Source organism: Physella acuta, unplaced genomic scaffold (assembly GCF_028476545.2).
Source record: "Physella acuta isolate Inbredline_101_S28 unplaced genomic scaffold, ASM2847654v3 ptg000286l, whole genome shotgun sequence".
NCBI classification, from domain to species: Eukaryota; Metazoa; Mollusca; class Gastropoda; family Physidae; genus Physella; species Physella acuta.
In genome coordinates, this window is record NW_026731805.1 from 224,956 (window position 1) to 363,290 (window position 138,335).

The 138,335-nt window shown below is 39.2% G+C and overlaps 1 protein-coding gene across 6 annotated transcripts; it reads left to right on the top strand.

Moving 5' to 3' along the window:
- The first annotated feature begins 2,114 nt into the window (after positions 1 to 2,114).
- On the top strand, positions 2,115 to 116,111 carry LOC131939650 (zinc finger CCCH domain-containing protein 10-like). Of its 6 annotated transcripts, XM_059298093.1 has the most exons (5): positions 2,115 to 2,309; positions 26,334 to 26,404; positions 69,508 to 69,751; positions 105,870 to 107,392; positions 114,653 to 116,111. In XM_059298093.1, exon 4 carries the CDS (start codon positions 106,251 to 106,253, stop codon positions 107,355 to 107,357), a length of 1,107 nt encoding a protein of 368 aa, XP_059154076.1. In that variant the 5' UTR covers positions 2,115 to 2,309; positions 26,334 to 26,404; positions 69,508 to 69,751; positions 105,870 to 106,250; the 3' UTR covers positions 107,358 to 107,392; positions 114,653 to 116,111. The 6 variants fall into 6 exon arrangements, 5 of the variants coding, with proteins under 5 accessions (XP_059154076.1, XP_059154075.1, XP_059154077.1 ...); XR_009386445.1 differs by lacking the exon at positions 114,653 to 116,111 and having other exon boundaries at positions 106,265 to 106,367; XM_059298092.1 differs by lacking the exons at positions 2,115 to 2,309; positions 26,334 to 26,404; positions 69,508 to 69,751 and adding an exon at positions 70,826 to 70,943 and having other exon boundaries at positions 106,265 to 107,392.
- The last annotated feature ends 22,224 nt before the right edge of the window (positions 116,112 to 138,335 follow it).

Consider the following 138,335-nt stretch of genomic DNA (forward strand, 5'->3'; position numbering starts at 1 on the left):
GGGTGTTCAGATGGTGTGACGTCACACTTTTGCATTATAAAAAAGCAATGTTAGAAAACGAATTTTAGCCGTCATTTTGCGTTTTAGAAAACTTTTAATAATTTAAAATACTCTATGTTGACAGAGTTCAGAGAAAGTTTTGGGAAAATATCATTTTTTGAGAAAAATTCAACTGCAATTTTAAGGGGGGGGGGGGGTGTAGACTGAGGTGTGACGTCATTTTAGGGGGGGGGGTCTGGCTTTTTGTGACGATGTGTGACCGATGGGAAAGGGGGGGGGGGGTAAAAATCGTCAAAAAAGCGTGACGTTATTTATGGATTACCCTTCAGCTTATATATCAAAAACAAGGCCGGAAACTCGCCAAAGAATAAACCACAACGTGTTACAAGAATAATATGGCATAAAATCAGGGTTAGGATTTATATTAGATTAATACTGTATACCAGTGTGAGTACTATGGCTAGGTTAAGATTGCAGTACAATGTACTAGCATAGCCACTGTTTACACTAGGATAACCCTACCTAGTTTTTATGGAATTCTTTTTGGGTATGAGTCCGGCCTTGTTTGTTATACATGTATTGTAGTATTTAGTCTGGTAATAATTACTTCTGTTTTTCTGGCCCTAGGCGGTGGCTTAACTCATAGTAATTCTCACGCGTTTCTAAATGGTATCCTTTTATCCCTTTACGACTACAGACAGATGTGTTCTTTACTCCTTGCTTTTTTATTGTTTACATTCTAGCTAAGGGAAGCTACCATTCTTCCGGAAACAGCGCATCATAAATTTACTACACGATAATGAAAAATATTTATTTTGGGGTTTTTCGAATCAAACACGTTTAATAGTGCGCATTTTTAAAATAGGAATCACATTTTTTAGATGATTGTTGGAGATTGCTTTTTTAGCCTTTCGGTTTTAAAAGACTTTTTTTTTTAAATATGCCGTTAATTATTGTTTGGAGCGGGGTGGTGGGGTGATAGAGCTCACGACTGCTAAATCGAAAGTCCCGAGTTCGGATCCCGAGCTCTAGTCTGCAGGCTCACCTGAGTTCTCCTAGTACTGACGGATACCGGACTTGACACTAAGACGGCTTGGAATTGCTCTGACCACACTATCCGTCAGTATGACAGGGAGGGGGGGGGGATTCATTGAAACAGCTGACCTCTGCTTCACCTGCCCTATGTGTCTTGTAGTTTAGTTGAATTAACGTATTCAACATACTCAGACTGTATACCAGGTTTGAGAAGCCAATAACTGCAAATACAGGAGGGTATGTTAAGGTTAGGGCTAGCTATCGCTCCTCTTAAACAGGAAAAAAACATAACGTAAAGGTGAACATACATCATCAGTTGAAAACACAGACGATGGACCAGTTAATTGGTATGTGACGTCATGTAATGATGAGATGCCTGCAATCTCCGACTATACTCTCCACTCCCCATATCGTCGCACGTCGTCTAAAATATCCAGATTCCCCCCCCCCACTCCTACTGAAAACATTGTCCGAACCCCCCCCCCCCCCCCCGAACGAAATGAAATTTATGTAGAAAATATATACTTTTAACAGTGTACGCCCCCCCCCCCCCCCCGAAAATTTTATGTGCCCCCCCCCCCCCCCGGGTGAAAAAAGTCTGGAAGAAACAGTGCCCTCTAATAAAAAATGCCACTATTATTATTTTTCTTGAAAAACTACCTATCCTTAAGGTGTGGCTCGTCGTTTATAGATGCATCAATACATATTAGTGCTTAAGAATAAGATAATTTTAAATTATATTTGTTCACAAACAACACGCTCGAATATACATTAGCCATTTTAAAAACACCGGGTAGAATATGCCAGCTAATTTCTATTTTCTGCCAGCTAAGCCTACGTTGCTTATTATAATTCGTGTCATAGGATTTTAAAATACTCGTTTTGAACAAGAATTTGTTTCAAATAGACTATAGTAGTCATCGATCTCGTCTTTGTCTAATGTCTATGCCATTTTGTAGCTACCATTATTAAGCTTTTAAAATGCGAATAAATGTTAAGATCATTTATACTAGTTTAACCCGGAAGTAGACTTCTGATACTGAACTTTCGGTTTCCTGTATTCTTCGTGGTATTAAACTTCCGGTAGTTATTCTTCTGGAAATTTTGTAGTATTGAAGTGTTTAGTTGATTTTTAGTTATAGATCTACTGTAATTATTGATCCAGAATAAAGATCTAGAAAGGTCTAGACTATATTTACTCTCAGAGAGAATAGATCTAGCTGAGTCAACTTGATCAATGAAATTATTGATGCGCATCACCATCATCTGTGTGTGTGAGTAAAAAAAATTCTAAAAAAACAACTCTAGTCTAGACTTCTAGTCTCTCTCTAGTCTAGTCTAGACTCTAGTCTAGACTCTAGATCTAGAATCTAGATTAGATCTAGATCTGATCTAACTAGGCCTTACAATTTAACTAAACTTGGATAATTTTTACTATTGATAGGTAGGCCTACTAGGTAGGCCTCTAAGATAAATGGTAATCTATCGTTTTGGGTACGTAAAATCGCCCGCGACTAGTAATGTGAAAAACAGGTGACTCCTTAAATTTTAATAATTATTTCACATTTTGAGGAGGATTTATGTTTTGAAAAATACAAAAATGTTTCCTTGATTCATTTATGTACCTGTTTTTAAACAATTGAATTAAAACTTTTCAGTAATAAATGAAGACTAGCGATGTTTCCAACAGATGCAACCATGCTCATTTACTATAGCAGCCATCTTGTTTAAGTTTTTTTTTATAGCGGATATAGCGCGAGACAGGCGGAAGTCACTCTATTTTACAAATGGCTGCTGTTTATATAGCAAATCTTGCTTGCAAACACTGCTGTTTAAAGTTAATTTCTGGCATATATTGATATATTTAGCCATTGATTTAGGTTTATTATTCATTTATCTATAATATTTGACACAAATATATCACAATATACTTCTCCTAAAGCCTTGACAATGAGGTAACTTTTTCGTACATTAATAGCCGCGGGCGATTTTACGTACCCAAAACGATAGATTACCGATAAATTTTAGCTTTAGTTTGTTGTAGCTACTTCTTACTAAACTAAACACTATCACTAAACTAGTATTGAGTTACTAGATTTAATCAAATTTAATGTAGTTTTTAAGTTTAGGCCCCTTTAAATTATTTAAATATATTTAGGGAAAAAGACTAAAAAATGTAAAATAGCTGAAACAATATTGAGAGCAGCACAATGGCCTTTAAAAATTCTATTAGGTAGGCTATTAAAAATTCTAGTGTTGATAGCAAATATGAAATGGGACCTATATTTGGACCTAAAGGCCCATTGAAGTAAAGAGTCAAAATGATAAGGCAATAAAGTGCAAAACATGTGTTCGGAATTACAAGCAAATAGCGACGAGACACAATTGGCAAGATATTTTTTAAAATTTCTTGATTGTTTTGTTTTAGATGTGCAAGAAGACAAATTTAATACAACAAGTAGATCATTTACTAGCGATGTTTCTTCACCTTTCTTTAAAATTAAATCTAAATCTATCTTATTAAAAAAAATGTATTGGTACTATAGGGCCTATGTAAAATTTGAACACCACAACCCACATGTTATCTTATTGGTATGAGAAAAATACTGACGTGTTTGAGTAGTCTATAGCATAAACAATAGCTATTTGAGATTATCAAGAAAAATTGGAACATCAGATTTAGGCCAACTGAATTTGAAATACATTTGCAGCAGTGCTGCTACTTAAAATCTATAACAATAAAAAATTTAAGTGTTCAAAACTACATCAAAGTTCACTGTAAATGACCCGCTCCTCGGAATTCAAGTGCTGTATAATTAGGCCTAGGTCCAATATTCTTAAAATTTAAATAACCAAAGGAAATTTTTTTTTTTAAATATAAAATTAAGCTCAAATTTTAATATTTTTTTAAAGTCATAAAATTGGTAGGCTTCTCTGATCATGACAGTAAAAGTCATTTATGACTTAAAGTCATCCTTTTCTTTTTAGTCATTCATTACATTTTATATTAACTTATTAAAGCCTAAAGATGTTTTTATTAATATAAACAGTCTACCATTCGACATTTTGTTTCTTTTGTCACCCTGTACGCTATGTTTATTTTATCATGTAAAACAATTGTTGTGACTTTAATCAAGTTGACTCAGTATAATAGGTGCAGGACATAAAAAAAAAAATCTTAAATTATTTTTTAACATCTTATCAGCATATGAAATATTGCCGGTTCCATAACTTTAATTTATGAAAATATAACCCTAATTTTACCGCTTGTCATATTTTCTAAATGCATCTTTTTAAATTTTAGAATGATTATATAAATTTTGAACCACTTTTCCAGCCAATTGTTCTCAGCGGAATGCTTCATATTTTCAAGTCTTAACTTTTCAACAACTTTGCTTCAAGGCATTTCACTCGTGCTGTCTTTATGTAGGACCAGATCATTAATTTTTCAAATAAAAATCTTTAATTTTAGAAAATTTTAAAATGAACCTTTAAAGTTTATAAATATTAAGATAATTAATCTTGTAAGCCAGTTTTGTTGATTATTTATTTCTAATTTTTCATTATTTCATTATATTATCTACTTATTTCCCTTTTCAACATTTAAAAAAAAAGTTTTTCTGCTTCCATTTAACTATCTAAATATATCTTTTAAATTCTAGTTTATGATATTTATTACTTAACAACTTTTTCTCATACATTTTTTTATTTGCTTAAAGAAAGTTCAGTTTTCAGAAAAATCAACTTAGTCAGCAAATGTTAATGACACTTTAATAGAACAATATAATACTCAAAATTAAATCATTTAGAAAAGTTGTAACCTGTGTTTTTAAAATGTCTTGAATAATGAATTTAAGGCAAAGTTTGTACCAGTAATATAATTACCTTTTCCCGCTGTATTTAAAAAACTCTTGACATTTCATGCATGTGCAGCTCTGCGGACAGTCCTATATGTTTATTAAATATATATGTTACATTTCTATTTAAAGTAAGGTTTAAGTTGTTTTAAACAGAAGAGTTTAGTGCAGATTTCCCAAGTACGAAAATATCTTACAGTATCGGATTTATTTATTTTTTTTATCTTGGGAAAAGCTTTTGTTTGATTTGTACTGTATATATATACCATTTTTAATCATCATATGATGTCATCTTTTTAAAGTAGAAATCACAAACCTAAATGCCTATAATAAATAAATAATAAACCTTTTATGACCATTATCATTGTAACAATCAAGCCCTTATGTCTTAAACTTTTTCTACTGTAGCTGGTTATCTGTAAGGTAGTGTGTGGAAACTTCTGTTAAATCACAGTTTTGTTCTCATTCAATGGCGGTTCCATTTCATACTTTTTATGTTTATTTTATTTTAATGAAGTATTGATTGCAAAGTCCACCGGTATAATTTTAAGTTATAGTCCAGACTAAAAAATGTATTGAGCTCTGGAACTCATTTCCTTAAAAGGTTGACTGAAAACACGTTAATCTTTTGTCGTGTTATAAAATGAACAATCCTTTCGGTTTCTCAACGGCACCCCCAACATTTCAGTTGATTGTAAACTGTCTAAGCTGATAATTTCCGTTTCAGTTTTTAACCCTAGTGTTGAACGGGTAAAAGAACACCTTGTTTTAACTTTGAAAGCTGGGTTGGCAATCAGCTGGCTGCTGTTGTTTTTGTTTTGTTCTTTAACTACTTGCATTCAATTCATTTTCAAACAAGCGTATGCTGCTTTGTGTTTTGTTTATTAATATTATTTAACAATTTTTAACAATCTAAACTTTGTACCAACTCCGTGGTTATATTCTTAATGCTTTCTTTTATATAACTGTCTTAAACATATGTCCTTTATTATCAGAGTCAAGTATTTGAAGTGTTTTAGCCTCACAGTGAAGGGTTCAATATTTAATGAATGTGCGACACGTTATTGGGATGGCATTGCCTAGCGGTAGAGCGCTAGACTGTTAACCAAAAAGTCTTGATTCTGAATTTGGGTTCAAGTCTGTAGAACCTACCAGGGTCCACACAGAGAAAGGCAGCTGGGCATAGTGCTGACCACACTTTCCCTGTAAAACATATAAGTTGAGCTCTTTGGTCTGCTAAACTATCTAAACAAATCTTGGTGTCGATTTTATGCATTCTGTTTGCTTATCTTATCTTTGTAAGGTTTAGCTCTGCATTCCACTAACGATGCATATCTATATTTTTCTAGGATGAGTTCTTCAATTAGCTAATTTGCTTATCTATACATTTCTGGATAACTTTTCAATCCGCTAATTTTGCTCTCCAATTCGCTAATTTTGCTTATCTATACCTTTCTAGGTTGATCTCTTCAATCCGCTAATTTTTCTTATCTATACCTTTCTAGGCTGAGCTCTTCGATCCGTCCATTTTCTTATCAAAATCCCCATTCAGTGACGGTAATGTTGATATTATCTTTGTTCGTATGTCTCCGCCCAGGAAATCTGGATGTTTCTCATCAGGCAGTTTGTGATGTCCGATAACAAATGCCGCGCCTCTGGCGGTTACAAGCCGCTATTGGACCTACAATGCGTCTTCACATCAGTTCCATGTCCTTTACTTGCAAGATTTTAAAAATTACGGAATTTTTTTTTTCTTCCTTTGCTTTTGGATTTCATCAGTCTGTCATTAATTTGGGTTTTGATTCCATTCTAAGTGTCCGCCTGAAGATTCCACCCCACCGCCCACTGCGACAGATTTCGTCCCTTTATGTGCCGGTATTTCCCCCTTGTGTGGCTAGTTATTATTTCTCTGTAAAGCCCCCCAGACTGCGCGGAGATCAATGAATCAAAATGACTACATTTTCCTTCCCACTTCTTAACTCTGATCAATTTTCGCCAATGCCCGCTTCGTCGCTGCATTGAATGTATGGCATCCTTTGTTATCGCACGTTGATGTTTGTTTTTACTGCCTTTTTAAAAAAAAAAACTTGATTTTTATTTTTTGCAAGCCACTTTGAACTTTTCAATTTTCTTGTTATGTTTTCTCCTAAACGTACATTTTTCGTGTAAGCGGTTATGTAGTTGCATCGATAAGATAAAGATAAACTTTTCTTTGAGAGCCTCTGGAGTAAATGTTTCTTGAGTCAAATCTTTTGGCTCTGAACACGCGTCTCTTTAATATCAGAACCGTCACGTTTCAATTCCATATTAGACATTTAGATTGCTAAATATCACGGAAATAGTAGTTCACACAATTGTGATCTTTAGTTAACTAGTCCACACGGACATATTCCTAGTATTGTTGATTCCTTTGACTCAAACCTAACACTGTCAGAGTTTCTTTCGGGTATCCCTGACCCCCCTCCACCCTCCCGAACGAAATATTTCGTTTAAAATATAAAAATATTTCTCATTTAAAATATATGCGTCAATACAACTAGTGCCCCCCCCCCCCCTCGGAGAAAAGTGTCCAAAAGAAATACTAAACCCAGTACCTAATGACTGCTGCAGCTCCTACTATACACGCATGTGGGTACGAGTTGCCAATAATGACTGAAGTGGAATATCTTCTACTCAATGGGGCTGACGATGTAGCTTTTATCTTATTCCAAGATATGTGGAAAAATTCGTCCTCTCTCCTTTCCTCTTTTGGTATGTGGCCATTACGGGTTCAAGCTACGCTCATTAGCTGGGCTGACCGGAACAGGGGGAAGAATCTCACTCATGTAGAACATCTACCAGCCGCTAGACCCGTGGGTCTCCGTCAGGCTTTTCCTTCCTCCTACTGTAAGTCGCGCTACCTGGTTTGTACATGAGTGGCTATTCGGTCAAGGACTACTTACGGTATCGAGCTAAGGTTCCGAACTCGTGGTGACTAGCGTCTGATACTCAATAGAGCTGGGTAGACTCATGGAGTCACCGCAGTTTCTGGTCGGGAGACTGTTTAAAAACCAAATCACGTGATTAGATTGGCAGTAGAAGGTAGTGCGTGCGTGAACATATTTCTATAGGGTACTTCATTGGTGTTGGGTCTCTAGAGGGCAGTTGATAGTCTCCGCGTAGGTATGAGGTGATTGTTATTGGTCAGCACCCCGTCATTGATTGACACGTGATCCGTGCCGACGGAGGGTCTGATTACCCCCTCAGCGTGCCAACACTGGGATCACGAGGGCGGAATGATACATCGCTGGCTGACCCCTGGCCGAGACCTTCAATCGACACTGCTGTCCTGGACGAGAGTTCCAGTGCAGATTTTTGAGGTTCTTCTTGTACACATATTCTTGCATTCTTATATAATTTGCATTGTCTTGTTTTGTTTTTTCTTCTTCTTTGTTCTTCTTCTGCGTTCTTAATTTTGTTTATGTTGGAGGATTTAAACAAGTCCAACTTCATGGGCTGTGGTCTCCAGATCTGCAGGTGCCCCATATACATATAGGCTTTCCTTGAGTGGGGTGTATTGGGGCCATTGTTATGCGCCATATAGGCCGTTGACTCCGATTTCAGCCCTCTTTTAGTACAAACTACAAGACAACAGTTGTTTGATTTCGGAGTTGTCTCTCCTAGAATAATTGACGTCCCCAGCTATCGAGCTTCATCTTATAGTTTTGTTTGTTGTTCAGGTCCTAGAGACATAAGCCTATATGGTGATTTTAAACCAAACCTTTACAAACAAACTAAATATTATCTTTTTGTCTTCTTATGTTGGAAACAGCAGAACAACTTCCTGAATTAACAAAAATAAAATATTTTTAATTTAAGTACCCTTTCAAAAATGACGTATCTTAGATAGATGCAGTGGTTTCTTTGGCTTTTTTTTTACGTTGAATTATTCAGAATTTTGTTATGGTCACCCATTTACACAGCCATCTTTAATTTTCCAAACTCACTTCCTATGCCCTTCTGAACAAGGTGAAATCTAGGTCCAGTTACTGATAGACTTGTGGGATTACCCACAATAAATCTAAAGAAAGCCTCGTACACATTTCTCATAACATCGCTGACCGGGGCAACGTTTAAATTCCAAGAGCGTCGAAAGTGATTGGTCACTGTCACCGCTCCCCGCCCAGGTAATTGGTGTTTTGTCTCAAGGCAATCAAAGGATAAATGGGGTAATATCGTTTTGACGGCAGAGGGTAACGTCAATCCATCAACGTGATTTCCCTTCATCCGGTCTGGTTACGGCCTCTGTTTCCTGTCGGTGCTAGAAATGATAGCAGAACATTTATTTTACCCCATTGTTTTTATGGGTTTTAATTATTCTTTTCCGTTTTGATAGTCGTGTATTTAGTATTTTTTAAATATATTTTGATATCCATGTATTGTCTAGTTTTACGTTTTGATGATAATCATGCCTTCTGTTTTATATTTTAATAGCCATGTGTTGTTTACTGTTTAGAATGGCGTTTTCATTTAGGTGTGGTGTTTATTTTGCATTGCTAAGACATGATTCGTTTACTGTTGCTTAATGAAGTATCGTTTTTATACTTACTTTTGTTAAAACGGGTGAAGTAGAGCGCATCTCTGTATGTTCACGACAGACAGATAAGGTCTCCCTTATTTTAAGCTCAGATAGGAAGTAAACTTGAATTTAAACTCAAGTCATTCATTAGGAAGTAAACTTGAATTTAAACTCAAGTTATTCATATTATTAAAATGAAGTATATTATAAATTACGCTTACAAAATAATATAAGTCCAGCTATGTCGAAAACTAATATTGTTGTACACATGAAAATATAAATCGTGTTCAGTTTTACAAACCAAAGCTTAACAATTTTTCCGTTTCATCTTCTACTTTATTTTTCAACAGCTTATTTTTTTTAAATTTGATCCGCCATTTTTAGCATTGACCCTAATCTGTGTGTGGCCCAACGTTAAACGTTACCATAGATTAGCATCAGGCTGTCAGCCGTGCATATTTTCACAAGCTATGAGAAGAATTAGTAAAGCCATCGAAGATCTTTGGGCAGATGCTTGTTTTTTTTTAGAAAAGAAACGTTATATTTCTGTCGATTTCTTTAATATTTTGGCCGAATCTATATATTACCCAGCTTTACTTGCTAAGGGCATAGTGCTGACCACACTATCTCTTCATATGCTGAGGTCACAGAAACAAATGAACTCTACTTCACTTGCCCTATAGACCGTCAGGTTTGAAAAGGGGACTTTACTACTTTACTATTTTTGCTAAATCCCAACATTGATGTATACAATTTTGATATCTGAAAACACACGTTGTCTATTTCCGAACATCGAGACACAACCTTTTTATACCGGAACATTGCGATAAAACACTGCCAGCGCTATGGTAAAGTGGCTGTTACTTTCTTGTGCTTGATACTTGGTTCGACAACTGAGCATTTAAAAGTTATATTTACTGTTGTATGGTAGACTTGTTCTATGCTTTAAAAAAATTTTCTATTTAAAAAATTTGTTTTCGTTGCTGATATGATCTCAATAAAAGTAGAGCTTATATTACCCGAAATGTATTGATGCTAGATTCACCTCCAGGCTATCTTTACTGGTAAATTGGAATCATGATACGCATCGATTTCTAAATACGAGTCAAACAGTATCGTAAAACTGCTCAATTATTTATTAAGAGCTGCCAGTTTTAAACCCATTCGACGCATGTCTTATTTTATCGCCCAATTTTTCCCCATCCGGTTGGTCTTTCCCTGCCCCTCTTCCTTCTGCTTCGCTTATAAACAAAAAAAAATTGTCCCATTTGATGGACCACGGGGGAGGCAGGATAAGCCACGGTCCTAGTAATTTAGATGGGTAATGAGAAGGCCCTGTTGTTACTGGCCATTACAGACGGTAATTTCCTTCAATAGACTGGAGATTCCGTTTAGGATGGGACGGGTTATCGCTCTTGTCATGAGCCCGGAGACGCGCCGGCTGCGGGGACCCCTTCAGAGAAAACAGGGCCGAGATTTCCCTTCCCGTGGTTTATCTGCTGTTTGGGACAGGTGCTGGAGGGTATCTGGTCCTTGTGCCAGATTGGTAACCCATCCACACGCGATTGTCTGGAATTGGCATCGACCACTTTGACGTAGACGGCCTGTGCAATGGGGGGGGGGGGGGATATAAACTCCGAAGGGCGTGTGGGTTGTTTTGTTTTTTTTCTTGGTAGATGACGGTATCTAAATAAACCATTTACACTGGATTGAACTTTTTTTTTCTACATTATTGACTTGGCTAATGCAAGCTGTAAACATTTCAAGGCTTGCGTTTTTTTTTTCATTCTAGATTACCTCATTTATAAAAAGCATATTACAGCTATTATCATTGTGCTGAGAAATGCTTAAAAACCTAAAATCAAATGCTGATAATGTTTCGATATTAACATTAGATAGTTAGAATAGATACTTGATTTACATGCATAAGAATAGGACATCTGCGGGATTTTTGTGACATTCTTTTGCATGTTACGCGTTTTTTTTTTTAGTTCCCGTAGAATTTTAGATTATTCAGCGCGAGAGTGTGCGTGTGTGATGGATGTGCTTTCTGTTTGTCTAATGTCTTGTCATCTTTTCCCCATTCTTATCCGTCATGTGGATCGCCTGGGAGAATTTGTCTTGGAATCTGCGATTTAAAATACGGCCATGGGCTGGTGAGTGATATTTTTGCACATGCTTTTCGATGTAGGGAACCGCTGAGGAGTTATTGATGTAGACATGGTGTCGAATATAAGCGCCAGTAAATCGTAACCATTATGTTCTAGTTAACTAATCGTCTATTGAACCTCTGGCTGGTAGGAAGCTTGTAATGGCTAAGTGAGAGTTTGAAGACAGATTATACCGAAATGCAGAGTTGCAAGGTTTGAATACAGGTTACGTAAAATGTTCGAGATTTGAAGACTGTCCATGTCGAACTATCTAATTCAGAGACTTAATAGGGGTCGGTGTGGTCGAGTCAGTAAAGCTCATGGTTGCTAAACCGAAAAGTCTCGAGTTCAAACCCTCGGGCACATGAGGCTCGATTGCTGGGGATATCAACTCTTCTAGGAGAGACAACACCAAAATCTAACAACTGCTGCCTTGTAGTTTGTTCTCGGTTGAGACAAAGGCTTTGTCTCAAATCCAAAAATAAAGCAATTGACACGTATACGCAATTGTGTTGTAAGGAATGCCTTCCAAGTCTAAAATTAAGAAAGAAGAAGAAAGAACTTGAATGACTGGCCATGTCGAAATGAAAAATTCCGAGATTTGAAGAACTTTCGACTTGTCTTAAATAGGCACTTGACTTAGGCAGATACGACTTAACGCTAGTCTTGTTAGTTTTTAAATAATGCCCTTGCTGACTGTTGTTGGAGTTTAATTCGACTGTTCCCCTTATATCGCCAAGCACGTTTAAACAATATTGCATCTATAATGTATTGATAAGCAGCTACGAGTCACATTTATAAAACGGCAAATTTAATGATGTAAGTTTTAAGCCTGCGAATTGTTAATAAGATATTTAAATTCTGCATACTTACTTTAGTATTACTAGATCAATTTTTTTTTTAAATTTGAATCATCACGCCGTCATGATAACCGTGTGAAGTTGGAATCAACCACCGTTTACAATGCACGCTTATCTCACGTCTACGCTTCCACCATAGTTAATAAAAAAAATATTATAAACTCATATAACTGAAGTCTGTTGAGAGAAACGTATTTATAAACTCATATAACTGAAGTCTGTTGAGAGAAACGTATTTATAAACTCATATGTCTGAAGTCTGTTGAAAGAAACGTATTTATAAACTCATATTTCTGAAGTCTGTTTAGAGAAACGTATTTATCATCTCATATTTCTAAAGTCTGTTGAGAGAAACGTATTTATAAACTCATATTTCTAAAGTCTGTTGAGAGAAACGTATTTATAAACTCATATTTCTAAAGTCTGTTGAGAGAAACGTATTTATAAACTCATATTTCTACAGTCTGTTGAGACAAACGTATTTATAAACTCATATTTCTACAGTCTGTTGAGACAAACGTATTTATAAACTCATATTTCTAAAGTCTGTTTGAGAGAAACGTATTTATAAACTCATATATCTCAAGTCTGTTGCATCTCAACCAACTCCTGTCTCCTTTCCATCCCTGTTCGACCTGAATTGAGAAAATTGCTGGGAAATAAAATTCTGATCCGGCATCATCAGGCGTAAGAATTGGAATCAATATAATCAAAGAACATGATGAACCCCTACAGTGAAGCGATTTCATCCCCCCCTCAGTCCGCGGCGTGTTCCTGGCCCGTCCCTCGCAATTTGAGCTCACTGGGAGGTAGCGAGGTGCATACATGCCTTTAATTACAGTAATAGTAGGGTGCGAGAGAATGGGTCAGTCTTTTGTCTTAGACGCGCTGTTGTATCTTAGGTGTGATTTACAACTTCGGCGTAAGCTAAAGGCGATTGAAACATGATCTGAATGGCAGAGAGGGAATGGAGAGTTTCAGGGAGAGGGAGGAATGGAGAGTTTGAGGGAGACGGAAGGAATGGAGAGTTTGAGGGAGACGGAAGGAATGGAGAGTTTCAGGGAGACGGAAGGAATGGAGAGTTTCAGGGAGACGGAAGGAATGGAGAGTTTGAGGGAGACGGAAGGAATGGAGAGTTTCAGGGAGACGGAAGGAATGGAGAGTTTGAGGGAGACGGAAGGAATGGAGAGTTTCAGGGAGACGGAAGGAATGGAGAGTTTGAGGGAGACGGAAGGAATGGAGAGTTTCAGGGAGACGGAAGGAATGGAGAGTTTCAGGGAGAGGGAATGGAGAGTTTGAGGGAGAGGGAATGGAGAGTTTGAGGGAGAGGGAGGGAATGGAGAATAAGAAAATGCTGGAGGAAATGCAGAGTGAGAGATAGGAAATGAAGTCTTGTAAATAAAGTGTGTGGTGAAGGAAATAGACAAAGGGCGGAGTGGGAAGAGAGAGAGTGTGGTTAGGTAGAAGCATCTACTGTTTTTTGTGTATCCCAGTCAAATTACGTTTGTTTTTAAATGTAAATATTATATAGCCATTTTATGGTGAAATTTTGTCATTATAGTTCATCATTACATCTGGTCTTGTTCACAGTTGGCATATTGACACACTGTCTCTCCTCGGATAAACGTTAACACGTTAAATTTGACTGAATCTCACTGCAAATAATTATTAGTAACAATATGTATCTAATACTGTATAATCTAATCTAGTCCAATGCCATCCCCTTTTCTACTTTCTCGTATATACGAAGTATAGAGAAAGTCTTGTAATCGTGCAAAAAAAAATCGAGATTTTTAGAAATCTCGACGTTTTTCACCTCACTGATACGGAAAAAAATAATTTTACAATCATGTCTGTGTGTCTGTCTGTCTGTCTGTCTGTGTGTAGACACGATAACTTGAGTACCGTTACAGCTAGGTTGATGCAATTTCATACATAAGTATTTTATCAAAATCGTAGATCCGTATCAACTTTTGAGCGATTTCTGATAACCGGAAGTGGTACTTTTTCTACTTTTAATTTTTCAAAAGCCTATAACTTGAGTACTATTTTAGATAGATAAATGAAATTTCACATGTAAGTAAAAGATCTATATCTCTACCTTCTGTCAAATTTTGGGTAATTTCCGTTGACCGGAAGTACTAATTTACGCTATTTCCGATTTCTCAAAAAACGCATGTAAATTTATAAAGTACTAATACTATTGCGCACTATTATGCACATTTTTGTTTTGGCGTTCGCTTGGGGCGCAATTCTTTTTTCTATGAGATTCTATTCTATTTTTAAAAGTTTAAGTAATTAAAAATCATGTCTATATTCCAAGTTACATAAGAATATTCGAGAAAGTTTAGGGGAGATCACTCCCGGTTTATTACTATCTAATTCCGTTCCTAACCTCTCAAATGATGACAGTATAGTATTTCTGAATGTTTATATATTACATAATTAAAACAAAACCACACTGCATCTGACTATGCGCAGATCCCAGTATAACTGTTTATTATCAAGCACTTGTAAGGACAATACATATTTTTGTAAGGCGGTTCTCGGTGTGTGCGACCTCGGCATGTATTGAATGTTTGACCGTGTAGGGGGGGGGGAGGGCTATCGTCAATTTACCTCAATGATCTCCGTAAGGACAATACATATTTTTGTAAGGCGGTTCTTGGTGTGTGCGACCTCTGCATGTATTGAATGTTTGACCGTGTAGGGGGGGGGGGGCTGCAGGGAGGGCTATCGTCAATTTACCTCAATGATCTCCGTAAGGACAATACATATTTTTGTAAGGCGGTTCTGGGTGTGTGCGACCTCTGCGTGTATTGAATGTTTGATTGTGTAGGGGGGGGGGGGGGGAGGGCTATCGTCAATTTACCTCAATGATCTCCGTAAGGACAATACATATTTTTGTAAGGCGGTTCTGGGTGTGTGCGACCTCTGCATGTATTGAATGTTTGATTGTGTAGGGGGGGGGGCTGCAGGGAGGGCTATCGGCAATTTACCTCAATGATCTCCGTAAGGACAATACATATTTTTGTAAGGCGGTTCTCGGTGTGTGCGACCTCTGCATGTATTGAATGTTTGATCGTGTAGGGGGGGGGGGGGGGGCTGTAGGGAGGGCTATCGTCAATTTACCTCAATGATCTCCGTTGTGTTACCAAGGAAAAAGATTATTTGCTGTCGGTGTTTGTTGTATCGATGCGCTGATCAAATATTCAATTTTACCCGTGCTTGTTGTCATATCTCTCTCTCCCTCTTTTTTTTCCTTTCTTTCTTCTTGGTTGTATTTCTCAACTCACCGATTTTCAAGTGGGGGGGGGGGGGGAGAGAAAGAGATGGACAGGTAATTTTTAAAGTTTAAAACAAACCAAGCGGCCTTGGATACGAGTCGTTGCATTTCTCTACTCACCGATTTTTCTCGAGGGGTGGGGCTGGGTGGTAAATATCAGTTTTTTTTTTAAGAGCAGGCGGCCTTGGAAACGAATGTACCCTCACCTATCACTCACCCAACTCTCTCTCTATTGCAATGCCCGTGTCATCATGCTGTGGTTGTAGAGTGGTTTCCCCTCCCCCCTGTCATTACCCGTGGCGCGTGCCATTATCTCCTGTAGTGACCCGAGCGGTAATCTCGGCTATGGGAGGGGAGGGGGGAGGGGTGCATGGCCTGGTACACTGTTGCGTGCTCTTACATCACATGGTAATCAAGTGGGAGGACCCCGTTGATTGGTGTTTGGGTGGGACTCGCTTCAGTTTTGATAAGTTGATTATATACTAGTGAAGGGATCCGCGCCTTCCCGTGGAAGTGAGCTGGTCTGGCATTAAGCACATCTGATCTTTATTTTTGGATACCAATGCCCCTTGTGAATAGTGAGTTCATTAAATGTGACTTAATTTTAGGTATTCCTCACACACACATCGATTGATTGATTGGTAGATCGATCTTTTGTCCTATATATATCTATATATCTATATATCTATATATATATATATATATATATATATATATATATATATATATATATATGAACTAAATACAAATATGGATATCAATTGTCATGCTTAGATTAATGACTTATCATTAACTAATATCTCCTATGGAGTGTTTCTTTAATCTAAATTTAACTGCATATGATACATCATTATTCCGCTAATTTAAATTTGGTAAGCAGCTCTGAGTAAGTTTCAAGACCATTAAGGCGTTGAGAATTCTTGAGTCAAAACACTCGAGTCGACCGTGGACTGTAGATCGATGCACCACCGTGTAACACTAGCGCGGTGGTTTTATTTGATGTGGGGGCTCATATCGCTTGTAATGAAGCCCGCACCCTCGCTTCATTGATTCCAATCAATCGCCCCCTCCCCTCCAGCCCTGATCAGCCCGGCCCTCGTGCGACCTTTCATTAGAAGACTTTGTGCCTGCAACTGACAGGTAATTTCCTTAATAGCCTGGCTTGCGCGGCGACAGTGATCAGGGTCCAGCCCGCGGGGAGCGAGTCGGCCACAGTCATCGATGGGCCCTGATTAGCTCTGTTGCACTACAGATTTATCACGCTTACACCCGTAGCCTCAAGGGATGCATAAACTTGGTCAGTGAAAAGGTCTCCAGCTATACCCCCCGTCCCGTATTTTTTTTCTTTCTCTTTCTTCTTCCCCTTCTGCGAGTCAGGAGATATATCAAATCTTAGCCGGTCTATTTTCTGTGTCTAATGTTCGTCGCAAGTAAAATTGGCAGCACTAATCAGATGCATAATAGAGCCGTTCCCATGTGTCGGGGGTGGAGTGTTGAAGGCAGAGATTGGAATCAATTGTTGCCCGGATGACAAGAGAACAGCTCACTTCTGTAGCTTTCTCATCCAGCGTGACAAGGTTGGCACGAGTAGTCTACGGCTGTCTGTCAAGCCCTTAATGCTAACTGTAATGTAGCTTCGTCTAGGTACCAGCAGTCTACGTTGTCTATCAATGCCTAAATCCTGTATTGTGACCATGGTATTTCTTAACGTCATCAATCTACGTTGTCTATCAATACCTAAATCCTGTATTGTGACTTTGGTACTTCTTAACGTCAGTCATCAGTCTACGTTGTCTATCAAGCCCTTAATGTTAACTGTGATTTAGCTTCGTCTAGGTGCCAATCGTCTACGTTGTCTATCAATACCTAAATCCTATTATGTGACTTTGGTACTTCTTAACTTCATCAGTCTATGTTGTCTATCAAGCCCTTAATGCTAACTGTAATGTAGCTTCGTCTAGGTGCCAGTTGTCTACGGTGTCTATCAATACCTAAATCCTGGTATGTGACTTTGCTACTTCTTAACGTCACCAGTCTACGTTGTCTATCAATACATAAATCCTGACTGTATTGTGACTATGTTAGTTCTTAACTTCACCAGTCTACATTGTCTATCAATACCTAAATCCTGGTATGTGACTATGCTACTTCTTAAGGTCACCAGTCTATGTTGTCTATCAATACCTCAATCCTGACTGTATTGTAACTATGCTTCTTATAAAGTCATCAGTCTAGGTTGTATATCAATCCCTCAATCCCAATTGTATTATAAGATAGCTAATTCTTAACGCTAGTAGTTTATGTAGTCCATCAATCCACCAATCCTAAACTGTATTGTGGTTATGCTACTTCTTAACGTCAGTGGTTTACTCGATCCACCAATCCCTTATTTGTAACTGTACTGGGTCTCTGTTACTTCTGAACGTCATCATCTTAAAAAGCTTGACGTAGTTAAAGGACTGACATATCAGCCTTTACTATTGACACACCAGTCCCCTAACTGTACCGTGTCTATCTTACTTCTAACGACATTGTCCTTAAGACCTAACATAATCAGCCTTAAGTGACCATCCACTTGTACCGTGTCTATCTTACTTCTAACTTAAGTATCCTAAAAGACTGACATAATCAGCCTTTACTGTCCACCCACCCGTCCCTTAACTCCACCGTCCACTGTCTCTGTTACTTCTCACCACCCATTGACCAGACGTCCCTACCCCAATGAAAAAAAATCTCTTTGCACTGGCGTGTTTAAATTTTCTTGTGAACGAGACTACAGTAAGAGGAGCTGGATTTTTTCTCTTGGTATCTCTGTTCGTGTCAGTTAATGAGTCTTAATAGACAGACAATCGAGTGACCTCTAAAAGATTCTATGGGGTTGAACTGTGTCTTTGACTGTGTAATTACCTCGTTTGTCTTGTCTTTCTTCAGCGAGCTCTTGGACTATTTTTGGTGACTTGGTTTCTTTCGTTTCTTCGTTCCTCTTTCTTTCTGGTCACTTAGTTTCTTGGTTCCTCTTTCTGTCTGGTCACTTGGTTTCTTGGTTCCTCTTTCTGTCTGGTCACTTGGTTTCTTGGTTCCTCTTTCTGTCTGGTCACTTGGTTTCTTGGTTCCTCTTTCTGTCTGGTCACTTGGTTTCATGGTTCCTCTTTCTGTCTAGTCACTTAGTTTCTTGGTTCCTCTTTCTGTCTGGTCACTTAGTTTCTTGGTTCCTCTTTCTGTCTGGTCACTTAGTTTCTTGGTTCCTTTTTCTGTCTGGTCACTTGGTTTCTTGGTTCCTCTTTCTGTCTGGTCACTTGGTTTCTTGGTTCCTCTTTCTGCCTGGTCACTTAGTTTCTTGGTTCCTCTTTCTGTCTGGTCACTTAGTTTCTTGGTTCCTCTTTCTGTCTGGTTGCTAGTTTATAGCCGTTTCGTTTGGTTTTTTTTTATCGTTGTATTTCTTGATTTCTTACTATCAGATTTTGACACAAAAAACAACAACAATTTTTCTTGAATGTCTATAGAGTAGAGCTAGTTTTTAAAACTACAGTAATCCCTACTCAGTTTAAAATGATTTGGTCGGCAATGATTTAAATTAATTGTATGCCAAGTTATGCTTGTACTTATGCAACGGCGTGGTCTAGAATGCTAAACTTCTGACCGGAAAGTCTCGAGTCGAATCCGAGTTCGAATCAGTAAAACGCACATGAGTATCTCACTCAAGTTAGGGAAAGTAATGGCTGCTGACCACACTATCCCTTCATTTACCACGGTCACAGAAATAGGTGAACTCTACTTCACTTTCCCCGTGGACCGTCAGGGTTCGTACAGGGAACCTTACTTACTTACTTATGCATATACTGCTAAAGGTAAGTTTCTGGTTCAATGAATAAGACCGTTATATTCAAAACACAGCTTGAAATTGTCACATTTCTTGGATTACTGCCATAAATTTTATATCCCATCTCACCGTACTAAAACGGCACAATCTGCCTGTTGGCACCGGTGTAATCGTTAAGCCGGCAACCACAAGGACCACTCCACGCAGACCGGTGCCATCTTCAGCTCCCGGTAATTGCGCCTGCATCTGGAGACGTTCCCATTCCAGCTTCACCCACCTGTAGAGTCTTGATACTCACACACACACGCGCGCACACAATCGAGCCGGCGCCGCCTCTGCAAGTTCCGACATTGATCGCTTGTGTCTGAGATATTCCGGAATTGTCAATATTCTTTTCCCCCCTTTTTGTACAAAGTCCAGCCAGGGCCTGCTCAGAACTGGCGCGGCTTGATTGTATTTGTAGAGAATATTAGTGTCCCAGCGCTTGATTCTACCAGCGTACCATCCAGCCGGATTGGTCCTTTCCGTTTTCGCCCTCTTCTCTACTACCGCTAATTAGAGTAAATCAAATTGGTCCGTTTAATATTCTGTACACATTGAAATAAAACACTTGACAGGAGTTCCATAGAGCTAGTGAAAATGTACGGGCAATAGTGGGATCGTGCGGTTAGACAAAAGATGAGAATATTTTATTGAGTACTCGATGACCTTTTATTTTCCCGGTTTCGTCTCGGTGGTATTATTTAGGTGAGGAATTAAACACTATTTCCACACTACATATTCTGAAGCCTATATGATTTATGCTGCTCATTCCTTAGTATATTTTAATTCAGGTATAAATGTGCACTAACATTGTATGGAATTTAATTTCCGATTTGCTTATTTTTAAATTGCATCTAATGCAACGCATAATTCATAAGATGTATAACGCCTTTTTTACTATCCCATAATATTGCCAATAACGTTGTCCTTAGATGTTTAAGCTCCCCATAATGTAAAGATTTGGACATTGTTTGATTACGGCTGCGATACTTTATGGCAGTTGTTTTATGTTACGTTTTTATTATGCAAACCATATTCAGATCGTATTAATTATGTTTTATTACGGTATGAAGAATCCTTTTATCGCAGTTGTTATTTTTTAATTCTACAACTACATCAATATCTAATTATTTTTTGAAACTGAATAACCTCGGTATATTTGCTTTGTTGATTTAACTGGATTACTTGTGCTATTTTTATTTTTTTGATGCAACCTTTAACTACTAATCCTGTTTCTGTAAAAGTTTTGTTCTAAAGCGTGAATATTGCTTTCGTTTTGATCTCTTCCCTTTGCGGCGTGAGTTCCAATTTTTATAGAACTGTACATTCGGTTTTATTTGGACTTGCAATAGCAGAAATGCAAATTTCAGATTGGCACTGCATGCAAATAGCTGTTAATTAATCTAGCCTGACCACAGGGTCGTGTGGTATATTTCTTCCACTGGGTAATTGATCGGCATGGAGAGCGTGGTATTAGTTTGGGGCACGGGAACTGTCCTCACGTTCTGTGGCGTACGGCAACAGGAACTATCTTTCATGTTCTGTGACGTATGCCGGCTTTTCCCAACCACTGAGGCTGGTAAGGGAGTGTTGAAGGGGGGGGGGGGAGGACCAAGAATGTGAGCTTTTTCATTCTCATCGACTAGGCGTTTGTCCTTCAATTTCCCCCCCCCCCTTTCCTCGAGTGTCCCCCGTCCCGCAAACAAATGTGTCACTCAGCTGCCGGACATGTCTTTATGGTGAGTGCTGAGAAATCCATTCTCATGGAGGAGGATGTGTTCGGTCTGAGACTGCTAGCTGTGATCGGGTTGGCACGTCTTCAGCCAAAGCCGCGGAACCGTTTGCCAAGTGGTTATTCTTCAAAAAGAAAAAAAAATTAATATTTTTTTCTCTCCCTTTTTTATTAAAAGTCCGTCATTCGAAAATTTTAATTCTGAATTTTCTTTTTATTTGTTCAAAGTTTTGAATTTGAAAAAAAAAAATTAAAAAAAAAATGGATGTTCGACTTTTCAATCCGGTTATTTGTCATAACTGATCCGTGAAGGCCTCTTGATGAGCTCATCATCTAAAGCCGATAAATAGGTCAAGGTCGGTGCCCCACTCAGCCGACTGGTGGATGAAAAGATCGACTATAATTTGATCTAATGCCGGCCAATTATTGGTGGTATTGCTGTAATGACATTTCTTTTATTTCATTCTTGGGCATCCTTGAACAATAGATTAGAATGGTCTTCAAACTCAGTCGCACTGCATAGTTCCAAGTCTGATTTCCTTTCTTTATGTTTTAAAATATTGAAGCTGGACGGAAACCACTATGTACATCTAGTTAAATAAAAGACATTAAACAAATAGAACCCGGTTGTTTAGAAATAATTAATTCATGTAAGGCGAATTGGTATGGGTTCGTTGTCCATGTTTTACAATGTCGATTTCTGATGTAATTTTAATAATGTTATCGTCATTACCACAAATGTTTATGCCTGTAACACACTAAACAGTAATGTAATGTTAACATATTTTTGTTTTGTTTCTAGTAATGGTATTTTTTCAGTAAAAGAAACGTAGACAATACATAAAAACATGTTTGTTCATTATAATCAAAGTGTAGTAAAAATAATGTTTTTTTTACTTCCCCCAAACTCACATACTAGCTGGTTGTTATGTAAGAAGGATTTTTCCCCCTCCAGTCACACCCACTCACACGGCATGACAGAACTTTTCATACACACACATGCGTACCCTCTCTCACACACACACGCACCACATACTCACACACTCTCTCTCTCTCACACGCACTATCTCTTACACACACACTACATGAATGTATTTCACAGACCCACGAACACACACTCACACTCACACACGCTCTCTCTCTCTCTCACACACACACTACATGAATGCACTTCACAGACCCACGAACACACACACTCACCATATGAATGCACTTTACAGACCCACGAACACACACACACTACATGAATGCACTTCACAGACCCACGAACACACACACACACACTACATGAATGCACTTTACAGACCCACGAACACACACGCACACTACATGAATACACTTCACAGACCCACGAACACACACGCACACTACATGAATGCACTTCACAGACCCACGAACACACACTCGAGTCTGCCTCTGTGGCTTGGGGACACGCTGTTGAAACGGCTTCATATTTCTCATGGCTATTAAAGCAACCATCTCTTGTAATCCCATAAATTGACGATTAATTCCGTGCGTTAAAAAAAAACCCGAAGCGGGCACCGCGCGGTTGGGGAATCTTTAAGAAACCCGATGCCATTTTTCTAATGAACCAATCAATTTCTTTATACGGGCGTGTCAATGCGCCCTTCCCGCCCCGCACCCTCCATCGGCAATTTTCCTTCCCTTCCGGTTTGGACTTTATATTGTTGCCACCTCGATGGTTTTCCTTTGAAGTGCGTGAGCAGTTTGTGTGGAGGAAAGCACGCGTCGTCGTGGGCTTAGTGTTAGATGGTGTGAAGCCCATTTTTTTTATGGTTGTGGATGCCACCCGTGAGACTTGAGGGCTTGGGGAAATAGAAGTTTGGGGGCTTGCATCTCACCTGGACAAAGCCTTTATTCCCGTGGCTAGTACCATAAGTGGGTGGTGGGGCTTGATAGAACTGTGTCCGCATGGGCTTACCGTTAGCTGGTGTGAAGCCCCTTTTTTATGGTAGTGGATGCCACACGTGGGGCTTGGGGAAATAGAAGTTTGGGGGCTTACATCTCACCTTGACAAAGCCCTTATTCAGGTGGCTAGTACTATAAGTGGGTGGTTGGGCTTGATAGAATAACAGTGTGTCCACATGGGCTTAGCGTTAGCTGATATGAAGCCCTTTTGGATGCCGACCGTGAGGGGTCTATGTAAAATAGAAGTTTTTGTTTTCGTGGGCTTGCAACTCACCTGGGAAAAGCCCTTTGTATTCTGGTAGCTGGTACCATAATTGGGTGGTGGGGCTTAATAGAATAACCGTGTCGTCATGGGCTTACAGTTCATTATGATGAAGCCCTTATTCTTATAGTTGTTGCCAGTCGTGGGTGGTCTGGGAAGGGACGGGGTTGGTGCTGAGTGTGAAGGGGGCGGGTGGTGGAGTAGTCTCATGGACGTAATGATCTCAAGAGGATATCAAGTCTCATTTTATTTTCTCGTATCAAATTCCCCATGATTGTGTCACGGGTATTTTGTCAGCATATTTTTTTAAACTGTACATTTTTTTCCCTAATATTATTTAAAACTACAGATGTAGTTTCGCAACCTATGGGAGAATAAATAGCAAGCTGTTTAGAACTAGGAGTCAGATAGTTGCTGATGTATGGAGTTGACGCGCTGATTCCTTTACAAGAGCTCTCCGCGTGGTGAAATATTTTATTGCGAATTCAAAAGAAAACACCACTTCCACTTGTCACCGCGTTTCACCGTTTTCTTCATGCCCACGTCAAAAGGCTTTTTCATTAATTATTTCTCCACACAAACTTTCGTTAACGTATAGTTATAGACCCGGGCGAACTGTAAAGAATTTCCTCAACGTTTTCTTTTTTTTTTCTCTCTTATCGTTTGTCTGCCCGTCCAGAGATTTCTTTACCAGATCTACTGCAGCTTACGCTTGGTTTTTTTTTTGGGTTTTTTTTTTTTTTTTTTTTAATAATTTTTCCTATTGCTACTAAATCCTTCAAGTTGTATATTAATAGTTAATTTCTCTTCTTTGTTCTTAGTGTTAGTATTTGAATTCCTCCCTACACAATCAAGAATTACATATCAACTTGTACATAACATTTTTATGCGCCAAATGGCCTCCTATTCTTTTTTTGTTGCTTATATAGCCTTTGTCCATCACAGACCAATCTGCAAGGCAGCAGTTGCTTAGTTTGAAGTTTCTCTCATGGACGGGTTCCTATCCCCAGCCTCGTGTGCTTTAAAGGTCTGAACTCCGGAGTTGTGAATTAGCAATTATATGCGTTCTCGTCCGACCACGGCGTCCCCAAAAGTGTGGCGAGTTTGGGGCTAAATAGAAAAACGTGTTAATTTGGAACTGTTGCTTTTACGCTAGTTCGCTTGTCTTGGGCTTGAACACAGTTAATTATAAAAATTAGAAGGAATGATGAAACATAAATATCATTCAAATTTAACTCACTAATTCAAGTATCTTTAAAAAATTTGAGTATCTTTGATGATAATAACTTTGTTTCCTTATCATTCGCGGTTTTACATTTTTTTTTTGTAACCTATCGAGACGGTATATCCCTTGATTAGCAGAGTTACGGTACTTTATTTGCGCTGTTTTCATTGCGTTCCTATGGCATTAGTCTTGTAATGTATGTCGGAGTTTTTATCTCAGCCATTCGACGTGATGTTTGGTATATATACCGTCATAATATGTAATCGGGACACATAAAACAGTGCTGTGTGTCCATTTCCCTGGTGGTCTATCAAGTCCGCAGCATAGTTTACCCAGATAAACTCTACTTCCTCTATGGACTGCCAAGGCTGTATGTGTAATTTACTTCTAAGTGCGAAGGCCTTCCTGGGTCTGTCCAAATAAAATATGCTACCAGACCTGTTTAATTGAACACATCGTCATTAAAGTATGGGGCACCCATCTACAGTCAAAGTAAAAGTTCCCTTTTGAACCTAGCTCTCCACGGGGCAAGTGAAGTATAGTTCACCTGGTTCTTTGACCTCGGCATTAGCCGGAATTCTGTGGGCAGCATTATTCCCAGCCACCTTGTTTTCCCTTATGCGAGTTAGGTTCCCATCAAAGCCGGGTGGACGGTCCTAGGACTTGAACCCAGGTTCGAACTCCAGTCTTTCTGGCTCTCTGGTTAGCCGTCCCTTTCTTCCACAGTCGGAATGTGATATGATTTATTGACCCTTCTCCCCCCCCCCCCCACCAAATCTTGACCAAACGTACCGGCGTGACACCAGTAATAACGTATTATTCAGCCATGTATGTGGTCCCCTACAGCTCATCGTCTGGCCTGTACAGCACGGAGCTAGTGCTGTACACTGTAGATAGCTGCCCTGTAAAAGGTCATGTAGCGCATCATGTACCTTCATCTTGTTAATGAACTGGTGAAGTAAGCCACTGATGGTGCGCACTATGTCTTGTTTACCCTCCAACCTTTCTCTGTGGCGCCCTAACCTTTGGGTACTGGCGGCTCTGCTAGATAAAGATTTGTTCAGTTGCTCAGGAGAAGATTCAATGTGTTTATCTTATTCGTGTTCGCTTGCACATTTATTTTATTTATTTACCGTACAATACTTTACTAATTTACTATACGTTACCATACCAGTACTATAGTATACTATAGTATAGTATAGTATAGTATAGTATAGTATAGTATAGTATAGTATAGTATAGTATAGTATAGTATAGTATAGTATAGTATAGTATAGTATAGTATAGTATAGTATAGTATAGTATAGTATAGTATAGTATAGTATACTATAGTATACTATACTATACTATACTATACTATACTATACTATACTATACTATACTATACTATACTATACTATACTGTACTGTACTGTACTGTACTGTACTGTACTATTCTTATCCTTGTAATGTATTATACCATAGTATATTCTGATTTTATTATTAAAATAATCTTTAATTTCATTATAATTATGTAGTATAATTATTATTTAAATTACTGTATCACTAATTGACAGATTGTTTAATCAACTTTGCAGGTAGATGACGTCATCCCGCTGTAAAAGCGAAACGTTTTAAAGATCGTTTGAGCTGCTTGAAGGCCGTACAGGTAAATCTTATCTGTAATTGTGATCACATTAGTGTTAAATGGTTCGTGTTATCACACTCAGCGATCTCCCAACAAGTTGCATTCTTAATTTAAATATGTGGTGTATCTGAGAGGTAGCAGTACTATAAAGCCTATCTGATTGTAATTAAAATGACGTCACTTTGGGGACTCAACTTACAGATTAGAAGAAATACTTAGATGGCTTGTAAGAAATACAATATGCGATTATGCGACTTTTCTTATAGATAAGATGAAATACTTTGATGGCTTTTAAGAAAAAACAATAATCCATTATGTGACTTTACTTTTAGATAAGAAGAAATACTTTGATGGCTTTTAAGAAAAACAATATGCCATTATGTGACTTTACTTTTAGATAAGAAGAAATACTTTGATGGCTTGTAAGAAATACAGCGACTAGCTATTTCCATTTTTGTTAAGAATAAGTTTTGTAATATCCTATGTTAGTTTGTCTAAGCATGTTTATATATACGTCATTCGATTTTGTCCCTGCCTACACACTGCAATCAAAACTTGTTTTTTTACCGCTTTATATCGTTAATCTCTACAATTTAGTTTGAAGGTTAAAATGTTCCTATTGATCGGACATCATTAAACTTCCAGTGACGGATGATTAACTTTAATAACATTAAAGTCTTCGCAGGATTTTTTTTCTACACACCTTTTTTCTTTCTTTTCTACAATCGATATTCAAACGTTATCGCTATTTGGCGTTTGGTTCGGCGCGACTCCGTGGGAATATGAAAAGATAATCAACTCGAGTTTGTAATTATTTTATTTTAAAGTGTATACATCGTTTTATTATTATTATTTTTTTAAAGTGTTGTTGTTTTATTCGAAAACACACTGCACTTTCTAGAGTAAACATCCGCCCGTTTAGTTTCTTTTGTCGGTGCCGTATGCTTTAATAAGAAATTGTGTTACCTTCGTCGTTCTTAACTGTAATAGAGGAGAGGATCCTTTCCCAGATTTTAACTTATTAAGTATTATGCATCAACATGTACATTGCCCGTTTGCCCCCGACTTCATCCTGCTTTTTTCCCTGGATTTACTTGTAAAGTCTTTGTCCTTACAAGAATGTTCTGCAAAGCAATGGTTGTATGATTTTGGAGTTTTCTCGCCTAGATGACTTGCTTTATATAGCCTCATCTGTCAGGGGTTTCAAACTCTGGAATAGCCGGGTTAAGGGGGGTCGTACATAAATGACGTCACACTCGTAGGGGAAGGAGGGGGCGGGGTCGGTAATTTTGTGACGAAGTATGATGATGAGCGGGGTTCGGGTAGTGTGTCTTCACATTTTTTCATTTAAAAAATAAAGTAATTTTAGAAACTGAATTTTAACCGTTTTTCGCATTTTAGAAAGCTTTTTAAATAAATTGTAATAAAAATTGATTAAAATACTCTAAGTTGACCGAGCCCTGTCAATATTTTAGGGGATAAAAATCAATGTTTGATAAAGGATTAAACTGCAATTTATTATTAATAATATTTGGAGGGGGGGGGGGGGGGGGGCGACGACGACTTGGCTGAGGTGTGACATCATTTTAGGGGTGTCTGGATTTAAGTGACAATGTGTGACGTAGGGGAGGGGGGGGGATAAAAATCGTCAAAAACTAAACATAACGTAATTTATGGATGACCCCTTAGCAATCACACATACTTCATCCCGACCACGCAGACCCCTACTATTAAAAGATAAACTGATACAGTTTGTAATCATTTTCACTGAAAGTTTATGCTCCGGGTTTGTTTGTGTTTTATTTTTATAATGTGGTTATTGATTCTGTGTAAACATCCGCGTTTCTGGATTCTTTTGTCCGACCGTAAGCTTTGATAAGAAATTGTTTTTCTTGTAGCTGCTGTATATTTTACACGTTTTCCTGGCAGTCTTTTTACTTCGGTTGTAAGATAGTTTGTTTCAGTTATTCTGTAACTACATTTTGGCAATACACCACCCCCCCCCCCCCTCATCAGAGCTGTTTCTTGCATACATGTGTTTCTCTAATAGAGATTGTAAAGTAATCTATGTCAAATCTTATTTCATATTAAACTATTCATTTAACGTTAACCATAATATTTTAAATATTATAGATAACTCACAATAGATCTTATGTTTTAACATACGTTTGAGCAAAAAATCATTTTTTTTTAAAATATATTTAGCTTTGGACAATGATTGGTTGAATTTTTTTGTTACTGAACGTTTTTAACATGTTTTATTAAATTCCAAATTCAGAATTACACACATTTTAAAACGTGAATTTTCTTTTTTATTTTAATAGCTTTCAAACACATTTACTCAAGTTTTTACTTCATTAGATTTTAGCTACAGTTTAGGACCTGCAAACAAAATACATTTTTTAAAAAAAATCATGTTTTGTTAATTTCGTAAAGTGTTTTTAAAACATGTGTTACAACCGCATATTTTGTCAGATTTTGTTTTCAAATTATCCATATAGTTTTGATTTCCTGTTTGTTAATTCATTAGCGAGTTGATTTATAGTATGAGAAAAATGTTGGATTATGAGGTTGTGTTTTTCTCTTTCTCTATTACAAAATAGAAACACATTAATGATGAAAATGACATCTAACTATAATATTGACAACATATTGTGTTTATTTGAAAAATGTATTATGTGTTTTATATATATATGTATATATATATATATATATATATATATATATATATATATATATATATATATATATATATATATATATATATATATATATATATATATATATATATATAATGTACGTATAATTTACAATAGGGGTTTAAGCCCTTAATTTTTTTAAATAGTGAAATGTATAAGCAGCATTACTTCGAGATCTGTCAACATTGAGATGGAAGAATACAATCCCAGCAAAGACAATTCTTCAATTTTCCTAAGACGGGCAACGACTTTTCTTAACATAGTCTTCTATCTGTCCGTATCACGGCTGGAGTTGATGCTAGTTTTTTTTTAGTAGCTGTACCGTATTTAGAACTTATCAACCAACCTGATTCGTGTACGTTTTCTGTAAAGAGTTCCGTCAGTGCTGTTATACAAGTCCAACACCCAAGTTATAAATCCCTTCATTACAGTCAATACGGAGAAGAAAAATATATCCAGCAAAGGCCGAATGTTCATGCAATTAATATTAACGGGAATTCTCTTTGATGTAGTTTAATGTCACAATAACAATGACATTTCAGCATAACATATTTTATGTAGGTTTCAGTTTTTTTGTTTTAGTGCCAGCAGTAATTTATAAAAATAATTCTTTTGATGGTCATTGTGTTTCTAGTAGCGGCTATATTGATTGGTCTGGAACTCTATAGATTATTACCTGGATGAAGGGGATTGGCGTGTTTTGAATTATGGATATAAAAAAAAAACAGAATACGTGGTGGAATAATTCTATTATCAATGTTTAGTAGAATTGTGATGTATTTCGGTATAGGGGGGGATCTTTGGACAATAATTTAATATAGATATTCATATTAAAAGGTAATGTGGGGCTGAATTCGATAGTTGTGCCCAAAAATCGTGATGTGTAGCCATATGTCACGTCGTTGTTCCCAGACATCGTGATGTGTAGCAAGATGTAACGTTGTGCCTAAACATCATGATGTATCGCTAGATGCCACATAGCTGCGTCCTGACATCCCGATGTGTAGCTAGATGCCATATTGTTTTGCCTAGACATAATGATGTATAGCAAGATGTCAATTCATTGTTCCCAGACATCATGATGTGTAGCTAGATGTCACAATGTTGTGTCGAGACCTCGTGATGTGTAGCTACATGCCAATTCGTTGTTCTCAGACAGTGTGATGTATAGCTAGAAGCCACATCTCGATGTATCTCTAAATGCCACATAATTGTGTTCTGACATCTCGATGTGTAGCTGGATGCCACATAGTTGAGGCCTGACATGTGTAGCTAGATGCCACATAGTTGAGGCCTGACATGTGTAGCTAGATGCCACATAGTTGAGGCCTGACATGTGTAGCTAGATGCCACATAGTTGAGGCCTGACATGTGTAGCTAGATGCCACATAGTTGAGGCCTGACATGTGTAGCTAGATGCCACATAGTTGAGGCCTGACATGTGTAGCTAGATGCCACATAGTTGAGGCCTGACATGTGTAGCTAGATGCCACTTAATTGTGTTCTGACATCCCGATATGTAGCTAGATGCCACATAGTTTTGTCCTGACATCTGTAGCTTGATGCTACCTACTGGTGCTCACTCACCGTGATGTCTAGCTACTATAAAACTACATCAACTGACATCCCGATGTGTAGCTAGATGTCCCATGTGTAGCTTGTTGCTACCTACTGGTGCTCACTCACAGTGATGTCTAGCTACTATAAAACTACATCAACCTAATAAACCGAGGGCTCTTGGCAAGTTGAATCTACGAGTGTTTAGGGAATTAAAGAAATTGATTTCATTTAAATAACGAGTCTCTACCTGACTCGAACTTACAGCGACTTAATTAGCCTGTAAAAAAATCGTTATTCCGAATTAGCTTATGGTGGTTTGCGTTATTTTTTTTAAAACTATCGCAGAGACGTTAAAGAAGTCTAAAAAGACTTTAAATGTCAAAGCTATCTTATTTTTTTAAACTCCTGGATCATTTCTTTTGGGAGAACAAATACATAAAAACGAATGCTAAAGAAATAACAAAAATATAATAACGAAAGCTTTAGAAACAACAAAAACATAACAACGAAAGCTATAGAAACAACAAAAACGTAACAACGAAAGCTATAGAAATAACAAAAACAATAATAATCAAGGCTATAGGAACAACAAAAACAATAATAATCAAGGCTATAGAAACAATAAAAACAATAATAATCAAGGCTATAGAAACAACAAAAACAATAATAATCAAGGCTATAGGAACAACAAAAACAATAATAATCAAGGCTATAGAAACAACAAAAACAATAATAATCAAGGCTATAGAAACAACAAAAACAATAATCAAGGCTATGGGAACAAAAAAAAAACAATAATAATCAAGGCTATAGAAACAACAAAAACAATAATAATCAAGGCTATAGAAACAACAAAAACGTAATAACGAAGGCTATAGAAACAACAAAAACGTAATAACGAAGGCTATAGAAACAACAAAAACATAACGACGGCTATAGAAACAGCAAAAACATAACGACGACTATGGAAACAACAAAAACATAATAACGACGGCTATAGAAACAACAAAAACATAACGACGGCTATAGAAACAACAAAAACATAACGACGGCTATAGAAACAACAAAAACATAACGCTGGCCAGAGCAACTCGAGGGCCCATTCCTCTCTCTATCGGATGTTTCCTGGCCAATTATTGTTTCAGCCGTTTGGAGGGCAATCGCTCTGACAGGCCACAAATAGAACCTATAAAAACTCGAGGCTGTAGAGAAGAAAATGTACTAATGCTGATGCTAGAGGACGTGTCACAAACCTGATCGAACGTCGTCTATCGAACTGCTCCGTTTGTTGTTGCCGTCCGTTTGTCATTTTTTATAACGTTATGCGAGTGGTGGTTCTGAAGTAGATCCGCTTGTATCAACATCATGCGCGGAGATGAGAATCAGTACGATCATTCGGTGTTCTGTATACTTGCTCAAATGTAGTGTTTTTACGTACCTTATAGCCAACCTGTTCCTTGTACCAGGTACTAAACAGCGTTGTTGAATAGAGTTTGTTATTGTAAAAGTACAGGCCGTTGGATATATTGACGGGAGCCCATTAGACTAGAGCAGTTATGTTGGGATCCTTGCTGTCGGATGCCATATTGTCGGTAGCATAATTTACTGGAGATCTTTTTTCACTGGCCATCTTGGTGTGAATTGTAAACATTTTATATGCAATGTTAAATCAGAGCCTTTTTATCCTAACTATTTTCTCGTGGGTCATTTTCACGGAATTGATTTGTAATGGGTCGTTTTGTCAGAATTGTTTTGTCGTGGATCGTTTTGTCGGAATTAATTTGTCGTGGATCGTTCTGTCGGAATTCTAATGTGGTGCGTCGTTCCTACGGTATTGTTTTGTCGTGCATCGTTTAGACGTCGTACCTAATTAAAAATTTAAGCGTATTCATCAATCAAAAACACACAGCTTAAAATATCAATTCGAGTTTTAGAACAAAACCTTTGTCCATTTGGTGTATTTAGAACCTTTAAATAAACAAGCACACAATTGATCATCGTTACTGAAACCGAATAATTAACACAACGAGCCTCTAATTACACGTGCGTGGTTGTAAAATTGTGCAGGGCGAAGATCGGCTAATTATTTACTTGTTCACGTAATGGGTTCTCTGTAATTGGGCATCTCAACCCCCCATCCTAATCCCTCCCCCTTCATTTTACGTCAGGTGATTAAAACTGCAGGAGTATGCTTTTACCGACGGTAAAAAGCGTCGTGGGAGTGTGTTATAAACTTTGTTAATTGGTCTTTCTACAGTTTTTTCCTTTCTGATTACACCGTTGAGATTTATCTCCATCCCCCCACGTTCCCTCCTAAATCCCCATGCATTGTTTAGAAGTTTTATTTCGGGCTCCTATGAATGTTTGCGAATCGCTTAATCTCTGTTGGCCCCCATGGGAATTTTCCCTGGCTCTAATGGAAAAGATCTCACTTTGTAAATATAGACCGCGCGGGAAGGCACCAGAAAGTCACCTGATCTTGGAGATTAAGCTTTGAGCATTGTGCGGCTGGCTTTCCCTTGGCTCCCGTGTTCAGCGTGTGGATATTTGATGCCTGGTGTTTAAAACCCCACCCAACCCCCCAGCCTAAACCCCCTCTGTGGTCATGAAAGTGGTGGGGTCTATTGATTGGAATATTAGACCAAACACGGTGTCCTGTCCGTGCGATTGTTTCTAGACTTGGTGCTTTCTGTTTGTTTACCGTCATAAAACAGGATACCTCGGTGTCTGTCGTGTAGGTTTACCTTTTAGCAATTTCGCTAATTACCTGGTTCTAGTAGTAGATTGAGCCACTAGCATCATTAACCGAAATATGAATTCATTCTTCTTTATTGGTATATCAACTATCATGAATATAAATCTGAATTCATATTTGTATTGTTATATCAACTATCACGAATGGAAATCTGCAGTCATACTTATGTATTGGTATATCAACTATCATTAATATATATCTGAATTCATACTTGTATTGTTATATCAGTTATCATGAATGGAAATCTGAATGTGTACTTCTAAAACTACGTTATCAACTATCATTAGATGAAATTTGAATTTATACTACGCTACAGTTGTTATAAAAACTATCATTATGTTTATGCTACAAACGTGTTACTCTGATGTTTTTGTTTACATGGATGTTTTTCATTATTGTTGTATTTATTATTTTAAATAATAAATTAATTAATAATGCAGTGACACTTATATGTTTTCGTTATTCACACTCCACTTCTGCTCTACATCTATTCCGTATTGTATTGTAGAAATATTGCCAATGTGTATATTTCCTGGCGCCACTGGTCGTTGGTTTACCTACCTATATCATACTAGATTTTGATCTGTTTTCAACTAGAGGAAAACACTCGTAGATGTAGAGGTATTTATTTTTTTATGTGCATCATGTTTGTGTACTCTCTACCCCCATACTCGATGTGTCAAAAGACAGCAGGCCATTAGCCATTATCCCGTTTTTAAACATTTGTTGATACATTACTTTTTTCTCAGCTCACAGTCACCACAAGATTAGCGCCCCCTCCCCTACACTATTTCCATGTTTTAACACCCGGCTAACGGTACTTCTTCCCCCACTTAGTCCCCATATTAGTGTCCCCGTCTCCCCACACACTTCCCCACTATTTCCATGTTTTAACACCCCACTTAGTCACCATATTAGTGTCCCCGCCCCCCACCTCCCCCCACTATTTCCATGTTTTTGAAGCACCCGGCCAACGCTTTATCTCCCAAGACATAATACATATCTCAGGGTTATTTATTGGCGGTCAATGTGCTAAACAGACGTGCCGAGTGGCTCCTGGTGATTGAAATATATTACAGGCACGGCGGACACCTTTCACACCGGAGGATAGAACTGGAGTTTAAGCAAAGTGCCGTTTGAATTATTTATTTATTTTTATGGAGGGGTTGCTGGTGGGTTTTTTTTTAGGTTATAATGTACCGCCCCAGCTTAAAATATTTTGGCGTCCAGAAGGTTTTGGAAAGGGGGTTAGGACTAGAGTTAGTTAAGGTTAGGGTAATGTTGAGGTATTAGACGTCAAGTAACGTCTACCTGGCAGTGGTTCTTCCAGACGTTTTTCTTTGGGGAGGGGGGGGGGGGGGGGGGCGAACTAAAATTTGAGGGGGGGGGGGAGGGTGGACACTGGTAAAAGTATATATTTTCTATATAAATTCCATTTCGTTTGGGGGGGCGGTAGATGTTCTTCCCCCCCCCCCCCCCCCCTCAAGAGATGCCTGGAAGAAACTCTGCTACCTGTTACTTTATAACGGGCAAGTGGCGAATACTATATTAACAAGTACCGGAACCGTATAGTGAAGTACACTGGTATGTGGCTAAAACGTTTTCTTTTAGAGAAAATATCCTGCTATTTTAGGGGAGTTTTTATGTAAGAGGGGGGTAACGATGTTGCTCGATGTATGAAATCAATTAATAAGGAAATCCCAGATACGTATCAATAAGCGAGCAATCTTTGAATAGTAATGTTATATCAATAAGCTGAGTGCATTGCATGGGTTATCCGTGCATAAGTTGTGGAGGTATAAGACATAGATATGGCCGGGCATTTAGATTGAGCATGAGATAAAATATAACAGCACTATCCTCCCCTTTTGACGTAAGGCCACTTTTGTAGAGAAATTATTGATGAAGTGATGATAATTAGTAACTGTCAACCTTCATGCAATTAGTGGATTAATACTCGAGACATCCATCCAGTAATGGCCTTGATTGATGAAATAGGTTTATTATAAACCTAACGTTGTAGGCTATTTTAATCATGACATGGTCTGTTGACCATTACCTTGTACTTCAAGAAGAAAAAAAAAGTAAAGTCTCCACGAAAAAGACTAAATACTGTGAAAGAACGGTTCTAATCCCAGGTTATCAGTGCATTCTAGAGTCGAGCGTGGCTCAGTCCTCCGGGCCGTACCGGATCACTGCCCGTTCAAGCATCAGCTAATTAACTGTATTCTCCTCACACATCTTCAGGGACCGAACCCCAGCGAGACCACACCGGCAACACATCGCATGAAGCATTGTCGGGGAGGTTTTTATTTTCTCTCTCTTCCATGCAACTGTTGGAGAGGTTTTTAGTCCCCGCGGACCATTGAAACGTAATCCGGTCCATTAGTCCTAGGGCCGGAGCATTGTCGTCTTCTCCAGGAGGGAGAGCCGGTAACTTCCGTCCTCGTTCTATTGATTGCCTCGTGCTCCAGGTAGACGAATGCTCGTTGAGATGATGGACATGATTGTCAGATGACGGCGGGATTGTCAGATGATGGCAGGATTGTCAGATGATGGCAGGATTGTCATCGAAAACTACAATATTGCTCGTTTTTCGTGTTCACGTCTCTTTTTTTTTTTTTTTTTTTTTTTTTTTTTTAACAATGCGGTGGTTTTGGTAGAGAAGCAAAAAAAAAAAAAAAAAACTCTAAAAAGTTGTCATTTGTTCGCATTCTCTCAACTTAAAGACCCTCGGGAATGCCTATAAAACCGTTCAAATATCCACATGATGAAAAGGCTATTCAAACTCCCAGTTGCCATTTTCTTTTTTTCTATATTTGCTTTTCATCCAGCTCTTCACTATGTTAACCAAAATTTGTTTTGTTTTCTTCTTTTAGATTTGATGTTCGCGAAAATTTTTATGTTGAACTGTATCAACAATAGTATGTTTAAATTTTCAGCGAAGTTACTAACAGTGAAACAGACAGACAATGCATTGTCTGTTGCGTAATCGTGTTTGTTTTTCTTTAGGGTTAAATATTTCATCCCTTTTTCTGTAAGAATATAGAATAGAATATTTGTCTACAAACCAATAACTGAACTTAATAAATACAAACTATTTGACTAAATCTTTTTATATTTTTTGCTGTTGAGACAACTCAGGTTAATTAAAGAAGAATATGAAAACTTAAAACGTTTTGAGGCACACAGTTGTGAAAATTATTATTATAAATGCTACCGCTGCTATCGGCTGAAGCGTCGCGTAAGAACTGACACTTTACAACAACCGAACGCTGTAACAGAGTTAGTATAGCTTTTACTGGCTATTTACATGGAGGTCTGTGGTCACTTCGGTCGAGAGAACATACGTGTTAGATTTTTAGTACACGGTATACATAACATTGTAAACCAAACGATACAAACTAGTAGGTTGATTTTTTAAAAATTTGGTTTGGTTTTTTTTTTGTAACCCCCCCCCCCCCCCCAGTATTTATGCATTTAAAAACGTTTATATTTAAAATTAATTATTCCGGTGTTATCACCCATTTGTCGCCCTAACTGTGTACCGGGTTCATTAGCTGAAACAATACGCCCTGCCCAGTCTAAATTACACGCCGTATAAAAACACACGGGCGTCGCGTATTCTAAATGTTATCAAATTTAACTCTGTTGTCCCCGCGGGGCGCAGCGAGGATCAATACTGTTATCTTTTTATGAGTGGACGTTATCAATTATTGGCCACCGATCACGTGACTATCATCTCTTAGTTTGACGGTGGAACCTAGAACAAATATGTGGTGGCATGGTGCCCTCGATTTGACGTCACCAAAAACCAAATATGTGATGGAATGATGCCCTCGATTTGACGTCATCTAAAACAATTATTTGATGCAATGATGCCCTCGATTTGACGTGGTCTACAACAAATATTTGACGTCTCCAAAAACTAATATGTGGTGGCATGGTGCCCTCGATTTGACGTCATTTACAACAAATATTTGACGTCATTTACAACAAATATTTGACGTCACCAAAAACAAAAGTGTGATGGCATGGTGCCCTCGATTTGACGTCACCAGAAACAAATATGTTGTGGTATGGTGCTCTCAATCTGATACTGCCTCCACATCATCAGACTGCCACCACACCGAGTTTGTATTTATATATCGACATGTATATATATATATATAGATACGTGTATACATTCATATAAATACATACACGTATATACGGGGCACTTTGATCATTATCGGCTATGCAGCTGAGCGCTAGCCGAGAACTGGTGAGAAAGCCAATAGTATGGATTGGTTTGATCTGATTGACACACTACATAACATTTCCAGCACTTGAAGCCGGCAAGGGACACAAAACCTCAAATATATTGAACAAGCGGCCGGAAGTCCTGAGTGACTCCGGTACGGTGGCTCGCGATGGCGCTTTGATGAAATATTGGCATGGGCTCTTCAAACTTTAAGAAAGGAAAAAATATTTTTTTGTCGAAGCTTTCATTTACAGGAAAAGCCTAGCGTGAATTGGAACTTTGGTTTTTATGGTCTCATATCACGTAATTCTTTAAAGCGATTTGATGGTATTTAAGTACTGGAACTTTTTATCTACTCTAACATCTTTTCCCTACTTTAACATCGTTTCCCTCTTTTATCGACTTTAACATCGGTTTCCTCTTTTATCTACTTTAACATAGTTTCCCTCTTTTATCTACTTTAACATCGTTTCCCTCTTTTATCTACTTTATCATCGTTTTCCTTTTTTTATGTACTTTAACATCGTTTCCCCCTTTTATCTACTTTAACATCGTTTCCCTCTTTTATCTACTTTAACATCGTTTCCCTCTTTATCTATTCTAGCATCGTTATCCTCTTTTATGTACTTTAACATCGTTTCCTTCTTTTATCTACTTTAACATCGTTACCCTTTTTATCTACTTTAACATCGTTTTCCTCTTTTATCTACTTTAACATCGTTTCCCTCTTTTATCTACTTTAACATCGTTATCCTCCTTTACCTCCTTTACATAGTTTTCTTCTTTTATCTACTTTAACATCGTTATCCTCTTTTATCTACTTTAACATCGTTTCCCTCTTTTATCTACTTTAACGTCGTTTTCCTCTTTTATCTACTTTGACATCCTTTTCCTCTTTTATCTACTTAAACATCGTTTTCCTCTTTTATCTACTTTAACAACGTTATCCTCCTTTACCTCCTTTACATCACTTTCCTCTTTTATCTACTTTAACACCGCTTTCCTCTTTTATCTACTTTAACATAGTTTTTCTCTTTTATCTACTTTAACATCGTTTTCCTCTATCTACTTTAACATCGTTTCCCTCTATCTACTTTAACATCGTTTCCCTTTACTTAAAAGTTTAATGAGAGCGGGTTGAGCATGGACTCAGGCTGTATTTTGTTCCTAGCGTGACTAAACGAACGGGCAGCACCGGAGAAGTAAATTATCGGAGGGTTGTCCCCCCTGCATCAGCATGACAATCGCTTTATTCATGGCTGAGATCGATGTGCTCCATCTACATTTTACTTTATTGCCCGGCTTTTAAGTCCGGCCCTAGAAGAGGGGGAAGAATGATGGGGGAGGGGGGGGGGGGAGGGTGTAATTTACAGGTCAGGACCGAAAATAGAAAAATGTTGCCTCGTGGTTGTGGGTGGTATTTTTTTTTCCCTAGTGTTTAGAGTACCCTTTTATTAGGACATTGGTTCAATTACTAACATTTTGGTTATATGTATATTTATTTTGTACTTGATGTTAACGGGGCATCTATATATTATGCCTCAAAATTCTAGCAGATTCCAACCGCGGCCTCTGGCGTCATTAAAGGTTACAACACGTCAACAATTCTGTTTTTAAAAAATGACGTAAAAATACTACTCACTTCTTTAAAAAGTTACAATAGCTGTAACAAGCATGGCATCGGTTGCTGTTGTTTTTACAAGCTTTTATTTAACTCACTTCCTCTGTCTGTCGTCAGTCTGTCTAGACGGAAACGCAGGAGTGAAAATTCGGACAGTTCTACTTGACCGATACGATTCACAGTTGGCACGTGGGTCAAGACATGAAGACAATGCAATCTGAAACTAAATTTGACTTAATTGGATGCCTAATTAATTTTTTATGAATTAATTAAAATTTGGACCGAATTAGTAGGCATGTCTAGCCAACCACACCACACGCGTCATCACCTTCAATAGCTGCGCCATCACGTAATGGCTGCGTTCAAAAACCATTGCGCGCCTACTGAACGTGATGTTCAGTAGGCGCGCAATGGTTTTTAGTCATGTAACTCTATTGTAAATAAAACATGTAAAGTACTGAAAAAAAAATTCATAAAAAACGTTTTAATAACAAGCTTTTATGTAATGATGCACTAAAAAGTAGAAAATAAATTATAGACTACTATTTAAATAACTATAAAGAAAAGCGTGGGTGTCTTCCTTAACATTAGTAAAGGTATCCAATAGATACTAAAGTGACCCACGCTTTTCTTTATAGTTATTTAAATAGTAGTCTATAATTTATTTTCTACTTTTTAGTGCATCATTACATAAAAGCTTGTTATTAAAACGTTTTTTATGAATTTTTTTTTTATCTTTTCGTTTTCAGAAATGCGAAGTGTAATTCTATATTTTAATTTTGTAACATATGTGAAGTCTACTTTAGCATACTTATTTAGCACAACGTCTAAATAGTGAATGTTTCCGTTTACCCTTTCCCTATATGTAAACAAGGGAAATACTACATTGTTCCTTATGTTACGTAGTTAAGCGTAAAGTAAACAGACAATACACCTGTTTCTGACAAGCGAAAGGAAAAACAAAGTAATTTTTTTTAAACTGAAAAGTAAACATCTTACGAATAAAATGAATTAAAATGTGATTATCTTCTCCGGGTGTCAATCATAACTTGCACAATGTTGATGCTTTTCTTAGAGGCATACATTTTTAGTAAGTAAATTCAATGTGTAAATCTACTTGAATTTTTTTAAAAACACATGTTTTAAGTTGATATAAATAAAAACAACAAGACGTGCCAAAAAATATCTCTCATACGGGCCCACATACATATGAAAGTTCGCTAATACATAGCTTATTTTGTTTTTCATTTCGGTTGATAATCAAACTTTTTATGCTTATCACTTTAAGCTGATGTTTTATATGTATGCTTCTAACATTAGCTCCCCCGTGCATGCAATACAAAGATAATTAGAATGCGGTTATTCTTTTTTCCGGACTGAGAATTCTAAAACAAAAGGCAGCACTGATATCAGACATTGAATTGAAATCTCGCATGCGTCGGTGATTAACTTTGTTTTTATTGTAGATTTTTTTTTTAAAACCTCACGTATTGTTGGAAATGCTTTCATGAGCACGCTACCCCCTTTATATCTAGAGATGTCTGTTGTTAATATGTGGCCAATTCGTTTCTTTCTTTTGTTTTTCTTACGTTCAGATCGCTGATAAATCACAAACTGACATTTGATTTAGCCTATATGCACGGGCGTTTTGTTTTTTATTTAAGAAAAAAAAAACGTCTGATGTATCGTATCGAACAATTTTTTAATACTGGTATCGCTTTGTATTTAGTATTCAGGTATGTTTTGGGCTAGGTTTTTATTTTTATTTTGCGAAAGCAACGATTTTAGAAAAATGAAATTACACAGAATACGTACCCGCTGGTGCTTCTGTGTTTTGCCCTTAGCGTCTAAAACATCTTATATAACCTAAGCCATTAATCAGACTTTACAATAAAGCAATGAAAAATATCGAGAAAATCGTTAAATTTTCTTCTTTTTCTTTTTACTTTATACATAAACCATTTATTTTAAACGTTTTTATGTATTTATTTCATCAGTTAAGATACCAGCGCTCAACCGTGTCAGTAAATCCGTTCAATTTATTGATTTAGTATTTCGTTTATTTCATTAAGTTACCAGCGTGTCAGTAAAGCATTTGAAGTTTTTAATGCAAGATTTCGGGTTTTTTCATTATTTAAGTTACCAGCGTTTAACCGTGTCAGTAAATCCGTTCAACCTATTTATATAGCAGTTCGTTTTTTTATTTCATTATTTAAGTTACCAGCGTTCAACCGTATCAGTAAATGCGTTCAAGTTATTGATAAGACTTTGCGGTATGTTGAGATAATCTGGCACAATTTTCACCACTTCCTGTTCCCATTACCTGAAGTATCGATGCTTTACGTCCCGGTGTACGGTCTGAACGAACTGGTCGCTGCAAATAGATTTGATTTACTGTTTTACTTATTTGATCTAATTCAACACTTTTTTTTAATTGTATAGAGCGTGTAACATGTAGAGAGATGTTGCAAATGTGTTCAGCGGTATCGAACGATACATTTTACTTTCTTTGAAATTGTTTTTCTGTTTAACCCGCCAGTAAACTTTGCTTGCATCTTTCATGTCATATATGTGGTGTTGTCATTCTGCTGTTTGCTTGTTTTTACTAAGAATGTGTTTTTACTGTGTAGAGTTTACTTCTGTTTGTAATGGTATATCGCCAGATTTGGATAGTTGATTTTATAAAAAAATCATTGTTTATGTATTGTGTGGGGGGTGGGGGGGGGGGGGGGGATTTGTTGTTATTTATTGTTTTTTCACAATAGAAAGCGAATTGTTCTAAAGGTTATATTTATCCTTTATCACGTTAGTATGTCGTCACGCGTGATTCAAGCTATAAGGTGATATATGTTTTGGTTATATCTCTTATTTAGCTGACACATCAAATTTTTGGAAATAATGCAGTTAAAACATTAAATCTGTTGTCTATAGATTCCTACACGAAGTAGACATTCAAGTCTCGATATTCACCGCTATTTTCTCTGACAAATTAGTTTTCTTTTGTTTATATTTTTCAGTAGTTAACATAATAAAGAACACAAAACTAACATGTTCTGATTTTTCTGAAGCCTATCTAAATATTTTAGTATTTAACTGCATTAGAAAAAAACGACACGAACTAATTCTTCCGCGTCCATCTTTTAAAATCTGATCAGTGAATAGGATAACGTTGAATGAAGATATGAATGAGCTATTACCTTAAGGGCGTCGCTAGAGAAAAAGTCGATGTCTTCTGAAGAAAAAGACACAAAAACCATCACACACAAAAAACTAACATGTGGCTCATACAAAACTTTTCTTTTTATTAACTCGGGTTTACTTTTTTTTTACTCATCTATCTATATACTACTAAAACTCAACTTTGTTTACATGTTTGAATATTTATTTGTTTGCCTGATCGACTATTGTGATATGTTCGACTCTATCTGGAAAGCTGTAAAATAGTATGCAGGTAGAGAATAATTTTTTAATGCAGACAGACTGTTGATCACAAATTTATTTAAAGACGTTAATTAATTTATTGATTTATTCATAGTTAAATTAACCGTATTTTTTTAAAAATGTTAATACTTTGAATAAACTTTGTGGGGATAGTGACGTCCCTTGATGTGTTTACTTTTTGGTTCAATAAAAATGGCGGACTCATCATAGACTTTGTGGCCCATTCAAAAGTTTAACGCGTTACAAAGCTAATTTTCTGCCGGCTATAACTTAAACAATACGTCCGTTTGCTGTATTTATTACGTTCCAACACTTATATCAATTTTCAACTGTCTTTTTCATTTAGTTTTACGATAAATTTCTCTAGATCTAAAGATCAGCTGTCGAAGGGAAGTTATGAATCTAGCCTAGATCTAGCCTAGATCTAGATCACTACTAGACTCAGTGTAAATTCTAGATCTAGACTTAATGTAAATTCTACATCTAGAATCTATTTCAGGCCTTAATACATCTAGAATCTATTTCAGGCCTTAATTATTTTATATAAATCTTTGTTTGGCTAATTTAAGATTAAATTTAATTTGAAAGTTACTACTACTAGATCTATGCGCGGAGACTCAAAAGTATAGTATAAAAATTCATTTGTGACGTCACGAGTAAATAGCTAAGTTGGTAGCGTAGCCCGCTCTCATGTGGGTGGCACAGGTTCTAGACCAATATGTCAATGATATTTTTTTTCAATATTTTTTTTTTTAGATGTGAATGATAAAGTTGCCTATCTGAACTTGGCAGGATACAGGGCAGGTGAAGTAGAGTTCATCTGTTTCTTTGTCCTAAGCATATGAAAGGATAGTGTGGTCAGAGACATGCTCGGCTGGAATCGTTTTTTAAACGATAAAAACAAGTTGTCTGAGACTTGGCGGGACACTGGGCAGGTGAAGTAGAGTTGAGTAGGTCACATGTGACGTCAGTATATGAAGGGATAGTCCGAAATCGGTGTTTTCGGTGTTTTTAAAAGATAAAAAACATATTTTTGAATGTGGGGTCTGTTTTTTGTGACCATAAGTGACACTGCAGTAGCGTAGCGAGGAGGGGGGGGCGGGAGGGGAGGCGGGGGGGAGGGGGGAGGCGGGGGGGGGGGAAGGGGAGGCGGGGGGAGGTGGAGGGGGGGGCGGGGGGGACATATGTTGGGGCGCCAAAATGGTTTGGAAAAATAAATTGAAAGGTTGAGGGGGGTGCAAATCGAAAGTTTGAGGGGGGGGGGGGGGTTGAAAATCGAAATCTTGGGGGGGGGGGGGGGGGTTGAAAATCGAAATCTTGGGGGGGGGGGGGTTAAAATCGAAAAGTTTGTCCCCGGGCGCCGGGAAGGGTCGCTATGCCTCTGAGTGACAGACGTGATGTTTTTTTATGGATGACCCCCGAAACCCACAGTTATCCAACGGATGACGGGTATTCTAGTATACTACTAAAAGTCAAGTTTGTTTACATGTTTGAATATTTATTTGTTTTTTTGTTTGTTTGTTTGTTTGCCTGATCAAGTATCCTGATATGTTCGGCTCTATCTGGAGAGCTGTAAAATAGTATGTAGGTAGAGAATAATTTTTTAATGCAGACAGACTGTTAATCACAAATTTATTTAAAGACGTTAATTAATTTATTGATTTATTCATTGTTAAATTAACCGTATTTTTTAAAAAATGTTAATACTTTGAATAAACTTTGTGGGAATAGTGACGTCCCTTGATAGTGACGTCAGAGTTTTTTGTTGACTCTTTAGTACAATAAAATGGCGGCGTCTATCGAAGAAAATTGTGTTCCCATTCCAAAGTTTAACGCGTTCTAAATCTAATTTTCTGTCGGTCATAACTTTAACAATACGTCCGTTTGCTGTATTTATTACGTTCCAACACTTATATCAATTTTCAACTGTCTTTTTTCATTTAGTTTTACAATAAATTTCTCTAGATCTAAAGATCAGCTGTCGAAGGAAATTTATGAATCTAGCCTAGATCTAGATCTAGGTCACTAAACTCAATGTAAATTCTAAATCTAGAGTGACTTAATGTAAATTCTACATCTAGAATCTATTTCAGGCCTTAATACATCTAGAATCTATTTCAGGCCTTAATTATTTTATATAAATCTTTGTTTGGCTAATTTAAGATAAAATTTAATTTGAAAGTTACTACTTCTAGACTAGACGCTCGAAATCAAGTTGCATCAAAGTATAGTATAAAAATTCATTTGTGACGTCAGGAGTAAATAGCTAAGTTTGTAGCGTAGTCCGCTCTCATGCGAGTGGTACAGGTTCTAGACCAATATGTCAATGATATTTTTTGTCAATTTTTTTTTTTTAGATGTTAATGATAAAAAATGATATTTTTTTCAATTTTTTTTTTTTTTAGATGTTAATGATAAAGTTGCCTATCTGAACTTGGCAGGATACAGGGCAGGTGAAGTAGAGTTCATCTGTTTCTTTGTCCTAAGCATATGAAAGGATAGTGTGGTCAAAGACATGCTCGGCTGGAATCGTTTTTTAAACGATAAAAACATGTTGTCTGAGACTTGGCGGGACACTGGGCAGGTGAAGTAGAGTTGAGTAGGTCACATGTGACGTCAGTATATGAAGGGATAGTCCGAAATCGGTGTTTTCGGTGTTTTTAAAAGATAAGAAACATATTTTTGAATGTGGGCTCTGTTTTTGTGACGATAAGTGACACTGCAGTAGCGTAGCGAGGAGGGGGGGGCGGGTGGGGAGGCGGGGGGGGGGAGGGGAGGCGGGGGGGGGAGGGGAGGCGGGGGGGGGGGGGAAGGGGAGGCGGGGGGGGGGAGGGGAGGCGGGGGGAGGTGAAGGGGGGGGCGGGGGGACGTATGTTGGGGCGCCAAAATGGTTTGGAAAAATAAATTGAAAGGTTGAGGGGGGTTCAAATCGAAAGTTTGAGTGGGGGGGGGGGAGGGGGTGCACATCAAAAGTTTGAGGGGGGGGGGTGGGTTGAAAATCGAAATCTTGGGGGGGGGGTTAAAATCGAAAAGTTTGTCCCCGGGCGCCGGGAAGGCTCGCTATGCCTCTGAGTGACAGACGTGATGTTTTTTGATGGATGACCCCCGAAACCCACAGTTATCCAAGGGATGACGGGTATTCTAGTATACTACTAAAAGTCAAGTTTGTTTACATGTTTGAATATTTATTTTTTTGTTTGTTTTTTTGTTTGTTTGTTTGTTTGCCTGATCGACTATTGTGATATGTTCGACTCAATCTGGATAGCTGTAAAATAGTATGTAGGTAGAGAATAATTTTTTAATGCAGACAGACTGTTAATCACAAATTTATTTAAAGACGTTAATTAATTTATTGATTTATTCATAGTTAAATTAACCGTATTTTTTAAAAAATGTTAATACTTTGAATAAACTTTGTGGGGATAGTGACGTCCCTTGATGTGTTTACTTTTTGGTTCAATAAAAATGGCGGACTCATCATAGACTTTGTGGCCCATTCAAAAGTTTAACGCGTTACAAAGCTAATTTTCTGCCGGCTATAACTTAAACAATACGTCCGTTTGCTGTATTTATTACGTTCCAACACTTATATCAATTTTCAACTGTCTTTTTCATTTAGTTTTACGATAAATTTCTCTAGATCTAAAGATCAGCTGTCGAAGGGAAGTTATGAATCTAGCCTAGATCTAGCCTAGATCTAGATTCTAGGTCACTACTAGACTCAGTGTAAATTCTAGATCTAGACTTAATGTAAATTCTACATCTAGAATCTATTTCAGGCCTTAATACATCTAGAATCTATTTCAGGCCTTAATTATTTTATATAAATCTTTGTTTGGCTAATTTAAGATTAAATTTAATTTGAAAGTTACTACTACTAGATCTATGCGCGGAGACTCAAAAGTATAGTATAAAAATTCATTTGTGACGTCACGAGTAAATAGCTAAGTTGGTAGCTTAGCCCGCTCTCATGTGGGTGGCACAGGTTCTAGACCAATATGTCAATGATATTTTTTTTTCAATATTTTTTTTTTAGATGTGAATGATAAAGTTGCCTATCTGAACTTGGCAGGATACAGGGCAGGTGAAGTAGAGTTCATCTGTTTCTTTGTCCTAAGCATATGAAAGGATAGTGTGGTCAGAGACATGCTCGGCTGGAATCGTTTTTTAAACGATAAAAACAAGTTGTCTGAGACTTGGCGGGACACTGGGCAGGTGAAGTAGAGTTGAGTAGGTCACATGTGACGTCAGTATATGAAGGGATAGTCCGAAATCGGTGTTTTCGGTGTTTTTAAAAGATAAAAAACATATTTTTGAATGTAAGGTCTGTTTTTTGTGACCATAAGTGACACTGCAGTAACGTAGCGAGGAGGGGGGGGGGCGGGAGGGGAGGCGGGGGGGAGGGGGGAGGCGGGGGGGGGGAAGGGGAGGCGGGGGGAGGTGGAGGGGGGGCGGGGGGACATATGTTGGGGCGCCAAAATGGTTTGGAAAAATAAATTGAAAGGTTGAGGGGGGTGCAAATCGAAAGTTTGAGGGGGGGGGGGGTTGAAAATCGAAATCTTGGGGGGGGGGGGGTTAAAATCGAAAAGTTTGTCCCCGGGCGCCGGGAAGGCTCGCTATGCCTCTGAGTGACAGACGTGATGTTTTTTGATGGATGACCCCCGAAACCCACAGTTATCCAAGGGATGACGGGTATTCTAGTTTAACTTGCGTTTTTGTTTTTACACTGAGCAGATTCAAAAGCTAGGCTAGAGTAATTCTATAGTTGATTTCTTGTAACATCTAGCCTATTGGTGTGTGTGAAACACCCAGCCTGTGTAACATCCACATTGTGTGTTTGTGTGAAAGTAACATTCAGCCTGTGTGTGTGTTTGTGTGAAAGTAACATTCAGCCTGTGTGTGTGTTTGTGTGAAAGTAACATTCAGCCTGTGTGTGTGTGTTTGTGTGAAAGTAACATTCAGCCTGTGTGTGTGTGTTTGTGTGAAAGTAACATTCAGCCTGTGTGTGTGTTTGTGTGAAAGTAACATTCAGCCTGTGTGTGTGTTTGTGTGAAAGTAACATTCAGCCTGTGTGTGTGTGTCTTTGTGTGAAAGTAACATTCAGCCTGTGTGTGTGTTTGTGTGAAAATAACATTCAGCCTGTGTGTGTGTTTGTGTGAAAGTAACATTCAGCCTGTGTGTGTGTGTCTTTGTGTGAAAGTAACATTCAGCCTGTGTGTGTGTTTGTGTGAAAATAACATTCAGCCTGTGTGTGTGTTTGTGTGAAAATAACATTCAGCCTGTGTGTGTGTTTGTGTGAAAATAACATTCAGCCTGTGAGTGTAACATTGAAACTATGTGTGTGTTTGTGTGTGTGTGTGAATCCAGCCTAAGTGTGTGAGTCAGTAGCAGACATGTTTTGTCCATAGAAATAGTACACTGTTGTACACATACGTACTTTGTTTTAATATGAAATCAAATACATGGAATCAACTTTTTTATTGTTGTAAGTACCGTTATACACATCAGACGGAGAAATTTACTCAAATGTTTTGTTTTTACTTCTTGTGTTTATTATTTTCTGATTATCTCAGAATTTAAAATTTATATTTTATTTTATTAGAAAAGGAATTTTTTTTTTTTTAAAAAAAGCATCTCTAAAATTAACTTTAAAAAGCGCCCTGTATTTTTCTATGTTAGAATATGTAAGTCAGTACATTGATAGTTTCGTTTTATTTGAAGTTAGCTATTGTCTTTAGCTTTCAATTTGAGCAATGATGTTGTTACTCGTGTCTACTTATCTGTAAGTTTGTGTGTACCGATCCCAGACCAGCACATCACGCATGTTACCTGGGGCGTGTATTACCTGCAGGATGATTACCTCGATGTTCTTAACGTTCAATATTTCATGATGAGCCTAACGATAATTGCTCAAATTACCGCTACATTATACATGAGGCGTTTATCGTTTTTACTTTTTAAAAATACATTTTTAGTGGGGGTTTTATTTTTATTTTTTTTATTTTTAAAAAGAATGTTTAGCATGTTTTGTAAAATATTTCTGCACAAGAGAAAAACGCTATGCAGTTCATAAACTGAATCAGCGTCACTTATAGATGAACAATAGGGCTTGTAAGTAAGTTACCAACTTCTCGTTTTCGTACTATTAATAGTATTAATAGCCTAAGCTTACCTGTACTTAATTTGATTATATTATTAGTAAAAAAAATGTACACTTGTTGCATTTTGGTAAATATCCGTATTTTAAAAACCTTGAAGTGAGACCTAGAAATAAATAGCCATATTTTTTTTTATTAATGAGAATCATGTTCACGGAAATTAATTTAGTTCGAAAATGAGTAACGAGAATTCGAATTTTAAGTAAGAGAGACCGAGACTTACAAGCCCTATTTTTCCATCAGAATCTCTCGTAGTTTGTGCTGTAAATATCTTCTCCAAGACTTATATTGACCACTGGTTGACTAATATCTTTTTACCTACAGTTTGAACCCGTTGTGTAAACTAAAAATCTAAACAAAGTTTTCAACTTCAATAATTGAGTGTGTTTCCCCGGCTAGCCCCGAGACTTGTTGACATTGCCCCTACCAAACTGAGCTTTGCCGTGTCGAGTGAATGGAGTGTAAACGCTGAAATGGCTTTGTCCCAGGTTCCCCTCAATGTCCGTGTCGACGGGCCGGTGAAGAATGTGTGTGTGCTGATGGCTATCGCCGCCCCTGAACAAAGTCCACGGTTCATCAGATTGGTCAGCCAAACGTTTTTCTTGACAATCTGATCTTTTTCCACGACTCACACTATCGGCTTGTTTGCTGGCTGTGTTTGCACGTGACCCGAAGGTTGAAAGGAAATCTTAACCCACGTCATTGAATATACTTTAGGCGTGGGAGAGTTCTGTTTTGAATGTAGCTCCTTACATTTATGCTTACACTGAGCTTTATGAAGTAGTTTCCGTTTGGTAGAGCGCCATTTGTTTGTAGCTCCTTACATTTATGCTTAATATTCAGCTTTATAAAGTAGTCTCTGTTTTGAGGAGCTCTGTTTTGTATGTAGCTCCTTACATTTATGCTTACATTCAGCTTTATAAATTAGTCTCTGTTTTGAGGAGCTCTGTTTTGTATGTAGCTCCTTACATGTATGCTTACATTCAGCTTTATAAAGTAGTTTCCTTATGTTTTACTAGTCGTGTTCCCTTCTGTGGCAACGTAACGTGTTTTCTAGTTGTTTTGTTTCTCTAATAACTTTATGCAGTAGTTTCCATGTTTTACTAGTCGTGTTCCCTTCTGTGGCAACGTAAAGTGTTTTCTAGTTGTTTTGTTTCTCTAATAACTTTATGCAGTAGTTTCCATGTTTTACTAGTCGTGTTCCCTTCTGTGGCAACGTAAAGTGTTTTCTAGTTATTGACGTGTTTCTATCATGTTTACGTTGAAGGTTAGACGGTGGTGGATGGCGTATAAGTTAGTGTACAGAAAATATTGGGAAAGACCATGTTCTTTAAACCATCTCCTACTGATACCAGTAATGTGAAGTGCTGACTGAATATTTGTAATTGCCTAAGGCTTTTGGCCTGTTTGTTCTGTGTTCATCGTTTCTTGTGATTAATTGTGTCTTGTTCTTACCCAGCTGATTAAATTTTTAAAAATTTCAAGGATATATTTAATGCGGTTATATTTTTTAAAACTGTTTATTTGGGGTATGATCCCAATTGTACGCCTACACACATTTAAAAAAAATATACGTGTCTTGTTTGACCCGATAATTTTGTCTCATAAATCCGTCATTTTTTTTTAAATTAACTCCATGTATCATTAAGCACAGCTAAAATTAGCCTATAAATCCCCAACCCCATTAGCGAACATTGTTATGATTTTGTGTGCCAATAAAACAAATATAACGGTTCAATTGAATTAGCGAAACTATTTGCGTAGGGAAAATTGTTAGTTATGTTTTACGATAGCTTGATATCACATTATGCGAAAACATGTTTTTACTTATGGTGAGTATCATACCTTAATGTGCTCCTGTGGAGAAACGCTGTTGTGTCCTTTAAATGTGTGGTGATGCTGTGTTCTCTTGGAATGGTGCCGGAAACACTGGCATCATTCTCTCAGTCAAACCCGTCCGAACTCCCCCTACGGTCGAGCCGGGTACTGGGGTACGAGTTTACCCTGCGTTCAGTGGGGTGGTAGATAAGACATGAGAACTACAGGACAGAAGCGACCGATACACGGTAATCAAACCGATATCTAAGCCAGTCGGATTATGCCGTGTTGAGGCCTGTCTGGCTAATAGGAGACACCTTCTGAGCCGGTAATGTCGGTAAAGAAAGAAAACACCCAAAATGTTGCCAGTTTTATTTTATAACTAAAACCAGCAGTTATTAACCTGGGTTCGATAGAACTCCAAGGATTCGGTGAGTCCATCTCAGGGGCTTGGTTAAAGTCTGCACATACCCGACTCACGATCGGATTTTGTCTACGATAGAACTATTAAGAAGGGTTCTGTGAGTGCTCATATGAAACTGGTGGGGTTCGGTACCTCCAATAAAGTTAAGAACCACAGTCTTTAACTATGTATCAACATCAAACCATAACTGTAACATTTAACCTAGAGGTTGTAGTATCGAGGGAACATCTAGCTAATCAATGGGAATAGGACGCTTGGGTTGGTTTCATTCTTAATTAAAGTACAGTAGGACCTTATCGCTTTCATCGTCATGGGTTAGTTTTGCTATTAGGAAATAATTAGTTCAGCGATAACTGATGTAGTTGTTATTATATGTATATTTTGTTATTTCAACTGCCTCTTTTATATACCTGTTTCTTATACGTTTACACTCGCCATCTCTACAGCGCTGTACAATATATTTTGCCCATCATTACCAATCCCCAGCTCCAATAAACAGCCCCCATTACCGGGCGACGCTACGGGTAAGACCTGACCGTAGAATGGACAAGTCTATTCCAGAGACGGCCCCTGTCGGCTTGACATCAGTCTTTTATCTCTCAGACACCGGCGGGCTGTCGCTCACGCTTACAACAAAGTGGCTCTTCCCAACTCACCCCAGCCTCCCCCGCCCTGCCCCCTCAAGATGTGTATTGATTACAGTGGAGCCGCTAGTCCGTGGTTCGGGTCTCGTATTGAAACTGTCGTGTTGCTTGTCATGCTCTACCTGACCGGCATCAGGATGTCAGCGAGTATGGTGGGGGGGGGGGGTGTTGTGTTGTCGCCGTAGCTCATCAGCGCGGCCTATTCAGTCGGCGAGATACAGGGTACTATAGGGGTCTTAGACACGTGATGTGAATGGAGATGTCACTTTTTACACTTTTCTTGGGAGTATGATGGCGTCGCTTGTTTCGACAGTCTTAGTCTTAGAAAATAATCAGTGTTCTTATATCACAGCATGATATTCAATATACGTTTTAAGGGTTATACTTGTGGGTCATTAATTTTTTAGCCCCCCCCCCCCCCCCACACACACACACTGTTATCACAGACCTTCACAAAGTAATATTTTTTATTAATCCCCCTCCCCTCCCCCTTAAAATATCTGACGAAAATTAGCATGTCTTTTATATGTACTTTTTACTGTTAAAAAAAAATATTCGTCACATCAGGTAAACTCGTGAAGCATATCATCATTAAAGCCTGATTAATCATCTGAAAGTCTTGTTAGAATCATGACGACTACAGAAATTCGACTTTGATATAAACAATATTTCCTTTGCTATTGCGTTATTCGTGCTGATGTTACTGGTTTTCTATCATACATAATCATTTCCAGAAGCTGGGGTATGGGTGGAATATATAGATATAGAGAGCGCTCCTTTGTAAAGTGTGGGACGGCGTGGTCGAATAGTAGAGCGATTTACTACCAGCACAAAGGTCACGAGTTCGGATCACGGTTCGTACTTAACTGTAAGACGTCTCTGAGTCCACCCAGCTCTGATGGGTACTGTGAGGGTGGGGATTTTATGAGGTCGGTAACGAATGAATCCAACAACACACAGTTCAAGTTCCAAATACAAAGTTCTTTATTAAAATTATAATCAGTTCTATCTAACCAGCCTATTCTACACTCTCTACTGTTTACTACTACTACTAACTGTTCACTATACTACTAACTACGCACTCCCATGACCAATCCTAACACTAACTGTTCTCTACATTCTACAATCTAACACCTTCTACCTCACTAGCTAATCATGATCTCCTAACTATCTACATTCTCGGCCGTCTCTGACCGCTACCTAACAACTCCTGGCCTATCGCTCTACTGACCCACGCCTCAGTGGTCAGCTGACCGTCCCACGTGACCGGTCAGCCCTGTGCGCCCATTGGTCTCTCTAACCAACCAACTAGGCCTATAGTCTGTTTCTGCTAACCTATATCTGCTAAACATGTCTGACGTAATCTTGCGTCATCACATATCTCCCTCCCTTTCTGTAGCTGACAAATTATATTTTTCAGCGTCTGCTACTAATCTACTACATCAACAACTATCTGTCTTACTACTCTATTCTATCCCTAACATCAATCATATAAATCAAACAAAAAATGGGACAGCACAGTTTACAAAAACATAAAATCTTGTGTCTGTGTTCCTGAATAAAAAAATGTCATTGTTCTAGTTCTCGCAATCTTGTGGTGTGACTGGTGTCTCTGCTTGCTAATGTATGTCTATGTCATGGTATGTGTGAATTCAATCATGTGTAACTCAGTTCTGGCTAGGTTGTCGTGTACTGGCCTTGAGCTAATCTTAGTAGAATGTGTAACTGGTTGAACGGGCTCTGCGAGCAGTGTAAGTGTATGTGTAAGTGTTATGTAATTGTTGGCGTTCCTCTGTGGTGGGTGGGTTGTGGCGAGTTTTGATGTAAATTCCCGTGAGGCGGGTGTAGGCGTAACTTTCGTTGGTCAATGTGATGACGCAACAAACTCAACGCTGGTTGAGACGTCCACGTAGAGTGGTTATACGATGAACTGGAGCTGTCTGATGCGGTGGCGAACAATGACGTAACATTCCGACGCTGGGAACTTGGACGATGGGTCGTCTACCCTTTGTATGTGCCGTAGGTGTACGTAGCTGGCGGTCTGTTATTCAACTCCAGTGCGGGGGCGAAGCGGTGGCGATGCGTCCGCTATCTTGACCAGGGCAATTCGCTGTTCGGCAGGGCTGTTCGCTGTCCAGGTAACTCAACGTAATCAGGGCTTCAGGTGGCGGCATTCTTTGAAGTGTCTGCTTCATCTCGTCTCATTCTGAATAAGCGTAGTGGGTCTGAAATTGTATTACGAGACCATGAGCAATGGTTTTACGTGGACTTTTTATTGCCCGCGCAGACAAGTATTCAGACAGAGGTACCTTCCATTAAAAAAAACTCAATCCCAAATTTTTACGTGCTGAACATTTGTCTGGCGGCATAAAAAACAAAAAAATAACATTACAACATAACCAAATAAAAAAAAATCAGTACACTCTAATCTAACAACAATCTGTAAAGCCTAATAAACTCAATAGACGTAAACACTACTAGAGCTTAGAAATAGCTTCACAAAAAGAATAGACATGTAAGTGTATATAATATATAAGTAATCGTGCCGTTTCAAATCAACATTTGAACACGTAATCATATAGTGGAGCAGCTCTCACTATCTGACTTCTGACAAAAAAAACTGGCTGGCTTGACTTAAAGACTGACTTCACTTTTGACTTCAGTAACTTGACTTATTTCACTTTAACTGACTTCAGTAACTTCACTTATTTCACTTTGACTTCAGTAACTCGACTGACTTCAATTTAACGACTGATTCCACTTTGACGACTTCAATTACTTCAACTTGACGACTAACTTCACTTTGAAGACTAACTTGACCTCGACGACTTCACTTCAATTCAACTTAAAAGACTTCACTGACCGACTTAAACTTCGACGACTTAAACGTCTTCACTTTGACTTCAAAGACTTTTCCTTGACTTCAACTACTTCAATATGACTTCAAAGACTTCACTTTGACTTCAACTTCAATATGACTTCAAAGACTTCACTTTGACTTCAACAACTTCAATATGACTTCAAAGACTTCAACGACATCACTTTGACTTCAAAGACTTCACTATAACTTCGACGATTTCACTTCTTCACTATGACCTCAACTACGACTCAACTTATCGACTGACTTCACTGACTTCAAATAACTTCTTTGACTTCAGTTCTGACTTATACTTCACTGACTTCAATAACACTATTGACTTCAGATTGACTACACTGACTTCAACTTGTATCGACTTCACGCCGATTTTCTCGACTACTTAGATCAACACAAAAATACTCGACTTGACTTCACAATTATGTACGTTGTTCAAAATCATTTATGGAGACGGTCCGGGTCACATTCTTGATCATGGGGTTGATGTTCTAGGGCAGTTGCGTGTTATCTATGTGCTGTACTTCCAGTTTCACTAATTCTATCGCTAACTCTGCTTTTGTTCTTGACATGTCTTACTATCTTGACTATCTTGTTTTCTAACTTATTCTCTACAAATGTTTCAACTTCTTCTCCTGTTTTGTCTAATGGTATGCCCTGTTTATAGCATTGAAACTCTGCCTCCATGGTTGTGTATGTGTATGTGTGTGTGTAGAGGAAAGTCAAAATAACTAAGGCAACAGTGCGTAACAATAGAATGTGTAAGGCAGAAAAACCGCTGGCACAAACTATCCAGCACGGGTATAAACCCAAACGTTTAAAAAAAATGATGGAAGGTACTTATCTTTTTGAACATGGTGACTGTTCCCTTGTGTTGGTAATCCAAACTCGCTCCGGCTGAAGAAACCCGCTGTTGTGATGAGTTAGAGAAAGCAATACACCAGTCATACTCCGTCATGAATAGCTGATATACGTTCTTTCCCTCACTCGACCCGCGCTCCACCAGATGTGAGGGTGGGGGTTTTTAAGAGAGGCCGGAACGAATGAATGCAACAACACACAGTTCAAGTTCCAAATACAAAGTTCTTTATTAAAATTATAATCAGTTCTATCTAACCAGCCTATTCTACACTCTCTACTGTTTACTACTACTACTAACTGTTCACTATACTACTAACTACGCACTCCCATGACCAATCCTAACACTAACTGTTCTCTACATTCTACAATCTAACACCTTCTACCTCACTAGCTAATCATGATCTCCTAACTATCTACATTCTCGGCCGTCTCTGACCGCTACCTAACAACTCCTGGCCTATCGCTCTACTGACCCACGCCTCAGTGGTCAGCTGACCGTCCCACGTGACCGGTCAGCCCTGTGCGCCCATTGGTCTCTCTAACCAACCAACTAGGCCTATAGTCTGTTTCTGCTAACCTATATCTGCTAAACATGTCTGACGTAATCTTGCGTCATCACAGGTACCTGACTTTACTTGGGGAAAGTAAAGGCCATACCATCCCTTAATATTCCGAGGTCAAGAAACAGAAGCTCTGCTTCATCTGCCAAATGGATTGTTAGGTCTAAAGAAGATTATTTATTTAAAGATATTACTGGAATTTCGGATTTTAAATAAAGGTGGGTTACTCATGTTAAGGTAACTAGCGAACACAAAAAAACCTGTTTAACTACTCACCATCCGTGGAACTGAAATGGATCTCGTGCATTGGGTCGTGGTTAGGAAATTTCCCTCAACGTTTTCAACTCCCTGGCTCGCATCTGGCTCACGTTGGCTCAGGCTGGCCCACGTACACGTGTCTGAAGTGCAGCCTGCACCGCCTGTTAAGTGAATAATGAACGGCTAGCGTTTCTACCTGCGCACCTGGTGTGTTCGTCTTTTTTTTTTCTTTCGTTCATTGTATGTCTTCAGGTCAATTGTTTTGTATTTCATCTTCATTCTGTCGCGGTGTTTGATGAGGGTTATCTTCATTCTATCGCGGTGTTTGATGAGGGTCATCTTCATTCTGTCGTGGTGTTTGATGAGGGTCATCTTCATTCTGTCGCGGTGTTTGATGAGGGTCATCTTCATTCTGTCGCGGTGTTTGATGAGGGTCATCTTCATTCTGTCGCGGTGTTTGATGAGGGGCTCAATAAAGCAATCGCTGCGTTGCAGATATGTTTTTTTTGTTTAATAAACTTAAATATTTTACTGTTGTTACCCAGTGTTGTAAAACTCATGTGTTTTGTGGTGCTGGTAGATGAATTTTTTTTTTTTACCATAGTTTAGTCACAGCAAACTGTTTACCTGTTTATGTGTTAGTGGTGTAGGAAGAGGTCCTAACTACGTGGCTTTTTCCAGGAAGGGGGGGGGGGGGGTCGATATTAACAGCGTTAACCTAAAATGAAATGAAATGCTTATTTTCATTAGAGGAACGGTAAAATTGTATATATGACTGCTGATGTAAATATGTCACACAAATAATGTATACGGTCTCCCATTAGAAAATATTTTTTTTAGTATAGACTGTTTAATTTTAGTTTTCTCAACTCCTAAAGTAGTTTTGACTCTTTGACTACTGTTACAACTAAATGTGTTTTGTGGCTACTGCTACAACTATAAGCTCTAATAGTAGCTATAACTAAAAGCTTTTAGTTATAGCTACTAATACCCTTTAGTTGTAGGTGTAGTTACAGACATATTTTTAGTTGTAGCAGTAGTCACATCTGTCTGTGGCTTCTTCTTCAACTAAAGTAGTATTGCTATACTAGTGCATAATGTAATAGTCCAGGGACCTGAACATTACCATCGATTACTGCCCTTAAGTTTTAAAACTCCACTTATTGCATCACGGGATAGTGGATGATGCGCAATGATGGTTTAATATAAAGCCGGTGCTCATGATTCTTTCATCGTGTTGATTACTTAACTGTCGGCTGCATCTTTCTACAGTACACGCCGCCATTATCTCAGCCTACCTGCATGCTATTATATCATCCCCGGGCATTGATTTACCCCTCGTCAATTGGTCTCTTAAAATAATATATAATTGATGGCGCTCCGGTCTCGCCAGTTTACCGGCAGCCTGAAGGAAACTGTCTGTGAATTGTCATGGAGACATTGAATAATGCACCGGCTATCGACGGGCCCGTGGCGCCGGCTGCTGTTGATCTGCTGAAAGTTTCAGCATCTGCCGGGTCCGGTCGCTGCCGGTCGTTGTGGTGGTCCCAGCTAACGTGCTGCCTTCTTCAGTCTTTCTTCACGCTTTGCACGGCTTGCTGTGAATCATTCATTGATGGGCCGTGCGGGTCACTTCCGGCTCATCTGGCTAGCGTTTGGAGTGGTCTTTTAGTCGTGGGAGATGTTTTATTTAATGCCGCTGCCAGAGTTCGTCGCGTGACTTACGAGTTTAAAAGTTAATTTCGTAATATTCGATTTAGTTCTGCTTCAGTGGTGTTTAGTTTTTGGTTTCCATTACCCTTTAAAATATAGACATTAAATATATATTTTTTAAAGTTCTCTTTTTCGAACCTGACGGTCCATCAGGCAAATGAAGTAAAGTTCACCTGGTCCTGTGACCTCGGCATATGAAAGGATAATGTGGTCAGCACTATTCCCAACCGTCTTTACTTTCCCTAACGCTGGACTTCGGGACGTTTCACTGACTTGAACCCGGATTCGAACTCGAGACTTTCGTGTTAACAGCCAAAATATATCTTAGTGGATACAATAATTTGTCTCTGAAGCTCAAATCAGCGCCTCTTTACTTAGTGTCCATACGGTGTTTACTATTTTAAAAACGTTCTAAAGCTACGCAGTAGAGGAAATAGATTTCATAAAAAGAGGAATCGTAGACCTTCCCCGCCCGCTTCTTCCTGTGTTGATCCTATGTAAACAGCCTACAGCTGTTTAAATGTTCTGGCACTTGCCAGTAGGATTTTAGTTTAAATCTCTCAATCTTTGGGCACAGCTTTCGTAGTTCAGGTCACGCTGACTCTGATATTTAAAACTTAACATTGTCACGTGGGTACCTGTGTTTTGCTGACAATGATATTTTAAACTTTGTCACGTGGGTACCTGTGTTTTGCTGACAATGATATTTTAAACTTAACATTGTCGCGTGGATACCTGTGTTTTGCTGACAATGATATTTTAAACTTTGTCACGTGGGTACCTGTGTTTTGCTGACAATGATATTCTAAACTTAACATTGTCACGTGGATACCTGTGTTTGCTGACAATAATATTTTAAACATAGCACTATCACGTTGATACCTGTGTTTAGGAAACAAATAAGATTCTATAATTTATCAAGCAAAAAAAAAAAAAAGCAGTTGCTATGAGGGGAAAAACGCGATGTTTAAAATTTTATTTTAAACTATTTATTCACGTGTTTGTGTCGTGCCAAGCTGTCGGATCCCGTGCTTTGATAACTAGCTCACCTATGAACTCACGCGCATCGATTGGCGACATTATAAAACTTATATCCCGCTACCATCTGACCGTGAAAGGGAATCGATTACCTCTAATCTGATCGCCGCGATTGAAATAAAGGCACGCGCATATTTTCACGTGCGTGGGGAGAAAAATCAGTTGGCTTCTCCAGGAACTAGTCGTACCTCTAGAGTGGGGAGTGGGGTGGGGTAACTGGGCGTGCACGGTTTCTATTCAACTTCCGGTTTGTGACAGATATGTTGGGAGACAAGAGAAGGGGCGTGACACAGAAGAAAGACGCCAGGATTGTGCACGTTATTTCACCCTATATGTTCTGTTGAACACGGTAGAATACACATGAGCTATAAATACAGCCAAGTACACATGTTCTGTTAATACAGCCAAATACACGTTCTCTAAATACAGCCAAATACCAATGTTCTCTAAATACAACCAAATACAAGTTCTGTAAATACAGCCAAATACCCATGTTCTCTAAATACAGCAAAATAACCATGTTCTCTAAATACAGCAAAATACCCATGTTCTCTAAATACAGCAAAATACCCATGTTCTCTAAATACAGCAAAATACCCATGTTCTCTAAATACAGCAAATAACCATGTTCTCTAAATACAGTAAAATACCCATACATCAAAATACACATCTTCTATAAATACAGCAAAATGCTCATGTTCTATAAATACAACAAAATACCCATGTTCTCTTAAATTAGGACAAAAAAAACCATGTTCTCATAAATAGAAGTAAGAAACCGATGTTCTGATAAATAGGAGCAAAATGGTATGTTAAATGAGAGCTTAATACATCCCCTAGTTTTATTTTCTTATAACCCCTCATAACAATACGTGCCGATAATCATTGATTAGCATTTCCCCCTGTAATGAGATACATTTCCCCACCCATCAACGTCAATTAGACATAAATTGTATATTGGCCAATGGCAATCCCATTGTAGCTAACCACTCGACCATATTCTATTACCATCGATTACAATGATTTCATTTCCTGACTTTTTTTATGTACCCCCCTCGTCTTTTTATAGAATATTTTCAAGAAGTGGTTGGTATTCTTTAAATAGTTTTCGTTCTATTGTATTTCATCATGCAGTAATTGTAGGCAGATCCAGACAAGTTTTATGTGCTGTTGTTCTAGAAGATGGTTGATTAGCTTCAGCGGTTGATTCCAACCCAAGGTAGTTTTTGTAGTGTTTTACCCCCTACCGCGTATTGGATTGTTCTTAACGGCAATTGGATCCGTGTGTACCGAAGACAGACTAAAAACATGAATATTTCAATGACCGCTGTCGTTAACCCAGTGTTTGTACGTTGTTGACCGGCTTTCTTCTATTCTGTTTAAAGATAAACATCAGCCCACGCCTTATTTGCCCCCCCCCCCCCTTCATATTTCACATAACTTTAATCTCCATCTTCGATAATATAAAATTCAATAAAATCGATAATTTATTAAAAAGTTAATGACGCTATCGATATCGGGTTTTAGAAAAGAAAAAAAAAGTGTAATGACGCGATACCTGGTCACTTCTTATTCTTTTAACCCCCCTGCGGATCGATTTTTGTCAATCATTGATTGGCACGTTGTTATGATTTCCCTTACCTGCCCGGAACATTTTTTTATTTCTTTTTATATAGAGAGAATCTGAAAAGGTTTTTTATTGGCAGGCCAGGCTTAAATTGAGAATTGATTCGTGTTGGTAACCCTTTAATTCGTCCACTGACAGGGGAATATTTTTTTTAAGCCTTACAAATGGCTCAATTACGCTGGTAAGTAAATGCGGTTAATCAATGTACCGCATGATGCGGCGTCAATATATTCTTGCAGTGTCTTGCTGATGGGGGGAAGGGGGGGGGGGGGTTCGTTAATTCCATCAGGACGCGATACAAATTGTAACCCCCCCAAATCGATAGGTAATAAAATAATTGATCTCCCTCACCCGCGCGGTGTGATCGATGCCGGCGGTGGTATCGGATTTATCTGTTGTCTGCCCGTCCCCCCGGGGCTGGAAGCCTGGCAGGGTGGATATCATCAGGGGGGGTTAGATCTACGTTAGCATATGGCCGGGGGTGATAAGATTACTGTAGGGCAGGTGAAAGGTCAGACGGGCCTCGTTTTGGGGTACGCGTATCTTTGTTTTGTTCTGTTTCCTTTCTCGCCGGTCGTGTTTTTTTTTTTTTTTTTTTTTTTTTTTTAAGAAGAAGAAGAAAACATGTGGTAGTTTACCAACACATGATACAGTTTCACGTGTTTGTTGTTGCTACAGTTTCATTTCTTTACGGTTTGCGATATTTACATTCGCGTGTTGTCAGTTAAAACGTGCGTAGGCTAAATTATTTACCCCAACTGTGCTTGTAGAAAGAAAATGATTTCATGTTTTGATCGTATTGGATCGCATGTTGTTGTTTTTTAATTTAATCTAATAAAACACATGCCAGGTAGAGGCAGGGTTGCAGGATTGCTATTGTATACCTGTAAATGTCACCTGTTTACTACCTGAAATGTCACTTACGGCAGATGGTCATTTTAATGCCAAGCTAATTAATTAGAATGCATCTGGCTTCATTAGACACTAGGAGAACAAAAAAAAAGTAAAAAACAACCACCCCTCTGCCTGCGCGCACCTGGGTGTGTTTATGTAACCATCCATCAGTGCTCACGTTAACCAGGTACGGCCGGTGTCTGCTGGGGCGCTGCAGCGTAAACACCGCCCCACGGTGACGCAATTTTGTCATTGTCTAGCGTCCCTCGAGTGCTCCCCCACCCCCAACATTCCCCCTCACGTGAACCAGGTACTGCCGGTGTCTGCTGGGGCGCTGCAGCGTAAACACCGCCCCACGGTGACGCCATTTTGTCCTTGTCTAGCGTCCCTCGAGTGCTCCCCCCACCCCCAACATTCCCCCCTCCCCCATCACGCAGTAATGATGCATGCTGAAATAAAGATTTAAAAAAAAAATGTTGTTGTAAATCCTTTCTAAATTCTAAAGAAATCGACCCATCATTAAGGCGAGGATATTTTTATTTTAAAGATTGTGAGATTGGAGTGGTGGGGGGGGGGGGGGGTGATAATTGGATATGAATTTCAACTGGGATATGACGTCATTTAATGAAACGACTAATTTTAAAAATGGATTTATAAAGGGTTGTGTTTTTTTTTGTAATCAGATAATTATTGCTATCTTAAATTTCATGTTATTTTTTTATGCCCACACAATTATTTCTTTAGCTATTTATAAAAATACAATACCACTGTATTGTTTATTATATTCACTATGTGTAGCTAGTTTTTCAAGTATGACCCATACCTCATTTTGTTACTGAGATTAGTGTAATTGTTAAGGTTACAGAAATTCAAGTTAGTTCGTTATTACATCTCTACTCTAGATAAGATACTTATAGTTTTTTAGTTATTGAAGTTTCAGATATTTAGCTTTGTTCATAATTACATCTCTACTCTAGAGAAGATTTTAGACTTTTAGTTATGTGGTTGTTAAGGTTTCAGATATTTAGGGGTTTTTTTTTCATCATTACATCTCTATTCTTGATAAGATTTCAGGCTTTCAGTTTTGTGGTCGTTACAGCTTTGTTTATGTAGAGCTTTTAGAGCTTAATTTTTGTGGTATTTGTATAAGTTTCAGATCTTTTGGTCTTTGTGTAGTAGATGCTTCTTTTATGATCAGAACATCTGGGTGTGAGTAGAAGTTTTTGACCTTTACTACTTTGATCATTTCGTATCTTCGAGATTTAAGACCTTTAATTCTCTGATCAATAAATCTCTTTTATACTTTTTCTAAATGTCAATTACACATATTTGATATATAGCTAATAAGCTTACATCTCTTTTATATGGCATGAAATCTTACATCTGAAATATAACCTGTTTGGTACATCCCTATTACATCATATATCTGTATGTGTGTTATATCTGGCGCTATGCTTACATCTTCGTTATATTGCTGTGTAAGCTTACATCTCAATTACACTTTCGAGATTCTCGTGCTCCTATCACCGCTACCTTGATCGATTTTCGTGCGCTTTATTCCAAGCAGCATTAAATACACGTATTGATGCCAGCAAGAGGCATGATTACATTAGAAAAATAATCAATAATTTAATCACCATACCATACGATAATAGCCGCAGACTCAAATTTAAAAAAAAAGTAAACAGAATAATTGGGCTTGGGAAATATGCATTGGGTAATTATTTTTAGGTTTAATGATATCACATTAGCAGTGATTGGGGCGAAAGTTTGTAATATTTGTTTACATTTTTTTAAAACTGTTCGGGGGCGGTATTCCTATTTTTCCAACAGCTTTGCGTCTGCTATTATTAAACTTCTGCTAAATCTAGTAAAGCATTAAACTTACTTTATAAGTCAGTTATCTTCGTTTATTAAACGGTTTTTTAAAGGGTCATCGCAGAAATAATTCGTGGATATTTTTATTCTAGTAATGTCACGTATAAAGCGGGATGTTAACGCACCAATAAAAAATAATATTGGATTGGAATTTAATTTCGTTTTTGTTTTTTATAACGGGTATTATCAGGTCATGCTTGAATTAGGAGGGGGAAAAATTGTTCGAAATTTAAATAAAGCGATGGGGTTTGTTATTTTTTTCACTTTGTTTAATCGATGATTTTGATTTTAAACTGAGAGAATATCGATAAGCTGACGTGATCCGCGGACCGTGTTGATATTTGATAAGGTCTGAAATCTTTTAAGTGTATTGTAACGATGGATTCAGGTTGCAATATTAAACTAAAACAGTAGGGGTGTTTGGTATAGTGGAGGGTGTGGTGTATTGGTTGGAAAGAGGTGTGTGTTGTTGTTTTTAGATTGTGGTGTAATCTATTCGTTAAATGGCGTGAACGATCTATTCAGAGGAGGCTTTAGATTGGGGTGGGTTTTTTTTAAAAATATATTGGGGTGTGTAATGTTTCTTTTTTACTTTAGGAGTGTAATTTAATCGTTAGTTAGGGCGAGTGATCTATCCAGAGGAGGTTTGTAGTCTGTTCTTTAGAATGGGGTGTGTTGTTTTTTTTTAATATAGTGAGGTGTTTTTTTTTGTTTTTTTTTGGAAAAAAAATCAGATTTTGTTGTTTTTGTATATTAAAAATTATTAGTTTACGTTTGTAGTGCTTAAAATACTATTGGAATACACATAACTAATACAAACTATAATGTATATACATTCAACATCGCGAACGATATAACATCCTTGACTAATACAACATTACAAGCATCCCTCCTATGTCGGTGTATACAAACTATAATGTATATACATTCAACATCCCCAACGATATAACATCCTTGACTAATGCAACATTACAAGCATCCCTCCTATGTCAGTGTATACAAACTATAATGTATATACATTAAACATCGCCAACGATATAACATCCTTGACTAATGCAACATTACAAGCATCCCTCCTATGTCAGTGTATACAAACTATCATGTATATACATTCAACATCGCCAACGATATAACATCCTGGACTAATACAACATTACAAGCATCCCTCCTATGTCAGTGTATACAAACTATAATGTATATACATTCAACATCGCCAACGATATAACATCCTTGACAACATTACAAGCATTCCTCCTATGTCAGTGTATCAAGTCTCCCGGCTAGACTTTGTTAAAAGAAAGAGAAAAAAAAACAATTACTGGAAATGGCAAGGTTACATGCTGTAGTGTTGACCCGTGTACCGCTAGACAAACACCCCGGGGATGTTTACAGTGGAGCCCCCCATAGATTTGACCATTTCCACTTGGTCAAGTAAAGCGCCTTGTGGGATCATCATTATACTCGTGACAAAGAGGATCCAGACTGCGGTACCAGCACGACAGACTCGCTGCTTACTTTCTTCTCTCCTTCTCTTCTTGGATGTATCTCACTTTTATTCTTTACCGAATGACAAGGGTTAATTTTATTTCTTATTATTAGTTTCCTAAACCTTGTATCGTGGTAGAACCTTCACCTATATATTATTTTGCTAAAATCATACTACTTTGAAGACCAGCACGACAGAATAGTTGCTTAATTTCTTCTCTCCATCTCTTCTTGGGTGTATCTCGCTTTTATTCTTTACCGAATGACAAGGGTTAATTTTATTTCTTATTATTAGTTTCCTAAACCTTGTATCGTGGTAGGACCTTCAACTATTTATTATTATGCTAAAACCATACTACTGTGGAGACCTATATCTCAAGATATATTATCATAGAAGACGAGACTCGTATGTACGCGAACCACCAAGAGCTCGCTATTTATTTTTTAAGCCGTTTCCGGAAATTTGTTTATATACCACACCTAATGTAAATTTGTCAACAACAGAAACTTTAGAAATAGGTAAAGGAAGGAACAAATACATTGCCCTTTAACCAGCTCACACGACTAGCCGTGTGCTTTATTTTTTTCCCAAACAGTCAGTTCCGCCGTTAAAAATAACCTTTACCTGAAAGTCTTTTTCTCCGGGCAATACTAAAGTCTGCGACTGTAACACTTCAAGGTACATTAGAACCGTTGGTGTGAGTAGAAAAGTCTAGCATCGGGAGGTGTTACCAGCACTATATCAGCGTTCCCCCCATTCACAGGCTTTGATCCGGCTAACGAGGGAGGAAAAAATACCAGCTCACAAGTTGTTGTGAATGAAACCTGAGAGCTCGTCTTGGCATTCAGGGTAGTCGTTAGCGAAAGGTCGATGCTCGGCCGTGTGAGCTACATCATACCTGTAGATGACAGGTAGAGGGGGGCCTTCAACTTACAGTCAAATGTTTCATTTGATGGAGGGGGGGGGGGGGGCTATGGACATACTACATCATATCTGTAGATGACAGGTAGAGGGGGGCCTTCAACTTACAGTCAAATGTTTCATTTGATGGAGGGGGGGGGGGGGGCTATGGACATACTACATCATACCTGTAGATGACAGGTAGAGGGGGGCCTTCAACTTACAGTCAAATGTTTCATTTGATGGAGGGGGGGGGGGGGCTATGGACATACTACATCATACCTGTAGGTGACAGGTAGAGGGGGGCCTTCAACTTTCAGTCAAATGTTTCATTTGATGGAGGGGGGGGGGGGCTATGGACATACTACATCATACCTGTAGGTGACAGGTAGAGGGGGGCCTTCAACTTTCAGTCAAATGTTTCATGTGATGGGAGGGGGGGGGGAGGCTATGGACAAACGACATCATATCTGTATATGATAGGTAGAGGGGGGGGGGCCCTCAACTTTCAAATGTTTTACTTAATGGGTTGGGGTGGGACTATGGACAAACTACATCAAATATGTATATGATAAAGGGGAGTCCTCAAGTTTCAGTGACATTGTATGGGTGTGTGTTTGTATGTGTATGGGTGTGGGGGTTGGGTGATAAATACAGCTAAGGACCAACAGCATCATACAATAATCAAAAAGGTTGAATGAAGCCTTCAGTTGTTAACCTAATTTTTTATTTGATGGGCGTGGGGGTCTAATGAAACTATACACAAATTGCATCAATCATGTCGTGTAAATCACATCGATACATCGATGGCCAACTGATCGTAGTATTTAATTCATTAATTAGTGTTCCAGAGATCCCCAACAATTTCGTATACTCTTTTTTTCGTTATAACTATAACCCTCTACCTGCTCACCTTTACGTTGTTTTTAAAAATAGTTTATTGAACTATTTTTAACTCCGACGTGAGCATATATCAGTATTCATTTCCCGTACGTTTAAAAAATCCTTACTTTTATTAGTGCGGTGTTTGTTGTTACAATTAATACTAAACGAGGGGGGGGGAGTACAAAGTGGTTAAAGTGTACGCATATACTGTCTGTTTCTATCAACAACACACCCGATACTTTAAGATAGTTTTCCTGTCCTACTGTATGTGTACCGGGCCAGGTGCGGTAGTGATCAATCATTTGCTTGCAGATCTAATGCAATATTTTGACACCTCGCTCATCTATTCCCGTCTTGTTTCTTTTATAGAACTCTTGGCTTGAATCACTATATTTTTTTAAACTATCAGGTAAAGGAGTATTTTATTTAAAGAGTTTTGTTTTTAAATATTCCTATCCAACAGTTTTTTTTTTTTTTTTTTTTTTTTTTTTTTGCGAGTTGAATTGTTTGAAACGTTTTTATCAGACGTATATCAAATAGCGTTGTATTTTTACCTGGTGTCAAAATGACGCTCGTCTAATTACCTAATGAGTCGCCCCAACACAATACCACTGAAGCCGGTTGTTCTTGTGGTTTGTGGGTTTAGCCACGGGGTGAAGTCCGCCCCCATCTGGCTTGACCTTTGATGCTGCAGGTGTTACCCATTCTTCCAGCCTGAAGACTCTGCTCACCTTGTGTTTACCTGCTCATGTTTTCTCTTTCAGACCTTTGTCAAGCGCGTGCTCCTTTACTTGATGGTCTACCTTGTCCAGTTCAATACTTGTTTTCTCTGATTATATTTGATTATTAAATCGATCACTGTACGGTATTTCTCTCTTTTAAGACCTTATATCGTTTATGTTACAAGTAGTAGAATTAATTGGTGCTCGTTTACTTTATGGTCTTGCTAGTCCAGTTCAATACTTTTTTTCTCTGATGATCTTTAATTAAACTCAGACTGATCTCTTGAATCAATCACAGTAAGGTATTTCTTTCTTTTAAGATCTTATATCGTTTGTGGCAGAAGAAGTAGAATTCATTGGTTTTTGTGACCTCGGTTTTTTTAAGACTCACTTGGGGTTGGGGGTCGGCATTAAGCTTTGCTCTATTTATAGACAGTAGTCTGGTGCCCACCAGAGCTGGGTAGACTAAGATGTGTCCTACTAACTCGAGACATAAAAGGAACTTTTGTCTCTAGTGTCGGCATTCTAGCGCCCAATCTTATACACTAGGCATGCTGCCCAGCTTCGCTTAGGCTTTCGAAAACATTGAGAATTTGCATGCTTAATTAATTCGCCCGAGGGTCGGTCTACGACCTCAAGAGTTATGAAGAGGTTCCTCCGTGGACATTTTTTTTCTATTTATAGCTCATATAAGGTACCGGTCAGTCGAGGTCAGTTTTGACCCCCTCATCGTAGACTTTTCGGCCAACCGGCCCCCGTGTTCTGTCGCCCCAAGGCAAGATCCTGCCAAATTTGAAGCGCCTGCGGCGCCGGGAAGTGCCCTATCGGACACCCGACAATCTAGATCTAGATGCCTAAAAGAATTTTTTTTTTAAGTTTAGCCCGAGCATAATAAAAAAAAATTATATTAACCAAGTTGACTTGGTGTGTCTCGAACCCGCACCACCTGCGTGGTTTTATGTACACTAACATCTTCGCTATTTAGGTACCATATAAAATACGGAGAATGAAACACGTATTTTAAAATCTTAACTTACGCAAATATGCCTATTCTTTCAAATTAATTTTTTTATCCCAAATTAGCCAGTTCCAAACAAAGATTTTGAATAAAATAAATAAGTCTTGAAATAGTTTAGTCCTAATATAGAAATTTATTTTTGGAATTGATTTTAGAGAAGTTAGAGTCTAAATCTAGATCTTAGCGTCTACGTCTAGTCTAGAGTCTAGATCTAGTTATTGCGTAGATTTAGATTTAGTCTAGATCTAGAATCTGTAGATCTAGAATCGAAATACATAAAATAAATTTTATGAGTTTAGGCCGGAAAAATTGTATTGTATACATTTCATAGTGTACGTAGATCTAAATCAAATTTGAATGAAATAGTTCATTTCTTTCTTCAGATGACGTCATTAGTTAATGTATAAGCAATAGTGACGTCACAGTTTTATGCGCGTTCTTTTTCACATGTATTAATGCTTTTCCGGTTGCATAAATAATACTGTTTCTCTACATTCGAATACGCCTTTAATTTTTATTTTTCTTCTTTAAATAAAATTGTGGTTATACATTTAAAACATCTAACATATTATTTTCAACAAAAGTCCGTATAAAGTTCTCCATATATCGCTGCCGTTTCTGACGTGATGTCCGGCGAAAATATTTTGCGGACAGACAGAGAGAGAGAGAGAGAGAGAGAAGAGCGCACATGGCGTTTTATATATTAGGATTGTGTTTTTGTTGGTTTTTTTTTTTACTTTCTCGTATACGAAATATAGAGAATGTATTGTAATCGTGCAAAAAAATTGAAATCAAAACTTTCACAAATCTCGAAGTTTTACACGTCCTTGAGCCGAAAAAACATAGTTTTGCAATTTTTTTTAGAAATGTTGCTATCAGTCTCAAAATGGGTTTTAATCTACGTCCAAAAGAAACAATTGAACATTGACTGGTCCATAGAAACTGGTTTGTCTATCTTGTCAACGTTTGTCACTGCCCATGACCCGCGGGGCACCATCTGTAGACGATTAGGAATTCCCTTGTAATGTTTTCCTTGCTCTTTGTTCCAGCGTCCAGTGCCCGTGGCTCTAGTTATCCCGGGATGAGGGACGTACTCGATAGAATTGGCTTCCTCCTTCACGTCTGATGGCCGGCCCGTGCCGAGATGGACGGGGACAAGAGAGAGCTCTCCATCTCTACGGGCACATCCCCCGGGCTCCGGCCAGATAAACGCACGGCCGTTTAGTGAGCGTTGCTTGACAGTCAAATTGGACCGGCAGTTACCTGCCCGTTTTATCTGGCAAACCTAACTAGGTATGTTGTTTTATTCATTTATTTTATTGTGTGATTTTTTTTATTTTTTGTTTGTTTGTTTTTTTTTTGTATATTTTTACAGCAAGTATTATTGTATATAGGATAAACTAAAACACAAAAAGAAGGCCAATTACAACAAATGACTTGAATGCTTAGCCCAGGTCTGTCTCACGAATTAGGACAAAAGTTTGCCACCAGCGTTACTTTAAATAAATAATTGCTCTTTTAAATGGTTAAATGTTTACAAAATAACTTCACTTCACATAAACAACAAAATCAATGCTCTTCAGTTTTAGAGTGCCAAACACCAAAACTGTAGTATTAATATCCGTGCTGTTCACTATTTTGGAACAACCTTCTATCTTTAACTAAACTGATCTTTGCTTCAAAAACTAAAATTTCCGCAGTAGGGTTCTGCTATTCAAAGAATCCTCAACAAAAGCTTATCATGCTAATAGAGGTTTTTTAAAAAAAGAATAACCTACAGGGGCGTAGGTTCACTGCTCGTACAAGGTGGCGGGGTCTAATCTTCATCTAATTATCCAACACAACTATTTGTCTTGTCTCCCCCACAGCAGTATACGGTTCTCTCAACAAGCGACCTATGTTAACATTAGCTGCAGCCAAACTTCCTCAAATAAACACGCTTTTGCTTTGGCCCGACCCGGGGTATTGTTCCACGAAATAGTGTTCAGGTGCGTGCGTCTGTGTGTGGGTCTGTTTGTGTGAGTGTGTGTAGGTAGCTGTTTATGTGTGTGTATCTGTTTGCGTGAGTGTGTATAAGTATATATGTGTGTGTGAATTAGTGAGTGTGCGTGTGTGTGTCTCTCTCCTCCCTCCCTACCCCCTCCCCCCCCCCCCTTACCACACACACCCCTTGTGAGTTAAGACCAACAAACCGGTGATCGAAAATGCCGGCTGAGCGGTGGGGTGGGAGGAGGGGGGGGGCTGGCGCACGTCGCTGGGCGTCACGTCGTAACGCGCCCGACCGACCGGCTCACGTGCACACGACGAGGGCGGGAGAATGAGCAATATTTGAGTTGCCGTTTCCTCTGGGCCTGCGCTGATTTTCACGTGAGACTTGGTAGCGGTGGGTTTTATTTTTCTACCTCCGCTCTCTGTGACAATGATGCCTTTAACGTGAAAGAGCCAGAACGATGATTTCCTATGTCTATAAGCACATGAACACAAGGTAAACAGATTTGGTGCGCTTACGTTTTTTTAGTTTTCTGCTGGGAGATATTGTTGGGTTTTTTTTTCTCTGCGCGATGGATATTAGTGGATTGTTTGTTGCTTTTAAAATGATGCAGGTTTTATCTGATGGATATTTGTGCTTTGTTTGTTGCTTTTAAAATGATACAGGTGTTAGCGAATGGACATTAGTGATTTATTTATTTTTTGTTAGTTTTAAATAATCCAGAATTTTTTGACGATAACAGTGTTTGTTAGTTTTTAAATAATGCAGATTTTATTGACGATAATAGTGTTTGTTAGTTTAAAAATAATGCAGATTTTATTAAACGAAAATAGTGTTTATTAGTTTTAACGTAATGCAGATTTGATTTAACGATAATAGAATAGTATTTGTTAGTTTTCAAATGATGCCGATTTTAATTGATGGATTTTGGTGATTTGTTATTTTATTTTTATGCAAACTATTGGATGGTACTATGTGGTTTGTTTGTTACTTAAAATGATACGTGTTTTATCCGATGGATATTATTTGTGTCACTTAAAATGCTGCGGACTTTTTAAATGGATATTAGTGATGTGTTGCTTACAATGATGACTATTAAATAGAATATGTGATTTGTTACTTAAAATGATGAGGATTTTATTAAATTGACATCCGTGATTTGCTACTTAAAATGATAAAGACTATTAAATCGATATCCGTGATTTGCTATTTAAAATGATTCAGATTTAACAAGGTTACCGTCTTTTTTACCTGTCTTAATCATTGCTAGTTTGTTGCAATGGTTACCTTTACGTGACGATTTGTATTTTGATTTCCTGTTTGTATAAAGCCATCAAGCTAGGTAGTAAATAGTTCGCCGTTGAGTTTTTATTTCATTAACTAAGCGACAAAAAAGTGTTATCTTAGCGGGATAGGTAATACAAGCGATTAGCTAGTTGAAGTCTCAAGGAGATTTAATTAGGTTCTTGATTGCCTTTATTTTTGGACTCACCTTGCCGTGTTGTCAATAACGTTTTAAAGGTAGAGTTGTAAAGGTAATTTCCTTTGTGTATAAGCTGTTTATCAACAGGTAAACAAACGATGTGCTGTTAGGTTTATAGTGTTGAGGTTTAAGATGAGAAACAGTTAATTCCGTGTGATGATGTACTAGGTTGTATAAAAAAACCTGCCCGTTCATTAATTAGCTTACCTATTTTTAACACTACATGGAGCTTTAAGTTAACTGAAATTAATTAATTTCATCCGGTTTTTTTTAATTGCCATCTTTTCATGCAGTTTGTGTTTTGGGCCTGTGTTTTCTTTCATGCAAATTACCTTGCACATCTAATTATTTTGTGAACTTTTTTTTTGCACAGGTAATAGCTTCGTGTGATTGTTGCATCTTTAATGCAACTTTTTTTTTTCAACATTTTTTTTTTATCTTTGCTGTTTTATTTAAATCAGATTTTTTTTCAATCTGCCCCGAACAGACATTTTTTTTTTATTTTTATTTTTTTTTTATTCAACAAAAAGAATTGCATGCGTTGGCTGGTGTATAGAGATTGTTTTTATAAGATCACAGCTTTCAACCAGAGAAGGGGTTTTTTGGGTTCCCCTGTAGCGTACGCTATTAGATTCGTTTTAATTCCCGGGCTATTTTTTTATAACACGAACCCGTCTTAGCCAATTTTGTCTTCTTGGATCGTGTGCGTTGAGTAGTTTACTACTGTTGAAAGTTGTTTTTTTTTTATGTTGGATGGGCGGTAGTATTTTTTTGATAAAAATAAATCCCTCGAGTTTAGCAGTAAAACCATGTTTAAAACTGACCCCCAGTTAAGAGTTAATAAAAAAGATATTAAATTCTGACCCCCAATTGAAACAGTGACCTACTGTTAAACGTTGTCGCCTAATTTACATTGTCGCGATTTTAAACACTTACCCTAATTTAAGAACTGACCCCCCCCCCCCCTGAAACATTTTTACCGCCCCCCCCCCCCCCCGAACGAAATGAAATTTATATAATTTATATAGAAAATATATACTTTTAACAGTGTCCGCCCCCCCCCCCCCCGAAGAAAGTTTACCGCCCCCCCCCCCCTCGAAGAAAAAAGTCTGGAAGAAACACTGGAACTGACCCTAAAGATGTCGCTGACAGCACTGACCCCAAAGGTGTTTCAGACAGCACTGACCCCAAATATGACCCATCCAACACTGACCCCAAATATGACCCATCCAACACTGACCCCAAATATGATCCATCCAGCACTGACCCCAAATATGACCCATCCAGCTCTGACCCCAAATATGACCCATCCAGCACTGAGCCCAAATATGACCCATCCAGCACTGATCCATCCAGCACTGACCCCAAATATGACCCATCCAACACTGACCCCAAATATGACCCATCCAACACTGACCCCAAATATGACCTATCCAGCACTGACCCCAAATATGACCCATCCAACACTGACCCCAAATATGACTCATCCAGCTCTGACCCCAAATATGACTCATCCAGCACTGACCCCAAATATGACCCATCCAACACTGACCCCAAATATGACCCATCCACCACTGACCCCAAATATGACCCATCCAGCACTGACCCCCCACCCACCTCCAGCAACTCCCTACACCTCATGAGTCAGGTCCCCCCGTCATCCAATCCGACTTAGTGGGTGAGTACCGTCTGACCGTCGTGTAAGCCGATTGTTGGCCTGCTGTAGCGTGTTACCTCGTACTTTCTTCTCCCAGGTACCTCGCCGGCAGCGATGCTTGCTAGATTTCTGCTGGAACTTATTAGATGCCGTGTGGGGTGAGTTGTATTGACAGCTTGCTAATGTTCCTGTCGTATTAGGCTGACTGCATGTGTTAAGACTCGGGGAATACCGTTAATAGTTCATAGACTGGGGAATACCGTTGATAGTTCATACACTGCACGTGTAGACTGGGGAATACCACCGATAGTTCATAGACTGTATTTGTCAGGCTGGGGAATACCATAGATAGTTCATAGACTGGGGAATACCACCGATAGTTCATAGACTGTATTTGTCAGGCTGGAGAATACCACCGATAGTTCATAGACTGGGGAATACCGTTGATAGTTCATACACTGCACGTGTAGACTGGGGAATACCACCGATAGTTCATAGACTGTATTTGTCAGGCTGGGGAATACCATAGATAGTTCATAGACTGGGGAATACCACCGATAGTTCATAGACTGTATTTGTCAGGCTGGAGAATACCACCGATAGTTCATAGACTGGGGAATACCACCGATAGTTCATAGACTGTATTTGTCAGGCTGGGGAATACCACCGATAGTTCATAGACTGTATTTGTCAGGCTGAGGAATACCACCGATAGTTCATAGACTGGGGAATACCACCGATAGTTTATAGACTGTACTAGCCGTCCCGGCCAGGCCCTGCTCTGGCTTCTGTGAAAAACCTTTCTGTTAAAGACCATTACCTGTGTGTTTAGTAATCATCATAAACCCGGCATTGCACACCCAAACCAAAACCAAAACAACAAAACGCAAACATAACGCTAACACAATTACAAATACAAACGAAAACAAAAACCTAACAACTAACCCAACCACAACCACAAACACCAATACAAACACAAAGAAAAAAACAAACGAAAAAGCAAACGAAAACAAACCAAATCCAAATGCAAAACCAACCACAAACCCAAAGAAAAAAACACAAACGAAAAAACAAACGAAAACAAACCAAATACAAACGCAAAACCAACCACAAACACAAATACAAACACAAACGCAAAGAAAATAAAACACAAACGAAAACGAAAAAAGAAAGAACAAAAACGAACCAAATCAAAACGCAACCACTAACGCAAACCCAACCTAAACACAAAGAAAACACTAACGCGAACATAAACGCACAGTGCTCAGAGTCTAGCCCGGGGCGGAATCGCCTGTTTCAGCTTAATAAACGACTATAGTACCCCAACTTATTCATAGTCTTTTGCACTCACTTTAATGAACGTAGGCGCGAAACCGAACACGGGAGGCCCGGGACCCCAAATAGCACCCTGTCTGGGCGCCAGAGGACGCACCATGACGTCACCGCCTGATTGAACTTAGTAAACGACTATAGTACATAACTTATTCATAGTCTTTTGAACTCACGCGAACGTATATACCATAGCGTACACCGGAAGGCCCGGGGCGCCAAATAGCACCCTGTCGGGGTGCCGGAGGACGCCCGGATTTGATTCACTTAAAGACTATAGTAACCTTTCTTACCCATAGTCTATCGCACTGTTAAAAACAAAACTATGCAGCATAGCGCTCACATGATAGCCCAGGGTGCCAAATCGAACCGTGCAAGGGCGCCGGCGGACGCGCCTGTTTCAATTTAGTGAACAAAAATGATAATACTCCAAGCTTATCCGTAAATGGAAAGAAATAAACATATAGGATTTGTAGGACCTGGCTTATTAAATGTTATTGATTTAAAAAAAAAATATTGAACAGTATGTTCAGTGTATAGAATAAATAAAAGGCAGTGTTAAAAATACCTAACGACATTGCACTTAATCAATCCCCGCTAATTATGTAATTATTTTTTTTTCTTAACACCAAAAACAAAGTAATAAAATGTAAATTCTTTCTTCTTAAGAATTTTTTTTATTAAAGGGAAGTAACTGTGCAGTCAATACATTTCCGACACAATTTTAGAAATTTTATAAACGTCGATACACTTTTTAAAAATTTTATGTCGTGTTCATAATTGAAAATTATTCTTCTAAGTAAATAAAATGAAAATTGTTTTTAAAGACTTTCAATGGTAATTTTTTGACTCGTACATTTAGACTGTGAGCACGATAAAAAATCTAACACTTAAATCCATAGAACTGTCAACGACAAACTTTTTTGCCACACGTTACAAAACTAAGCTTTATATATTAGATTTGTCAGGCTGGGGAATACCACCGATAGTTTATAGACTGTATTTGTCAGGCTGGGGAATACCACAGATAGTTCATAGACTGCGCGTTTAGACTGGGGAATACCGCCGATAGTTCATAGACTGCGCGTTTAGACTGGGGAATACCGACCATAGTTCATAGACTGGGGAATACCGCCGATAGTTCATAGACTGCGCGTTTAGACTGGGGAATACCGACCATAGTTCTTAGACTGTGTTAGGCTGGGGAATACCGCCTTTAGCCCGTAAACTGACGTAGGTAGATCTTTTAGTATTTGAAATATGGTCGATTAAGAAGACAATTCACGCGATATTTGAAGATCAAAAAGTTCTGGGGGCCAACAAAACATTTTTGTTTCTTGTTGTGTGAGGTAGGTGGGGGTCATCTTAGTCTATCACATGTGTGGCGTATGTGGGCCATCTAAGTCTATCATCTGTGTGGTAGATGTGGGCCATCAGCCTATCATCTATGTGTTGTATGTGTGGGCCATCTTAGCCTATCACCTGTGGTAGGTGTTAGCCATCTTAGTCTATCATCTGTGTGAGGCTCATGTGATTCAGGCCCTACAGCACTATCTTGTTTCCATCGACCACCCGGGTAGACAATAACAGCGACGTTAAACACGATTCTACGATTATCATGGAAGATTGTTCCTGCTATTAACTGTGCAGGTAAAAATGGAATTGGTTGTTATTGCTTCATTTTATGGCTCAAAAATCCTGTTTTGAAAAGCGTTTATGTAAGTCTCTTTTAGATATCTACATCATTATATTTTTAGCTACTCTTGCCTCTCGTAGTTGATTTCTACCTGATTTGAATTGTCCATACAGGATTGTATTTTCTTTTCGCATTTTGTATTGCTTTCTATAGACGTATGTTTCTTATTATTATACTAACGGGGTTATGTTGTGTTATGTTTTGTTATAGGCTTGTAATTTCTTTACAGTTTTTGTATTGCTTCCCAGGGACGTATATGTTTCTTATCTACTTTAGAAATGGGGTTATGTTTCGTTATAGTTACACAAACTGATAATAAAAAAGACGGTTATATTTTTCTATTCCATTGGTGACTTGAATCTAATTTTCATTCACATAAATCAAGGCGCCGCGTGTTGTTTGATAGATGTGAGATTAAGACATTGCTTTGGATTGATAATTATACGTTTGTTGTTATGTTTCAACCATGTTATTTGGTTAATTTCAAATCATTACTTGAATTATCGATTTTACTTGGGGGCCTATATAAACTGTTAAATTAAGCATGTGTGTAGGGGGGGGGGGGGGGTGGCGGAGGCTGAGACTACATTTAGCCCTCACAAAATGTTGACCTCTGCCCCCCGGGCCTTCGACCATGACGCCGCTGACCACATGAGCCATGAATCAAATATTGGCTCACGCGGGAGTCGGGTAAGCCGCCTTCCCCCCCCCCCCCCCCAGCCAGTTTAACGGGACATTAAACGAGATGATGTTTACAAAAGCTCCGGGACAAAAGGTGGCCAGATAAACATTTCATGTCTCCACTGATTGCTCCTTTATCTAGTAACCTGAACATTCGGTTCATTAGGTTTAACGAGCATGCCGTAGGTAAAACTGTACACTGGTCGAGGGTTTTAATTAGATCATTAGAAGTTAAGTGTTTTAATTATTGAACCCTTGGTCTGACGCCTCTCATCGTTGGCTGGCAGCTTCGTGGTGAGTAGGATTGTTGGAGTTGTTTTTTTACCTAACTGTGTTGGGCGCCTTAGTTGATACAGGTATATGCTTGCCACTGAAGCAGATAGACGTCCATGTTCCCATTGAATCAGATAGACGTCCATGTTCCCACTGAAGTAGATAGACGTCCATGTTCCCATTGAATCAGATAGACGTCCATGTTCCCACTGAAGTAGATAGACGTCCATGTTCCCATTGAATCAGATATACGTCCATGTTCCCACTGAAGTAGATAGACGTCCATGTTCCCATTGAATCAGATATACGTCCATGTTCCCACTGAAGTAGATAGACGTCCATGTTCCCATTGAATCAGATATACGTCCATGTTCCCACTGAAGTAGATAGACGTCCATGTTCCCATTGAATCAGATATACGTCCATGTTCCCACTGAAGTAGATATACGTCCATGTTCCCACTGAAGCTGATAGACGTCCATTTTCCCATTGAATCAGATAGACGTCCATGTTCCCACTAACCTTGATAGTCGCCCTTGTTTCCACTGAAGTAGATAATCGCCCTTTTCAGACGATTTTGTTTCACGACACGATAACACGCTAGCATAGCTGTTGCTGTTGCTTATGTTTCTTCGTTATTGTGTTGGTTGTTTTTTTTTAAATCATTGCAGTAAAACGTTTCATCTATCGTTCACGAAGCTCGTCAGTATTATATTACAATTTTAATGTCAGCATTTTGCCCGTTATATTGTCAGCATTTTGCAGCCGTCTGAACTTTGGTATTTGGTTACCGTGTGATATCAGGATTTCACTATCGTCTTAATTTCAGTACTTTTTTTTTAACTGTGTAAATGTCATTTTATTGGTGTATGTAGACGTGTGCTTTGTAATGTTGGTTGTGCTGTGTTTTTACAACAGTATTACAACAAAAGTCTGAATTATTATTTTTAAAGATTGGGGTGAAATTAGCTGACCCTCAAATTTATAAAAGTTCTTCTTTAGACCTAGCTATCCAGTTTTTGTAGATGAAGTAAAATTAATATGTTTCATGACCGCGACGTATGAAGAGATAGTGTGGTTAACACTAAGCCTTTACTTTTCTTAATGTAAATCAGGTACCAATATATATATATATATATATATATATATATATATATATATATATATATATATATATATATATATATATATATATATATATATATATGCGAGTTACAACCGTTTAGTCAGCGATCGAATTAGGTCCCGGTTCATAAGTGCAAACTAAGGTAGTAGAGAATCCAGAAAGATACCATGACAGCCCGGAGTGCTGTCTGTGGTTGGTGTATTACCCTCTGTTGTCAGCTGTCTGGTAGGGATGATGTCATGGCGAAAGGTCAGCTGTTACTATCACTTCAGATTAGACTTGCTGTTTCGGATGGACTGTACATTTAAGCTATATTTTGTCATCCATCATATTCGGTCTATAATGTGCAGTCTTTTTCTAGTCTATGATGCATCTTTTAAAAGTTTTATTTCTAATTTTAAGTGAATCATAAATGGTCGCTGCATTTTCAAAAATTAATTAAAAATATTTTTTTAAAGCAATGAAAAGCATCATATTTTGTTGGTCTTATAAAAAAGAACAACTTTATTTTAATTATAGAAATCAATTTGCTAGATAATTAAAGTAAGCCCCTAGAGCTAAAAAAAAATGCAAGTGTTAATGCAAGACGAACTAAAGTTTCCTCTCGTGTAATCAGCACGTTGTGTAAACACTGATGTCCTCAATGAGAATATCAACATGATTATAGTTCTCCTTTTTATATCAGTCGCCTGGGGTAGCGACATCTTGTCTTAGACAAGTTGTATGTGGTATCTGGCTAGTCATGGTGGGATAAGCTATTTTCTAGTATTCTATTGTTCTAGTATTGCTATTGTTTTGGCATTGCTCTTGTTCTAGTATTGCTCTTGTTCTGGTATTGCTATTTTTCTAGTATTGCACTGGTTCTTGTATTGCTATTGTTCTGGTATTGCTATTATTCTAGTATTGCTATTAATCTAGTATTGCTCTTGTTCTAGTATTGCTATTGTTCTAGTATTGCTCTTGTTTTAGTATTGCTCTTGTTCTAGTATTGTTCTTGTTTTAGTATTGTTCTTGTTTCAGTATTTCTCTTGTTTTAGTATTGCTTTTGTTCTAGTATTTCTCTTGTTCCGGCATTGCCGTGGATAAAATATTGCCTTGTTCTAGTATTGCCCTTGTCCGGTGATTGCTGTAGTTCTAGCATTGCTGTAATCCTATCAATACCCTTGTCTTGCCATTGCTTTCGTCCTATCCCTACCCTAATCATCCCATTGCTCTAGTTCTATCACTACCCTAGACATGCCATTGCCCAAGTCCTATCACTACCCTAATCGTTTCATTGCAATTGTCCTATCACTACCCTAGACATGCCATTGCAGTTGTCCTATCACAACCCTAGCCATCCCATTGCTCTAGTCCTATCACTACCCTAGACATGCCATTGCAGTTGTCCTATCACTACCCTAGCCATCCCATTGCTCTAGTCCTATCACTACCCTAGACATGCCATTGCAGTTGTCCTATCACAACCCTAGCCATCCCATTGCTCTAGTCCTATCACTACCCTAGTCATGTCATTGCAGTTGTCCTATCACTACCCTAGACATGCCATTGCAGTTGTCCTATCACAACCCTAGCCATCCCATTGCTCTAGTCCTATCACTACCCTAGTCATCCCATTGCTCTAGTCCTATCACTACCCTAGACATGCCATTGCAGTTGTCCTATCACAACCCTAGCCATCCCATTGCTCTAGTCCTATCACTACCCTAGTCATGTCATTGCAGTTGTCCTATCACTACCCTAGTCATCCCATTGCTCTAGTCCTATCACTACCCTAGTCATCCCATTGCTCTAGTCCTATCACTACCCTAGACATGCCATTGCAGTTGTCCTATCACAACCCTAGCCATCCCATTGCTCTAGTCCTATCACTACCCTAGTCATGTCATTGCAGTTGTCCTATCACTACCCTAGTCATGTCATTGCAGTTGTCCTATCACTACCCTAGTCATGTCATTGCAGTTGTCCTATCAGTGCCCTTGTATTATCATTGTCCCAGTCCTATCAATACCTTACTCATAGTTTATCAACATGCCTTAAGATTAATCTGATAATCTCCCACTGTTTAGGTTTGCACCCCCGTTAAATCCAACACCTCGTAGACCTCACTTCATCTGATAAGAGAATGTGTACAATTACACTGTACACCTTCGTTAAATTTAACACCTCGTTGATCTCACTTCATCTGATAATGGAATGTGTACAATTACACCGCAAACTTTCCCCATCTGATACAGAAAGGAATGTGATAATGTGTCGTTACACTATAAACCCTCGTTACCTGCGCTCCAAACACACTTGCTCCGTGTTTCTCCTCCAAAATAGCCACGGATGTTTCAATTTTTCCATTTTACTCCTGGAGAAAACTCAGTTTTATTGGTGCCTTCACTCACGTGAATCGGGGTTAACCGGTGCGAAAGACTTCCGCTATTTGCCTCTAGTCACGTGCACCTGGCACTGTACGTGTCTACAGTTAAAATCGGTTATTTGTTTGTTTGTTTCTTTGTTTGTTTGTTTGTTTGTTTGTTTTAATTTATTTATGTTTCTTTTCGAATGATATGTTTTTATGTTCATAAACAGTATATTCATTAATGTTTCAGAAAATAGTGTAATACTACAGTTTAGGTATGTTTATTTATAAATGTTGCTTTTCGTATGATCTATTATATGATCTGTTTATAAACAGTGGTTTCAATAGTGTTTGAGAAAATAGTGTAGTTCTCAATAGAAGAAGTCATGATTGTGCTTACATGTATTGATTTTAGTTTTTTTTTATTGTAAGTCTTGATCTCATTATTGTAAAGTTCAAAACGTGTGTTTATAAACAGCCCGTCACATTATTGTCCTTTTTCCGTGTTGTGATTGGTTTTTATCCGGATATTTTGTTGTAGATTCCATTTTTTGTTAGCATGATACACGTCTTGTGTAGACTTATCTGGTATGTGGTACCGGCCGGCTGTTCTTCTTCACTAGGAATAGTTGAGTATCGAATTGATGAATAGTGGTGTTGATAAGGTGTAGTTTTAGTTTGTGGCGTAGGTTAGGGTTAGGGTTGGATATGGATATTTTGGTCATGATTATGGTAGACTGAGGTACTGGTGTAGCTTGTCACTGGTGGCCATGTGTGGCACTTGTTCGGAGTGTGGGTGTGTGGATGTATAGGTGGGTGGGTGTGTCGATGGACGGGTGGATGTGTGTGTGGATGGATGGATATGAGGGTGAGTGGATGTATGGATGGATATGTGGACAGTTGTGTGATTGGTTGAATGGATAGGTGGGTGGGTAGATGGACAGACAGGTAGGTGGGTGGGTGGATCGATGGATGATTTAATGTACATTTGGGCGGATGTGCGGGTGGTTGAATGGATAGGTGGGTGGATGAATGGATGGACAGTTGTGTGGGTGGGTGGATAGATGGATGGATAGGTGAGTGGATTGATGGAAAGTTTGATGGATGTGTTGGTGGTTGAGGTGGATGGGAGGATGAATGGATAAGTAGAGGGATGGGTGGATAGGTGGGTGGAAGGACAGGTGGATGGATGAATGGGTGGGTGGATGAGTGAATAGATTTAGATATTGCTATATCTGTAATTCTTCAACGCAACTGACTTGTTTGTATAGCTGGAGTAAACTATTTTTTAACCCTTTATCCCCTGATGTTTTATTTCACCACTTACTATAAACAGCTTTTATAATTTATAAAACCAAAACCTGACGGCGTGAAGCATCCCAGAGCGACACGATAAAGCCGAGACTTTGTTGAGAGCGAATGGGCCCGTAGACAGTTCCAGAGCGGGGTGCTGAAACGGGCCAGGCGGTGCTGTTGATGGATGCTGTGCTACCCGGTGCTATGTGTTGAACTTTGGAACGTGCTGTCACGTGGGGAGCAGGGTTTGGGTAAACAAACGTTAACCGTTTAACACTTGACCATCCGCACCCCCACTCGCTGTGTTTTTTTCTCTATATGTCACATACATACCACGCATAACATACTACAACACGTACACGCCATGCTTAAAACATGGAACCCCGTGTGTTCATCTATAAATAACTCACAACCCGGTGGGGAAAGGTAATAAGTAGTAAACAATGGGTCAATCGAATGTAGGGACCTGTGATGTAGGTCACCCCCCCCTCCCCCCCCCCCCCCCCCGCCCTCCTTACTTCTTCTTCCTGTGGTTGTTGATGCGATGCCTTAGCTTCAAGACATGCAATGTTCCATCTCGTCTGGGGTCGTGTTTAAACCACTTGACACGAGGGTGAGGGGGGTGGTGGGGGGGGGCTCGGCTGCACTGAAGCGAGACTGATGTTTCAACGATTACTAATAAATATTTTATTGATCCCGGCTCCTTGAATATGGCTTTTTCCACGCCCGGGGAGTGGAGTGGCTTGGTGGTGTGTGAGCAGTGGAGCATTATGTGGGGAGGATTGTGTGTGGGAGAGGATGAGGTTTTTTAAGATAAGTACCATAATGGGTTCTCGTTCAACTTGGATTGGAAATAATTAAAATTTAAAAATTTAAAATAAAAATGAAAAAAAAATTGCTGTTTTATTTAGTTTTAGACCATGTACCGACGCTGTTTTAAATTTTTAAGTGCATAATTATATAAAAGTTTGTCATTCAACCGTTTATATATGCATTTTTTTAAAAACAGTACTCGTACCCTAATGGGACGGAGTGGTCTAGTGGTAGAAAGCTGGACTGCTAACCCGTAAGATTCGAGTTCTAATTCGGGTTCAAGTCAGTAGACCGACTCTGAGTCTACCCAACTCTGATGGGTACCTAACTCACGTTAGGGAAAGTAAAGGCGTCTGGACATAGTGCTGACCACACTATCTCTTCATATGCCGAGGTTACAGAAACAAGTGAACTCTACTTCACTTGCCCCATAGACCGCCAGGTTTGAAAAGGGAACTTTACTCGTACCCTAATCAAAACACTAACCTAATGGTCTATGAAGAATTGACGGGAGATCAATTAGACCCATAGCCCACACTCTAGCTCAAATCCTGACATACACGCAGTTTCTGGTAGACATAACACACAAATACCATGATGTATAGATAGCCCTACATTTTCGTTTTTTTTCCAGCTTTTCCTTCCATCTCTTCTCTATTCAACCGTGTGTGTTTATTTATTTTTAAATATTCACTTCCAACGTGTTATAAAATCTGGAGAGTTATGTCGCCATTTTTATAAAAAGGTGGGTAGGTGTCGCCTTTTTTTAAAAAAATGGTTGATGAAATATCTAGCTTTGTTATGAAATTTGGGGGGGGGGGGGGGGTTGTTATCACGCCATTGTTATGAAATGTGTAGGGATGTCGCAAGTGTTGTGAAATGTGTAGGCTAAAGTTGCCAGTGTTATGAAATGTGTAGGATAATTTCGCCTTTATCCTAAAATTGGGGGGAGGGGGGAGGTGACACTATTGGTATGAAATGTGTTGGCTAATGTCGCCATGTTATAAAACGTAGAGGCTAAAGTCGCCAGTGTTATAAAATGCGAAGACCAGTCGCCAGTGTTTCAAAATGTTGAGGCTTAAGTCGCCAGTGTTATAAAATGTTGAGAAAGTCGCCAGTTTTATAAAATGTTGCGACTAAATTCTCCAGTGTTATAAAATGTGGAGACCAAAGTCGCCATGCTATAAAATGTGGAGACCAAAGTCGCCAGTGTTATATAAAATGTTGAGACCAAAGTCGCCAGTGTTATAAAATGTGGAGACCAAAGTCGCCAGTGTTTTCTCGTACTTCCGGGCACCGAATCATTGGTTATGCATGCAGCTCCCAGCATCCGTTTACTCAACAGCGGCGGCCACTTTAGAATAACAAATCTGGAAGTGCTATTCATCTCTACTATCGGAAATAAATTCCGAATAGATTTACATTATTCCTCTCGCCCAGACCTTTTTAAAAACATATCTGTATAAACTGTACTTGTGTTCTAAGTCCCCGGTTTTTTAAATCGTTGTTTAATTTGATTTAGGAAGCTCTGGACTCGAGTGTGCATCTGGTTTAGAGAAGGTTTTTTTATACGGTGATAATTTCCAACATGCTCACTGATTTGAAAGGGGAGAAGATAATTTTAAACTAGTTAGAGCAGTTATCTTATGCATAACTGATGTATAAAAGCTGAGTTTCTTCCATTCTTTTATGAATCTCTTGGGTGGGGGGTGCATCTCCCCGCCCCACGACGAAATGAAAATGTATTATTTTTATAGAAAGGATATACTTTAACCAGCGTAACCCCCCCCCCCCCCTCTCCCACCCCCCAACCCCCCAACCCCCCTCAAAAAAAGGAAAGTTTAAATGTACCGACCCTTTTCCCCCCACGGAGAAAAATGTCTGAAAAAGACCCTGGTATAAAAATAGTTTTCAAGTCTATAACTAATGTATTAAAATAGCTTACGAGTCTATTATAAGCTTTCTTTTAAAAAAAATAGCTTTCGTGGCTGTAATTAATAAATTTTTAAAATAGTTTTCGCCGATGTATAAAAAGGGAGCCCTCATCTAAAAAAAACGCAATGTTAACTTTATATCTCTGGCTGAATGAATGCCTTCTATGAACCTGCCACTCGGTGTAAATTTAAACAGACGTAGGTCGGGCTCTGGCATCTTGAATATCATGTTTACTGTAACCATGGTAACCTTAGAATAGCGGTATCTCCACAGATAGTTTACATTTTAAATTTCATTTGCCGCTGTACGAAATCTGAAAGCTCCGTGGGGGACTGCACTAGCACGCGCGCGGGCGATTAAGGTGCTCACGACTAGAGCTGATCTTTAAGTTTCAAGGCGTGGACAAACGGCTGTTCTATTATGTGGCTGTTCTGTTGTTTGAACATAATGGTGTGTCGCTGTTCTGTTGTTTGAACAGACTGGTGTGTGGCTGTTCTGTTGTTTGAACGGATTATTGTGTGGCTGTTCTATCCTTTAAACAGACTGGTATGTGGCTGTTCTGTCGTTTGAACGGATTAGTGTGTGGCTGTTCTGTTGTTTGAACGGATTAGTGTGTGGCTGTTCTGTTATTTGAACAGACTGATGTGTTGCTGTTCTGTTGTTTGAACAAACTGATGTGTGGCTGTTCTGTTTTTTGAACGGATTAGTGTGTGGCTGTTCTGTTGTTTGAACAGACTCGTGTGTGGCTGTTCTGTTGTTTGAACAGACTCGTATGTGGCTGTTCTGTCGTTTAAACAGATTAGTGTGTGGCTGTTCTGTTGTTTTGAATTGACGTTCGATACGTTCGATTCTGTCTTATGCGCCTGCATATTTATTTTTTAAATGATCGGACTTAATTATATGTATACCTTCTCGAAATTGACTTATGGCTAAACAAGGCTGTTCTAAAGCCAGCGATCTCATGTATCTGTAGCCATACTGGCTGCTGAAGTTACTTTAACTGTACAGTTAGTACTAATGTCCATGGCTGAAGTGTATCTGTGATTATAAGCATTATCAGTTATCGGTATAGAGCATTCAACAAGTACATGTTGTAAATCTTTACCTGTATTTTCTCTAGTGGTAAGACGATGACAACACATTAGAAAAATTACTAGGTAGACTATAATAGGTTTACATACTCTGCCACATCATTGGACGGATCTCAAGCTCTGGGTAGTCAGTGTGTCGCCTGGGTAAATGTCATGTCATTAGTGACAGTTGATGTGTCACTAGGATGCGGGGCGGGTATAATAAGCTTATCTACTTGAAGAGTTGTATCGATTGGATTTCATACCGTAGATCTATGTTGGGAACATTGATTCTAATGGGGTGTAACTTTCACGAACAAATTCTTGCCTGAGTTCTTATTAAATGAGAGTAAATAAAACAGGGTTCACCACATCGCCACTGGATTTGTTGCTTCAGAACAGGGAATGGGTAATGTTATTGCTTGGGTGTGGGGGATTACTTCACTATTTCTAATATATTCGATTCATTATGGCTCATGTTAAAAGGCGAGGCATTACACAAATTACATGTGGTGGTCAAAGACACTGATATCTGGGTTGGTTGAAGCTGTTTTTAGGTGGTTTTTGTACCACGCTGGGTTTTCCACCAGCCCATGCTGGGTGCTCTATCAACCCATGCTGCTCTATCAACCCATGCTGGATGCTCTATCAACCCATGCTGGATGCTCTATCAACCCATGCCGGATGCTCTATCAACCCATGCTGGATGCTCTATCAACCCATGCTGCTCTATCAACCCATGCCGGATGCTCTATCAACCCATGCTGGATGCTCTATCAACCCATGCTGCTCTATCAACCCATGCTGGATGCTCTATCAACCCATGCTGGATGCTCTATCAACCCATGCCGGATGCTCTATCAACCCATGCTGCTCTATCAACCCATGCCGGATGCTCTATCAACCCATGCTGGATGCTCTATCAACCCATGCTGCTCTATCAACCCATGCCGGATGCTCTATCAACCCATGCTGGATGCTCTATCAACCCATGCCGGATGCTCTATCAACCCATGCTGCTCTATCAACCCATGCTGCTCTATCAACCCATGCTGGATGCTCTATCAACACCAGGTTGGGTGCTCTATCAACCCATGCTGGATGCTCTACCAACCCATGCCGGATGCTCTATCAACCCATGCTGCTCTATCAACCCATGCCGGATGCTCTACCAACCCATGCTGCTCTATCAACCCATGCTGCTCTATCAACCCATGCCGGATGCTCTATCAACCCATGCTGCTCTATCAACCCATGCTGGATGCTCTATCAACCCATGCTGGATGCTCTATCAACCCATGCCGGATGCTCTATCAACCCATGCTGCTCTATCAACCCATGCTGCTCTATCAACCCATGATGGACGCTCTATCAACCCTTGCCGGATGCTCTATCAACCCATGCTGGATGCTCTATCAACCCATGCTGGATGCTCTATCAACACCAGGTTGGGTGCTCCACCAAACCACGCTTGTTGCGTCACATATGCCAACACAAAATATCTACGTCTATAAAATCATGCACGTTGAAAAACATCCTTATTATTCTCCTCATGCAACAGTCAACTTTCTCCAACTACCAGCAACACAGCCGCAATTTAAAAGCAATAACCATCAAGAAAATTAGTGCTCTAACATCTTCCCTCCTCCAGAAACTAATTAGCCTTTTCTAAAGCATATCGCTGAGCATGACCCTGTTCGTGTTTTTAATATACTTAGCTGGTCATTACAACCTCTAGTGATATCCATTAGCGTTCATTACTTTGGCTCGTTATTCGTAGGCTTTTTTTTATCTGTTTAAGTCTTTCATATCGTAATTAATTTAATTAACGACCCTGTTGACTTGGTTAATGTCTATCATCAAACTAACGAGGTTTTACGTGGGGTGGGGGTTGGATATTTTCATATTTAATTGAATCAAGGTCTGAAGTCGAGGCAAGCGGAAGTTCTGTTTCTATTTATAGCGACTGTGTACGAAGTTATATGGCATGTGTAGTATAATTTGTATAATGTTTTGTAGGCCATAGCAAAACATGGTTATGCACGTGGGTGTTAAATAATCTCTATAACACATGGGGTCGTCCATAAATGACGTCACATTTGTAGAGGTGAGGGAGGGGGGCCGTAATTTTGTGACTGTGATGAGGGGAAGGGGGGGGAGGTATTCAGATGGTGTGACGTCACCAATTTGCATTATAAAAAGCAATGTTAGAAAACGAGTTTGAACCGTTATTTCGCGTTTTAGAAAACGGTTTTAATAAATTGTAATAAGATTTGATCAAAATACTCCGTTGAAAGAGTTCTGACAAGATTTTGGAAAAATATCGATGTTTTTAGAAAAATTCAACAGCAATTTTGAGGGGGGCGGGGGGGGGGGGTTGTATGCTGAGGTGTGACATCATTTTAGGGGGGTCTGGTTTTTTGTGACGACGTGTGACGGAGGGGAGGGGGGGGGGCAGGTAAAAATCGTCAAAACGCGTGACGTAATTTATGGACGACCCCATAACAGTTAAACGCGTGTGTAATTTAATTATCTCAAAATTCAAATATGAATGTAATATGTAATTTAATTTCGCTAAAAAAAATATATTTTTATGACAAATGCAATATTATTTGCATGTTTTTTGGCATATATAATTTTATTTTTCCATAATGAAATATGCAACTGTATTTTCGCAACAATGCGTAGCCTATGTCATATGTAATTAAGGAAACAGCAGATTTATATTTGAACCTGTCTGGTTTTGTGCCTACATCAGCAGCGTTATATCTGAACCTGCTTACATCATCAGCGTTATATTTGAGCGTGCCTAGTTTTGTGCCTACATAAGCAGCGTTATATGTATATCTGGTTGGGTGCCTACATCATACTGACCTCTCTGTGTGTACCATCGTAAGGTCCCACGACACATCCGGTTCTATGACCACAACATACAATACACGGACGGTGCTGAGTTTCCATGTACTAGCCCCCGTGTGTTAGCTGGTGCAGCCGGCAGTTCACTGGACAGTTGCACTAAATTATGTTAATCTCGTTTTCTCTTTTCAATGTGATTTATTTTAGATTTCAGTCCCTTGTTGCTATTTTCTTTCTAGGTTGATTTGTTGATTTTTTTTTAAATCCATCAGAACTGGTTATATTAACTATATAAATCTCAGTGGTATTAAAATTACTTGGTTAACATTTCATTAAAAAAATAACTCTAAAAAATACATCAGTCTCCATTATTTCCCTTTAGCTGTTAAAAAGCAATCTATAGTTGGAAAAAATACAATTTCCGTCCTAATAGTTCTGTTACCCTAATATTATAGTTGTTTAGTTCCAAGGGAGCTAATTTACTATTAAAATATTTCTTTCCCTCACAATTAAATTGACATGAAAATATTTCCATCTGACACACAATTAATTTGACAGTTTAAATTTTTTAAAAAAAGATGGCTGCAATGAAAAATTAATTATCTTTTTTTAAGGAACGGAAATAAAAGTCAGTCATTGGATTATTATTTTTTTTCAAGATGCGTTCCTTGAATTTGAAGACGATGTTTACAAACTCAGGTTGTCTTTATTGGTGTGTGTTGAGCAGCGGGTCTCAATAACTGTTAAGTGTACCCCTGATTTAGGTTGTCACGATAATATAGTGACCCACTCTTTTCTTTATAGTTTTTTAAATAGTATTGTACAGTAATATATTTTTAAAAATCACCATTTTCTCCTTTTAGCGCTTTATTAAATAAAAGCTTGTTATTAAAACATTTATTATGCATTTTTTTTTAATCTAAAATTTATTATATTATGCTTTAAAACATAGGCAGTAAGTCACTCATACATTTTACTAGTTCGATTTAAAATATTTTTAAATAGTAGTGTATTATTATAAATTTCAAATAATTTATTTTCTCCTTTTTAGCGCATTATTACATAAAAGCTTGTTATTAAAACGTTTTTTATGCAATTTTTTAAAATCTAAAATGTATTAAATGCTTTAAAACATAGGCAATAGACCATTCATACATTTTACTCGTTTGATAATAAACAAATAATTCTTTAGCCGTGAATATAAGGAAGTAAATATTTAATTTGTTATGTTTTAGTTTTCCACTTTGCTAATTTCGTTAGTTTTACTCTCATCCCACTGTTTTTAAATATTCGACACATCTCGTTATCTATTCAATGTATTGATTGGCTTACCACTGGTCTGTGTCTAGTCCTGCCATAGTTTTATACAACTTTAGACGAATCTAACTAGATCTAGTTACGAATGTAATCCGGTGTAGATAAATCAATAAATAATTTCACTGGCATTCTCTTGTTCCTGGAGAGCTTTTGATATTTGGCATTGTTGATATGATGTTCATTCAGCGCCAGTGTTTTTAAGAAGTTGGGTATGAAATATTAATTGAGTATTGGCAGTTCTAGATTATGAATACAATTTTTTTTAAGGTTGGGGGAGAATGGAGAGATTGTTGAAGGTGAAGTCAAGTGTGGACATGTGGTGGGGAATAATGGGGGGGGGGAGTGTGGGGGTTTGATTGACAGGTGGTCCTGGGGGGGGGGTTGACTATAGAGAGTGTTGGTCATTTTGGTGTAGAGAGTTGGTCATTTTGGTGTAGAGAGTTGGTCATTTTGGTGTAGAGAGTTGGTCATTTTGGTGTAGAGAGTTGGTCATTTTGGTGTAAAGAGTTGGTCATTTTGGTGTAGAGAGTTGGTCGTTGAGAGTTGGTCAATAGGAGTAGAGGGTTGATTGTGTAGGCAGATGGTCATTTTAGAGTAGAGAGTTGGTAGTTGAGAGTTGGTCATTTATAGTAGAGGGTTGATCGTGGAGGCACAAGGTCAGTTGGAGTAGAGGGGAGTACTGGTTTGTCCATCTTTAAGATTTTATTCTTTGGTATTAAAAGTTTGACCGGTAATAAAGGTCTTTCCGTAAGTAATTGGTTGTCCATGGAGAGCGTGTGTAAACCATTGGTTTATTGTTGGGGGGGGGGGGGGGCACGTTGGGTCATGAGACATGCGTGTTTTCTCGTATTACGTTGCTGTTGCTGATAATTATATGAGGTAGTAGAATGGGGGGGGGGGGCACTTATGTCTAATCAAGCAATGCCCGACTAATGAAAGCATAAGAATGTGGCACTTATACGTGTCGCGGGGCTGACGACGATTACTACAGCAAAGTGTGAGCGACGTGCCATTGATGTCGATGATGACAGATTGATGCCACGCTATAACTCAGGTTTCCTGTGTGCCTTGCCTGACTGGTCCTCTATCACATGATTTACTTGCATGACACAGGCACTTTGTATAAGAGAAAAAACAGGCAACATTTTTTTTATTTTATTTTTTCGGTGCCATGCCGCCTGGAAACGGGGGGGGGGGGTTATTTTGAAGATGGAAAAAGGCAGGTCGTTGGATCGTGGGTTGTTCTGGAATCTAGAAAAGATATATTAAATAGAGGGAGGTAAAAACGTTTTATTTTAAGACAGTGAGTTATCTGCGCTTGCTTACAAAGATGGGGTTTGTGTGAGAGGAGAGGGGAAAACTTTCATTATGGCCGCTTTGTTCAACAAGTGTTCACTTTGTTAACTCTGTCAAACATTTTTACCTTCTTAATGTTTTTTTTTTATCCTTGGAAAAAGATAAACATTTTTTTTTTAAGTTTCACGTGTAGGGGTCAAGTGAAAAATTGTAAATATTTATTACCTCGTTTGATCCATTTAATTAATTACTGACGGGCTTACAATCATTCATGCCGTGGAGTGTTGCTTTGCTACATGGTATAGTTACAGGACGCTGTGTCTTATTTTAACTTGATTTTTTTTTTGTATGCTGTATTTAAATAGATTTCGTCTGTCTAGGGATGTTACGGTGCAGACTCCAACATTCCTGAAATAAAACAACCCAGTTTTAAAAATAGATCTCCGGTGTCTAGCCGCGACATTTCTCATTTCAAATCAATTAGTTTCACCTTTGTCTACTCTTGTAGTACAGAGGTAGAGCACGCGATACTCCCAAACTGACTAGAGTTCGATATAATAGCTTAAGTCTGTCTGTTTTAAATGTTTTGTTAAGACGACACAACACCACCCATCTTGATAAGTTATTGGAATCAGTGGTCCCAGATCATATTACTGGACTGCTAACAGTGATTATGACTTCTAACAAACACAAAAAATGAAATTTCAACAAAGTACCTCCACCCCCTCCCCTCCGTCCTTCCGGAACACGTTCACTATAAATAGATTTTAGTTTCTTGGCTGAAGTTTGTTTATTTGCTACTCACCATCAATGCCGTCAATTGGTATCCAAAATAAACTATGTTTAATATTGATAAATAATAAACGTAAGCACTGTGTAACTGTTATTTCAAAAGTTAACATCCACAATGAACATAATATTCCCTCTTCATCTCTCCCACACTTAATGCATACCACCTAATTATGTAAGCCATAAATAGAACACCCACCTAAAAAAAAAAATCTACTTATTTTATCGTATTGACAGCCAGATTTATCAAGGTAATTAAAAACATGTCCATGCTTTACCTATAGTTTTGCATTCTTACTATCTTTTAGTAGTATAATCCCTTTACACTAAAAGCTCTAATACCCGTCTAACCTTTCTCTACTTTATATGTAGTTTTACTCTCTTACTATCGTTCAGTTGTATAATCCTTGTACACTGCATGTGCTAATACCCCTCAAATCTTTTTGTGTTTTATTACTACCTTTCAGTTGTATAATTCTTGTATACTACATATTCTAATACCCTTCAAATCTTTTTTGTGTTTTATCTATAGTTTTACTTTTTTACTACCTTTCAGTTGTATAAACCTTGTATACTACATATTCTAATATCCATCAAACCTTTCTATACTTTACCTATGGTTTTACTTTCTTACCACCTTTCAGTCATATAATCCTTGTATCCTCTAAGACCCCTCAATATCCCAGTGAGTACAGAGCACCCAGACCGCCTGCCCCATGTACTGAGTTCTCTGGTGCCTGCACGTCCGTTAATTACCAGCCTCTCCTGGTGAAACTGTGTCTGCCGGCTTTAAGCCCAGCAGCCCCAAGATTTGACTTGAGTTGAATAATTGAAACAAAAGTTTCCCGCGGCCACACGGACTTTGATGTGAGATTATCGGTAATAATCTCATAAGGAGCCACAATGGAACGTGTTGTTTTTTCACCTTCGTCCTGCCACTGGCTGTTTGAACACATCAAATATGCAATGGGGGGGGGGGGGGGACAATAACACAGGGTGGGGCTGTTAGTAACTAGACGTTGTCGGATCTAAACCATATGTGGTGGGGAGGGTGAAAACGTACGATCAGAACCAAAGATAGATACATACATACATACATACATACATACATACATACATACATACATACATACATACATACATACATACATACATACATACATACATACATACATACATACATACATACATACATACATACATACATACATACATACATACATACATACATACATACATACATACATACATACATACATACATACATACCTTTGTATAACCATATATATATATATATATATATATATATATATATATATATATATATATATATATATATATATATATTTAAATGTGTGTATGTTAACGTACATACACATGTACACCTTTATATAAATACTCATTTTAAGATTGTTGTAAAATCGCGAGTCCCCTCTTAAACCTGAAAATATAACTAGAGTACATAATAGAGGAGAGGTTTCGAGTGCCAGACTAGCCCTGTTTAAAGTTTAATTCCAGAAAACCTGATAGTGTTGTGGGGAAGATAAAGTCAGTTTTTAAAAAAATGTTGACACATTCTAAATATAAACATATCGTGTATAAATATCGATGTACTGAATAGATGTTTTTTTTTTTTGTAGTTAACGAATTTTTCAAAAATTATTTAAAATTATGAAGCTATTTTCTGCACCGGGATAGCTTGAATAGCTGGTAATATCAATAACATTGACGCGACTGTTTGAAATATTTGTCTCTAAATGTTTATTACTTTGATACCGGAATTCACTTTTCTAAAGCTTTGGTCGTCGGTTGACGAAGGAAAGATTTGTGTGTTGTTTCAATGTATCGATGCTGTCTTGTGAAGTGAGTTTGTTTTGAAACACGACTGTGATTAGTCTTGCTATTGACCCATGTGTGTTGTTTCAATGTACCGATGCTCTCTTGTGAAGTGAGTTTGTTTTGAAACACGACTGTGATTAGGCTTGCTATTGGTCCATGTGTGTTGTTTCAATGTACCGATGCTCTCTTGTGAAGTGAGTTTGTTTTGAAACACGACAGTGATTAGTCTTGCTATTGATCCATGCCCAGACAATAGGCGAACCCTGGCTTCACAGTCAATTGGTTTGGACATTGAGGAGGGGGGGGGGGGTGGTCTTTTAAAAAATTACCTTTATTGCTTTTTGTTTTTATGTTATTTTTAAAAAAAGAAATCAATACTTTTAGTTGTGTGGAGTGTTTTATTTTGATGTTGACACAATTATCGAGGTATGACGACTTAGCGACTTTGAGTTATAGCCGATTATAATGGCCAAAGTATCTTTAGTTTTTATTTATTTATTTTTTAACTTATTTATTTACTACGGAATAATTAAGTGGTATGTTGCCCCGGGCGCCGAACCTGAATATAAGCAGCTCCAAGCTAAGACCCTTATTACAATATGTAAGGGCTAATTATCTTTGGTTTATTACTTTTTTTGGGCACAAACTCGACTCTGCCCTTCATAACGTGCGGATTTTCTGTCTTAAAGTCCGTTTGTTTTTGTGGGTTCTTTTTTTTTAATTACATGGTAGGCCACAAGCCGTAATATTATTTGCCGATAAGTTTGGTCATTTCCCCCATATTAGACCCAATTGTAATTTGGTGGTGTTTAAACTCACTGCATCCACCGTGTGATCCCATAGTTTAGCAGCACTGGCCGTGTGATCCCATAGTTTAACTCACTGTGTGACCCCACAGTTTAGCAGCACTGGCCGTGTGATCCCATAGTTTAACTCACTGTGTGACCCCACAGTTTAGCAGCACTGGCCGTGTGATCCCATAGTTTAACTCACTGTGTGACCCCACAGTTTAGCAGCACTGGCCGTGTGATCCCATAGTTTAACTCACTGTGTGACCCCACAGTTTAGCAGCACTGGCCGTGTGATCCCATAGTTTAACTCACTGTGTGACCCCACAGTTTAGCAGCACTGGCCGTGTGACCCCACAGTTTAGCAGCACTGTGTTTAACTCACTGTGTGATGCCACAGTTTAGCAGCGTGCTCACCGAACCTGCCACGTTATCACCTGACATCTAAGCGATTATCTCACGGTTCCAGAACAAGCGCCTGATGCCCAATTTACAAACACCGCGCGCTGAATGAAACCGGCGTGCTTTTGTGCTAGGTCGTAGGTTTACGTCTACGTCTATATTTAGCCACGCCTTGGGGTGTAGAGAATACGTTTACCGTATAATCTAGGATATCCCGAGTGTTACTCTCTGAGACCTTATACACAGCTTTGCGTTATTTGGACATCTGCCAAGTAGAATACAAATATATTGAAGGAGATTCTTCTAATGTTTTAGTTTTAGAAGTAGTTGTACTGTCATGCCTCTCTAGGCCGCCGACAAGAGCTTTGAAGCCGTTTAGCTGGTTCCGTTGTCTCCCATCTTTTGTGTGTCACAAACTGGTACCTCCAGGGTTTTCATAGTATCTCCTACGTTTTCTTCTTGTTCTTTAGGTGGGAATAGCTTTATTTATAATTTCTTTTATGTTTAACATGTTCGCTTATATAGTTCTTATTATACGGTAATAATAATTTAAAAATGATATATATTTATACGTCTACTGTAAAGAGAGAAAAATTAAATAAAAGACAGCGGATGGTTTTCCAACAAGACCCATTTAGCAGACAGCATGTAAAATTATCGACTTACTACTTAAGTCGCTTTGACCTTTACCTCCTCAAAAAAAAATACTCACTACCATGTTTTCATCACCTCGCGGTCACCTTGACCCAGCCTACATACAGACTGCTCACCTTGTCAAAGAAACCCGACGCGTCTTGTACAACCGGTATCACCAACCATGCGTCAAGTCGTTTCACAACCCGCCATTGTCATGTAAAAACTCTACCCATAGAGTGTAGTGTTCCTGAGATCAGTGACGTATTCTGTTGATGATCCCCTGGGTTGGGTTAGCCCCGCGACATGGCCGTCTAGTTGGTGACGCTTGTTGTGGAGGGGCACGCCAGCTTTACCTTGGCTGTTTGGTAGCAACAACAGCAACTTGTGTGCGTGGAGATTATGTTCCTTAAGCTTGTAGTGTGTTGCCTGGTTTAGTTAAAGAGGATTTAACAAGGGGGCGCGGATACTTGAAATTCTGTGTGGGGCTGGAATAATGGAATACGGTGATGTTTGAATTCAGCGCGTGTATGTAGCTGTTTTGATCAGTGTTGTGTTTGTTGTACGAGCGTTGTGCGTATGTGTATTTGTATTGGGCGTGTTTGTCTCATGTATTAGCATTGGGTGTATCAGCCCTGTGAATTAGCGTTGTGCTTTCTGCGCTGTCCTATGAATCTGCGTTAGCGTCGTGTTTGTGTTTTGTGTTCCCAGTATGTTTGTGTTACATGTAAGCGTTCTGCGTGTCCGTCGTATGTATTAGCTTTGTGTTGTCTATCCCGTGTAGTAGCGTTGTGTCTGTCCTGCGTATTAGCGTTGTGTCTGTCCTATGTATTAGCCTTGTGTATGTGTCCTTTGTATTAGCGTTGTGTGTCATGTGTGTTATTGTTATGTGTGTCTGTCCTATGTATAAACGTTGTGTGTATGCCCTATGAATTAACGCTAGACGTGTCTGTCCTACGTATGCTCATTGTTCCTGTCTATATGAGCAATGTATGATATTGTCCCATTCATCTCTATTACCAAATGAACGTCTGCATTGTATAGTTCCTGTTACTACTCTCATTGAGTTTTCGACTCGATGAATATTAATTTACTTCTTGTCGCCGGCCCATAAAATGGGATCATTTACTTGTAGCCGATGAATGTGTCAGAAGAAAACTGTATAGAAGAATTATTTTACATTTCCTAGGGCCCAGCCAATTTCGCTCCCTTTCTACGGTGTCGGGTATAATGGGCGGGAACTGATGGAGACATTTGCACATATAACGTATGCTGATTCCACAACGCCGATAAGTCTTGTAATAAGCGTTGCTGGCTGTCGTCAAATGGATTAGAGAGTTCCCTAGTGCCTCGTTGACTGTTGTTGTCATGTCTAATTAGATATGCAACAAATGACGTTTTCACGAGGTAATTAATAGTGGTTTGAATACTTAATTTTAATTGGAGCGGGGTTGTTGTTTTTTTTTTCTGGAGTTTTTTTAAATAGTCATTTATAATTTGTGTACAATTGTTGATTACTGTTTAAGAATTGATCAGGACTTTGAGAATTAAACACATCACTTTTGTTGTATTTCTAGTTCTTTTCTAGACCCCCTAGTTCTGTATTAGACTCCCTAGCTCTGTACTAGACACCCCCCCTAGCTCTGTACTAGACCCCTCTAGCTCTGTACTAGAATGATCCCCTAGTTGAGACCCCCTAGTTCTGTACTAGACCCCCTAGTTCTGTACTAGATCCCCTAGTTCTGTACTAGACTCCCCCCCCCCCTTAGTTCTGTACAAGAATGATTCCCTCTTTCTGTACTAGATCCCCCAGTCATGTACTAGAATGATCCCCTGCTCCCAGCACCAATGAAGCGTAGCTGCCAGTGCATCCTTGACCATGTACAAACTTTCCTCACGGCCCATTAAACAAAGGTGTGCGGGTAGAAATCAATGTCTCTCCTACTGTCACAATCACGCGATTATTTCAGCTCATGCGTTACTTTCACGGCAAACATCTTTTTCATCAAGTCTCACAGCGCTGCGTCGTTTTCAATGTGGCGACACGGGATGGGAAGGGGGAGGGGGGGGGGGGGTAGATTGTATCGATCTCATCTAGGAGGAAATCTACCTGTGTATCTCCTGTACTCGGCTCAGGTAGGTCTGGTTGTCTGAGCTTGGTGGCTTAACTTAGGTTTCAATTACGTTCGATTGATGACATCATAGGTCACCAACCTTTTAATGTATCATTGGCTTCATGGGCTGCCTTTGCATCTATAGTCATGGGTTATAGTTTACTTTATGTGCTCTATTCACGCCTACAATCATGGGCAATAAATAGTAGGTATAATAAAATAGCATGCGATGATGAAAGGTGTCTATTGACACCATAATCTACCCCTCTTCACACATATATTTATGGGCAATAATTGGTTACATGGACTGTCTTCACACCTAGATTTATGGGCAATAATTGGTTACATGGGCTATATTCACACTTACAATCATGGGCAATAAATAGTAGGTATAATAAAACAGCTACGACAATGAAAGCTGTCTTAATGACAGCATAAGCTACCCCTGTTCACACCTACACTCAAGGGCTATAATCGGCTTCACGGGTTGTCTTCACACCTATATTTATACTCAATAAATAATAAAGTACCACATGAAAGGTGTCCTCTCGACACCACACTGCTACCATCAACAAGGCTTAATGTGGCCTGTGGATGAGATTATAAGCTCGTTGAGTACAGAGGTTTCAATAAAAAGTTGCAAATTAGATAATTATTTTGGCCAGCGGTGTGTGATATGATTTATTATTGCGACTATGATCATATCGATTTTTACACGCGGTGAATTTTTAACAATTGAAGCCCAGTCGGAGATAGAAATGTGTCATTTAGAACCGGCCCTTTGATATTTGATACCGTATTGCAACAGCTGAGCTTAGCCTTGTATCCTAGGATACCAGCTTGTGTGTGTCTGTATGGATAGAAGAAACTTGATTATAAAATGATCCGCTCTACATCATCGTATCAATACGTAGTAGTGAACCGACAGCTCTACAACAATAGATGATGGCATACTCTCGTCTCTTGTACAGACTTGAAATCTTATTCATCTTTGTTGTGTTTCACTTCTTCAGTCTCCCTTGTGGGTCCGCGTGCGCTTATATCTACGTACACAAGGGGCGTTCATATTATGTCGGGGCGTCGTGATCTTAAGGATGATTTCACAGCTGTTGTAGAGGACGGCATACAGGCGCCAGACAATGGCGCTTTGTTTTGGTCCCAGGAATCTGGTATTGTGGAATAAAAAAGTTCGCAAAGAATTGATCGTTTGTTTCAGTTTTGATGGTACGTCTTGTGGGTTTGTTAGTGTAGGATGGTGTGCATGTTTCATGAGGTGTGTTAGGTGGGGGGGGGGGGTCTAGTTATAACGGCAGTTTCTTCGTAGGAAAGTAGGGGGGGGGGTGTATTATGCTATTTTTGCAATGTGACATAACAAGGTACGTCCAAGTGTATCTTCCGACTTGGTTGGCATTTTGTTCTTGTTTGTAAATAAATAAAATAATTTATCTATTATTTCACTTTGTCTACAAGTTGCGCAGATAAAGTGACTCAACGTTTCTTGAAAATTCGGCTGTAACGAATAGGCCTACATTAGATCGAACAGTCACAAACAAAATGTGTTATTGTTTTTTTTTAACGAAAAAGAAACTGGTGTCATCATTTGTTTGAGGCTGTTAATATTTAAACACGGTTACAAATATTTAAACTCATTAGTTTCAGCCATGATTGTCAGAAGTTATGTGCTATAAATAAACTAATAAAACTTTAGTTTCGAGAAGTCTGAGGTCTATGGCGAAACTTTGTTTGAACTATACCTTTAGTGTCGACATTGTTACTTTTATCTACAGAACCTCTCATTAAAAATGTACCGGGGTCTGAATGGGTTAATCAGGATGTTGCTATTTTACCCAAGTTTGTTTCAGCTTATTGGTACATATTTTTACTGTCCGATACATAACTTGGGTATCTTGCACAGAAAATAATAGTTTTAGAAACTCGAATGATATGTGAGACATTGTTGGAACAAAAACTAATCAGAATGGATTACTCGGTAATGTTTGCATGTGTGTGTGTGGTGTTTTTTTTTTGTTTTTTTTTTTTTGTTGTCATTTAATCTTAAGGCGCGCGTACAATTTTAATCTGGCATAACGTAACATGTAATCCTGGAGTTCTAAAGGCGGCCTGGTTGCTACAGTAATGCTAATGATTTTTCTCACCACACCATTCCCCCCCCCACCTCCAACACACCACCTCTCCTGCATGTGTGTTTTGTCGATTTCTCCTTTCTTGTCGTTTCACACGTGTAAGCTGATGCGGTAAACATGATCTTTCTAATATTGATGGGAACATGATCTTTCTAATATTGATGTAAATATGATCTTTCTAATATTGATAATTTAATCCGTCTGATCATCTCTGTGCTGAAGACTTTCTCGCTTCCTGTTCTGATCTCGCCTGCTAGGTATTTGTCGATCTATTCTCTGTTGTTGGTTGTGGTACGGCGTGGCTGAGTGGCAGAGCACACGATAGGTAACCCGAAAGTTGGGCTCCGTGTTCTCTGGTCCGTATGAAGTGCGTGAGTCCGTCATCATCTTTTCCTGTTCGTGCCCAAGACAAATGGAGTAGAGTTCATCTGCTTTAAAGACCACGCCATTAGAAGTGATAGTGTGTGGTCAGCACTATGTTTTACCTAACGTGAGTTAGGTACCCATCAGAGCTGGGTGGACTCTGGGACATTCTACTAACTTAAACACGGATTCGAACTCGAAACTTTCGGGCTAGCACTCTAGCTCGAATGATATGTGTGATATTGTTGGAACAAAAACTAATCAGAATGTCATTTGGATTACTCGGTAATGTTTGCTTGTGGTGTTTACCTAATGTGAGTTAGGTACCCATCAGAGCTGGGTGGACTCTGGGACATTCTACTGACTTAAACACGGATTCGAACTCGAAACTTTCGGGTTAACACTCGAGCTCTCTAGTTCATGTCTGATGTGTACATGATTCTAACCCAGGAACGTAAAGGCTTCTGCCCATAGTGCCGACAACATAGGCATACATAATTAAAGGTCAAAGAACAGATGACCTCTACTTAACTAGTCCGTATGCTATTTATCAAAAAAGGGAATGGTTCTTTAATCATTAAAATTAATGACAGGAACCTGCTGTCATTAAAGTTTGCATACAAATAACTTCCGCTCCCCCCTCCCTCCCCACCATCGTTTCCTACCCGCACCTGAATAACAGACCTGCGGTATGTTCTCCCACTCTAACCTACCCCATTCGGATGGCGCCTCCCAGCACGTTCAAATCAATTATTTTCCTGTTTTATAATGTTGATATCAAAACATAATCAATAATCGATGATTAGCCAGGCAGTGTATTGCAATGCATTGTTCGATAGCAAGGCAATTTGGTTCCCTGCGACGTCCTTCCCCCCTCTCTCCCTCCCCCCTCCCCTTCCCTCCTCCTGCCCCCCCCCCCCACCCTCTTCGTTGATTCCCCACAGACAACCTGTGACCAGAGTCCAAACACAGAAGAGCGCGTGACGTCATGCTCCACGTTTTTAATGAGCGCTAGGAGAGAGAGAGAGAAAAAAAACGAGTTTGAAGTTTTGAAATGTTTCCAGTTAGGGAAGAATTTGTAGTTGCCTGCTGGAGACATCTCGTCTGTTTGTGTTGGATCGTCTGCCGGGCAGGTCTCTGAGTGCCTAATATCACATTCATTCATGGGGATGTGAATCAGTTGTGTGGGTGTTAGCTTCTGTTTTTTTTTCTCTTGTGGATGGGAGAGTACCTGTGTTGGTGTGACGTCATAACAAGCTGTGGCAGATAGTAACGTAAGTGACTAGGTGTGGTAGTAGGCGCTTTCTTGTAAGACTTACTTTACTTCTTGCCCTAAAGTCTGAGCCACTCACGGCCCTTACATCCATCGCCCCCTTGAATCATCCTAAAGTCTGAACCACGCACGGCCCTTACACCCATCGCCCACTTGAATCATCCTAAAATCTGAGCCACACACGGCCCTTACATCCATCGCCCCCTTGAATCACCCTCAAATCTAAACCACACACGGCCCTTACACCCTTACATCCATCGCCCCCTTGAATCATCCTAAAGTCTGAGCCACACACGGCCCTTACACCCTTACATAATGTCACCCCTTGAATCATCCTAAAGTCTGAACCACACACGGCCCTTACATCCATCGCCCCCTTGAATCACCCTCAAATCTAAACCACACACGGCCCCTTACATCCTTACATCCATCGCCCCCTTGAATCATCCTAAAGTCTGAACCACACACGGCCCTTACATCCTTACATCCATCGCCCCCTTAAATCATCCTCAAATCTAAGCCACACACGGCCCTTACAGCCTTACATAACGTCGCCTCCCGACCAATCTTCCCGGAATCGGATCAGGTAATTTTCTAAAGACCTGGGGATCCTGTCCTTTTGATGGCATTTGCTTGACATCTTCCTTAAATCATTACAGTCACGTGGTCTGCAGTAGACGCCGAGCCGAAGATTACAGGAGGGATCAGCTCGAGTTATTTCCCTGCCTGCTATCGCATTCATGATTCGTCTCCCTTTGCTCCCGCTCCTCTGCCCCTGCTCTCGCGAGATTGGCGTAGAGCGAGTTGTCTAATTGCGCCAATGTTACCCGGACGTTTCGAACTGTTATCATCTTGTATTCTTGTGTTGTTATTAAAATTATCGGAGGCTAAATTATAAGCCTGAGTTCCCTGATGTTGTAGAGAGCTGCATCAGACTTTCGACTTTGTCATCACGGGGTGTACCGATATGATACAACACTAGCGCTTTTTTTTTACTTTCTCGTATATACGAAGTAAAGAGAAAGTATTGTAATCGTGCAAAAAAAAAGTCGAGATTTTTACAAATCTCGACGTTTTACAACTCACTGATACGGAAAAACATAATTTTGCAATCTTGTCCGTATGTCTGTGTGTGTGTGTGTCTGTGTGTAAACACGATTACTTGAGTACCGTTACAGCTAGATTGATGAAATTTCATATATAAATATTTTATCAAAATCGTAGATCCTTATCAACTTTTGAGCGATTTCCGATAACCGGAAGTGGTACTTTTTCTACTTTGAATGTTTCAAAAGCCTATAACTTGAGTACTATTGCAGTCAGATAAATGAAATTTCACATGTAAGTAAAAGATCTAATTTTCTACCTTCTGTTAAATTTTGAGTAATTTCCGTTGACCGGAAGTAGTCATTTACGCTACTTCCGATTTCTCAAAAAACTAATGTAAAGTACTAATAATATTGCGCACTATTATGCACTTTTTTATTTGGCGTTCGCTTGGTGTGCAATTCTTTTGTCTACGAGATTTTATTCTATTTCTAAAACTTTAAGTATTTAAAATGGATTAAAAATCATGTCTATAGCCCGAGTTCCCACCCCCTGTTATTTTATATAAGAATATTCGAGAAAGTTTAAGGGAGATCACTCCAGGTTTATTTTTAGTTGGAACTGAGTGTGGTGCGGCCAATATAGACACGTAAATACACACACACACATTATATATATATATATATATATATATATATATATATATATATATATATATATATATATATAGTGTGTGTATGTCTGTATGTATGTTTGTTTGTTTGTATAAGGGTTTAATTTTATGTAAATCTCTTTTTTGTATTTTTATTTCTTTACTCTAAGGTATCTAAATCTGGTCCATGCCAACTCCGATATTCGTAGCGTGATTTCGCTGCCAATAGGTCGTCATCTCATATGATCTTAGGTCACACATAACTTTCTTCTGATTCTCGGGCTCTCTATTCTCATCATCGTCTTTATTTTCTTCTCCAAGCATCACTCGATACAAAAAAAAAGTGAAAAAAAAAATGTCCCCCTAATCTTAAGCCGAAGTTGTTGCGTCCCTCCCCATTAGAGGGCAGCACGATTGAGTTGACTTGGTGTCGCCATTGATTTTTGCACCATCCATCCCATTGTTCTGGAGGGGGTGGGGCAGGGGAGCCGGGGCTAATGCGATTACACTCGTGATCGTCACGGGGGCGTGACATGACAGATTGATAGCTGGGGATACTTGTCACCTTACATGTCACCTTGCATGTCACCTTTTCCACGGTGGCGGGTAGGTAATTTTAATCAGGTACTTAGCCTTGTAATGGGGAGGTAAAGTTTTTTTTTTTTTTAGGAGCCCTGCAAATACGTGAGTAATGCTGTTGTTATTATTTAGAGGAAGTTACGTTACGAAGTAAAGTACAGCGATTTTTAATACTGATGATAGGTACTTAGTATGGTGCACTGCAGGAGGGATTTTCTCAGCTAACGTGTCAATCTTTGCGTTTATTAATATTAATTTGACTTTTTTATTCTTCTTGTTGAATTATTTGCGGATTTCTTATTTTTAGAATTGTAATACAGAACGTTTTTCTAGCTTTAAAAGTCGGTAGTTCATGAGAAATAGAGTGTAACATGTCCCCAATAGCTAACCCATGATAACATTGAGCCGAAGTACCCAGTCACCAGTTCTTGAAAACAATTGCTGGAACATGTCCCCAATTGCTAATCCATGAAAACAATTGCTGGAACATGTCCCCAATTGCTGGAACATGTCCCCAATAGCTAATTCATGAAAACATTGAGTCGAACAAGTTCCCAATCACTAGTTCATGAAAACAATTGGTGGAACATGTCCCTAGTTGCTGGAACATCTCCTCAATTTCTAATCCATGAAAACATTGAGTCAAACAAGTTCCCAGTCGCTAGTTCATGAAAACATTTGCTGAAACAAGTCCCCCAACCCATTGTATCTGTAACAATGCAATAAACCCTGGCACATTTGTCGTGTCTAAAAGGATCCCAAGCTGTTACCCGACTCCGCTGGGCTTGAGGCTTTTAAATAAAACCCCAAACAAGCGCTGTTTAATTCATCAAATATTCACGCCTTCATTTAAAATGCTTTTATTATTTATAGCCGCTGATTAGGTTGTCTACGAGATATCGGGTGTAGCCTTAAAATACATTCTCGCGACGATGTTTTAGAGCTATTTAGCAATAAAAAGAAATATGATCGTTTTTATGTGTTGTCGGGTAAGTTGTTTCTAAATGTTAGAGATCATAGCTGTCGTTTTATGGGGAGATTTAACACACTCAGCACGCATTTCAACAGCGAGGGCTGTCTTCGTGTTGCTTTGTTTTCCCTCTCGTGGGCTGATGTGTTGTCGAAGTCTTTTGTTTTCAAATACATTAATACATTTTTTATTTCGTTGTGTCATTTTATACTTCAAAGTCCGGGAGAAAAAAAAATGAAATTACTTTAGAAATGTCAACATTGTATAGAATTATTGCCATCCAATCTGTTTACTTCTCCGTTGCCTAGGTGACAGGCCAGCCCGCTGCCTTGCCGGTGCCGCGTTTTTTTTTTTTATTCCTTTGTCAAGCCACTAAACCATTTTTATTTTCTTACAAGCGTCGTACATCTCCAGACGTGGGTTCACGGGATGTTTTATTCCAGAGCTGAGCTAGCACCACGCAGGCAGAGACACACACGTCCTTTTGTTTCCACGGACTTCATAAAAATGTTGTATGACTAACATTTTCATTAGGATTTTTTTTTCTTTTTTTTTTCAGGAAAAAGAGAGAGAGGGAGAGAAATCATTCATTATTGATCGGAGTTTCGATCGTTTCTCCTATTTTAATGTTAGATGTATTTTTCTTCCAGGGCATCCCGAGGTGGTCGCCTGCTATAAGAGCGTGTGTGCGTGAGCGAGGCAGAGCGCGGAGGTAGCGACAGCAGCGGCGCCGCGGACTTGCTGCGTGCAGGGGCGAATTAATCTTCTTTACACTAATCAAGCAACGTGGACAGCCGGACGGACAGATTATCTATCATAAGCTTTCTTAATGTTTAGCACACGCTAGATCCACTCGCTTGACTTATTTGGAAAAAAAAATATTTTTTTTAGAAATATTAGCTCAGGCTTATTTTTTTCATGACATTCGCGTGGATGTTAGTTTAGATGTAGGAGTGTTGTTTATTTTTATTTTATTATTTGAAGCTCTGGCCATTTCATTGTAATAATTGAGTCTTCTTCTCTGTCTGCAAATGTCGAACAAAAGTGACTCAGGCAGCGAGAGCCCCATCAACGGCAGCTCCGGCCGTCTGCTCAACGGCGAGCAGTATGACGACGACATCTGCCGCGATTACATGCGCAACGTCTGCACCCGCGGCAAACGGTGCCGCTACCGGCATCCGGCTTTAGACGACCGGCCGGACCCGCCCCCACGCCGGGACCTGACCTTCTGCCACGACTACCAGAACAACGGCTGCACGCGCCCCAACTGTAAATTCCTGCACTGCTCACGGGATGAGGAGGAGTATTTCCACCGGACGGGGTTGTTGCCGTCCAGGCTCAATTATTCCAATACAGTCGGGGCGCATCTGGCTCTTAAAGCCGAAGTCCCGGTATGCCGGGATTATTTTAACGGAGACTGTAAACGCGGATCGAAGTGTAAGTACCGTCACGACGCGGACAAGTGTGCCATTGTGGAGTACGATAGAAGACACGACAGGCATTATGATTATATTCCAGACTTGAAGAGGAGACGGATGGACGATGAGTACGAGAGCATCCGGGCCGGGATTAGCTTCTCCTTACTGGAGGATGAGAACGCCATGCTGAAGAGGAAGATCGAGGAGCTGAAGAAGCAGGTGTGTGACTTGACGGCCATCAACGAGGTCTTGCTGGACCAGAACGCCCGGTATAGAGTGAGTAAGGCGGCCGCAGCTTTGGTTTCTTCTAACCAGTCGCTGCCGACTTTGGCGCTGGGTCCAGCGGTGACCCCGGCCCACGCCCAGGCCAGCATCAACCAGATGAACTCCACCCTGACCCAGCAGGTGGCCCTCAACAGCGACCTGGCCACCCAGCACGCTCTCGCGGCTCAGCGCATGGCCGCGGCGGCCGGGGGCGGCCTGGCCCAGTCCCGCGCCCAGCCGGCCATGGCCGTGACGCCCACCGTCACCCTGACCCAGAACGTGGCCGGCGCCCTGGCCCTCACGCAGAGCAACATTGCCGTGTCGATGGCCTCCATGCCTCAGCTGCAGGTGGCGCACTCGCTGACCCAGAGCCTGGGCGCGCCCTCCACCTCGCTCGTGTCCTACCCCATCATGTCGCACAGCATGCGAACAGCTGTCGAGCCTAGCAGCCATTAGAGCAGCCACCAGCAGCAAGCGCTATCTAACCCTCAGTAAGTACCCGACACCCTCAACACACAACTCTATAAGTACCCCACACCGCTTAACACACATCTCTATAAGTACCCCACACCGCTTAACACACATCTCTATAAGTACCCCACACCCTCAACACACATCTCTATAAGTACCCCACACCCTCAACACACATCTCTATAAGTACCCCACACCCTCAACACACATCTCTATAAGTACCCGACACCCTCAACACACATCTCTATAAGTACCCCACACCGCTTAACACACATAATTACCCCACACCGCTTAACACACATCTCTATAAGTACCCCACACCGCTTAACACACATCACTACCTTGGCTCTATTGTCTATTCTAAGAAAATTTAACCCCCCCCCCCCCCCCCACCCAAAAAAAAACCCGACACCTATTATGTAATGTGTGCAACAAGCCTCAGGGTAAACCCTTAACTGTGGCAATCAGTTTTTCCCCTCTCAATTATCTCCCCGCTCTTGTAACGTCTTGTCTCCCCTGTTGTGTTCAGTTGTTATTTTTTCCACTTTACCATCTATATGTGAGTATTTGCTTTGTTAGATAAATCTCGAATGACAACAAGCCACGTTTGTGATGTGAAACTAACACTTTCAGTGATGATATTAATGCATACTGGGAAACAAAACGATGTATATGTGAGCGATGATTTACCGGGTTTACACCTAAATTAAAAATGCTTAGGGTCCCCACGGTCATAGGTCGCCACGATCTTAGGGTCCCCACGGTCTTAGGGTCCCCACGGTCTTAGTGTCCCTACGGTCTTAGGGTCCCTACGGTCTTAGGGTCCCCACGGTCTTAGGGTCCCCACGGTCTTAGTGTCCCTACGGTCTTAGGGTCCCCAAGGTATTATGGTCGCCACGATCTTAGGGTCCCCACGATCTTAGTGTCCCTACGGTCTTAGGGTCCCCAAGGTATTATGGTCGCCACGATCTTAGGGTCCCCACGATCTTAGTGTCCCTACGGTCTTAGGGTCCCCACGGTCTTAGTGTCCCTACGGTCTTAGGGTCCCCAAGGTATTATGGTCGCCACGATCTTAGGGTCCCCACGGTCTTAGTGTCCCTACGGTCTTAGGGTCCCCAAGGTATTATGGTCGCCACGGTCTTAGGGTCCCCACGGTCATAGGTCGCCACGATCTTAGGGTCCCCGCGGTCTTAGGGTTTCTCGCGGTCTTATGGTGTTCGCGGTCTTAGGGTACCCACGGTCTTAGGGTCCCATCTTTTTAAGGCCAATTTTAAATCATCTAATTTTTCTTAGTTCCACACTCTCGAAGTCCCATTATCCGCAATCTTAGTGAAAAGATCGTGATGTGCACCCCAAAATAATTGATTTTTTCAAGAGAAACAAATAAAACGTGCATGCTGTAACAGCTTTTCTAATTAAGGTTACCATACCTCACCATGGCCCCTAAATTTCAGATTACCTAGATCTTTATCAAATTTTAATCCCGTCCTGACATTCATAAGAAGCAATTGTTTCTTTTGTTTACTTTTTTTTTTTACATTTTTTATGCCAGCCATTGTTCAGTTACTTCTATATGCGAAACATTGTAAAGTTACCTCAATATGTCAGCCATTGTTAGGTACCTCTATATGCGAGCCATTGTTCAGTTACCTCTATATGACAGACATTGGTCAGTTACCTCTATATGACAGACATTGTTGAGTTACCTCTATATGCGACATTGTTCAGTTACCTATATATGACATTGTTGAGTTACCTATATATGACATTGTTGAGTTACCTCTATATGACAGACATTGTTGAGTTACCTCTATATGACAGACATTGTTGAGTTACCTCTATATGACAGACATTGTTGAGTTACCTCTATATGACAGACATTGTTGAGTTACCTCTATATGACAGACATTGTTGAGTTACCTCAATATGACAGACATTGTTGAGTTACCTCTATATGACATTGTTGAGTTACCTCTATATGACAGACATTGTTGAGTTACCTCTATATGACAGACATTGTTGAGTTACCTCTATATGACCTTGTTGAGTTACCTCTATATGACGGACATTGTTGAGTTACCTCTATATGACAGACATTGTTGAGTTACCTCTATATGACATTGTTGAGTTACCTCTATATGACAGACATTGTTGAGTTACCTCTATATGACAGACATTGTTGAGTTACCTCTATATGACAGACATTGTTGAGTTACCTCTATATGATAGACATTGTTGAGTTACCTCTATATGACATACATTGTTCAGTTACCTCTATATGACAGACATTGTTGAGTTACCTCTATATGATAGACATTGTTGAGTTACCTCTATATGACAGACATTGTTGAGTATGACAAGCCGTCAAACAAATACCAACGGCTGGAGTTTAACGCGACGATTAAACCTCAGCAAATGATTATCCCAGCAGTCTATTCTGTCACGACATTTGACAAGCCCACATTCACATTGATGTGAAAACGATAAAAGATTCCAACTTGCTACCTGGGAATGTAATGGCACGAGTTATGTTTCCTTACAAGGCGAGTCGACTTTGACGATCAATAATCCTTTTTGTTAAATAAAACGTGTTTTTTTATTTTAATTTGGAAATTTAAAGCCGTGGTATTTTATTGCGGCATTTTATAAATTACTTGCGAGTCAGAAGAATTTTATGTTGAAATACGTCTATCATTACTATCAATGTAATCAAAGGAACAGACAAAAAATTCGAATGTTTTTTCTATCTCTTCTACATATAACTGTTTGTCTTTCTAAACTATTCTAGAATCTAACCTCAATTTAATCATGAGTATACCTGAAAAAAAAAATTAAATGTTAATCTAAACCTAACCAAAAATATAGCTATAAGTATAACTGTTTAAAAAGTATAGTTCCCTTTTCAAACCTGACGGTCTATATGGCAAGTGAAATAGAGTTCACTTGTTTCTGTGACCTCGGTATATGAAGAGATAGTGTGGTCAGCACTATGCCCAGCCGCCTTTACTTTCCCTTACGTGAGTTAGGTATCAATCAGAGTTGGATGGACTCAGGGACGGTCTACTGACTTGAACCCGGATTCGAACTCGAGACTTACAGGTTAGAAGTCCAGCTCTCTAGCGCTAGACCACTCCGTCCCATAACCCTAAAAATAACAATTGTTTGAAGTATTTTTAACACATGATGTAAGAAAATGTTTCGTATTTTTGAGAACTGTTGTGTACGCCTTAGACGGGAGATCGCAGAATGTGCCTCACGTTTTTTTTCCTCTGTGTAACGATGTTTGCTCGAATGTTGAATCAACTGCCGCTCACCCGATTACCCAACCCGTGAGAAAACTCTGATTGCTCACAATGATCGTCACAGGGGGATAATGTCAACATGCCACGCTGTGGGCATGTGTGGACTGATTCCTCCTCCACTACCACCATCACCACCACACTGGAATGGACCACTAGCCATCACCACAACATCAACAACACCACGATCACCACAACATAACCACTACCACGATCACCACAACATCAGCAACACCGCCATCACCACAACATCAGCAACACCACGATCACCACAACATCAGCAACACCACGATCACCACAACATCAGCAACACCACGATCACCACAACATCAGCAACACCACGATCACCACAACATCAGCAACACCACGATCACCACAACATCAGCAACACCACGATCATCACAACATCAGCAACACTACGATCACCACAACATCAACAACACCACGATCACCACAACATCAACAACACCACGATCACCACAACATCAGCAACACCACGATCACCACAACATCAGCACCACTACGATCACCACAACATCAACAACACCACCATCACCAACGTATCATGACCACCGCATTATTGCCTTACCTCAATCACCACAACACCACCTCGTCAACACCACCGTAACACAACGACATCAATACACCACCAACACACCTTCTGCCACAATCACCACTACCACCTCGCAACAGCCACCAACATAACTACCTCTACATCACTACCACACCACTCCCACCCCGGGTGATAGCTTTAAAAATAAACGTGAAAACGTCTAAAGCCCCAGTCTTCGACGACAGCAAGGATTCCAGGAAATCAGGTCCTTGATTTGAGAGCTAAATCAAATCTCCCCCTCGAGACTGCTCCATTTTCGAGGGTATCCCACGAACTGGTTTAGTGGTGCCCCCCTCTAATGATTTCTTAACACTAGGATGATGCAAAGAATAATTGCTTTGGGCCCTGATGGACGAATTAAGATTGCGTTTCACGAGGGGGTGATGAATGGTGCGCGGGGCGAGACAAAGTGGACCGAGGGGGGTGGGGGTGTTGGGGTTGGGGGGTTGACACTAACCTGAAAAGAGTGTAAATAAAGTTTAGGTTCCCGTCACCATTAATTTAACCATTTACAGCGGTGTCGAGGAGCTGGACGTACATTTAACACGTTGAATGGCAGGAAGATTTAAAGATGAATCGTCTTGAAATGTTATTAAGGGGTGTGGGGGGGGGGGGTGCTGCTATTCTTGTACAGTAATTTATTGCGTTATTTTATTCTGGTTTTAGTGTCCAGATTTTTACTGCCAGTTTGGTAAACTGCCTACTTGTTAACTGCTAATTTCATTTGTTGTGGTGTTTGATTTTGAATAAAGTACCGTTGTGTTACTACTCTTTTAGTAAAATGACAATTACAAAGTTTTGTATTCTTGTTCTTGGTACAGTTCTTAGTTCTCTACTATGGTCAGGTAGAGCTGGTCGGTGGAATAGTAGAGTGTTCGACCGCTTTCCCGAAAATCGGGAATTCGGATCCCGGGCTTAAGTCTGTAGTACGTTCTTGAGTCAAGCCAGCTCTGATGCTTACCTGTTTTAAGTTAGGGAGAAGTAAAGGTGGCTGGTCATAGTGCGCCCACAGTATCCCACCATACGCTGATGTCTCTAGTTCCCTTTCCCGTAGACCGTAAGGTTTGAAATGGTACATAACTTACAGTTTGCGGGTATGTCCAGAGGTATTTGTCCTGGAGCTGATACAACCAGCACCTTTTTGCCTAGACTGTCTACTGCAGCACGGCTTTCGTTCAGCTGGTGTTAGACAGTACCAAATGTACTGTTGCTGGACAGAGTACCACATTTTGTACTGTTGCTGTTGGTACCTATCTTGTTGTATTGTATAGCGAGTACTTTTAGTTGTTGCTAGACTGAGTACTGTTGCTCGTGGTACCCAGTTGTATAGTATGTTCTGGCACAACCAGCGCCTCGTAGACTAGACAGAATAGACAACCTCCCTACAGCTGTTGCTAGACAGAGACAGCAACATTCTTCCACATTATTCTGTTCTCCAGCCACCGTTGCTGCCAAGTGGGTTCTACGGTACATTTAAAACACAACACAAAGTCTCGACATTGTGTCAGGCTTTGATACTTTAAAATAAACAGGAAAGAACATGCCCACTCTTCTACCCCCAGAGTCTTTGTGATAGTAAAATGTAGCTTAAAGACACAGATAAAGTTATGTTCAAATGTACCAATAAAACTTGACATTTAAACTTTGTACACGATTTACCTTACATAGCTGGTTCAAATATACCAATAAAACTTGACATTTAAACTTTGTACACGATTTACCTTACATAGCTGGTTCAAATATACCAATACAACTTTACATTTTAACTGTGTACACGATTTACCTTACATAGCTGGTGGGAGATTACGAAACAAAGTACTTTTCAAACAGTATTGAGATTGCTAAAAGCGGTGTAGTTCGGTACTGTATTGAAAAAGATGCTTCTCAAACCTCTGGAGAATTGAAGGGCATTTCATTTAGTAATGGCTTTTAAAAATCATAGCACAAAGTTTAGATTTACGTTTAAATGTTCATAGGTAAAAGTGTGGAAAAGATGTACTGGCTAAAAAGCTGTGTTTTCTAGGGATTATGTAAGTTTAAATCTGGCTCTTTGTGATTGTTTGAATTTTAAATCCCAGCTGTACGTGTGTTAGAACAGATAGAATTGTGCGAGTTTGTCTGGTTAAAGACTAGATCGTTGTGTCAGCATAATTTGTATGTGGAGGATGTACCACCATGATAAAATGACATAACAAGAATCGCCTTCACACAATGAACCGTCAACATCTTAGGATCAAACACCACCACTTTACACCACGACACCTTGGCACTAAACATCACCATCACACCTTGGCACCAAAATGTACCACCGTAAAACCATACGCCATCAAACGTTGCCACCATACACCACTATTCCTCACCACCATACACCACCACACCTCACCACCATACACCACCACACCTCACCACAATACACCACCACACCACCTTACACCACCACACCTCACCACCATACACTACCACACCTCACCACCATACACCACCACACCAACATACACCACCACACCTCACCACCATACACCACCACACCACCATACACTACCACACCTCACCCCCATACACCAACACACCTCACCACCACACCTCACCACCACACCTCACCACCATACACCACCACACCTCACTACCACACACCACCACACCTTGACACCATAAATTCCACACCCCACCACGCCCTCCCTCTATGATTACGACATTTCCCTGCCATTGATTCAAGAAGACATCGTTACGTTTTCTTGCCTAGATAAATATAAGAAGGATATCATTGACGGGGATCAATCTAGTTATCCTTCGCCTAGGAGAGCTGCGCCATTTCATTGATCAAATATTTCAACACTGGCTACTAGTACGTAGTGGCAACACTTCATGCTAAGCTTATTGATTTCGTCAAGTCAGTTCTGTTTGTCTAGTGCTCCAAGAATGATTTTGTATTTTGTTTCTGTTCATGACTAGTTCACGCACACACACAAAAATTGATGGAAAAGATAGTAGTTTAAACAACGTTTTATTTCTTTAAATTTGGACATACTTTTTTTTAGCTATCAGTATGCTGTGCCTCAATACAACTTTCATTTTCCTTGTTTTTAATTATATCAGGGGGGAGGGGGGGTGTGGTCATGTACTAGAAGGTGAGAGGCTATTTTTCTATCCATGTTTGTTCTTTTATTTACCATGATATTTATGTTGGCCAATGATTCTGGCCATATTTATGTTGGCCATCTGTTTCTGGCCATGTTTGTGTTGCCCATCTGTTTCTGGCCATGATTATGTTGGCCATATGTTTCTGGCCATGTAATATTTTCCTTTAACTTACCACAATCTCCACATCATCTAATTAACCTAATAAGAATGTCATTAATCATCCCCAGGCTCGCCCAACCCCAGCGTTGTTCAGACGCCAGCCTCGCCCCTCTACACGTCTTAATGATTCATTCGTGGGAACCTCCAGTCCAGGCCTGGGGTAGGTTCCTCTACGTGAGTTCATCGTGTGCAGCACATCCGCTCCATAAGGACAACAACATGACCTGATGCTGACCTTCACCCTCCTGGCCGTACGGTCAACACGTGATCCGCGGTCAACACATGCTGCACGTCCAGTTTCTAACGACTGCAGTATGCACCGTGCCGGGTCAATGCAGTTCACTGCTCACACGGCCAATAACAACATGGATTGGAATAGGCTGCTGCTGGTTAGGGAGAGAAAAAAAAACCCGGATTGGAATACGCTGGTAATTATAGTAGTTGGGGGTGATTACTAACATTAGAAACCTGGATTGGAAACATGCTTGGGATAATGTGGGTGCCACAGATGCTGGATAATGTGGGTGCGACGGATGCTGGATAATGTGGAACCCATGGACGCTGGGTAATGCGGTGAGTACTGCTCATTCCCTGAAGAGTCGAGGAGAAAAATCGTTACGGAGATGGACAGAGCGAGACGAGTCATGGCCATCTGCTTCTGTCCCAACAACTAAATTCACGGAGTTTTATAAGATAGTCAGATCAAAATGAATATCGTATGGACATGTTTAACTTTTTTTCTGGCCAAAATCTATTTTTACATTAGAGATTGTACTCATATTTGAAAGAGTTTTTTTTTGTTGTAAATAATTGTATGCCTTTGAGGGTATTAAGGGATTTATGGGCAATCGGGGGCCCTTGATTTAAATTTGTAAAGATTAGAACTTGTCCTTATTGTACTCGTCGATTATGTCCCTTGATGGCCGCAGGTTGAAAGGCGGATAACCGCGATAGGGGAGATAATGTTTAGCGTGATGCGGGCAACCGTCTGGTCTCTAGGCTTTACCCATCTGCCAGTGGGAACTGATTTTATTTTATTACTTTAACCAAATAGTTTTTTTTCAACTTTAAACTCGTGTTTCATTGACATTTGTTTCAGTGTATGTTATGTTACTGATAGAAACCAGATGTTTCTTTTACTTTGGTTTTTTTTTTCTTTCGTTAAATGGTTTGTTTTTTAAATGCATTGATTTCACATTGAATGCGAGATTTTGTTGATAATGAATTTCCAGATATGGTTATATTAGACATTCGCGGTTTTTACGATGTGGAAAATGCTAAATTAGATATGCATACGTATTGTTTTATTTGAGTATTTGTTTGCTTAGATTTTTTTTTTAAATAACAGGATCATTGATTTATTTTTTGTATAATTTAGTCGTATTGTTGATTAGTAATATGGTTGTCGACTACTTTCGACTAGTGAACTTAGTATGGTGTGGGACTCGGTGGATCATTACTGTGGAACCCCAAACAATTTGTTTGGAGAGGTCTTTTTTAAATGCCGTTTAAATATTGGAGGATTGAGGGGGGGGAGGGGGGGGGGGGGTTCCCCATCTATAGCCTAATTGAGTAGAATATGCAAAATGACCACTTAGGCAAACCAAGTTTTCATGTAAGATTTCGTGATACAAAAATAAAGGGCGTCATGTTAAGATATGAGTTGGATTGGGAGAATTACAGTACATTTAATGTAAGAATGTGACGGGTCATAAGGCTTCACGTTCTTGGGTAATATCCAGTTCACTCTATATATGCCATGGTTATAAGTTATCTCTGATCCTCATATTATAATTTTTTAATGTGGATAAATATGCATTGATACATATATATATATATATATATATATATATATATATATATATACATATATGTAAAATATTAAATATATATTATTGTTATAATAAACTGTACAGAAGACAAATGCAGTCTGTCCATTTTTTAAACAAATTACGTTTTAATTTTAAATTTATAACGACACTGAGACAACCTGGTAAAGATCAGAAGTAAAATATCTGAAAAGCAACCAAAAAAAATTATTATTTTCAAAACTAAATTTTTTGGGAGCTACTTTAATAGAAGGTTTTTCTTGTAATTTAGGTTGTTTTTTTTTTTTTTTTTTTTTCTTTTTTTTTGTGTGAAAATGCTGCTTTTGTATTCTGTACAATGGATGTGTTATGAATTCCATGTTTTATTTTAATAAGTTGAAGCATTGAGCCTTTTATTATCAGCTCAAGTGAGATTGAATTACTATAATTACCGAACTGTGGAAATTAAACTGTGCCACGTATATCTGTAATGAACACATTCTAATAATCGTTTTGTAAACACAGTGGATTGAGTTCAGACTGTAAAAAACACCAAAAGCCCAGTTATAACTGTTGACCAATTCCTGTTTTAAAGTTTCGTCTTTGGTTATTTTGCCCATTATTTTCTTATTTCCCTTGATTCGGTCAACGGCAACATTCGCCGTAAAAAAAAAAAGATTATTTCTTAATTCACTGCTGTAGTTTTTCCTTCTGTTTTCTAAACATTTCTGTTGTTGTTGACTCCTTCGATATGTTAAGTATTTTGGCTTTGTCGTAACAACTCTAATTTAAACTTGTTTAAGAAATTATAATGAAGCTACTTGTCTCTTAGCAACAAGATTACGTCATGTGATTTCTTATTTGTTTGTTTTTTTGTTCTCTAACACCATTACTTTTATTTGTTCGTTGTTTCTTTGATTTTTTTTTCAAAGCACGTTATAATAAACATTTAGAATAAAGGACATTGCATTGTAAGACTAGTATTGTTTGGTATTGTAAGGCTGATATTGTCTGGCATTGTAAGTCTGATATTGTCTGGTATTGTAAGTCTGATATTGTCTGGTATTGTAAGTCTGATATTGTCTGGTATTGTAAGGCTGATATTGTAAGGCTGATATTGTAAGGCTGATATTGTCTGGCATTGTAAGACTGATATTGTATGGCATTGTAAGACTGATATTGTATGGCATTGTAAGGCTGATATTGTAAGGCTGATATTGTAAGGCTGATATTGTAAGGCTGATATTGTCTGGCATTGTAAGACTGATATTGTATGGCATTGTAAGGTTGATATTGTAAGGCTGATATTGTCTGGAATTGTAAGGATGATATTGTCTGGCATTGTAAGGCTGATATTGTAAGGCTGATATTGTCTGGCATTGTAAGGCTGATATTGTCTGGCATTGTAAGTCTGATATTGTCTGTCATTGTAAGGCCGATATTGTCTGGCATTGTAAGGCTGATATTGTAAGGCTGATATTGTCTGGCATTGTAAGGCTGATATTGTCTGGCATTGTAAGGCTGATATTGTAAGGCTGATATTGTAAGGCTGATATTGTCTGGCATTGTAAGGCTGATATTGTCTGGCATTGTAAGGCTGATATTGTTTTGCGAGGGGAAAAAATCTGTTTGAAAGGTCAACTGAAGTGCGAGTCTGCTCGTTGAAATGGTAAGGGGAGACAACCACGACCACACAAGTTCGTGAAGAGTTGCGTGGTTTATTAGCGTTGATGACGGTAATTTCTTTGTGCTTCAGGTAGAGAATAGAACGGGGAAGGGGGGAGAAACTCGATGAGGAAATTAGGTCTAAGGCTGAGGCTTGAAACGTTTTACATTCTCCGTGAAGGCCCACTTAGTTGAGATGTTCCTCTGGGAGTAATTTCAATGCGCGGGACAAGGGCGTTGATCCAGGAACTCTGGAGTCGTTGTACTATCGATTTTATTGAGTTCGTTCCCTTGATACTTCTCATCATTTATTTGCAAATACCTGTACTCTACGTGCAAGTTAGATCTCTTATGTTTACAGCTACATAAGTTGTTTCGGACTCAAGAAAGGTGATGAAGTTAGCAGATATAATGTACAATACATATCGTTTTGTTGTATTTAAGCTTTTTTTTTATTATGTAAATTGTTGTTAAGGCTGTATTATACATGTAAATAATGTGTATTACAAAAATTCTTTTTTTTTTTACTTTTCAATGCGCTAGATTATATTACTTCAAAGCTAAAAAAAAAAGTACGGTAAAAATAAATATGTTTTGATTTAATTAACCAGACTGTAAATTAAAACGACATCATATTTGTGATTTGATCGTTGAATAAAATGATATTATGAATTTCAAAACTTTGATGACTGGATTATCTCCCCTCCCTGGTTATATCCCCTGTCCGGCCCAAGTAATCTCCCTTGGACCTCGCCACGCTCCGCCTCACTCCCAGCAAGGGGAGAGAATTATCTTTTTAGATTGATCAGCGTTTGCCTGTTGTCTTTACACGGGGGGGGGGGGGGGGCTGGTAATTCCTGGTGGGGCACCCGAGATTGTGGGGGCTGATGAATCAATGGCGTGACTGCGGCTCATTGCGCGCCCCCTCGGCGCCCATCAGGGCTCACAAGATGCGACCATGATTAGAAAGCGGCGAGTTGCATAATTTATTTCAATTACAACAGGTCTCGTCGTCCCTGGGTCGCGTGCCCCCCCCCCCTTCCCTTTCTCCTCCATATCCCACAACAACATGTTTTTAACTGTGATGTGAACTGAGTGTGATGAAGGTCCCCTACTCCCCACTCTACCTTCCCCACCCCCACCCCCCTTCCCCCACCCCCCCACCCCCGTTGGACTATGTCAAGTGCTCACACACTCCTGGTTAACGAAGGCGGGTCGGTTGTGTACCACGTGGTGTAGGTCGCGTGACCGGATGTGATGTTTGCTTTACACTTTAGGGGGAAAACCAATCAAGAAATTAGACAATCAGTCAACTGACTTCTCCAGCAATCAGTCATCTGACCTCTCCAGCAATCAGTCATCTGACCTCTCCAGCAATCAGTCATCTGACTTCTCCATCCATCAATCAGCTGACTTCTCTAGCGGTTGGGAAATTTCTCCTAGCTCTGTCCTGTTCAAAGGTTTAGAAATAATTACCGGTAACAAGGCTCTTGCAAACGATAGCGTCATTAACATTTTTAACATTTTGTTTTCTCCCTAGAGAAAAACCGACAAATTTTAGACGGAAAACATTTTAAAACCGCCTCAGCAATGATATTTTTTTTTAATATTCATTGCTTAATTTAACCAGAGATTAAAATATGTCGAAATATTTGTCAGCGTTTTATATGATGAGGCCCGTAGAACTCAACAGGGGCGGTAATAAATATCTGATTGCCGTTAACAGAGTTATAGGGTTTGAGTAAAATTTTATTCGTTTTAAAGTTTCAAGGCTCCAGTGACTAGTGTTAAAATAACACAGGAAAATCGAGAATTCGGATCCTGTGGTTGAGTCAGAACAACTGAGTCCACTCAGTTCTGATGGGTACCCGATTCTAATATGAGCGAAAAGTAACATTGAATGAGACTAAACTATCCCACTATAATTTACGGTCAATCACTACACGAACTCATTTTTACCTGGCGTAGTAAACTTCAGAGTTTTCAGGTAACGTTTAAACCGTATCCAACTTATAAAAAATATATTTTAAAACTATTGTGAGGGGTGGGGTGGGTGAGAGAAGTAACCCGGCGTAACGCATCCCTCCCTAGTTTGAACTGGTCATCTTGTGGTCAGTGAGGTTAAGTTGTCTCGGACATTGAATGATTGGCCTGGCCACCCTTGTGGTCCTGATGAAACGACAATGAGGCCACTTCCTGTCGCGGGCCGGTGGGCCTGATCGAAAATTGATAAAGACGAAACGATCTGGTTGTGTTGCAACCTCCACGTCATGGTAGCCGATGTTTCCTAAAGCTGTGCGGTTGCGCGGCCGCGCAGTCATTTTGTAATATATATATATATATATATATATATATATATATATATATATATATATATATATATATATATATATATATATATATATATATATATATATATATATATATATATATCAGGGGTCGGCAACCTGCGGCTCTTTTGATATCAAGATGCGGCTCTCCAGCTCCTTGAACAAATACTAATAATCTTAATAAAAAATTAAATTTTTGAAATAAAAAAAATGTTAGTGGCTCTTTAAAACCAGGGACATTTTGAAAATTGTAACTTTTGGCTCTTCCGCTTCAAAAGGTTGCCGACCCCTGGTATATATGTATATATGTATATATGTTTCTACATATAGATATATTTGTATATATATATATATATATATATATATATATATATATATATATATATATGTGTATATATATGTATATATGTGTATGTATATATATATATATATATATATATATATATATATATATATATATATATATATATATATATATATATATATATATATATATATACTTGTGTGAGACTTTAAGAACACCGCTCACACACAATACACGTTGCATTCTAACTTGTCCCCCTTAGATGAAACGTTGATGGTAACTCAGTTTTAGATTTTATAGTGTTGTTTTTTTTTCTGATACCTTATCCAGTTATTCACTTAGACCAAACAAAATTAAACCCATTCTGCTTTTTATATATCAATATTGATTTTTTGAAGAAGGTATTTCAACACACTTTGGTTCGCTTAATTCTTTAAGTAATTCATTTAAATCCTAATTGATTTAAAATATTTAATTTAAGTCGTATTTTTCAGATTTATGTCTGTATCATAATATTTTTGTTTAAATCACTTAAGTTAATATAACGTCTGATTTATTTTATTTCTATATGTCTGTCGTATGTCCATTCACGTATATTGTATGTACTCGATACTCTTGATATCCATATTGTCAGTGCGGTTACGATTACTATGCTAACTACTACTTTTGTAAATAGCCGTTGTTTTTCTTATGTATTTATTTTGCTTGCCTTTCTTTTTTATTTCTTCATATGAACAAATTTATATTTGTATTGAGAAGATTGTTGTTTAAAAGATTATTTGGAAATAAAAAATGGAATTATTGGCTCTAAATATTTTTTTGTGTTGTGAATTACCAGAAATTTTAGTAATGTAAGATTTTTCTGTTTAGAATAACTAACACGGTGTGTGATTCTGAAATACTGGTGTATAAATAAATAAATAACTTATAAACGAATGGATAATTGCGCCTTGGTAATCCGGGTCGCTAAGCCTGGGCAGGTGAGAAGAGCCAGACGAAGGTCATATATATATATATATATATATATATATATATATATATATATATATATATATATATATATATATATATATATATATATATATATGTGTGTGTGTGTGTGTGTGTGTAACTGAAACAGCATTTACTATTTCGTATTTCGCGCCTTACTAACTTTCCTACCTACGATGTTAAACAGGGATCGAGCGAAAGTTAAAATACAGATCAAGTTTGCATTATTAAAGACACATAAAATATTGGCTAAACTATTTACAGTCAATAGTAGCTGCGTACACTAATAAAGAACTGATTTAAAATGAAATTACATTTTAAAATTGTATGCTATGGGAGAGTGGTTGAACGATTGAATCATGTTTGAAATAAATATCATCCCATTTCAATATTGCCAATCCTGGTCATAATTGCCTGGAGTATCGCGACCGGCAAATCAGCGAGCGCTTTAACCGGCATCCGGTTGATTTCCGGTCTTGCTTGATAGGACCGAGGATTGTTGGAGTTCTTTTCAGTCTCGATGTCGTTTTAAATCCTATTTCAATAATACATAATCTTTTTTTTTAACCTCAATTTTTGGTGCAATTAGCTTCCATTTTCGACCATGTGTAATTAATCCAATACAATGTTTTTCGACAAAACTTTGATTTTTGGGGGTCGTGAAAATAAAAAAAAGAGGAAATAAAATTTTAGCAAATGAGGGATTAAGTAAGGCGGTTGACGTGTCGGGATAGGGGAAGGGGAAACCCGACAGCCACCAGCAGAGAAAGGATTTGCTGGCACGCAATTCTACCACGACACGACGCCATTTGCTTTGATTGGCTCCATCATTACGGTTGGCCAGATTTTTCGACATTTTTTTTTTAAAGTGGTGACACGGAGAGGGTTAACGTTCTGAGGTGTGTGTGTGTGTGAGTATGGTTGAGGGGGGGGGGGTCTGAGGTGTGTGGGGTGGGGGTGAGAGTTCGTGGTGTGTGAAGGGCATTTTGTTGTTTTTTTTTTAGTATTTCTCAGAACTAGAAATCTTTTAAGCTGGGTTGTTTTTTTTTTGTTATTGAAACGCACTTCATCACACAACTGATGTAATCCAGATTAGCTCTCGTAATAAGAGCAGGATTAAAGGAGCACTTTAAACCAGGCATTTTCACAAAGTAACACTTGAACACAGGCATCGGGATAAACATTACAACCAAGTGAAGGTATGCGCAGCCGGATTTGAACAATATGGGACGGCGTGGTCGAACGGTAGAGCGCGTGAGTGCTGACCCGAAAGTCTCAAGTTCGGAACTTTGACTTGGGTCCGGGTGGTTTTATTGAATATACAGAGCTCAGGTGAGTTCCTGACTCACGACAGGAAAAGAAAACGACGCTGTGGATAAATCTTACAACTAAGAGTAGGCTTTTACTTGACATGTAGGCTTTTCCTTGACTTACAAGATGTAAGCTTTTACTTGACTTACAAGATGTAGGCTTGTACTTGACTTACAACATTTATAAGCTGATACATAACTTAAAAAATATGGACATAAAGACGTACCTGATTAACAACTTGTGGGCTTTACTTGATTGACAACATATGGGCTTTACTTGATTGACAACATATGGGCTTTACTTGATTGACAACATATGGGCTTTACTTGATTGACAACATATATGTTTACACTTGACTGAAGACAACAAGCTGTCGAGTCAACCTACAACACCAAACGTGCCAACTCCCGCGCCCCCTTTTTGCGGCAAGTGGTACGGGGGTGGGGCTGCTAATAACAACATAATTACGTTGTGGCCACACCATCACCCTCGTGCTGTTTTCAAGCTAAGTCACGTGATAAGGTCGGCTCAGACGGCCGTGGGCAATGAGAGAGTGAGACACAAACCAAGCGAGGTAATCAATCACTGTAGAGTTATTTCCCTTTTTTTTTCTCTTCCCCCTTGCCTACATGTAAACCAGAAGTATGTGCTTCATCAAGGAAGGCGATTTTTGTGTTCATCAAAGTCAGTTCTCTGAAACGTGGTTTAAATTAATTAATTAATTGTAATTAGCAAAGTGTAAAGACGGCTGAATATGATTCCACTTAGCGCAAAAAAAGCATTTGAGTGGTCTAGCGGTAGAGAGCTGTGACCGTCCCTGTGCATTGTGCTGTCCACACTATCTCTTCATATGCCGAGGTCACAGAAACAAGTGAACTCTACTTCACTTGCCCTATAGACCGTCAGGTTTGAAAGGGGACTTAACATTTTCTTACCTCGGCCAACTTAGTCATTTCGCCTTCTAACCTCTAAAACTGCGCGCTTGCGCGGCCGCGCAGTAGTTTTGAACCTTCCGCGAAGTCATTTTGTAAAATACATTTATCCTAGTAAAAGATTTTTAGAACACCTCACAAACAAATTACAAGTTGCACACTAGCTTTTTCCCATTAGAGAGAATTTTACAAGTTCTAACCCCCCCCCCCCCCCCCACCCACCAACTACCCCCACCCCAGGACCAACCAACTGAAACAACGATTTTTTCCTTGCGTCAGAATAAGTCAAACAATTATTTTAAAATTTTAATAACAACAAGCTGTTAAATAGACAAAAAAAAAAGAAAATCAACATAATTTTTAATCTTTAAATATAATGCTAAAAATTAAACCTCCAGAAATCTACTCAATAATTTTTTTGTGCCTTGATTGTTCACTGAGGCTTCTATCTCCAGACCACCGCCTTCCCTGACCAGCAATCAAGCCTCTACTGTCATCACGAGACAATTTTAACCTTTAAAAAAATGCCACGCCCAGCTGTCCTAATTAGGTTATTAATTTATAATCGACTGACATTTTGTAATGAGAACAAAAAAATCTATTGCTAATCAGTTTGGAACGAATTTTGTATGCCGGTACCGCCCTTTATTTCTGCATGAGGACTGAGGAATCGCTGAGATGGAAAATGAGGGAGGTATTATTAGACCTTTTTTTTTTCTTTTTTGGGAAATGTTAAATTAGACTAAATTGGCTCAAAACACACGGTTGTGGGTACAAGTTTGTTAATTAAAATTTCGATGACATTTATTGATTGGGTGTCATTTTAATTATTGGATGGGGTTTCATTAAACTTCGCTTGACTGAATTTTTTTTAAATCTTTGATTTGAGGTTGATTTTAAGAATAAAGTTGAGTTAAGAAGGATTAAATTTCAATTAACCTTTCGCATTTTACTTTTTTTACCGATTATTATTATTTGGTTGATTTTTTAATCCTTATTGGTCTTCTCTCGAAGTAGAAATATTTAGGATTTAAAAAAAAAACGAAAAAAAAAACCCACCACTACGAATTTATTAATTTAGGATGTTTGAAAGTGCCCTGCTTCAAATTGATTAGTTTAGCATGCCTGAAAGTGCCCTGCTTCAAATTGATGAGTTAATTAGCAATCACCAAGCTGTGCTAACCACGCGTGACAACCAACCAATCGTTGCAGCGGGCATGAAATATGCACCATGCATCAGTTATGTGACATGCAGCGTTTCTTCCAGGCATCTATTCGCCCCCCCCCCCCCCCCACGAACGAAATAGAATTTATATAGAAAATATATTTTTTTTACCAGTGTCGTCGTCCTCCCCCCCCCCCTTCCATGAGAAGAAAGTCTGGAAGAAACACTGATGACATTGCCTTGTAGACACCATCTAGCTTCTTGCACAGTGGTTTTTAACCTGGCTTCGATCGAACCCAAGGGGTTCTTTGCCCCCCCCCCCCCCCACGAACGAGATAGAATTTATATAGAAAATATATAATTTTACCAGTGTCGTCCCCCACCCCCTCCCTGAGAAAAAAAGTCTGGAAGAAACGCTGATGACTTTGCCTTGTAGACACCATCTAGCCTCTTGCACGGTGGTTCTTAACCTGGCTTCGATCGAACCCCAGGGGTTCTGTGATTAAATCTTAGGGGTTCGGCGAAGTTCAAGACATTCACCCGACTTAGATTCACAATCGCATCTTATCAGTGCGGACGATACAACTAATAAGAAGGGTTCGGCGATAGTGCTTATGAGAATGGTTGGGTTCGGTACTTCTAAGAAAGGTTAAGAACCACTGGTGTAGCATTAAAGTAAAGGGTGAACCATGTGTATTATTTTGTGTGTGTGGGGGGGGGGGGGGCGTGCAAAACCCATAGTTCTACATACGAACAGATTCACAAAGATGGAATTGATTATAGGGTTGTTGTGTCCATACGATGATGTTTTAACATGACGCAAAAAGATGTCAGTAAACTGCTGGTGACTTGAAAATCTCAGTCACTTTTAGTGGTCTAAAAAAATTTGAAATCAGGGATTTTTTAAAAGTATATTTCTGTATCGAATTTTGAATTTCAGTTATATAAAAAAATCGAACTGGAATATAAAATTCACTTTAAAAAAAAAACTCTAAAACTTAAAAACGTAAGTAATTATTGAGCGTATAAATAAGTAGAAAAAGAATTTTTAGTTAAAATTTATAGCTCTAGTCTAGACAAACATAAAAGGTTGATTTTCTCGTTGGAGATGGAATCATGACGATATCTAAGAACGGCCTGTATTTGTATTAAATAGGATTTATGACTAAGATCCCGTAGGTACTGTATAGCACTCAACGACATATTCATAATAAAAAACATACAAAGCTGTTATATTATAAATGACACGCTAAAAAGGTAAAGCTGTTAAATAATCTGGCATAGTAGCTTTATTATGCGGTTACCTATAAAAGTTAGTAAAGTTGCCTTTTCAAACCTGACGGTCTATAGGGCAAGTGAAGTAGAGTTTCTGTGACCTCGGCATACGATGGGGTAGTGTGGTCAGCACTATGCCCAGTTGCCTTTACTTTCCCTAACGTTAGTTAGGTACCCATCAGAGTTGGGTGGACTCAGGGACGGTCTATTGATTTGAACTGGAATTGGAACTCGAGACTTACGACGGTTACATATAGTGAATTAGATTCTAAAATTTTAAAACCATTTATAGCAGAAACAATAAATGCGAGATAAATAACAAAATATAGTCAGGGAAACAAAAAAAAATTTACTTGAACCTCACATCAGTTATTCCAGTTTTAGAGTAGGTCTACTTAAAAAAAAAATATAATATGACTCAATTTGAATGTCGTTAAAACATTAGCTGATTACTGCGAGAACTACCAACAAACATCCGAATTGACATTAGCAATCATAGAGCTGTTGCGGGGATAATGTAATCAGGCGCCCAGCAAAAGATATATTATGAACTGAAGACTTCGGGTTAGCAATAGGGCTGGTAAGTAGGTCAAACCACAGTTCTATGGCTCATGCAGGTTTTATTGAGCCGTAGAACTGGTTGGTGACCTACTTACCAGCCCTATTATTGTGAGCACTTTCACGCGACCAAGCCTTCCACTATTTCTAGTCCCATATGCAAGAAAAACTTCTAAACTTCAGTTGTTTGTTACTAACACAAACATGCAACATATCCAAGAAAGATGTTGGTGAATTATTCTATACAAAGTATAGATAATAAGAGCGTACGCTTGCCACATTCTCATGGTACATTACGTCTGCCAATTTACTCACCACATTGGAGAAAATTTGCATTTCTCGATTCAAATGATAAATTATTTAAATTAGCTAACAAAAATAAATCGTTGTCTTCATTTTACTGGAGTTATCTTGGCATGCGGTCGATAAACACGTCAGAACGAATTGTTTACGGTAATAATTCGGTAGTAATTTCAGGAATAAAAGAAGAGTATTGGATTTTAAAATAAAATTTTGTTGTAGTTATTTAAGTTGGATTTCATAACAACGAGGGTTTTCAAGACAGATGCACAGCCGCATATACATACATGTAATATATATAATATAATATATGTGTGTATGAGTGTGTGTGTTTGTGTGTGTGTGTGTTTGTGTGTGTGTGTGTGTTTGTATGTGTGTGTGTGTAGAGAGAGAGAGAGAGAGAGAGAGAGAAAGAGAGAGAGAGAGAGAGAGTATGTATGTGTATAGCGTGACAATAAAGAGATATAGTAACTAACTTATTTTTAAAAAACACTTTAGACTAGAGTGTAGGGCCTATTATGTGGATTATAGAGGTATACACTTTCTTTCAGAGTGCATTTACTATTGAGGGCTGGACTTGGACTTGGACTAATTATTAGTCATAACCATCAAATTTAATTATTATTTTACCATTTCAGAATTACAGGGGAGCACTCTCCATTTTAGTTTAATTGACCTTCAATAAAAAAAAATTCATGTAAAAATCACTCAACCGTATCAATCAGGACAACAAATTTTAATTTCTCCAAATAACGCGACATTTTTCCCCCTAGTAATTACAATAATAACATTATTTCACATTTCCATCCTTGAGGTCCAATACGATTTAGTCAAGCGTGAAGCGACCAAAAAAAAAACGACAATTATTATTGCTGTTGAATTGATTCCACCGCTGATTCAACCAACCCAGCGCTTTTTTACAACACCGTTATTCGACAGAGAATTTTGTCTTTGATTCGCGACGTTGACGCCAATGCACAAAAACGAACGAATGTATTTTTAAGTGCTGTCCACAAATTGACGACTAATCAAAGGCGAACAATTTCGCATCGACTTAACCTGTCAATCGATTGCCCTCCCCTGGAAGTCTATTTTTAGAAATCAATCACAATCGAAAAGAATAGAGTAACGGAATATACAAAACAATAGCGCAAGGGAATTTTTTTTTAATTTTAAAAATTGTGTTTCAATTTACCACAACGAGACCCAGCCAGTAAAGGAGAGTGAGAGTGAAAAGTTGGAGAGGACACACACACGTACTTATACGTACTTACACAAACACACACACACACAAAGATATATATATATATATATATATATATATATATATATATATATATATATATATATATATATATATATATATATATATATATATGTAACGAGACTATTTGCCTGTAGTGCCAAATGTTAACGAGTTCTGCTCGACAACGCCAAATGTTACCGAGTCTAACCACTCATTCTACACAACATCGACCACAGTATAGATACTCGAAGATGCAGGTTCGCTATTGATCCTTTTATTACATGAATCAAAGAAATGCTTCACAATAATATAATGAATCAAAAGGAATGCTTCACAATAATAGTCTGAATCAACTGACCCCCAACAGTCCTCACTAGTCTTCACATAACTGAATGCACATGTCTATCGTCCTTCTTAACACAATACGGCTAACCCGTTCAATAACCAACTTGATACTGCCACACTGACTGACTGATCGAGAGAGAGAGCCACACCCCGCGAGCTCAGCCGTCGCCTTCCTATATATCCCCTTCGTATTCGTAATCGTATTCGGTTCTATCATAATCGTAATCGTAATCGATTCTAATCGTTGCATCAGAATGTTAATTACGCCGCTTCTGTCGTACAGTCCGATTTAATAAGCCATCTGCATCCTGTCACATCAAAGTTGACAGACCGTATTGCGTTCTTATCGTATCGCTTCCCAAGATACTACGCCTTGGCTTTCTGATCGTTATCAGCCAACACCTGCGTTATTGCATCAGTCGTGTCAAAGTTGACAGCGCTGTACTGCGTTCTTATGTCTCTGGTAACTTCCCCTAGTTACATCCACCCCTGCCTTTTTTTGTGTGTTATCAACCACAAACAACGCTTGGCAGGTGCAGTCCTTCAAAGTCAATCGCACCACCGTAAAAAAATTTATTGTTCCACTCACTGTCAATGTCGTCACATTCGTATAAGATTGACCGTTATCCCTATTTCACATATCAAATGTGTCTACATCATCTTCCTCAGACACAAAACAGTTCTAGAATTCACATCCACCTTTTTTCGTTTGGTGCCTTCACCAGTTCACTTGTATGACTTTTTGAACAGTCTGTTCTCATACCAGCGCGACCATGAAAGAATTGATGGTTGCTGACAAAAAATTTCGTATTCTTTCTGTTTCTCAAACTTCTCCGCGGACCACTTATCTGATGGTCTACTGTCTCTCTGCTTCTGGGAGGAACGGGATCCTCTTCGTTGCCGTTATCCTCCACTTGTGTATCGCTGTTGTTCTGTTGATGGTGACATGGTTCCGGGATGGGTATGTGAATTTCCGTTATAGTTTCCGGTTCCCTAATTGTCTTGGGTTTCCTTGTGTGTAACTGCTCTTCTTGACTATGACAATATTTCTTTAATTGAGCAATATTCGCCCACCGATCCGGTTTGGTGTGATCGATGGGTCTTATCTTAAAGGGGCCACCTGCTACTTTAGGCATCTCCACGACTTGCCATATCTCCTGTCCCCAGAGGTCGTGGATTTTGTTTCTGCCTAACGGGTGGCTACGCAGTAATACCCTGTCGTTCAGTTTGAGTGGCGGGTCCTTTGTCTGTACCGGCGGTTCCCTTCGCCGTGCTTCATGTTCTAGTCTTTCCTGTACTACCTTGTACATTTCTCTAATTCGTCTCATATGTTCATTCACATATTCCAGTGCAGTGTATGAGCCAGTCATACTCTCCTTTTTTTCCTAGGAACAAGTCAAGAGGGAGTCGAGCCTCCCGTCCGAACAGCAACATGTGTGGCGAAAAGCCGGTTGTGGCATGGGGGGTGCAGTTGTATAGATATACCAACTCTGGGAGAAAATCAGGCCAACGTTTTTTCTGTTCAGGTTCTAGGGTACGCAGCAAATCATGCATGCTGCGGTTGAACCGCTCGCACTGTCCGTTTCCTTTCGGATTAAATGTGGTTGTTCTAGATTTGTTGATCCCGTAGTGGCTGCACAGTTGGTTAATTACTTCTGACTCAAAGGCCCTTCCTTGGTCAGAGTGTAATTGTCTTGGTATGCCATATTTGATGAACCAATGTTCTATTAAGACCTTTGCCACTGTTTTGGCAGTCTGATCTCGTGTGGGCACCGCCACAGTCCATTTGGTGAATACATCAGTCATTACCAACACATGTTCCGTCCCATCCGATGATTGCTCCAACGACGTAAAGTCCATAGCCACAATCTCTAGTGGTTTTGTCGCTAGTAGGTGTCCTGATGGCTGTCTCATTTTGACAACTGGCATTTTCGCATGCTGACACCTCACACAAGCCTCACAATGGCGTTTGACCTCCATTTCCATATTGGGCCAGTAACACCTCCGTCGTAATATTTTGTGCGTCCTGTCCTGACCCTGGTGTCCTGCCCTGTCATGTGCCAACCTTAGCACTTCTTCTCGTAATTGTCCAGGCACCACCACCTGGTGTATTGTCCCATCAATTTGGTCATGAATTCTCCGCATGAGAACACCATCCTTTATACTGAGACGGTCCCACTGACTCAGTATTTTCTTTGTTTCTCGACCAAATTGTTCTCTTTCCCTTCTTCCTGGGAATTTTTGTTCCTGGACGTGTTTCAACAGCGGCTGTAAGCCACTATCCGTTCTCTGGGCATCTCTTATCTCTTTGTGATTAAGGCAATTAAAATCACTAATGTCCATATGTCCGGGCTCTGTGGATATGTGCTCCACCCCGGTCTGTCCGTTTTGCATCACTTGCACCCCGTGAGGGATATCTGTTGACGCTCTGACCTCACATATTCCTGTCAGCGTTTCTTCCTCATCGCCCGGTCTCTCGTACGGATTCCTTGATAAAGCGTCCGCATTGCCATTGGACCGCCCCGGGCGATATTTTATCTCCAGGTCAAAGAGTGCCAATTCTGCTGCCCATCGCTATTCGATGGATCCCAACTTTGCTGTCTTTAGGTGACTCAAGGGGTTATTGTCAGTGTATACCACACATTTAGCACCTAATAGATAGTCCCTGAATTTTTCAGTCACAGCCCATTTTAATGTCAAAAGTTCTAGTTTCATGGCGCTGTAATTTGTCATGTTCTTCTCTGATTCCTTCAGAGCTCGACTGGCATACGCAATAACCCTGAAACCTTGCTTTTGTTGTTGTGATAGCACAGCTCCCAGACCTTTAGAGCTGGCGTCAATTTCTAGCCGAAATGGTTTGTCAAAGTCCGCGTATCCTAATATCGGCGTCTCTGTCAAAGCCTTTTTCAAGAGCTTAAACGAGTTCAGGCATTCATCAGTCCATATTTCACCTATCAGTTGTGTTTTGCCTTTCTTTTTCTCCTTACTGTGTTTCTTTGTCATTTTGTTTACCAAGTCATGCAACGGTGCGGCAATTTTTGCAAAACCAGGTACAAATTTTCTATAATAGGAAGCAAAGCCCAAGAATGATCTGACCTCTACCGTGGTTGTTGGCTGTTTCCATTCTTTAACAGCTGCAATTTTATCTGGGTCAGTGGCGATGCCATCCGACGAAATCACATAACCCAAAAAACGTACCGATTTCAGACCGAAGCCGCATTTGTCTGGGTTCAGCTTTACTCCTATCTCCCTAAGACGGAGAAACACTTGTTCTAATCTTTTTAGATGGTCCTCCCAAGTTTTTGAGTAAACTAGTATATCATCCAAGTACACCAACATTATTTGAAATAGAAAGTCACTCATAGCACTCTGCATTACTCGCTGGAATGTAGCAGGCGCATTAGTTAGACCAAACGGCATACGGGTCCACTCGTACAGTCCCAGTGGAGAAATAAATGCAGTCTTATGTTGATCGTTGGGGTGCATGGCCACTTGGTGGTAGCCGCTAGCCAAATCCAAGGTAGAAAAAAATCTTGCTCCCCCCAACGCATCAAGACATTCATCAATACGAGGCAAGGGGAATGCATCCCTTCTTGTGATATTGTTCAATTTCCGGTAATCACAACACAGTCTTATCTCCCCTGACTTCTTTTTTACCACTACTATCGGTGCCGCATACGGGCTAGTGCTGGTTGTAATAATTCCCTTTTTTAGTAGATCGTTCAGGTGTGCTTTCACCGCCGAGTAGTGACTTGGTGGTAATCTTCGATAAGGTTGCGCCACAGGCCTGTCCTGTAGTAAGGGTATCTGGTGTTTTATTACTTCCGTGTAACCCAAATCACCCTCGTACGAGGCAAATATATCCCTGTACTTATTCAGCAATTCATTTAGTTTTGGGTCCTCAGTTTCCGGGAATGTATATGATCGGCCATCCTCTTTCTTCACCTCGGCCGTCACATTGACCGACCTAATTGTTACTTCATTACTGCTGGTATTGCTCAGTTCGATGCACTGTGCCGACCTTAGTACCTCGACGTTCTGTGGTACTCCTACCAGAGTATTAGGCGGTATAAAAATTTCCTCATCCAAAACATTTGCCACTAATCCTTGAACTAGTCCATTTTCCGCTGATGTGTATGTCCGCAGTAACACGACGCCTGCCCTCAGTGCGGCGCCACATGGTTCTATCATCACATCACCATTCACGCTTCTATCACCAATTTGTAATGTGATTGCCTTGACCGTGTTTGCCGGGACTGATATCCTTCCTCTGGTCTTGGCAAACCTGGCCAACTTGGATCCCCGACCTGGTGTGGTCGATCCGACAATATTTGTAAGAAATTCTGGCAACTGGCCAAGAATATTCATGCCCAACAGGCAAGGTATATTTGACACATTTGTCTCTAGGTTGTGTTTCGTAACGAACACCCCAACCTGCTTCAACCTATGTCCCGCCACCACGACATCCGCCAGAAAATAACCACAGTATGGAATGGTTAGTCCATTAGCTGCCGTCAGGCGCATGCATGTGTCAGACCTCAACCTATGGTCTTTTCCTTTCATCCATTTGGTGTAAAAATTTTCCGTAATTGTCGTCACCTGGGAGCCTGTATCCACAATTGCCTTCACCGCGATGTCCCCAATCGTAATCACCATTTCGGGACAGACTCCCATCATTTTGTTTCTTGGGCCATAACCTCGCCCCTCTGTAGCCTGGCCCTGCCTTACAGAGGACGACCGTTTCCCTGACAGTACCGTGCCATATGTCCGGGTTGTGAACAGGACAAGCAAATTGGTCGACCGTCAGCCGTCCACCGGAGCGATGGACCGGCGGGTCGCGGCCGTCCAACCTGTCTCTGTTTTGTCCCATTCTTTTCCTGATTCTCAGCTGTTGACCTGCTTTCTAACCTCTCCAATCGTTGGTCAACCTTATCCAGGTGGGCCAACAGTTGAGCCATCATGGTTTCCACCGTGCCGGTCCCTGTGGGTGGGGATTGTTTATGTTCCGGCACAGAGACTTTGTCCACCGAACAGTTCGATTGGTCCTCATCCTCGGACCTGCGGATCGCTGAGTTCCTGACCTGAAGGAAGGTCAACTGCGGGTCTTTGTGGACCTCCTCTTTCAACTCTCTCCTTAAGATCGGGGTTGCTAGCCCCTCGATGAAATGGTCCCTCAGTAGGCGTACATCAATGTCAGGTGTTTTGCCCTTTACCGAATCAAAGGCCCTGTTCATTCGGTGTGAATACTCCATCACACTCTCCGCCATTCTCTGCTTTAAGCCTACGAACCCCGATAGCAGTTGCGATCCCGACCGTCTCTCCCCAAAGGTCTCCATAATTAGATCCAGCACCTTATCTGGATCTGATTGGATGGTTTTATCGTGGCATTTGACCTCTGCCCTAACCGTCTCTCCTATACTGCCCATCAGCAGTCTTAATCTTTCCTCTGGTGACATGTGTCTCGAGGCCCAGGCCGCTTTGACCTCTTCACTGAACCTGTTGGTTAAAGCTGGATCACCGTCCCCGTAAAATTTGTTAATGTGGGACTCTCTGGGCAGGACCACAATATGGGTCTGCTTCTCGTCCAGAGTAGACATTTTATTCCTTGAGTAATAAAAAGAGTTCTTTCTTACCGTGTGTGTATGAAAAATTTTCCTCGTTCCTCAATTTTCACTGTTCCTGAATGTCCGAATTCACACACACACGAAACACAGTTATGAACAAGGTTGACTATGGGTGCCTCAAGCGGCAAGTCTCGTTGAATTCATCCTGTCCGCAGCGCCAAATGTAACGAGACTATTTGCCTGTAGTGCCAAATGTTAACGAGTTCTGCTCGACAACGCCAAATGTTACCGAGTCTAACCACTCGTTCTACACAACATCGACCACAGTATAGATACTCGAAGATGCAGGTTCGCTATTGATCCTTTTATTACATGAATCAAAGAAATGCTTCACAATAATATAATGAATCAAAAGGAATGCTTCACAATAATAGTCTGAATCAACTGACCCCCAACAGTCCTCACTAGTCTTCACATAACTGAATGCACATGTCTATCGTCCTTCTTAACACAATACGGCTAACCCGTTCAATAACCAACTTGATACTGCCACACTGACTGACTGATCGAGAGAGAGAGCCACACCCCGCGAGCTCAGCCGTCGCCTTCCTATATATCCCCTTCGTATTCGTAATCGTATTCGGTTCTATCATAATCGTAATCGTAATCGATTCTAATCGTTGCATCAGAATGTTAATTACGCCGCTTCTGTCGTACAGTCCGATTTAATAAGCCATCTGCATCCTGTCACATCAAAGTTGACAGACCGTATTGCGTTCTTATCGTATCGCTTCCCAAGATACTACGCCTTGGCTTTCTGATCGTTATCAGCCAACACCTGCGTTATTGCATCAGTCGTGTCAAAGTTGACAGCGCTGTACTGCGTTCTTATGTCTCTGGTAACTTCCCCTAGTTACATATATATATATATATATATATATATATATATATATATATATATATATATATATATATATATATATATATATATATGTATATATATATATATATATATATATATATGAAGTTCATATAAAGAGAGCGTCAGGAACCTTGACGCCTTCCCCAACTGGTGCCAGATCCATATTAGAGCTGAATGGACTCAGGGATGTTCTGCCAAATCTTAAACGGTCAAGCACAGGAGCCGATATGAAGAAATCGTGTGCACCACCATTTATGGATGACCCCCGAAACCCACAGTTATCTAACTAGATAACGGGTAGTCTAGTAATATATAAGGTTCTATAGTAGCTTTTGTTTTTAATATTGAGCTCTAGAATATATATCTTTTTTAAGGCAAAAGCCCGAAGTCGTCCAATACGCGTAATATCATCTCCCAGTTGGCGGCCAATGTCCGACATTTTTTATCTATTTTAGACATTTGCGGTCCAGTTCGCAGACTGGCCTGGATCGACTGGCCAAAGTCCGAATTGCTTTTTTGTTTGAGACATCGACCATGGACCAGCCAATGTGTGCATTGACCACTTTACCGGCCATGACCGTAACATGAATAATGGCGTTTACCTTTTTAAGGGGAAACAACAATAAATTGATTTACTCATAAATATACTTATAGCAGTTGCGTCCCTTACTTTGTTGTTGTATTCTATTTTAAAAGCTTCTGTAACACAACACTAAATACGTAGGCCTACTATAATTAATACTAATACTATCAGCAAACTACCGAAACCAAAAGTGCTTTGGTTATACTCTTTTATCTTAATGTAAACCCTAAATAAACTCTTAGCTTTTATTTTTACCACTGATGTCAAGTTTATCAGACCTCCCTTAACAACATAACATGCAAGGCCTATCTGCAGTGGCGTAGCGAGGTCGGGTGTCACCCGGTGCGGCACTTAATGGTGTCCACCCCCCCCCCCCCCCCCCCCCCCCCCGAGGCGTAGCGACTCTTCCCGGGGACAAACTTTCAAATATTAGATTTGCACCCCCCCCCCCTTCAAACTTTCGATTAGCACCCCCCTCAAGTTTTCCTCTATATATTTTGCTATTTTTTGCCTTGGTGTCACCCCCTAAATCGTTTCACCCGGTGCGGTCAGCACCCCCCCCCCCCCCCCCCCCCCCCGCTACGCCTCTGCCTATCTGCGACTTATTCCTGTCAGAAATCATTCTGATAACTTTCACAGAACGGAGTCAAACTACTATCACAGTTTTCTCATGCATCTCGACATGGGGTTATTACCTTCCCCTTTCCCCATCTCACGGAGCACAGCCACCGATCTCCTCCCCCGCCCCCTCCCCCCACGGACGAAAGGTGTAGTGAGTAATGTTAGACATTCTGTTACGGTACGGTTTTTAAATGTATTCATACATAATTTTACCAAAGTGTTGCCATCAGTGTTTCTTCCAGACTTTTTTCTCCGGGGGGGGGGGGGGGGGGCACTTGAAATTTTCGGGGGGGGGGCGGTAGACTTTCTTCGGGGGGGGGGGGGGGGGGGGACACTGTTAAAGGTATATATTTCATCTATAAATTATATACATTTCATTTCGTTCGGGGGGGGGGGGGGGCGGTAAAAAAATTTCAAGGGGGGCTTTGCCCCCCCCCCCCCCCCGAAAAGATGCCTGGAAGAAACTCTGGTTGCCATAAGATAATCATATAGTAGGGTCCGGTGTAGGCCTAAATTTTTTTACTCAACTTGCTTACGAAATATATTTAATCCTTACTAAAATAAGGATGTATAAATACAAGGTAGCAAGAGATACATAACTGATGTGATATTACAAACTACAGGTTTTGTGGCGATGCATCTGTAACGGTTTGGGGGGGGGGGGGGCTTTTGTCTAGAGAATTGTGATATAACTGTTATATAATTTTAATAGAATAGTAAATACGTTTGCGATTGTTGTATAATATATACTGTATGATTCCAAACAATCAATGCAGAGTAACCTACTACATAGATCTAGTAAAACTATAAAGAATAAAATTCTACAATAACTAACTAATCAGTCCAATAACAAAAATCAGCTGCCAAAATACTCCTGTCTCATAAATGGGCTAAACGGTTATATAGCCTACGGTTGTTGTTTTTTTTTTACAAGTAGGTCGTGAACTTGAGTGAGGTCAACAGAGATATTCAGCTACGAACTCACAAATATTCAACCACCTAAAAACAACATTAAGGCTAGTTATCCTCAGATTTACACAGCTTTCACGCTTAAGTATGAGATGTTTTGTAAATAAATTTAATTTCAAATATTTTTTAAGCATATTAAGTCGTCTGTATTAATTAATCTTCAGAACTAGTTTTTATCGCGAAATCTATTTGCTGTAGTTAGGTTGTTTACCAATAATATCCCCAACCCGACTGTTCTTTGTGTGCTGTGATCAAAATACTTTCGTTGTAAAATAAGGTAATATGCATTTTATAAAACAATTATGATCACACCTTAGTTGATATGCATTCAAAAGAAAATAGCACAAAATTATTTTTTGTTGTATTTTGAGCAGTGCACTTGTAAAAAATGCATATTCGTGTGAATAAAGCTGAAGGATTGGTTCACTTTTTCTGTTTTTCACGACTTCCCTGCTCACTCAGCAGAGCTATTTTTATTTGTGTGTGTGTGGTTGTGTTACTCATTAACGCTGAGTAACAATCTAAAGCGTGTAACCCTTTTCATATACGTTTTTATTAGCCCTCTTTTTTTTTTCAATTGTTCTAGTAGTTTCTAACCTCAGAACACTGACATCAGTACATCCAAGTAGAATCTACAAAACAAGATTTCAAAGAACCATAACGTGTTTTTAATATTTGGCCAACAAAATAATTAGGTAGGACTAAAATTCCTCTAATCTCTAATAGTGATACTAATGATGATCATGTTGCAATTAAATTAATTTACATTACAGTTTTCTAGTTCTAGACTAGACACTGTTTTCTATATACACCAACTAACCCTACAACCTAGTGTCATAGTCCTAGCTTACACTTACATTGCA

What these genes read in the sequence shown, in the direction of transcription:
- LOC131939650 (XM_059298092.1), top strand. Translation starts at nt 70,909, where the DNA reads ATGATTTCCTATGTCTATAAGCACATGAACACAAG. An exon ending in TATAAGCACATGAACACAAG is followed by an intron (nt 70,944 to 106,264) that starts GTAAACAGATTT and finishes GTCGAACAAAAG; the next exon opens with TGACTCAGGCAGCGAGAGCC.